Source organism: Salminus brasiliensis, chromosome 11 (assembly GCF_030463535.1).
Source record: "Salminus brasiliensis chromosome 11, fSalBra1.hap2, whole genome shotgun sequence".
Classification (NCBI taxonomy): Eukaryota; Metazoa; Chordata; class Actinopteri; order Characiformes; family Bryconidae; genus Salminus; species Salminus brasiliensis.
The window spans coordinates 3,897,001-4,041,179 of NC_132888.1; the positions used below are offsets into that span (position 1 = coordinate 3,897,001).

A 144,179-nucleotide genomic window follows, 5' to 3' on the forward strand; every position below is an offset into this window, starting at 1 on the left:
GAAACCTATCATACAAAAGCATGATACACCAAATAGCCAAAACATTAAAACTAATATAATTAATATTAGTACTAATAAAAACTAGTGTAATGTGCCACCAAAACGGCTCTAAGCATCCAAGGCATGGCCTACACAAGACCTCTGAAGGCATCCTGTGGAATCTGGACACCTTTAGACGTTAGCAGAAGATCCTTAAAGGGTGAGGCCTCTATGGGCGCCCATGACCCATTCTTAAGCTGGTTCATTGGTTGTCCTTCCTTGGAGCACTTTTGGTAGGTACTGACCACTGCATACCGGGAACACCCCACAAGACCTGCCTGAGGTTTTGGAGATGTTCTGACCCAGTCGTCTATTATATATATATATATCTATGTGTGTGTGTGTGTGTGTGTGTGTGTATGTGTGTGTGTCTGTGTGTGATATACATATGTACATATACATATATATGAACTCCAGGCTATTGATGACAGGGTAGTGGGATATCCCAGGCACCCCAGAAATGGCTATATGTAAGTATATGTATATGAGTAAAACATAGTATTATTGGTTAATATTATTTCGCCCCATCATAAAAAAAAAAACAAAAACAGGGAGTGTTCTGAAGGTATCTTCCAAGCTGTCTTCTCAATCTTCTTGTCTAGATGCAGTATCTTCAACATGGGGCTTAGTAGGACCAGAAGCAGAGACCTAACAAGGTCAGTGAGGTCACATTAAGGGGTCTCTAATGCAGTCTATCAGAATATGCTGTAAATCGCTAATCAATCATTTTATAACATCCTGGTTATTCTAATCTTTATTCAGAAAACCTGAGCACCATTCTTACACAGACAAGTGAGCTGAAAAGGTCTGGTCTTACAGCTCCCCCTGCTGTTCATCTGCATGCTGTATAGTAGATCAATCACATTTACCGTCTAGTTTAAGACGCAGGTGATTAGGTCAAGGTCTGTTAATCGTTATAGTGATGTTGGCCTTTGCAGTACTGATTTCATAGTTGGCCCCTTTAACCAATCACAGAGTTTATGATTGAGTGCTGTGAGCATCTGACCAATCACAGCTCCAGTTGAGTGTTCATGTGATCCAACAGCAGTAAATGACTTTGGTTCAAATAATGCATGTATCGAACCCACAACCTTGTCAGCAATAGCCCAGAGCTCTAACCACTGAGCTACCACTGCCCCAAATATCTATAAATAGCATTATATATATAATATTATATTATGAAAATAAATATAAATATATATATACATAATATATACATAAATAGCAAAGCACTTTGTAAGTCACTCTGGATAAGAGCGTCTGCTAAATGCCATGGGAATTTCCCCACTGCGGGACTAATAAAGGACTATCTTATCTTATCTTATCTTAAATGTAAATGTAAATGTAAATGTACATATATAAATAAAAATATATATAAAACATAATATATATATATATATATATATATATATATATATATATATATATATATATATATATATACTTCATAATATAATATTATATATAATACTATTTATAGATATTTGGGGCATATATCAGCTATAACCGCTGAGCCACCACTGCCCCAAATATCTATAAATAGTATTATATATAATATTATATTATGAAAGAAAAAAAATATATATATACATATATAAAATATAAAATAAAAAAAATAAAAATATATATAGATATTTGGGGTTTATGCAAGATATATATATATATATATATATATATATATATATATATATATATATATATAAAGCTACATTCTTAAAGCACTCAGTGATATTTTCACTTATAGACACAATGTCATTTTTTCCCTTCGTCTGCATTTTTGCATGACAGCAGCAACATCCACATTTTGTTGGTTGAATTGACGACTCGTTTTTTTTTTTTACAGTGTAGAGCTGAAGCCAGAGCAGAGGAATCAACCCTTTAAATCAAGACAAGATCAGGCAAGTCTGAGCTTTATGGATCCACCTTCAGGCCTACCTCTTCTCTTCACTACACGGCTTTCAGAAACAGCTCCTGACACTCAGTATAAGGCAGCACTCCAACATTTCTCAAGCGAAGCTCTGTCTGCTGCCTCTGTGTGGTACAGAGAAGGGTAGAGAGTACAGAGAACTGCAACCGAGCGAAGATACGGGAGCTGGACCAAACTCTACAATGACCTCTGTTAGGTCTCATGTACCATTTTCTTGTGACCCTGCCTGGTAAAACAACTCAAGCCTTAATCTCAGAGCCTTAAGATATATAATAGTATATATATAGTAAATAGTATATATATATATATGTATATATAAATAGTATATATATATACAAGCCTTGACCTCAGAGCCTTAAGATATATATTTAAGATATATATTTAAGATATATAAGATATAGATTTGACTGCACCCATCCATGCAGTGAACAGTGAAATACACACAATGGGGCAAAGTAATCTAATCGGGACGTCCCGACTCTGCTGGGATTTACACCTGTATGGTGTAATGCTCTGTTGGCTCTGTTGGTGTGTGGTGAGTGTGTGAGGTGGTAGATTGGTGGCAGAGAGCTGCTGAACACTTCTCCTCTCTCATCACATGATGAATGGGAGGAGCCACAGGAGAAACGAAACTGGCTTTATCTACAGTCTGACAGCCAAGCAGAAGGGAAGCGAGGCAGGACCACAACCATCTGCGCCCTGTGGGGCTAAAAGTGGGTGATCCTTTTGATCTGTGCAGCTAAACGTGTTTATTCTCAGAGTCATTTTCTCGTCACTGGTGCTGGTAGAAGGTCAGATTTTCTGAATGCTCGTATTGAACATGGCTTCACCAGCCTGTTAGGATTGCTATGTTATGGTGCTTGACTTTGCTTATTGAAAACTAGGCTCCCACCCAGTAGCTTTCTTACTCAAACAGCACGCCGTGTGCTTTTACCCTCCCCTGTTTGCACACCTGGGGATTAGGAAATGGAACACCTGTGGTGCAGAACTCAGAGAGAGAGAGAGAGAGAGAGCTTGGTGGGCACACCCATTTACACACACTTTATCTTCTGATCTGAGCTGATTTAAAGGTGTTTAATGTGACTTCTGTTATAACTGATATATTCAGTTCACGGCGGTTGTCAGGAGGTCAGACAGTCAGAATGACAACAGTGGATATTAAAGGATTTGTTCTAACAAAGAAAATATTGTGTAACCCTTTAAACAATGGTAAAGCATTTGGGCCTCTGGTGGCCTGAAAATGTTATTACAACAACTGCAATGGAGGCCATCAACTAAATCTCAAAGGTTACAGATTTCTTACCTTGTCAGTGTCAGAAACTCTCATTTTGACCAGGGGAATGTAAGTCATGCTTCACACATTCTGTATTATATCTCTGATTAATAAGACATTAATATTAATAACATGTAGGATTCTAAGATTAACCCCTTAAACAGCCTATAGCGCGCCAGTATGCCAAAAAATTTACTGCAAACTTCTGTTAGCAGAGAATCGTCAACCAGGCTTTACAGAAGCTTTTGTAGTTACTAAGTAATTAATCTTAGTGTATTAATGAATTAATTAATAAGCCTTGGACAGTTAAGGGAAGGGGTTAAAGGTTTCCTATTTGATCTATTTATATTTTTGCATAAGCTATTTGTAATTCGAACTATTCAGAACCACATTATTTTAAGGAACCCAAACAGGGGGTTTATTAATGTACTGTTTTGTTTAATAAAGCCTGAATCATGAAAGTCTATAGATTAATTCTATAGATTAGAAGTCTAGGTTACTCATACTAACATAATAGTGATTTTATATAAATCATTGCTGTCCAATGAAAAACATGTATTTCAAAATCTTAACTTCTATTAGCAGAGAATGGACCCACTAGTTTGTTCAGTAACACACCTTAGTGTGTAATAAGCCTTGGAGTGTTAAGGGGTTAAACAGGGGGTTTATTAATGTCTATTGTTTAGTTTAATAAAGCCTGAATCATGAAAGTCTACAGATTAAGCTTTATTAATTGTGGCCTTTATTACAACATAACCCAGAGGTCTGCTGTGTGAAACTAATTAATCAAAAAAAGCATAATAATCACTTTGTTACCACCCTGTTATAAACATTATTTAGTGCTGAAATGTCTGTTATATAATTATGTTATGATAATCTGAAAACTTGCATGATGCTCATACTGACATAATAGTGATTTTATATAAATCATTTCTGTCCAATGAAAAACATGTATTTCCAAAATGACAGAAAAGCAGAAATCTTAACTTCTGTTAGCAGAGAATCGCCCCACCATTTTGCACAGAAGCTTCTGTAGTTACTGAGTAATAAACCTTAGTGTATTAATGAATGAATTAATAAGCCTTGGAGAGTTAAGGGAAGGGGTTAAAGGTTTCCTATTTTATCTTTTTGTTTAATAAAGCCTGAATCATGAAAGTCTATAGCTGATGTTACTCATACTGACATAATAGTGATTTTATATAAATAATTGCTGTCCAAATACTTTACAAAAATCTTAACTTCTATTAGCAGAGAACGGCCCCACTAGTTTGTTCAGTAACACACCTTAGTGTGTAATAAGCCTTGGAGTGTTAAGGGGTTAAACAGGGGGTTTATTAATGTCTACTGTTTAGTTTAATAAAGCCTGAATCATGAAAGTCTATAGATTAAGCTTTATTCATTATGGCCTTTATTAGAACATAACCCGGGGGTCTGCTGTGTGAAACCCACCAATACTGGCAAAATTAGTTTAAGTAATACACCACAAAAAAACAACACTTTGCTACCACCCTGTTATGCAAATTATGGGCAATTATTATCTGAACTTGCATGTTAATAGTGTGTCATTGGCAGCCCTTTGTTTTATGTGGGTTCTAGACAGTGGCAGGTTGTTAGTCAGTAAGAAAGTTACTGTATATACTGTGTAAAAGATATTTAGTCTGTGGCTCCGCCCCCTCTATCTATTTACTGTTTATTCCTATCACATGACGTCCCCAGACTGGGAGGCTTTTAGAACGGAGCGCTGAGACCTTGCTGGGATTTGAACTGATGACCTCCTCACACTTAATGAGCAGCAGTTAGACCATAGGGCCGGTCCAGAGCTGTGAAATTACACTACATACAAACTCAGTTCTGAGTAAATTCACCTTCCCTTCTTTCTCAGGCTCAGAAATGTACACGGCTTCACAGCTCTAGAGTGGAGCGACTGTCTAACTGCCTGCTTGTCAGGACATTTAGGGGATAATAAGTTCAAATACCATGGTCAGGAGTCAGAGAATAAGAAGGCAGAGGTTTTAGCCTGCAGATAGGAATAAACAGTTAACAGATAGAGGGGGCGGAGCCACAGACTAAACATTTTACACAGTATTGAATCAGTTTCAGCTCAGCTGCAGCTCATTTACTAATGATTGAGGCTCAACCCAGTGTGTATTGTTAACCAAACTGAGGGGTTTTTAACCCCTCTGCTCGTATGTGTGTATGAATGTGTGTGTGTATGAATGTGTGTGTGTGAACTGACTGATCACAGGAATCCTGAAATGAGTCACAGATCACTAAAAAACACACTTCCAGGCTACATCAGTTATGCTTTTCCTAACAGAGATGACGGAAATACCTTGTAATGAATGCCCTGCTGATCTGCTTTCTGCACTACTTTACTCTTCGTGTGGTCGTACATCATTGAGCGCGGTCACGCCTCACCTGAGTGTGTTAACTCTGTGTTTTGTTGAAGGGCAGTGCGTGAGAGGGACGAGACAATGGAAGACCAACACGACCTTTGCAATGAAGACATGTCCACAGCACAGAGGTAATTTAATTTTTACTAAAACATACAGTAACTAATAATCTGTACATGAACATATAGACAGACAGACAGACAGACAGACAGATAGACAGATAGACAGACAGATAGACAGACATACAAACAGACAGATAGACAGACAGATAGACAGACATACAAACAGACAGATAGATAGACAGACAGACAGACAGACAGACAGACAGATAGACAGACAGATAGACGGATTTAAATTCATAAATAAGTAAGGAATATTTTTTATCAAAGTTTAATCAATAGGGGGGTTGTATGTTTTTTCCACCTTGGTGGACATCATGCATCAATGATAATGAGAACTCACTGGGTAAAATAGCTTAAGGGACTCAATAGTATGTACCAGTATAGTATGTAACAGTAGTGTGTTGTATGAAGCGGAGAGGCTGTTGGTTTTCTCTTTTTCATTCCATGCTTCTTCAGTCCAGTCCTGCAGGATGGAGCAGTGCCATCAGCACCCAGCTGTGTGTCCGTCAAGAGTCATCACTCCATGGATCATCCGATCAGCATCAAGTATGACCCTTATGTTCTGAACACGGGTTCTGAGGGGTTCTGTTTGGAGCTGTCAGGCTTTCGTAAAAAGGGATCTTTCACTCAGGGAAATGTTGGTGATTCGGGCAAATCTGGTACACTAGCAAAACTTTTAATGTGATATAATTTTTATACATTAGACATATATAGCTATATATCAATTCTGATTGTAAGATATATATAAAGGGTTGCTCAGTCCAGCAGGACAGTGTTCATGCCAATGTTCTTCATTTTTACAGAGCAGAAACTGCGTCTCCTGCACCGAGTAGCTTGTCAATGAAAAGTAGTTCCTCCATGAAGCGTCTAATCACATTTCCAAGGGAAAACCCATCCATTCCCAGGTAGGACTGTCCTGTGTTCTGGTAGTATGGAGATGTAAAGCTGATGAAGACACCTAAATGCATAGTTTATGATAATCCACAATTAATTAATTAATAATTAATTTAACCATTACATATCAAATCAAATCAAATCAGGTTTATTGTCACATTACATTAACACAGGTGTACAGGTGCAGCATCCCCCAGTGTAGAAACACACACCCACACATATATATATACAAAATACAAATACAGGATACACTATACACACACACTATATACACACTGTACATATACTATACATATACTACACACACAATACATCTACTATATACACTGTACATACACTATACACACTATACATATACCATACTTATACTACATACACACTATACATATAGTATACACACACTATACATCTACTATGCACACACCATACATATACTATACATATACTACACACACTAGTCATATACTATTCACACTACACATATACAATACACACATTATACATATACTACACACACTATGCATATACTATTCACACTACACATATACAATACACACACTATACATATACTATACACACGCTATACATATACAATATACACACTATACATATACTATACACACACTATACATACACAATATACACACTATACATATACTATACACACACTATACATATACTATACACACACTATACATATACAATATACACACGCTATACATGTACAATACACACACTATACATATACTATACACACACTATACATATACAATATACACGCTATACATATACTATACACACACTATACATATACTATACACAGGCTATACATATACAATATACACACTATACATATACTATACACACACTATACATATACTATACACACACTATACATATACTATACACACACTATACATATACTACACACAAACACTATACATATACTATACACACTATACATATACTATTATATAAGTATATAATATGATATATATAATCATATAATATAATTATATATTAAGGTGAATACTGCAGCCTGTGGGACCGGCCTGGTGCATGCCTGCTTGAAGACAGAGCTGATGGGTTTACTTTTTCCCTCTTTACTTATTTAATAGCTTCCAGCAGAATTACTACATCAAGCTTGTGTAACACAAAGCTTTTAAAAACCTTCCTTTCTCAAAACAGGAGAAATAAAACCTCTTGCAGGAAAACTTTGCGCTACGCCGCTGCCGGGGGACTGCCCCTATCATTGGTGAAATGAGGTCAACAGTGAGGGTGACCCTTATTTACAATGTAACCAAGCTGATTTGTAAAATATAGATAAGAAAAGAATTAGAAGAATTAGAATTAGAAAAATGCAAAAAACAAATAAGACAAAGTTTAAAAGTTAAATCCAAGGGTATTTAAAGCAAATCATAAAAGAATAATACAAATAATGAAAAGTCCAACAGCAAAAAAATGAGTGGAAATAGTTAAGCCATAGCTAAAATTAGAAGGATAAATAAAAAAGTAAAAAGTTAATGAAAGGTAAAAAAAAACGAACATTTTTGGAAAATCAAATAAATTTGGAAAATCAAATTTGCACGAAAATCAAATAAAACAGTTGCAAGCTGTGTGGAGGTGGTTAGAGACTAACAATTTAGAATGAGCTGAACTTTGAAGTTTCCTGTATTTGCTGATGAGCTGCAGCTAAAAGCAGATTTTCCTAGTTCAGTCAAAACGTAGTCTGTGTTGCGTAATCAGACCAAGTCCACCCTGCAAAAACTCATTTCATGACCTTTGAGAATTTTTGCCAACAACCCAAGCCCACGTTTGAACAACATTTGTCTGAAAATGATCCGAACTGTGAGTTTAGTGATCTGTCACACGTAGGGCTGGGCGATATGGTAAAAATACTATAATCACGATATTTAATGACTTTAAACACGATATTTATCACCATACATTTAACTACAGACTAAAAACATCAGTATCAGATTCTTATAAACTATTATTCAGCTAACATCTGTTGCTCTTCATCTAATTAACCCTTCAGTCTAATTACACTGTTAGTAATGAAACCTGCAGCTGATCAGTGTTTAATAAGCATGTTAAATGCTTAGGAAAGCTTATCATCATCACGATATTAAAATTTATCACGATACAATAAAATATCGTCATATTGCCCAGCTCTAGTCACATCCCAGCGGCAGGTGAAGACGTGTTACTCAGAGCTAATAGCTAATAGGGAACTAATGGACAATAAATCAAAGGGGTCAAGTGTAAGCCCCGCCCACAACCCACCAACCAACCCTTTTATAAAGTAAATAAAGTGATGTCGGGTCATCAGCCGGGTCACTTTTAGATGCATGTCTTTTGAACGAGAGTGATTGTTGACCTATAGGCTTCCATTACTTTTAATTACATTAGCTTCATAGCTAACAGTGCCAGACTGAAAAACAGCATTTCAGACACCTATCATTTGATGGATGACATGTATCCATGTTCCTGCAGTCCAGTCCAGCAGGACAGATCAGGCTCATCAGCGTCCAGCTGTGTGTCATTGAAGAGTCATCAGTCTATAGAGTGTCCAGTCTCATTAAAGGACAGAGCTTTCCCTGCTGGACACGAGTAAGGGGCAAACTTTAGGAACCGCTACTGTCTTTACAACTATGCATCAGTATTGTACCCATGTTCTAGCTAACAGTCAATCAAACTGTCCCAGAAACCACATAAACAAGTTTATTAGAGATGACTGAACACCAGTTTTCTATGTTCCTGCAGTCCAGTCCAGCTGGACAGATCAGGCTCGTTATTGCCCAGCAATGTGTCCGTCAAGAGTCATCATTCAATGGACCCTCCAATCACCATTAAGGATAAAGCGTTACCTTCCAGGTAAGAATTTTGTGTCATATAGACATACAGCTGCAGTTTCTTAGACCCAGTTAAGGCCTAAGTCTAGACTGAACAGGACGTACATGGTGACTCAGTACTGTCATTGCAGTTCAGTCCAAGACTAGGCTTAATCCAAATGGTTCTGGTTGCAGTAAACTGTATTTTTACTGTCATCTTCTCTTTCTTATGTGCGACCACTTGTATGCTATGCAGACAAAAGTATTGGGACACCTGCTCATTCATTATTTCTTGCAAAATCAAGGATATTAAAAAGAGGTTATCTTGCTTTTGTTGGAGTAACTTTCTATTTTTGATTGCATTCAGTGTCAAAAGTGTTAGTGAGGTCAGGATGTTGGATGATCACCACCACCACCACCCCACCGCATCCCTAGCCCCCCATTGCATCCCAAAAGTATTCAATGGAGCACCATCATCCATCATTCCAGAGAACACAGTTCTTCCACTGCTCCACAGCTCCTCAATGCTGGGGGGCTTTATACCCCTCTACTAGCCCACGCCTGGCGTTAGGCAGCATGGTGCCAATAGCTTCATGTTTATTGATATGCTCCAGAGAGTCCTATTCTGTTGGCAGTACTTCTCTACAGGGACTAGACAATCTGTGTCAGCAAGGAGAAGAGGTGTCCACAAACATTTGGACACATAGTGTATCTGTTGTATCCCTAGTTCAGCTGGGGGTCCAATCACACAATAGACATGTTGTTGTTTCTTTCGACTCTGCAGTCCTCTCCAGCAGGACAGATCAGTCCCATCAGCGCCCAGCTGTGCGTCTTTGAAGAGTCGTCACTCCATGGACCCTCCAAACACCTTCACGGCCAACCCCTTGCCTTCAGGACGAGAGTAAGGGTGTTCCTCTTCAGTTATAAACACTGTGTAAAAATGTAGCATCAGTACCACCTTAAATTGGCACGTTTTACTGTTGTTTTACATAAGGCTGATTTCTTACCTTCCTCAGGGGGGCTAAGCTGAGACCTGAGAGGAAGGACAGAACACCAAAGACAATCAAGACTGGACATAGTGTGGATCAGAGTGTCTGTCTCGGTACTAGTGCCTTTCAAATGTAAGCTACTGACTGTATATCATTCAAGCCCTCAAAGCCCCTTATATACCCCCATTTCTCAGTCCAACTCTGTGACGAACAGACATCACACCCACCTCCAACTCCACCCCATCACCCCGGGGGTCCGGCTTCACTTTCTATTTTTGATTGCATTCAGTGCTAAAAGTGTTAGTGAGGTCAGGATGTTGGATGATCACCACCCCACCTCATCATCTCCAATTCATGGTCATGTTTACCTGCTCCAGAGAGTTGTATTCTATTGGCAAACCTTCTCTACAGGAACTAGACAAGCTGTATGTATGCTTTTGCACCCCTGTGTCAGCATCAAGTAGCTAAAAGCATCCATTAGAAGGGATGTCCACAAACATTTGGACATGTAGTGTCTAATTATTGCCATCTTTGTCAGAAAAGAACAATAAAAGTGTAAGGGGTAGCTCTAGGGCAAGGCCTCCTCCTGCCACCAGGGGGAGGCCCCGAGTCACCCCAGCTAGTGATTGAGCCCAATTCCCTACACCTGGGCAGTAGGCTATATAGGCACACAGATCCAGTTGCCCCACTGCTGGATCTTTTGATTCTGGTGGTGTGTGTATCTGTGTGCCTGTGTAGATCTCGAGTGGAAGGCTGAGTGTGTGTCACTCCCCTTCGTGTGTTTCCCTCCCGAGTCTCTCTCCCGGTGTCTGTGTGTGTGTGTGTGTGTGTGTGTGCGCGTAGCACGCATACACTCTTGTTACAGAGGAAGGCAGGTGTCTGTCTTCCCTGTAACTTCTCAGTTTTCTGGTTTCTTTTGGGAGATCCTTTTTGCTCTTCAGTTGTTTTTCCCTCTAGAGTTAAAGAGGTAGCCAGTTCTCCCCTGGCGTCCTTTGTTATTAAACCCATCTCCTTTTAAGTTTCATTTGTTGGCCGTTTTCATAACTGCCGCTTTGGTGAAGCGGCAGAGCGTCAGTCTCGTGACGCGGCGGCCTGGGTTCGAGTCCCGAAAAATTTTACTTTTCATTTCCGGTTTACCTGCTCTAAGATTGAAAGACTCTGCACTTGGGCCCATTGGTCACGTGATCGTGGTAGCTCACTCAGTAGCGCGCCGGCCCTCCAACACGGCGGCCTGGGTTCAAACCCCGCTGTAAGTGAGCACCACATTAAAGAAAGATCCAGCCAAGACATGGACCCAGCAGAGATGTTCAATCTAGAGCAGGTAAAAGCCACTCTAGCTAATCAGGGGGTGACTGTGGGGAGGCATGAGCAGGCCCTGCAGCAAATTCTTTCTCAGCTGCAGGGTCTGACAAATCTAGTAGCCCAGCACACTCCTGAACCTCCCCAGGAGGAGGCTGCCCCTGCCCAAGCAGCCATGATTCCTTATGCTGAGCCCCCTCTACCAGCCCCAGAGCGCTATGCTGGTGAACCAGGAGGATGTAGAGGGTTCCTCCTTCAGTGTTCACTGGCTTTCGAGCTGCAACCATCCCACTTTTCTTCTGAGCGTGCTAAGGTGGCATACATCATCTCTCTCCTCACCGGTAGGGCATTAGCCTGGGCCACCCCGGTGTGGGAGCACCAACCCCACGGCCCGGTTTGCGGCTGCGCTGTCACAGGCTTTCGACCTTCCGCTCCGTGGAGAAGAGGCAGGGTCCCGCCTCCTGCACCTGCGTCAGGGAAAAAGGTCGGTGGCTGAGTATGCCATCGAATTCCACACGCTATCGACAGAGAGTGGATGGAATGCCAGCGCTCTCACCTCGGCTTTCCACCATGGTCTCGGTGAAGAGCTCAAGGATGAGCTGGCCTGCCGTGACCCTCCCACCTCCCTCGATCGACTCATTGAGCTGGCCCAACGGGTTGATAACCGTCTCGAGGAGAGGCGAAGGGCGCGGAGTGCCAAAGCCCCTCGAGCTTCTAATTAGAGGAGCCTCCCGATGGTGGTGTCCAGCCCATGCAGTTGGGGCACACTCGCCTGCCACGGCAGGAGCGTGAAGCCCGCATGCGTGAGGGCAGGTGCCTCTACTGTGGGGTCTCTGGGCATCTCCGTTCTGCTTGCCCCGAGCTCTCTGGAAAAGCCAAATGTCCGTCAGGGCAGGGGAGACCACTGACTGACCTGACGCTTCTCCCTCGGGCCCAGGGGGTATTCCTCAATGCCACACTAGCGTCAGGGATGTTTGAGGTCCGCTTGCCTGCCTTCTTGGACTCTGGAGCAGCAGGGAACTTTCTGGATGCTGGCCTCGCCAGGAAGCTGGCCCTGCCGCTGGTCCCCTTAAGGGAGCCTATGCCCATAGCAGCTATAGATGGTCGGTCACTGGAGCCCGGGGTGGTGTCCCACCAAACCCCCCCTCTTATGCTGCGAGTCGGTCCTCACACCGAGCGGATAGTGTTTTTCATCATTAGTGCTCCCGACTTGCAGTTGGTTCTGGGTTTCCCCTGGCTCCAGCGGCACAACCCCCATGTGGACTGGCTATCTCAGTCTGTCTTGGCATGGGGGCCAGCTTGTCAGTCCTCCTGCCTCAAGGCCCCAGGGGCTTCTGTGGCTACCGACACCGTTCCTGAAGGTTTTGACCCCTTGCAAGTGCCGAAAGAGTACTGGGACCTTCGGGAGGTGTTCAGCAAACGACAGGCCCAATTGCTGCCCCCCCACAGACCTTTTGACATTGCTATCAACCTCCTCCCTGGCACTACCCCCCTAGGGGTAGGCTGTTCTCGTTGTCGGCGCCAGAATGCCAGGCAATGGAGAACTATGTCCAGGAGGCCCTGGCTCTGGGGTTCATTCGGCCGTCCACTTCCCCAGCCGGAGCCGTCTTCTTCTTTGTGGGGAAGAAGGATGGGGGTTTGAGACCCTGTATTGACTACAGGGGTCTCAACAAAATCACCACCAAGGACCGCTACCCATTGCCCCTCATGACCTCAGCCTTTGAGGCACTGCAGCAGGCCTCCATCTTCACCAAGCTGGACCTGCGCAGTGCCTACAACTTGGTTAGGGTCAAAGAGGGTGATGAGTGGAAGACGGCGTTTATCACTCCATCTGGGCACTACGAGTACCTCGTCATGCCATTCGGATTGATGAACGCACCCGCCCTCTTCCAGCGCTACATCAACGAGGTCCTCAGGGAGGCATTGGACAGGTACGTGTTCGTATACTTAGATGATATCCTCATCTATAGTAGGTCTGTAGACGAACACGTCACCCACGTCCGCCGGGTTCTCCAATTGCTCCTGGAGAACCACCTTTTTGTGAAAGTAGAGAAATCTCATTTCCATGCGCAGACAATCTCCTTTCTGGGCTTTGTTGTGTCCCACAACACCCTGCGCATGGACCCGGCCAAAATCAAGGCCGTGGACAACTGGCCGCGTCCAACCTCTTTGCGCCTAGTCCAACGCTTCCTTGGGTTCGCCAATTTCTTCCGGCGGTTTGTGAGGAATTTTGGCTCCGTGGCAGCCCCTTTGACCGCCTTAACAAGAAAAACATCGGGGAGGTTCGTCTGGTCCACGGAAGCCCAGGAGGCGTTCGACACGCTAAGGCGCCTGTTGACCACGGCCCCGGTTCTCCAATTGCCTGACCCAGAACTCCCGTTCCTTGTAGAGGTGGATGCCTCTGAGGTAGGCGTGGGGGCTGTCCTCTCCCAGCGGTCTGGTCCTGGCCAGAAGCTGCACCCCTGTGCCTACTTCTCTCACCGCCTCACCCCTGCGGAACGGAACTATGATGTGGGTGACCGTGAACTGCTAGCAGTAAAGCTGGCGCTGGAGGAGTGGAGACACTGGCTTGAGGGAGCAAAACATCCCTTTCTGGTCTGGACGGACCACAAGAATTTGGCCTACATCCAGCAGGCCAAACGTCTTAATCCGCGCCAGGCCAGGTGGGGATTGTTCTTCACTCGGTTTGATTTCATACTGTCATTCCGACCGGGCTCGAAGAACACCAAGCCCGATGCTCTCTCTCGCCAGTGGGAGCCCCCTCCTCAATCAAACACACCCACGACAATAGTCCCCAAAACCCGGATCGTGGCGCCCGTCCGATGGGGACTGGAGGACGCAATCAAGCGGGCTCACCTTACTGAGCCTGATCCGGGTGGTGGCCCCCCGGATCGGCTTTATGTACCCGGGCCTGTAAGGGAACGGGTGCTTCAGTGGGGCCATGCGTCTTCCCAGGCAGCACACCCAGGGACTAAGCGCACGCTCGAGCTTCTGCGGCGGCGGTTTTGGTGGCCCCGCATGGAACTAGACGTACGAGCTCATGTGGCCTCATGTTTGGTGTGCTCCCAATGTAAAGACCCCAGAACCAGGCCCACTGGTCTACTACTTCCGTTGGCCGTCCCCTCACGTCCTTGGTCTCACCTGTCCCTTGACTTTATCACTGGGTTGCCCCGGTCACGTGGCAACACGGTGATTCTAGTCATTGTGGACCGGTTCTCCAAGGCTGGCTGCTTTGTGGCTCTCCCGAAGCTGCCAACCGCTAAGGAGACGGCCGAGCTGGTGCTCAACCAGGTGGTCCGGGTTCACGGACTCCCCTCCGACATCGTGTCAGACCGTGGGCCTCAATTTACCAGCCGGTTCTGGGGGGCCTTTTGTCGACTATTGGGGGCAGAGGTCAGCCTCTCATCTGGCTTTCACCCCCAGTCTAATGGCCAGACAGAGAGGGTCAATCAAGACCTGGAGCGCACCCTCCGCTGTCTGGCCTCCTCCTCCCCGTCTACCTGGTCTGATCAACTCATTTGGGCGGAGTATGCACATAACACCCTCTGGCACTCATCCCTGGGAATGTCCCCCTTTGAGTGCCAGTATGGATATGCTCCGCCCATGTTCCCCGGACAGGAGACGGGGACGGGGGTTCGTTCGGCAGAACTGCTAGTCAGGCGCTGCCGTAAGACCTGGCAGAAGGCCCGCAAGTCCCTTCTGTCTGCGAAAGCTACTCAGAAACGCTACGCTGACAGGAGGCGGTTGCCAGCTCCCACTTATCGCCCTGGGCAACGGGTTTGGCTTTCAGCCAAGGATCTGCCCTTACGTGGTGCCCCTCACAAGCTGGCTCCTCGTTACACCGGGCCATTCAAGATCCTTCGGCGGGTCAATCCTGTTGCCTACCGCCTTGCCCTTCCCCCTTCAATGCATGTTAACCCCACCTTCTTCGGTCTTGTGTTCCGTGGGTTCCACCGATCCGCCGGGCCCGCGTACAGTTGGCGGTGCGCCAGCTTACACTGTCAAGCGCCTTCTGGACGTCCGGCGGGTCCGAGGCGGGCTCCAGTACCTTGTGGACTGGGAGGGTTATGGCCCGGAGAAGCGGTCCTGGGTGCCCTCCCGCCACATTCTGGATCCCGGGCTCGTCCGGGCATTTCGTCAGGACCGTGCAGCTGGGTTGGGGACGTCGGGTGCCGGTGGGGGGGTCCTGTAAGGGGTAGCTCTAGGGCAAGGCCTCCTCCTGCCACCAGGGGGAGGCCCCGAGTCACCCCAGCTAGTGATTGAGCCCAATTCCCTACACCTGGGCAGTAGGCTATATAGGCACACAGATCCAGTTGCCCCACTGCTGGATCTTTTGATTCTGGTGGTGTGTGTATCTGTGTGCCTGTGTAGATCTCGAGTGGAAGGCTGAGTGTGTGTCACTCCCCTTCGTGTGTTTCCCTCCCGAGTCTCTCTCCCGGTGTCTGTGTGTGTGTGTGTGTGTGTGTGCGCGTAGCACGCATACACTAGTGTTACAGAGGAAGGCAGGAGTGTCTGTCTTCCCTGTAACTTCTCAGTTTTCTGGTTTCTTTTGGGAGATCCTTTTTGCTCTTCAGTTGTTTTTCCCTCTAGAGTTAAAGAGGTAGCCAGTTCTCCCCTGGCGTCCTTTGTTATTAAACCCATCTCCTTTTAAGTTTCATTTGTTGGCCGTTTTCATAACTGCCGCTTTGGTGAAGCGGCAGAGCGTCAGTCTCGTGACGCGGCGGCCTGGGTTCGAGTCCCGAAAAATTTTACTTTTCATTTCCGGTTTACCTGCTCTAAGATTGAAAGACTCTGCACTTGGGCCCATTGGTCACGTGATCGTGGTAGCTCACTCAGTAGCGCGCCGGCCCTCCAACACGGCGGCCTGGGTTCAAACCCCGCTGTAAGTGAGCACCACATTACAAAAAGGCAATCGGGTCGAAAATATTAGAGAGAAACCAGAAGTGACAAAGTATGAACCTCAAACTGAGCTGTAAAACGAGCCAATTGCAAAACCCCAAAACTGTTACAACACAGTCTTGACAATTCAAGACCGCTAGCCAGCTAAAGGCTAAACACAGCACCTACTACAAAGAGGCAGACCAGAGAGAGTGAGGAAGCTAAAACCTGAGGTAAATCCTTCCCAAGGGGAGTGTGTTGCAGGCGGCTGGGTAGAGAGCGTGAGCCAGCCATGCGGTACCCAAGGTACCCCGTCCCGGCTACCAGAAACTAAAGGAACTGAGAAAAGACCCAGTGAAATGTGTCATCTGTGGTAGTGAACACACACACACTAGATATCAAGGGTCAGTGAGCACATACACACCCAGAGTGGCGGGCAGCCAACTCCATCCAGCACCTAAGGAGCAGAGAGGGTTAAGGGCCTTGCTCAAAGGGCCCAACAGTGGCAGCTTGCCAAGCCCGGGTATTGAACCCACAACCCTGTCATTAATAGCCTGGGGCTCTAACCGCTGAGCCACCATAAAATCATATCTAAGCATTTTTTTACCTCAATATAAATAATAGACTTATTTATTTATACATCAAACAACTACTAAAATACTTCATAAATGCATCTTATGGCATCATTAGTGTAGAATTAGCCATAGTAAAACAAATGATTTTTGAATAATTAACAAGACCTGTATTTCTAGAGCCCATGTTTAATCCCTTCTGGTCCCATCACTGACCATTAGTGAGGTCAGGATGTTGGATGATCACCACCACCACCACCACCCCACCGCATCCCTAGCCCCCCATTGCATCCCAAAAGTATTCAATGGAGCACCATCATCCATCATTCCAGAGAACACAGTTCTTACACTGCTCCACAGCTCCTCAATGCTGGGGGGCTTTATACCCCTCTACTAGCCCACGCCTGGCGTTAGGCAGCATGGTGCCAATAGCTTCATGTTTATTGATATGCTCCAGAGAGTCCTATTCTATTGGCAGTACTTCTCTACAGGGACTAGACAATCTGTGTCAGCAAGGAGAAGAGGTGTCCACAAACATTTGGACACATAGTGTATCTGTTGTATCTCTAGTTCAGCTGGGGGTCCAATCACACAATAGACATGTTGTTGTTTCTTTCGACTCTGCAGTCCTCTCCAGCAGGACAGATCAGTCCCATCAGCGCCCAGCTGTGCGTCTTTGAAGAGTCGCCACTCCATGGACCCTCCAAACACCTTCACGGCCAACCCCTTGCATTCAGGACGAGAGTAAGGGTGTTCCTCTTCAGTTATTAACACTGTGTAAAAATGTAGCATCAGTACCACCTTAAATTGGCACGTTTTACTGTTGTTTTACATAAGGCTGATTTCTTACCTTCCTCAGGGGGGCTAAGCTGAGACCTGAGAGGAAGGACAGAACACCAAAGACAATCAAGACTGGACGTAGTGTGGATCAGAGTGTCTGTCTCGGTACTAGTGCCTTTCAAATGTAAGCTACTGACTGTATATCATTCAAGCCCTCAAAGCCCCTTATATACCCCCATTTCTCAGTCCAACTCTGTGACGAACAGACGTCACACCCACCTCCAACTCCACCCCATCACCCGGGGGTCCGGCTTCACTTGCAGACCACAGAAAAGCTGACCTGGACTTCAAGTCAAGAATATTCAGGAGCCCACCTTCCTGTTCTGTTCTATCCCAGAGCGTGGTCCACACTAGCAGCTAAAGCAATAAAACATGGTGGCTCACAGGAAGCACGGATTCTACATGTAGATGTACAGTATTTTGCTGTACCATATTTCATCATAACACATCTGGCAGCAAATTTAAACCAGTAAAAGAAAAGAAATCAGTCAATTTCCATCCTGCAGGTGGAATGACCACCACAGGGGGCTGCAGAAAGAGGCTAGATGGTTAGAACTTTTTTCATTCTGCTGTGTGTCATGGCGTGTTAGGCCAGACCAAGATGGGATGAACACTCGCAGAGATGGTAGCAAAGCAAGCAGATTTATTAACAAAACCAGGATAAACAGAAGCAAGTGAGGCAGAACAAGCAGCAAACAGTGAGCAATGGTGATCAAACAAAACCCAAAACGTGACAAACGAAATGTCAAACAACACAAAACCTGGGAGTGGGAGGAATCGTGAGCAGAGCGGGGGTAAAGGGGATACTAACCAGGGAGAAACCAAAAGGGGACTAGAACAAAACCCTAGAGGCAGCACCTGGGCGTTAGAGGGGGTAAATGAATGGAGCTGGGGAACCAGCCGCAAGACCAAACGGCAAGGCCGACCAAACCTGAAAAGGCAGCGCGCTTCTGAGAGCGTGGGTCACCTTGCTGGGGTGAGGGTGACCTCAGTATCCGGACCGGAAGCGAGCGAGCCTCGCTTGACGCGTGAGTAGCCGGGAAAACCTACTCCTGAATGAGGGGAATCGCCTTAGCTGACCTAGACACACCTGAGACCAAAGAGTAACCGCTGCCTGTTAGTGAGGTCAGGATGTTGGATGATCACCACCACCACCCCACCGCATCCCTAGCCCCCCATTGCATCCCAAAAGTATTCAATGGAGCACCATCATCCATCATTCCAGAGAACACAGTTCTTCCACCGCTCCACAGCTCAATGCCTGGGTGTTAGAGGGGTACAAAGTAATTGTAACTATGAGTAGCGCTCAATAACAAAATGAGGGGAGCTGGGGAACCAGCCGCAAGGCCAAACGACAAGGGCGACCAAATCTGAGATGGCCGCACGATGGCAGCATGCTGCGAGCGTGGGTCACCTTGCTGGGGCGAGGGTGACCTCAGTATCCGGAGTGGAAGCCATCGAGCCTCTCTTGACGCGTGAGTAGCCAGAAGAACCTGCTCCTGAATGAGGGTGAATCGCCTGAGCTGACCTAGACACACCTGAGACCAAAGAAGAAGCGCAGGGCGTCCTGAAGGGTCAAATAGGTTAAATTCTCGGCACCGAATGTAGGTGTCGAGACTCCTTAAGTACCCCCAGTCCCAGGTGAAACTCATAGTCCAAACAAAGAACGAGAACAACGGAACCAAACCACACGTGAACTCAAATGAACTAAAGTCCTTATTTGAGCCTGTGGGTGGCGGCTCAGAATCGCCCCGGGGGAGGGCGCGATAAGGAGGGCCTGACATTGTAAAAGTGACTATTTTGGAGAAACAAATATTTGATATATTGATATATAGTTGTTTTGTCCAGTGTATGTGTTCAGAGTGTTTAAAAATCCATATGTTTGATGATTTTATAGGTTGCCGTTGTCTGAGGGGGGTGAATCATACGAGAAGTTTAAATCCAGTCTGAAGGATCGGTTTCAATGGTTATCTGACCAATTACCAAATGACGGACATTCAGAACTTCTCAATGAGATCTACACCGAGCTCTACATTACTGAGGGAGACAGTGGAGAGGTCAATAGTGAGCATGAGGTGAGGCAGATTGAAATGGCAGCCAGGACACACCTGTTGATGGAGGACACGGCAATCAAGTGCAATGACATCTTCAAACCCGTACCTGGGCAAGACAAGCTGATCAGAACGGTGCTAACAAAAGGAGTGGCTGGCATTGGCAAAACCGTCTCCGTGCAGAAGTTCATCTTGGATTGGGTCGAGGGTGAAGCAAATCCGGACATACACTTCATATTTCCGCTTCCTTTCAGAGAGCTGAACTTGATGAATGACCAGCGCTTCAGTCTGGAGGGTCTCGTCCATCATTTCATTCCCCAGCTGAAAGAAATGACATTCACCGCCATTGCCGCTCAAAAAATCGTATTCATCTTTGACGGCCTGGATGAACGCCGGTCACCTCTGGACTTCCAAAACGGCATGATCATTAACAGTGTAACCGAGATTGCCACAGTGGACATGCTGCTGACGAACCTCATCAAGGGTAACTTGCTTCCCATGGCAAAAGTCTGGATAACTTCCCGACCAGCAGCATCCAGTCAAATTCCTCTCGAATGCGTAAGCCAGGTCACAGAGATCCGGGGGTTCAATGACCCTCAGAAGGAGGAATACTTCAAGAAAAGGATCAGTGACCAAAGTCTGGCCAACAGAACCATCACACACTTGAAATCTTCGAGGAGCCTCTACATCATGTGCCACATACCAGTCTTTTGCTGGATTTCAGCCGTCGTCCTTGAGAGGATGCTGAGAGAAGCCGAAGATGCAACAATTCCCAAGACTCTGACCCAAATGTACACCCACTTTCTCATCATCCAAACGAGCATCAGAAAGGAGAAATACGGCCAGAGTGGAGAAGTTGACAAAGAGATGATCATCAAACTTGGACGACTCGCCTTCAATCAGTTGATCAAGGGCAACCTGATCTTCTACGAGGAAGACTTGAGGGAGTGTGACATTGATGTGAAGGACGCTATAGTGTACTCGGGAGTCTGCACGCAGATCTTTAGAGAGGAGGCTGAACTGCACCATGGAAGAGGGAAGGTCTTCTGCTTCGTTCACTTGAGCATCCAGGAACATCTTGCCGCTTTGTACGTCTACATATCTTTCAGTGAAGGCAACAAAAAGGTGCTCAACCAGTGGAACCCTACAAACATTGCACCATCGTTTTCATGTTCCTCCATCTCTGACCTTCAACAGAGTGCAGTGGACAAAGCCTTGAGAAGCCCAAATGGTCAGTTTGATCTGTTCCTCCGCTTCCTCCTTGGCCTTTCCTTGGAAAACAACCTATCTCTCTTACAAGTGCTTCTGCCGCGGGTTTCGGCACATTGCAGTGAAAGTGCTGAGAAAACGATTGATTACATCAAGATCCGACTCAGGATCGACCTTTCTCCAGAGAAGTACATCAACCTCTTTCACTGCCTGAACGAGCTGAACGACTCTTCCCTACAGGACGAGATACAAAACTTGCTAAGTTCCGGGCGACTGTTGAAGACCAAACTCTCTCCAGCGCAGTGGTCAGCTCTGGTTTTTGTGTTGCTGACCTCAGATAGGGAAGTGACTGTCTTTGACTTGAGGAAGTACAGCCTGAACAATGCCGACGAATGTCTCTACAGGATGCTGCCGGTTGTAGAATCTTCAAGAACAGCTGAGTAAGTATTTATACCATTTCCCTCTTAGCTTAAATGTAGTGGCCAATCTAGCTAACAAGTGTGACGTTGCTATCTAATCTATGACAATCTAGGACAAAAGTATTGAGACGTCTCGTCATTCATTGTTTCATTTGAAATCAAGGGTATTAAAAAGAGTTGATTCTGCCTCAATTGGAGGACCTGTCTCGACTGTCCAGAGAAGAAGGCTTTCTACTAAATCTTTGAGGAACAATGTTGTGAGGATTTGATTGAGCGTTATTCTCGTCAGGATGTTGGATGATGATCACCACCCCACTTCATCATCCCCAACTGCCAGTCTTACTTAAAATAGTGGGTGGAGCACCATCCATCATTCCAGAGAATGTGGGGACATTATACCCCTCTAGCCCATTGCATTGCATAGAATCAGTGCAGAGTCCTATTCTATTGGCAGTATCTCTCTTCAGGGACTAGAAAAGCTGTGTGTGTGAATTTGCACATCTGTGTCAGCAATTAGTACAACTTAAAATAGCTGAATGCATTAATTAGAATGAGTGTCCACAAGTATTTGGACATATAGTGTCATAAAATGCCTAAATAAGAGTAAGGTAATGTTTTGGGCTGTGCAACATATTGACCATGACCATGTTCATGATTATGGTTACTCCAATGGTGTGTGATGTGGTTACTGTGTGTGATTGTGTGCAGGAGTGTGTACGAGGTGATTTAGCAATGCAGCGTGTTGTGCTTCATCCTCCAGGGTTCGCCAGTGCAACCTTTCAGATAAAGGTTTCCAAGCTCTGACCTCAGCCCTCGGCTCAAAATCGTCGAATCTCAGGGAACTGAAGCTCAGCGGTAACACAATGCATGAGTCTGGCATAAAAATACTCTGTGAAGGTTTCAAGAGTCTGCACTGCAAACTGGAGATACTGGAGTAAGTTCATATATTACTTATTACTCCATAGAAATAAACGACATACATGATACTGTAAATGCTGCTCCAACGTGATCAACTGTATCCACTGATTTGTTTCCACAGCCTGTCTGATTGTGATATACGAGCAACAGACTGCAGTTTTCTGGCCTCAGCTCTGAACTTCAACCCTCTGCACCTGAAAGGGCTTGACTTGAGCTTTAATCTGTTTGGAGATTTAGGAATGATGCTGCTCTCTGAAGTTCTGGGCAATCCGAAGTGTAGGCTGGAGAAACTGAAGTTAGTACTCCATTGCACTTTTATCCACATTACTCTGTCACTTACCTGAAGAAAGCAAATACATCTAATTCAAATTATGTGTTTATTATTGGGGTATAAATCTAAAACCAGCAGAAATCTAAATTTGCTTAAATAAAAGTAAAAAAAGGCTTCACATTTAAACACGTATTTAAATATGAACCAAAAATATTTAATTAGAAAATAATTCATAACTGGATATTCTTCTTATCTAGGCCTTTTTGTTAATATAATTTTTTATGGTTTACTTAAAGCTGGTCATGAGCTATACCGAGCAATACTGACTCATCAGAACCTTTAATAAAAACCTGGCTGATACTCGTATCCAGAGCTCTTGAGTGATAAAAGTGGCAAGTCTGCACTCATGTATTTTTTTAATGGAAGCCAATTTGGGAAGGGGTTGAACTCACCTGAATTTACCTGCACAAGCCACATGCTGCAGTGATGTGAAGGTGGTGACCAATTTAGCACGTTTGAATAAATTATAAACAATCTCAAAACTTAAAATATGATTGGTCTTTGTACAAAAAACATATTTTCTGTTCAAATGTAAAAATTATTTAATAAATAAACAGCAGTAGAGTAAAGACCATAACATTTTGACATATTGGTTTTTCATAAAAAATCAAAAACCTGAAGGTTTCTGGTTTATTTATGGTTAGCATTTATCAGCAAGGGGAGTGAAATCATGTTCCTTCTCAGAATAGTGGAGGGGATCGCACAAAAGACTGGGGTTTGGAGCTTTAGGGGGTGGTAGTGTCTTACTGATAAAGGCACTGGATTATTGATCTCAGGGTGTTGGATTCGATAAATGGGTCTGCTAACCTGACACTGTGGGGCCTTTGAACCCCTTAACACTCCTAGGCTTATTACACACTAAGCCATATTACCCAGTAACTACAGGGACATCTGTTCAAACTTGAGCTACACCGAGCAATACTGACTCATCAGAGCCTTTAAAAAAACCTAGCTGATACTCTTATCCAGAGCTCTTACAGTTGAATCATGTTTTACAGGTTGGGTTAGATGTCCTACATTTTCTATGGCTGCGGCCTAAATGGCTCCCTATTGCATTTTAGTGCACTAGTGAGTATATTGGCTGTTTTGCTCTGAGTGTCTGATTTGTAAGTTCAAAACACTGTAGTTCACTACACAGGCTGACTGTGGACCACAATGCATCATTAATAAGCAACAGACAGTGGAATAAACTGGAGCCAGCCGTTATGGTTGTTACACCCATGTAGTTTGTTAATGGGAGGCTTGTATTAACTTTATTCATTCAGAATTCAGTTCTTGTGTGGTTGCTAAGCTTCAAACACGGCTCAGACGGTCAGGCTTGTTTACATGACTGGCGCTGACACACAACAATGATGAGGAAGTATCCAATACTAAGTAGTATAGCAATACTAATGAGGGAGTGGGGAGCCATTTTAGCCACAGCCACAGCCTAAGGGAAGCAAGTGTTGTTGCCCACTGTGCTATACCATCACCAACCACATACTGCTTAACCAATCCATCATACTATCCTCTTGCTCTTCATCTTCCTCAGCTGTGTAGCCCACTAAGGGGCAGTATGGGTAGTTGTACAAAGATACTGCAGATCTCCTGACCTTTTTAGAGATTTTTAAGAAAGTGTTTGATTTCTGTAATACATGCGTAAGGTATGAATCTTACATTTAATATTTAAGTAATTCAATATTGAATAATAATGAATAAGCATTTACCAGTTGCCAACTGCCAAATGCCATTACTTTTACATAGCTTTTTCCATCTCTGGTTCCCAGGCTGTTTAGCTGCGGACTAACAGAGAAGATCTGTGCGGCTCTGTCTGCAGTGCTGAACAGCAACCCCAGCTTGACTGAGTTGGATTTAAGTAAAAATGCTCTTCAGGACCGTGGAGTGAAGCTGCTCTCTTCTGCACTGACCAATCCACACTTTAAGCTCAGGAGTCTGAGGTAGGGATGTTACCTAAAGCACATTCATCTCACACATAAAAAACTCATCAGATGTGCACTACTCAGCTGGATATTTAGGCCTTAATAACTGGAGCATCCCAAGGCATTTAGCAGACGCTCTTCTCCAGAGCAACTCACAAAAGTGCTTCACTATTTACCCAAGAAAAACCTCAGCTTGTTTGAATAGACTAAAAATTCAAAGATCCTCTAATCTTAGACTCTACTAAACACAAGTCAGTAAGGAGACCACCCTGCTATTTGCCCAAGTCCTCTCAGAAGAGGAGGAGGGTCTTCAGTCTGGGTTTGAGGACAGTGAGTGTTGGACTCTGCTGTTCGGACACCCAGGGGAAGTTCGTTCCACCACTTCGGTGCAGGACAGAAAAAAGTCTGGACGCTCATCTTCCGTGGATCTTAAAGGATGGCGGGTCGAGCCGAGCTGTACTTGAAGCTGGAAGGGCTCTTGGTGCAGATCAGGCTTTTGACCATCGCCATCAAGTACGGAGGGGCTGGCTGGTCCAGTCTTGGCTTTGTAGGCCAGAGTCAGGGGTCTGAATCTGATGACCTGAGCAGCAGCTACAGGAAGCTACAGTGAAGAGAGAACGCACCAGTGGAGAGACATGGCTGAATTTAGGAACGTTGAAGACGACCTGTGCTGCTGCATTCTGGATAAGCTGCAGGGGCCTGATGGTGCGCAGAGGGAGACCAGCCAGAAGAGAGCTGCAGTAGTCAAGTCTGGAAGTGACGAGAGACTGAATGAGCACCTGGGCGGCTCTCTAGAGAGGAAGGGTTGAATTCTCCGGACGTTGTACAGGAGAAATCTGCATGACGGGTTGGAATGGAAACCAATTCGGGAAGGGGTTGAACTCACCTGAATTTACCTGCACAAGCACCATGCTGCAGTGATGTGAAGGTGGTGACCAGTTTAGCATATTTAAATAGATTATAAACAATCTCAAAACTTAAATATGATCAGTCTTGGTACAAAAACACATTTTCTGTTCAAATGTAAAAATTATTTCAGAAATAAACAGCAGTAGAGTAAAGACTATAACATTTTGATATATTGGTTTTTCATAAAAAATTAAAAACCTGAAGGTTTCTGGTTCATTTATGGTTAGCGTTTATCAGCAAGGGGAGTGAAATCATGTTCCTTCTCAGAATAGTGGAGGGGATCGCACAAAAGACTGGGGTTTGGAGCTTTAGGGGGTGGTAGTGTCTTACTGATAAAGGCACTGGATTATTGATCTCAGGGTGTTGGGTTCGATAAATGGGTCTGCTAACCTGACACTGTGGGGCCTTTGAACCCCTTAACACTCCTAGGCTTTTTAAACACTAAGGCATATTACCCAGTAACTACAGGGACATCTGTTCAAACATGTGGGGCTATTTTTTGCTAATAGAAGTTTGTAATAACACTTTCGGCCCACCGGGGCACTCTAACCTTGGCTTTCTAAGCTGTAATACATAAAAAATTAGGATTCAATAAGTGTAATATAGAGGTGCTGGTCATAAAATTAGAATATCATGAAAAAAGTTGATTTAGCTGATTAGAGTGTGGCACCAGGTGTCTTCAAAATTGAACCTTTTCACAATATTCTAATTTTATGAGATACTGAATTTGGGATTTCATTAGTTGTCGGTTACAACCATCAAAATTAAAAGAAATAAACACTTGTAATATATCATCTGTGTGTAATGAATGAATATAATATACAAGTTTCACTTTTCGAATGGAATTACTGATATAAATCAACTTTTCATGATATTCTAGTTTTATGACCTGTAAGTATAACAGCAAAGGCAATTAATATTAATGGCATTTTTTTTATTTTTACAATAGTTACACTTTAATCTCCATCTTTAGATCAGTGCATTCTGAGTCTCACACAGAGTAAAGGTCAGGCTCTTCTAGGTCAATCACACACAAAAATCAGGACATGAACTACCAATCAGTGTCAGTTCCCCTAGTGACAGTACAAGGTTCGAAACTGGACAGGACCTGTGTTCCTGACCGATGTCTTTGTCTCTGTCTGCAGCCTGACGGACTGCGGTGTCACCGAGGTTGGCTGTGAATCTCTGTGTGTGGCTCTGCATTTGAACCCTTCTCACCTGAGTGAGCTGTGTCTGACCTACAATACACTCAGAGACTCTGGGGTGAGGATCCTTGCTGGTTTTGTAAAACAGCCATACTGCAAACTGGAGAAACTAAGGTGAGTATGAACTTATTCAAGTAAGATAAATATACATGACCTAGCCAAGCCACCTAGCCAAGACGTGGTCAATCAGTCGAGACATGTTTGGTGTCCAATTGTAGCCTTTTTTAGTTAAAAAAAAAGCTAATCCAGACAACAGAGAGGATCATTGGATGCTATCTGCCAACGCCTGCTCTCATCCTGGACATCACCTTATCCAGACACTCTGGTAGAAGACTCAGAACCATCAGCACAACACCAGCACAACACGGCACACTAACAGCTTCTTTCCCAGAGCTGTACGGCTCCTCAACCACAGTGGACACCTCACACCCTAATCTATAAACCTAATCTATAAACCTAATCTATAAACCTAATCTATAAACCTAATGTATAACTGAGCTGAGCTGAAACTGGACTTCACCGCAGCACAGTACTGATACATAACATGCAGAACATTTGCTCTGGGATTATTTGCACAGCTGTACAGATGTTACTTTTCTGCAAAATGGTTATATAATTATAATTATATCTGCACATACAAGGTTTTTTTTTACAGCTCTGCATTACTTTTAGTACTTTTTTAACCTCATATTCTTGTTCTGTTTATTGTTTAGTGTAAAAATACCTTGTATGTGTAGAAAACTTATTATAAAATATTAAAATAACTTATTAAATAAAGAGATTCTGCTTCTGATCCTGATTCAAGGCAAAGACAAGGCCAACAGAGTCTGCAATGGCTCCCTCTGGTGTTCAGCTACATGCCGAAGGTTTTTTAATGTTCATAGTTTACAGTAAGCTAATAATAATTGTTTGTAAACAATGTCATACTTTAAGCTCCAGTGTAAAATCCGGACACCACACATGTCTTGAGTGATCAGCTACATCTAGGGAATGTAGAAAATTGTGTAATTATGATTTTTGCGTCATAATGCATAGTACGGTTCGTCATGGGCCGTGTTATTTTACACGTATTGCCAGAAGTCTAACTGAAAACACCCTCCTGTAGTCTGTCACAGTGTGATATCACAGAGGAAGGCTGTGCAGCTCTGGCCTCAGCTCTCAGGCTGAACCCGTCACACCTGAGAGAGCTGGAACTGTATGGGAACAAACCAGGACTGTCAGGAAAGGACCAGCTCAGAGCTCTGCAAGAACACAAAGGCTTCAGACTTGAAAAGTTAAAGTGAGTGAGCTTCTTTTTTTCTGATCGTGAATGTGCAACGATTTTCAACTTATCTGACAAAACCTTGAAAGCCTTTATGTGGTCTATTCTCCAGTTCCTCCCCATCCAACAACTTACATTACAGTGCAGTTTGATAGCAGTTACTGAATAATTGTGGTTGAACATTGACAAGCAACCACCTGGGATACCATAGCAACTGTCTAACAGCACCATGGCAACACCTAGTTACCACTTAACAACACAATAGCAATCCTTTAGGAACACCATAGCAAACACCTGGGATATACAATATAGACAAAAGTATTGGGACACCGTCTCATTCATTGTGTCTTCTGAAATCAACGGTATGAAAAAGAGTTGATCCGGCTTTTGTTGGAGTAACTGTCTACTAGATTTTGGAGGAGCATGGCTGTGAGGATTTGATTGCATCAGTCAGTGACAAGAGCGTTAGTCAGGTCAGGATGTTGGATGATGATCTCCACCCCACCTCATCCCCAACTCCCGAACTCATCCCAAAAGTACTGGATGGAGCTCCACCACCATCCATCATTCCAGAGAACACAGTTCTTCCACTGCTCCACAGCTCCTCAATGCTGGGGGGCTTTATACCCCTCTACTAGCCCACGCCTGGCATTAGGCAGCATGGTGCCAAAAGCTTCATCTAATTTATCTGCTCCAGAGAGTCCTATTCTATTGGCAGGAGTTCTCTACAAGGACTAGGCCAGCTATGTGTGTGTGTGTGTGCATTTGCACATCTGTGTCAGCAATAGAAGTGCTACAGCTATAGCTACAGCTACCATCTGTCAATCACTAAACAATTCTATAGCAACTCCATAGCCACAACCAAACAAAAACAGTCTCACCTTAGTGACCACATAGCAACAGCCTAGCAACAGCCTGAAGGTGGGAACCAATTAAGCTGTGCAACAATTATGCATTTTCTTTCAGGTTTCTAGTAGTTACTAAATGACAGTAACTACAAAAATTATAGTTTATATAGGTGAGCCCATAACTCAGACACTTAAATTTATATGAATCATTTATTAAATGTAATAATTTAATATAATATAAAGTGATACTATGCTAATATAATGATAATATGATAATATAATGTTAGTATAATATATAATATATAATATATATAATATATATATATAATATATATAATATATATATATATAATATATATATATAATGAGTTTTTTGTGTTTCACTTGACATTTATTTGCATATTTGCTTGCTTTTTCTCTTTTTTTAATTATTGCTATTTCTTAGGCCTTATTAAACCATTCTCTTTGTACAGTCATTCTAAGCTATGTTAAGTTTAAAATGTATACAGTAGAAAAGATCATTTGGACGATTCTCTTAATGCAAATGATATAGAGAATCATTTTACTGAATTTCTGTTCACTGTTCATATTTTCCCTCTTTTTATAGGCTATAGAACACTATTGCAGTATCACCTACACAGGACAACAATAAAGGTCTTCTGCCATGACGATGAGGAGCTGTCAGGGGGAAACACTATATGTATTTAAATAAAGCACAAAAAAGAAGAATGTGGGGGCTGGACCAAGTATGTATGGACACCATATGTCTCTGTAGTGTCCCCTTATCAGGGTCATATATCTTCCCCTAGACTCACAAGAACATTTACTTCAGCTCCTTTGATTGAACATATCTTGTACTGTATCCCTGATTGTAGATTCAGTATGTGCTGCTGACTTGAACCCGGTCAGCAGACTGGTCATCAGGTCTGATTTCTAGGTGATGCAACAACAAATGCTTAGTAATCTACTATTCTTATTGGCCCACATCTGTTGTGTTTCCAGCCAATTACAGCCAGAAAACATATAAACGGCAACATATAAACATAAAAAGAGGTCCATAAGCAGAAGCACTGGGCCTCTTTTATTGAGTCATCAGAATAAACCCGGTATGTCTAGGAATGCCGACTTCAGCTGCCTTTCAAGTCTTCAGAACGGGATCTGAGGGAAGCAACGGGAGCCATCAGACCCAATCAGGTTCCGCTTTGTTCAGTTTTAATGTTAATATTAGAACTTAAAAGCGTCTGGTAGCAAGACCACCCTCTGAGAACACGATCAATGCAGACTGTATTTGTGTTTGTAAATGTGCCGGTGTGCCCGGGTCATGCTGCTTGCCATCAGCAGCCGGAGTCAGAGAGAGCACAGTCGGCCTTGCTCTCTCAGTGGAGGGTTGACGGCACTTCCTCCCCACATCACATCACTCCTAGTGTGATGCTGGTCAGCACAGGCCTCTGTTAGCTGCTGTATTGGAGCTATGGATCCGGCAATTTCCTCCGAGTGCGCTGGTCAGCTAGTGGTGCTGCATTAGCGGCAGTTGGAAATGAGGCAGTGGGTGACTTTACATGTGCTAGTCTTCACACTCTTAGTGATGGGGCATTGGGGGAGTTTACATGAACAGGGTTTGGGAAGTTGGCCTTCCAAACTGGGTGGAAAATGGAGTCAAATTATTTTTAAAAGGTTTTGTAAATGTGCTGGGCATTTTTTTTTGTTTTTTGTATTTCTTTATTAATAAATATGCATTAGCTGATTAACATGTCAACTTTGATACTAAGGTCATGTGTAAAAATACCAGGGCTGTAAAACGTATTGATATACATACACCAACATGACGTATTTCCGTGGTTAAGATTGCTAGAACTTCAGAAACAGCATGTAGGTCTCGCAAACATGATGCTTCTAAAGTTCTCACAATTCCCCTAAATTCTAAATAAAAATATTAATATTTAGAGCATTTATTTATTTGCAGAAATGACAATTGCTCAAATAATGCAAATAAATGATTGTATTGATGTATGAAGTTGATATATATATATATATATAATTAAATATTAATTATAATGCGAAGAAGTTTTTATTCAGTACTAATATCTGAACTTTGAGAGCATTCAGAAATCACTATGGTGAAATAACCTTGACGGCCAATCACAGCTCTCCTGCTGTCTTGGCCGGCTCTCCACTAGTCTTTCACATTACTGTTGGGCCTTTATGCCAGTCATAGTCTGCAAATTTAGCTAACTCAGCTTTGCTTGATGAAAAGCCTGGAATAAAACGACTGCCAGACACGTAGAGATGCAGATTTAAGAAAAACATTAAGTGCTCTCTTAATTTTTTTTCCAGAGCTGTATATATATATAATTTTTATATAATATATATATATATATATATATATATATATATATATATATATATATATATATATATATATATATTATAAATAATAATTATAAGTTTTAACCTGGAAATAAATATCAAGTTTTAGAATTTCATTCTGCACTATTTTTAAGTCACTTAAAGTCATTTAAATGTAAGCAAGCTGATTGGTGACGTTAATGCTAACGCCTTTGTATCAGCTGGATCTGAGCCACTGAAATTCCCAATGACTGTCCTAAATACTGCCAACGCTCAGTAAAACACTCAGTTTACTGAAATTCAGCTTAAAATTGTAATGATTTTATGTTTCTCTCAAACTGTTAAGATGAGAAAAACATTCATCATAGATAATATACATTAAAAAATACAAAAATAAATGAAGTTTTAATATAATAGTCCCACTTTTCCAATGGTGGTCTCAGCCTTTTGGACCCCACTGTAGGTTTCCTCTCCATTCAGAAGTCGATCCATGAATAATGGTTGAATGTCCCACTACACACATCAGAGCCTGTATGGCAGCTTTCTGTGAAATGCTAAAGGTGATCTGATGGATAAAAATTACCGTGCTTCTTATTAGGAGCTTGATATTAATGTAATATTGGGTTTTTCCGTTATTTTGTCCGCTTTCTGTATTTGTGTTTCCGGGGTCAGTGACTTTTTAGTGTTATATCTAAGGTTTTTTTCCTGAGGGGTGCTGTATGTTTTAATTTACATATCTCTAAAGGTTTGGGAAACATGTTTTATAACACAGTATATAGATACAATAAATCATTTTACTGAAGATGGATGTTTCTGTGTTGTTTAATTTCTTATTGGTAACATGTTTTATAATAATTATAATAATAATAATAATAATAATTATTATTATTATTATTATTATTATTATTATTATTATTATTATTACATATTCTTAAATACCTGTAGTAAGTACAGAGTATTTCTGGTACACACAGTGAAAGTATATAATACCTTGTAAGAAAAACTATCAGGTGCACCATCTGGTCAAAAGTATTGGGACACCTACACATTAAACCCACAAGAGCTTTTCTTACGTCCCATTCTAAACCCATAGGCATTATTAATATGGAGCTGGTCCTCCTTTGCTCTAAGCTCTACCAGCAGCAGCAGGTCTGGAGCTCTGCTGCAGTTACTGAGTCAGTTGGAGGCTTTTCTGCACTCTGCTCTGAGCTCAGCACTCGGCCCTGACCCCGCTCTGTAACTTTACGTGGTCTGACAGACACTCGGTGGACACTGAGCTGCTCTCTGTGAGCTGTTCCTCCTAAACTCTTCCACTGTTCAATAATAACACCACTCACAGCTGATGGAGGAAGATCTAGGAGGGAAGGTCTAAATTTCACCAGCTGACTTGTTGTTGTTGTTGGTGCAGCGGTGTCTCCTATTACATACAGAACCACGCTGGAGTTCAGTGAGCTCTTCAGAACCTCCCGTTCTTTCACTGATGTGTGGAAGAAAGGCAGACGGCTAGAGGCTGGATTTTTCTTATATACCTTTGTTGGCAATGGGACTGATTGAGACTTATTGGAGCATTTCTATTGGTCCGTTCATCATGAAATAAAAAAAAAACACTGCCAGATTTACATGATGTCAAAAAAAGCACGGAGATGCACGGTCTATTACCAGTTCCCCTCTTTGACCTGGATAGCCTTTGTGAGCAACCCAACAAAACCCCCAATGAACACAAACCTCTGTTTGAAGAGCAGCAGGTCACAGCCTCAGGACACTCCAAAGGAAGAAGCCGACAGCCCTGATCTCCTCTTGAATCCCCCAGAGAACTCCAGACAGGCCTGCTGAATGAAGAGAAAGGAAAGCATTGTGGAAACCTCCCACTCTGACTGACACCTGCATTGATGTCGGTGGGCACTGCAGCCATCTACAGGCACTTAATGACCAGACTGGCCACAGTGGTCTCAAAGCTTTCAGCTCTGAAGGTTTCTGGCCCTTTGCCATGGAGAAAGAGCTTGAGGAGAGGTTTAAAGACTTTTGAGGGCGAGTGCCTTGTGTGTGGGGTGCGGAGAGGCCTCTGCCAGATAGTCAATAGAAATATGCCACAGCTTTCTTTTACATGATAACGAGTGACGGCTCTTTTCCTGACTCAGAGCTCTTTAGTCTGATGGATTTCTGCTTCACTGAGGGTCTTTCAGTGCTAACGCTTTTATATCTGCTCAGTTATACTGCATTAGTGAGGAATCGACTTCTTCAAAGTGCCCCTATTTGCTAAGTGGAGCTGATAAAATGGACAGTACGTGTAGAGGTGCAATGAGGTGGTACTAATGTTATGGCTGACTTTCCATTCTGTTGTGTTGGTTCAGCTCCTGTCGACCCCACCTCTCCCGCCATGTTTTATCTAAGAGCAAAATGATCCAATAGGAGAAGAACAGAGTCTAGAACTCTTCCATTCATGTGCTGAGAGGTGCTAGATATTAGAACTGCGGTTCTATAGTCTATAATCTACCAAAGCAGTTCTGACACGTCGAGGCCTAGACTCCATAAGACCTCTGAAGACGTCCTGCTGTGGTATCTGGACACCTTCGGACATTAGCAGGAGATCAAGTCCTTCAAGTCCTGGACGTTATGAGATGGGGCCTCCAAAGGCATCACTGAGCCTTAAGCACCCATAATCCTGCTGCCAGTACTTCTGTGGTCCGTCACCGAATTGGAGCATGTTTGGTCGGTACTGACCACTGCATGCTGGGAACACCCCCCTTAAGACCCGTCTGATGTTTTGGAGACGTTCTGACCCAGTTTGACTCACAGTTTAGTTCTTGTCAAGAACTGACGGTGGTTTTAATGTTATGGCTGATTGGTGTATGTAATTACGCTCTGTTCTGATTGGTGGGGTGGTGGGCGTGAACAGCATCCACTGAATAACACACTCGGTATCTACTGAATGTCGGCAACAGTAATGCGAACCGAACACACAAAGCCACACACATCCAATCCGTCTCAGGTGACGGGACAGGTAGGTGTGACTGGGCTGGTGGCTGGTCAGGAGGAAACCTCTGAAAGACTCTTTTGTGGAAGCAGCTGCTCTCTCTCAGCCGCCCATCGCTTCACGTTCACACGAGCGGATTCCTCTCAAATTGGACCAAAGAATTTAAATGGGCTGACTAATGGCCTGTGATTAGATGGGTAGAGGAGGGCAAGGTACAAAGAACGCTCACACTTTGTGATAAGGCTCCTGTTTCACGGACAATAAGAGCCCACAAGAGGGCTGATGTGGCGAGATTAGACCTGGTAGATCCGATATCTTACCTCAGCGAGATCGTCAGATATGAGGTGGGACAACCCTGATTATTCCCTTTGTCCCTCAGATTCTATTCCTAGGACGTTTGGATACACACAGACTCAATTAACCCCAATTAACCTCTTAAAGACTAGGCTTTTTGTTCAGGTACACTTTATGTGCTGGTTCACTGTTTCTTCTTCATCCTTTTTTGTTGGAGTAACTGTCTCTACTGCCCAGGGAAGAAGTAGAGCTTTCTACTAGATTGGACTTTGAAGTGGAGCATTGCTGTGAGGATTTGATGGCGTTCAGCAACAAGAGCCTTAGTGAGGTCAGGGTGTTGGATAATGATGATGATCACCACCCACCTTATCATCCCCAACTTCCCAACTTCCCATAATACAGTGTGTATATAAGCACTAATAATACTGATCATGATTAGCATTCCATTAATAATTATGATTAATGTTAATAATTTTATGAATAGATAAAGCCTCCACCTTTACCTGTATTACAGCTTTTATTCTTTTAAATTATTACATTCTTATTCTTATATGTGTACATATGACAAAAGTATTGGGACACCTGCTGGTTCACTGTTTCTTCTTCATCCTTTTTTTGTTGGAGTAACTGTCTCTACTGCCCAGGGAAGAAGTAGAGCTTTCTACTAGATTGGACTTTGAAGTGGAGCATTGCTGTGAGGATTTGATGGCGTTCAGCAACAAGAGCCTTAGTGAGGTCAGGGTGTTGGATGATAATGATGATCACCACCCCACCTCATCATCCTCAACTTCCCAACTCTGGGGGGGATGCTGGGGGGCTGTATACCCCTCTACTAGCCCACGCCTGGCATTATTAGGCAGCATGGAGCCAATAGGATCATGATGTTGATCTGCTCCAGAGAGTCCTATTCTATTGGCTGTACTTCTCTACAGAGTCTAGAGAAGTTGTGTGTATGCATTACACATCTGTGTACAGCAGTGGGTGCAACTTAAAGTAGCCGAATAAAGGGCATTCATTCGAAGGGGTGTCCACAAATATTTGGACACCTACTGTACTTCAAATGGTTCTTTGATTGATGCTGTGGAAGAACCATGCTTGTGATGATGATGTGTGAGAGTGAAGAACATTTCAAAGGGCTAAACAACCTTGTTAGGGTTCCTTCTGCACACTCTCTGTTACAAACATGGTTCTTTAGAGAACCAAAAGTGGTTCCTCTATTGCATCACTCAAAGAACCCCTGGAAGAACCTTTATTTTTTTTATTATCCCAATGAATATCAATAGAAATGGTTAAAAATGACATGGAATAAAACCTTGTTCTGTTAAACACAACAGCAACCTAGACTACATTAAATGGCCTTAAGTTTGTGGACACTTTGTGGACGCTTGCTCAATGTTTCTTCCAAAATTCAAAAGTAAAAGGTATAAAAACAGATGTTGCCCACCCTCTGACTCAGTAAGAGCCTCTAGGCTTTTTTTCCACTAGATGTTGGAACACTGCTGTGAATATTTGATTGCATTTAGCCACAAGAGCATTAGTGAGGTCAGGTACTGATATTGGAGGATTGTTGTTAGTGGTTCTGCCACTAACTAACTCTAACTCATCTCAGAGGTGCTGGTCCAGAGAACTCTGTTCTGCCGGTCCACAGCCCAATGCTGGTGGCTTTATCCCCATCTAGCTGATGTTTGGCATTGGGCTCCAGAGCGTCCCGTTCTACTGACAGTGCTATTATATGGAGATTATAGAAACTGTATGTGCTTCTGCTCTGTTTTCCCTCTAAATAAACCTGTTCAATCGCATGAAATCATGGAAGCGCCCTGACCTGATCTGATTCTCAGCCTCAAACCCCACAGCTGTCCACTTTCTTTCTCTGTTTTAGATCTTCCTGCCCTCCAGCTTTTCTCAGCCCACAGATCAGTCCTCTGGGCCGGGTACCAGAGGTGAAAAAATGACCCCCTCCCACTCAGATCAGGGGCACTATTGTAGTTTTAAGGGGGGCGGGGGGAGGCAATGGGGGAGAAAGTGTGATGTCTGATTGACACACTGTGGGCAGAACCATCTGGATGTGTTTAAGACTCCAGGTGGGTCGAGGAGATCAATGGGATCAGCATTCCTGCCCTCACAAGGCCGATAAGAATCCAACTGAGCACTTGAAGGCAGCGGACGCTGACAGTTCCTCCAATTTAAGCAGGATCTGGTCATGTTCAGCTGTCCTGCCACAGATTAGACCATAGATTAGACTATAGGTCTATATAGTATTGGATCTAAATAGGGATCTAAATAGATTCTAGGAATCTAAAAGATTTTCCATCAATCCAAAGAACCATTCAACAATTTCAGCGCTCAAATGGTTCTTTGAGTTGTCATGGTTCTATATAGAACTATTGCCATTACTAAAGAACCCTTGAAAAGGACCCTATTTTAAGACTGGAGTGGATCATTGATGAGAACGTCATCATAAGGTTAGGCCCAATGCCACAATCTCAGTGAGAAAGGTACCAGACAGGGTTACGGTATCAGTCAACCTACCTTCAACCCATGCTCACTGGCCATTTTATCAGAAACACCTACCACACAGGTTCTATTGGTCCTGAAAGAACCTTTAAGCCACACCTGCTCCAGCTAATGAACTCTTTAAGATGTCCTTGACTGCCTGAATCAGATGCAATAGTGTTGAGTGTTAAAAACGAAAAGTATTCGGACACCTGCTAATGTATTGTTTCTTCTGAAATCAGGGGTATTAAAAAGAGCTGATCCTGCTTTTGTTGCTGTCTCTACTGTCCAGGGAGGAAGAAGGCTATCTACTAGATTTTGGAGAGGAGCACTGCTGAGAGGATTTGATTGCATTCAGCGACAAGAGCATTAGTGAGGTCAGGATGTTGGATGATGATCACCACCCCACCTCATCATCCTCAACTCCCCATCTCATCCCATCTAAAAGTACTGGATGGAGCTCTACCATTCATCATTCCAGAGAGCACAGCTCTTCCACTGCTCCACAGCTCAATGCTGGGGGGCTGTATACCCCTCTAGCCCACGCCTGGCATTATTAGGCAGCATGGTGCCAATAGGATTATCATGTTTATCTGCTCCAAAGAGTCCTATTCTATTGGCAATACTTCTCTACAGAGACTAGAGACGCTGTGTGTATGTGTCTGTGTGTACATTTGCACAACTTAAATTAGCTGAAATCATTCATTAGAAGTGGTGTCCACAAACATTTGGACACAGTTAACGTATGCTCTTATAATTGTCCTTCCCAAATCAGAAAACACTGGCGAGTGAAACCAAGCAGAGCAGCAACAGCAGCGTTAGTGACCACTGGACTGAACATCTGACCAATATAATCAATGTTTCTGACTGTAACCGCCACCCTCCCAGCCTGTCTGCCTTATTTATCTGTCGCTCTTCTCAACGGACCACCTGAGACCCCAACTGTGCCAAACGCTTTCCTAAGATCCTCACGACATTTCATGCATTCCTTCCTAAACAGATTATTGACTTTCTTCGCCGAAACACTGGATGACCGAAGACACTGAAAGAAGAGTGTCCTGAGGCCCACAAAGCAGCCCCTGAGGGTCTCCACAATGAAGAGCCATCTGTGACCTTCTCCTACAGGTGATTAGTTGCAGCGAGCACTAGGGGGCGATATCACACTGCTTCAATTCCAGCTCACTCAGCTCATTAAGAAAGTGCCTCATAATACAGTGTGTATATAAGCACTAATAATACTGATCATAATCAGCATTCCATTAATAATTATGATTAATATTAATAATGTTAATAAATATTGCCTCCACCTTTACCTTTATTACAGCTTTTATTCTTTTAAAAGACTCATTTTCAGTGTCTAGGAAGGTCAGTCTAGGAAACCAGACCATTTGCAGCTTCTTCCATTGCAAGTCATCCCAAGCACATTCAACGATGTAGAGGTCAGGCAGGTGAGTTGTCTTCTCACAGTGGACAGATGGACACAAACACCTGTGGATAAAGGTACAGCGAAATGTGTCCTCCGCATTTAACCCATCTATGGTAGTGAACACACACACACAAACACACACACACTAGTAAACTAGGGGCAGTGAGTACACACACACACACACACACACACACACACAATAGTGAACTAGGGGCAGTGAGTACACACACACACCCAGAGCGGTGGGCAGCCAACTGCCCGGAGAGCAGAGAGGGTAACGGGCCTTGCTCAAGGGCCCAACAGTGGCAGCTTGCCGAGCCCGGATATCGAACCCTGTTATGTATAGCCTGGCGCTCTACCCGCTGAGCCGCCACTGCCCCTGTGGATGTCCTCAGATCTGAAGCTTGATTTTCTTTGATCTTTTAAAGATCAAAGCTTTAGTGTTTAGCTGATTTGTTGGTAAATAAATAAAGAATTATTAACTTTATGACAACTCTAACAACAATAACAACAACATCATCAACAACAACAACAACAACAACAACAACAACAATAATAATAATAATAATAATAATAATAATAATAATAATAATAATAATAATAATTTAAATGTTTTTTTTCTATATTTGTTGGTTAAATGTTTCCCTTTTTCTCCCAATTAGATACTGTCAAGTAACCCACCCATTCCTAGCCCCTAGCACTAGCAACGCTCCCAACACTAGGAAGTTAAGGACTTAACACGTCCCCTCCGATTCTTGTGACGTCAGCCGCCGCCTCTTTTTCTAACTGCCACAGAAAGCGCCGGGTCCCCAGCTCCACACTGTTAAAAATTTAAGATCCTTGAGGACCTTTTGGAGGTTCTTCAGTTTGAAACTATGAAGGAACCTTCAAGAAACATGTTTCTTCTTTTTCTTGAAGGTTCCTCAAAGCACCTGCTCAGTTCCTCCACAGTTTCAAACTGAAGAACCTCCAAAAGTCCCTCAAGGATCCTATACTATTAACAGTGCACTGCACCAGCTAGCAGACGCCCGTGCCGGCCAGCATCGCTTTAAGAGAAGAGAGAAAGCACCACCCGGAGAGAGCGCAGCCGATTGTGCCCCCTCTGACTCCGGCTGCTGATGGCAAAGCGACATGGCTCAGGATTGGAACTCGTGACCTCCTGGGCCACAGTTTCAATATATAAAAAAGCTTTATATCCAAACAGCAGCTTTACAGGAGAAGGAAAGACCTTTGTACATTTCAATGGAATGTAAAATATTTTATTATTGGTTTGTTCATCGTGAAATTTTGTCATTTTGGGAGAGTGTAAAAGCTGACAGACAGATTCCCATTAAACAATGTGGATACAACATTCTGGGCTACAGTGATGATATATATATATATGCTCACACACAACAGACAGCAAAATCAATAGAAAAAAGACTAAGCAAAACTTTTGGTTACTAAGAGTGCAAAAATAGAATTAAATAATAATTAAAATAAATATCAAATATCAAATATTGAATTCATATAGCAACTGTTTTACATTACATTTACATTTACAGCATTTTCAGATGCTCTTATCTAGAGCGACTTACAAAAGTGCTTTGCTATTTACCCAGAAAAAACCTCAGCTAGTTAGAATAGACTCTAATAGACATTTATCTGGAAATGCTGAAGGGGATGTTTGTAAACATAAACAGTATAAGGTAATAGATATGCTAAAATATAAAAATATATAGTAGGAAAATATATATAGCTAAAAGTATACACACATACAGGATCAAAATGAGGGAAAAAAACTACTTTGCATATTATTATTTTTTAGAGCTTTTAAGTTTTAAATCTTTTAAGTTTGAATTCATTTAAAGCATTTATTTTTTTTAATCATATATATATATATATGTATGTATATGCACACACTCACAAACACACACACACACACACACACACACACACACATATATATATATATATATATATATATATATTTATGATTTTAAAAAATCAGTATAAAATAAATAAATGCATTAAAGTAATAAATAATATATGTATATATATATATATATATATTAATAAAAACTTTAAAATTGAAAATTAAATTAAATTTAAATTTAAAAGCATATATATATATATATATGTGTGTGTGTGTGTGTATACACACATATATTTTTTTGTTTTAAAATAAATACATTAAATTAATAAATAATATATATATAAATAATTACATTCAATTAATTAAAACTTTAAAATTAAAATTAAAGTTAAAATTAATTATATATATGTGTGTATGTATATTTTTATGATTCTTAAAAATCAGCATAAAATAAATAAATGCATTAAATTAATAATATATATATATATATATATATATATATATATATATATATATATATATATTACATTCACTTAATTAAAACTTTAAAATTGAAAATTAAATTCATTTCAGTTTATAAAAATAATATGCAAAGTAGTCTCTTTTTCTCGTTTTGATTGGCAGAGACGTCACTCCGGGAGGCCCCGCCCCCCCTCTCCGCTCCGCTCGCAGAGCGAGTGCAGCAGCGCTGGTCCGTCAGTGCCGGTCAGGCTCGGAGGAGAGAGGGGTCAGACAGAGCGCTTCACTGAGACACTGCGCGGCGCTGAGGGACGGATGGCGGCGCTTTCTGGGATTATTTACTCGGTGGCTTCGCTTCTCTTCGGGGTTTCTGCCGGAATCTCCGCTCCGAGAACTTACCCGGCAAACCAAGGTGAGCTGGGGGGCCGGTGGGGGCCGGTGGGGGGCCGGTGGGGGGCCGGTGGGGGGTTAGTTTGGGAGCTGGTGTTGGGGAGCAGAAGTCCGGGCAGAGTGAAACTCACACGGCGCTCGGATGTCCAGCAGGGGTGCAGCGATGAGGGGATAGTGAGCTGGTGTCAGCTTGTGATAAATACCTCTTATCTCCAAAACAAAAACTTTACAGGAGAATGAAAAAAAAAAAAAAAACTAAAAAAAATATTTAAAATATTTAAATAAGTCATCATGGAGCTTTTCTATTGGTCCATTCTGATTAAATGCAAAAAAAAAACATCAGATTGAAAGTATGTCAAAAAATGAATTTGGACAAAAGTATTGGGACACCTGCTCAGTCATTGTTTCTTCTGAAATCAAGGCTATTAAAAATAGTTCCTCCTGCTTTTGTTGGAGTAGCTGTAATCTCTGCTGTCCAGAGAAGAAGTAGAGCTTTCTACTAGATTTTGGAGAGGAGCATTGCTGTGAGGATTTGATTGCATCACTCAGTGACGAGAGCATTAGTGCGATCAGGATGTTGGATGATGATCACCACCCCACCTCATCATCCCCAACTCCCCAACTCATCTCATCCATCACTCCAGAGAACACAGTTCTTCCACTGCTCCACAGCTCCTCAATGCTGGGGGGCTTTATATCTACCCCTCTATAGCCCACGCCTGGCATTATTAGGCAATATTAAGATGTTTATCTGCTGCAGGGAGTCCTATTCTACTGGCAGTACTTCTTCTCTACAGGGACTAAACCAGGGGAAGGGATGTCCACAAATATTTGGACATATAGTATACACTATATATATCATATATCTGTTTGAAATATTGTCCGAATCTAAACATGGGGGGGGGGGGGGGGGCAGTGGGACTCTGCCTCTTGTCTCTGGCTCCTGATATTTAGTCATAATTAAAGGTCTACAGTATCCTGGAGCTTCTGAGAAACAGGCATGGGATGATTTGAACATTTCCTGTACTTTCTGGTGTCTTCTCATCGTCATTACATTAGAAATGTGTAAAAGCACTGGACACAGATCTTTCTCTCCTAGATGAGTGTACATTTACTCAGTGCATTAAAATGATTTATGGGTTTTAGGGTTACGGTGGTTTACTGGTTTTAGGTATACCAGGATATGATTGATGGTAATTGATGGTATCATACATTCTGTGTATCATACATTCGCATTATACCAGTACTGAAGAAAAATGCAACCAAAGTTCTTGATATTTTCAGAGTGTTAACACTTAAAATCTTAAAAACACTTAAAATCACCTAAAACCAGTCAATTGATCAATAGAGAAAATAATCAGCAGGTTAATCTATAATAAAAAATAATAACTAGCTGGAAATACAAAAAGTTAAAAAAAGCATCACTTTGCCTGCAGCTTATTTATTTATTATTATTTATTATATTACTTATTTTTATTTTAATAGGAACTTTTACAAATACATCCATTAATACATTCGTTCAAGTTTTAACTATAATAAAGAGTTCATGTATAATAATAATAATAATAATAATAATAATAATAATAATATTGCCATGCCATCATACCATGAGCGCCTCGTACCGTTGCGACCCTGCTGCTTTTATTTCACTAGATTGGTCGGATTAATGAGCCCTTCTTAAAATACAAGGGTACTACTAATTGTTCTTTGAGCAATGCTGTAAAAGAACCCCTTTTGGTCCCATAAACAAAGAGTGTGAAAGATCTGATCTAAAGGTTCTCACACATCCTAATCAGCTGTAGTTAATGAGATCGTTAAAGCCTGGTCTGGAGCTCAGACTAAAATGCGAGCTTCAGTACGGCTGCGTCTTTTTTCAAACAAATAAACCAGAGATAAACAACAATATCATATTAATATATCAGTAATGTCTTTGATATCTGCAGATAATGATAAGAAAATAAATCTGGTCTGGGTTGAAGGTCTGGGTTACAGGGAGAACTCTGGTATGATGTAGTGTCTCAGTAACACACTGGCAAATCCCAGATTGCAGAATGCTTACAACAGCCTCCCAACCAGCCAGCTTACCATCCAGCCATCCAGCAAACACATAAACCAACCAGCCAAACATAAACCAACCAGCCAAACATAAACCAACCAGAAAATCAACCAACTAACCAACCACAAAAGAAACCCACCAACAATATAACCAACTAACCAACCAGCAAAACAGAAAATCAACCAACTTAACAATGACTTATACAACCAACAAACCAATCAGCAAACAAATCAATTAACAATACAAACAACCAATACACCAGTAAACCCTCCAACCAGAAACCCAGTAAACCCTCCCATCAGAAACCCAATAAAACAACCAGAAACCCAGTAAACCCTCCCATCAGAAACCCAATAAAACAACCAGTAAACCCTCCAACCAGAAACCCAGTAAACCCTCCCATCAGAAACCCAATAAAACAACCAGAAACCCAGTAAACCCTCCCATCAGAAACCCAATAAAACAACCAGTAAACCCTCCAACCAGAAACCCAATAAAACAACCAGTAAACCAGTAAACCCTCCAACCAGAAACCCAAGAAAAAAAACCAGTAAACCCTCCAAACAGAAACCCAGTAAACCCTCCAAACAGAAACCCAGTAAACCCTCCAAACAGAAACCCAGTAAACCCTCCCATCAGAAACCCAATCAAACAACCAGTAAAGCAGTAAACCAGTAAACCTTCCAACCGACCCGTCTGAAACAGAAGCTGACAGAAACAGGGAAGTGGGTTCTCTGTCCTCCAGAAGCAGAGCTGTATCAGAGTCAGATCTGCTCTCCACTTTAAACACTGGTGGTCTGGAGTGGAGGGGGGTGGAGGGGGGTGGAGGTTTAGACGGGTTCTCTGTGGGTTTCAGACAGAACCTCTGTATGCTGTAGCGTCTCAGAGTCACGGCTGTCAGTGCCGCTGCGCTCCTCAGCACCTTCCAGTTCTCCACTTCTCGTTGTTTGTCAGAGCTCAGCGGCGCTGTGTGATCTGCTGCCACTCTATATAGGTCAGATTTTACACTCCGGATCAGGAGCACCAGCGCCGGCAGATCTACCTGCACTCCCTCATCCTTATCTCTCCATCTGTTCTTTCAGTTACTCTGCTGGATTCCAGATCCGTGCAGGGAGAACTGGCCTGGGTCGCGAGCCCCACTGAAGGAGGAGTGAGTAAACAACAGCCTCTCTCTCTTTTACTCTCTCTCTCTCTCTCTCTCTCTCTCTCTCTCTCTCTCTCTCTCTTTTACTCTCTCTAACTCTCTCTCACTCTCTTACTCTCTCTCTAACTCTCTCTCTCACTCTCTTACTCTCTCTCTCACTCTTATACTCTCTCTCTCTTTTACTCTCTCTCTCTCTTTTGCTCTCTTACTCTCTCTTTCTCTCTCTCTTTTACTCTCTCTCTCTTTTGCTCTTTTACTCTCTCTGTCTCTCTGTCTGTCTCTCTCTCTCTCTCTCTCTCTCTCTCTCTCTCTCTCTCTCTCTCTCTCTGTGTCCCAGTCTTACCTTTATTTATTCTCTGATTCTCTCTCTCTCCCTTATTTTTGTCCTCTCTCCTGCTCTGTACCCCCCCCCCCCCCCTCTCTCTCTCTCTTTGTCTGATGTGAATTTGGATAGCTAGGTTAATGCGACAAGCATCAGGTTTCGTAAATAGTGGCAGGAGACAGAAATGGTCTTTGTTGGGAAACTTTATCCCTCAACTTCCAAAAAAAGGGGGGGGGGAGCACTTGCCAACATAGAAACAGTGAACGATTCTGTGTGTGTGTGTGTGTGTGTGCATTTCTGAAAGAAGGGGCTTCAGATGTAGGGGGTCAGTGGGTTCTGTCTGATAAAGTATGCCCCCTCAGTCGTCTCTGCTTTTACGCTCTCTATTCACGCATACCTTCCTACTCAGCCTGAAGAGCAGATAGACAGAAGTGGCTGAGTTTCAAATATTAGTGGAAGCTACATCAGTATATCAGCAGCCAGTGTAGCGCCTGTCATTAGACTGAGGGTTTAGTCCCCTAATGCTGTAGGAGCTCCAGATCTCATCAGAACATAAATCCAGTAAACAGGAAAAACAGGAGCTTCTCATTCTGAAGAAAGAAAGTAGTGAGATCTTGTCGGTGAGCTAGTCTGAAGAACAGAGCTTGGTTCCGCCAGGGTTCTCCTGGACGCCCCCCAGTCCAGCCAGCACAGCGTGGAGGATGTGTTCAACTCCATCATCATCAGCAGCAGCAGCAGCAGCAGCTCACCTGATTTACCATCATTAAGCCCTGATTTACCACCAAACCAGGTGTTGATCTGAGCAGAACTCTAAATAATACTAGACTCCATGAGAGAGGAGAACTTTGGAGATGTTCTAATGATGAACACAGTGATGGAAAACCACAACTTCCCTCCTACATCATAAGGACAAAAGTATTGGGACACCTGCTCATTTAGTGTTTCTTCTGTAATCAAGGTTATAATAAAAGAGTTGATCCTGCTTTTGTAGGAGTAGCTGTCTCTACTGTCCAGAGAAGAAGTAGAGATTTCTACTAGATTTTGGAAAAGAACTGGTGATGATCACCACCCCAACACCATCCCCAACTCGTCCCAAAAGTATTGGATGGACCACCACCGTCCATCATTTCAGAGAACACAGTTCTTCCGCTGCTCCCCAGCTCAATGCTGGGGGGCTTTATACCCCTCTAGCCCACTCCAGAGAGTCTTATTCTATTGGCAGTACTTCTCTACAGGGACTAGACAAGCTGTATCAGCATTGAATGCAATTAATGCAATAAAGGCATTCATTAGAAGGGGTGTCCACAAACATTTGGCCCACTTTTTGCTGGCCCAGGAATTCTATATCCGTGCTTCCCCAGTTTTATCCCATTTATTCCAGTAACGGCTGTTCCTTCTCCAGCGAGGAGAGCGGATCAGAACCAGTCAAATAAACTTTAGGAGACTAACTCCTGAATTCCCACTGCTGCTGCAGTCGGCTGTTGCTATGTGACCCAGTTCTTTTGGAGCTCCTCAGCTGGCTGTGCTCTGTGATCACCTGCATGAATGACAGCTCTTTGGCAGCAAAGGTGGGCGGGCATTCAGCCTCTAAATACGGCCAATTAGCTCCTTTATCCTTCTGGACTGCTATCTACTGACTGGAGCCCTTATCAGTAGCTCGCTCCATTGGCCCTCCATGCACACAGGGCAGAGGAGAACTGCACACACATTTACTCACACACAAACACACACACACACACACACTCGAGGCTGGATCGCTTTCACTGTCATTGTCTCTTCATTGCCCAATTTGTGATGCTATTATGCAATAATTTGAGGAGGTTATTTATTATAGAGCTAAAGAGTAGAAAAGGTCACCAAAGTGACACGGATTGGTCAGCCAATCAGTCAAGCAGTGAAGGAAGTAACCAATCAACTGACCAGCAAACAAATCAACCAACAGTCCTACCAATAAACCAGTAACCCTTCAGCCAACAAAACCAACAAACCAACCAGTCAACTACTCTAAACTACCAGAACACCAGTAAACCCATCAGCCAACAAACCAGCCAATCAACTCATTCAAACTACCAGTAAACCAGTAAACCCTTAATTCAACAAACCAAACAGTCAACTACTCCAAACTACCAGTAAAGCTTTCCATCAACATACCAACCAGTCAACAAATCCAAACAACCAGTAAACCCATCAGCCACCAAAACAACCAGTCAACTAATCCAAACAACCAGTAAAGCCTTCCGTCAACATACCAACCAGTCAACTAATCTAAACCACGAATATACCAGTAAATCCTCTTGCCAACAAACCAACCAGTCAACAAATCCAAACTTCCAGTAAACCAGTAATTTGTCACTGTCGTTGTCTCTTCATTGCCCAATTTGTGATGCTATTATGCAATATTTTGAAGAGGTTACTTATTATAGAGCTAAAGAGTAGCAAAGGTCACCAAACTGACCCTGATTGGTCAGCCAATCAATCAAGCAGTGAAGAAAGTCAACCAATTAACCAACTGACCAGCAAACAAATCAACCAACAGTCCTACCAATAAACCAGTCAACCAAAAAACATTAAACCAGTAAACCCTTCAGCCAACAAAACTAACAAACCAACCAGTCAGCTACTTCAAACTACCAGTAAACTAGTAAACCCACCAACCAACAAAACCAACCAGTCAACTACTCCAAAGTACCAGTAAACCAGTAAACCCACCAACCAACAAACCAACCAGTCAGCATATCCACTAATCTAAACCATCAGTAAACCAGTCAACCAAAACCAAAAAACAGTAAACCAGTAAACCCTTCAGACAACAAAACCAAAAAACAGTAAACCAGTCAACTACTCCAAACTACCAGTAAACCAGTAAACCCATCAGCCAGCAAACCAACAAACCAACTAGTAAACTAATCTAAACCACCAGTAAACCAGTAAACCCTCTTACCAATAAAACCAATGAACCAATCAGTTAACTAATCCAAACTACCAGTAAACCCCCCCATGTGCAATTAAGAGTCTTTTGCTGTAAATAATATTGTTATTGCTTTTAATTTTTAATTTTTAATTCTTATTTATATTGTGTATATAGTGTAAATTATTTATCCACATTTTTGTAACTGAGTGTCTTGCTATCCCTTTCTGCTGTTACACTGGGAATTTCCCCACTGCGGGACTAATAAAGGATTATCTTATCTTATCTTATCTTATCTAACCCATCAGCCAGCAAAACCAACAAACCAACCAGTCAACAAATCCAAACTACCAGGAAACCAGTAAACCCATCAACCAACAAACCAGCCAGTCAACTAATCCAAACTACTAATCCAAACAACCAGTAAACATAGTAACCAGCCAACTAACCAATCAATTAAGACCCCATCCATTCAGCCAGCCAACCAATACATTTCCCAACCAAGTAATCGTGTAACCAACCAGCCAATTAACTAAAGCAACCAATTAACTAAAGCAACCAATTAACTAAAGCAACCAATTAACTAAAGAAATGATTACATTTGTGATTATTGTAATGATATGATTGTCCTGGTGGTTTTCCTGATGGTTTTCCTGATGGTTTTCCTGATGGTTTTCCTGATTGTTTCTGATCGTTTCTCTGCAGTGGGAGGAGGTGAGCATCATGGATGAGAAGAATGTGCCCATCCGGACGTATCAAGTGTGTAACGTGATGGAGGCCAGTCAGAACAACTGGCTGCGGACGCACTGGATCCAGCGTGGTCCGGCCCAGCGGATTTACATCGAGATTAAATTCACCCTGCGGGACTGCAACAGCCTGCCGGGAGTTACAGGCACCTGCAAGGAGACCTTCAACCTCTACTACCAGGAGACGGACTCCGACAGCGAGAGAACGGTGCCTGAGAGCCGCTTCGCCAAGATCGACACGGTGGCGGCCGACGAGAGCTTTACGCAGGTGGACATCGGAGACCGGATCATGAAGCTGAACACAGAGGTGCGGGACGTGGGAGTTTTGACCCGAAAAGGCTTCTACCTGGCCTTCCAGGACGTTGGCGCCTGCATCGCCTTGGTGTCTGTCCGGGTCTTCTATAAGAGATGTCCGCTAGCGGTCAGAAATCTGGCGCAGTTTCCTGATACGGTGACTGGAGCGGACACCTCGTCCCTGGTGGAGGTTCGGGGCTCTTGTGTGAATCACTCAGAGGAGCGTGAGGTGCCCAAAATGTACTGTGGGGCAGACGGGGAGTGGCTGGTACCCATCGGGAACTGCCTGTGCAACCCGGGTTATGAGGAACGCAGTGGACAGTGTCAAGGTAGGTCAAGATTCAGGTTGTAAGCTGTCTTTGGAACAGGTGGATTCCAACTCATTTTGACATTTGAGGATCCAAGAGGCAACAAACCGATATTTTGTGAGTTTGGAAGACTCCATTAGCCTCATAATAGAGCTGGGCAATAAGATGATATTTTATCGTATCGTGATAAATGTTGTTATCGTGACACACAATATGCTTTTCTACACAAATGGAGGATACTATTCGTGCTTGATATAGTATTTTTACCATATCGCCCAGCCCTACTTCGTAATATTGGAAAACCAAACCAAGCCAATGTAAAGGCCCAAGCATACCAACCAAACATTCCCATGTTCCGAAAAAGGACTATCACCCCGTGGCACCCCGGCCAAAACCCCCCAACCAAACAGCCGACCTTCATTATTAAAAAAATGGGGAATGATGAGGACTTGTATGCTTTAACCCATATATTTAGACAGGATTAGATTTACATGGGGTCCTTGGGTACGTCCCTCTTTCACTGGGGCATGTCTTTGAGTTCATTCCCGTCCGGATCGGCCATATCTGTGTTCTCTCTGTCGTTCTCTGAGAAAATTACAGCCTAAATTACCTGCTTTTTGACTCGGCACTCGTCAGATAATTTTAAACCCGTCCGGATTCACATTTCTTTTAGATTTTTCCAGGCAGTCGTCTAACGTCGGAAAAAAAGATGTTAGGACGCTGCTGAGCACAGTATTTAGTCTCCGAGCGGCCGTATCAGAGCTCCTCCAGTGGGTATTAGAAACTTTCTCGCTAGGATTTATCTGCCGAGCAGCACCATCTGCTTTTTAAAAAGTTTAGCTTCACCTCATATATGATGGCAAAACACCAGTAATAGGACTGCATCATCTCCCCAGGGGAGGGCCTGAAATGTACTTTGAGGTTTTTGCCAATAAGTAAGTCCTCTACATCCAAAGTGTTGCCATTATTGGCGTTGTAGCTTAGCCAAAACTAGCAAAACAGCGGAATCAGTGACCTGCTCGTTTCTGGGAACCAGGAAAGCATGAGCTGAGTTTCCGTGGCAGTGCAGCTACGTGTGGAAAAGACTATTGGATTACAGGGCCGACTGCCCGAACATCATCAAACACGAACAGACACGAATTCAACACTTCGGAATTCGACCCACAAATTTCAGGAGAACTCGAACAGCTGAACATTCGGTGGGCTCTGGCTTTAAGAGGGAAGTCTCTGCTCTGGCAGGTCTGCTTTGAGCTAGAAGGTCAGACCACCTTCTGATGAGTGGGACACTGAGAGATGTTATGAGAGTTAAAGGGAGGCAACGAGGTGGTGGTGGGTTGCGGAAGGTCGAAATAGGAATTTATAGGCATATATACGTTTTTTCTCCTCGGAGGATGACGTGCCAACATGAGTGTGTTGGCACCATACTCATATATGCCTATAATGCCATGCGTAGGCTAGAGGGGTATAAAGCCCCCCAGCATTGAGGAACAGTAAAACACATTCCAGTGTTCTCTGGAATGATAGATGGTAGAGCTCCATCCAATACTTTTAAGATAAATTGGGGATGATGAGGTGGGGTGGTGATCATCATCCAACATCCTGACCTCACTAACGCTCTTGTTGCTGAATGCAATCAAATCCTCACAGCAATGCTCCTCTCCAAAATCTAGTAGAAAGCTCTACTTCGTCCCTGGACAGTAGAGACAGTTACTCCAACAAAAGCAGGATGAACCCTTGCTTTTGGAAGAAACACTGAATGAACAGGTGTCCCAATACTTTTGTCCCTGCATTGTTGCAGTATAGCTGGCCCTGGGGCAGCAGTGGTTCTCCCAGGTTAAGCAAATCCGATGTTATTTCATCATTAAGCCACAGATCCATCGTTCCAGCTGCAGTTAGGGTGTTCAGCTCGGCTCAAGCTTTATCATGTCTAAAAGTGCTTTCCTCAGAACGCTGCTGAGCTTTTTCCAGTGTGAGCTGCAATATCATATCACACAGGCCAGGCTGCATTTAGCTCTCTCACCGCATGTGTGTGTGAGTGTGAGTGTTAAGCATGGCAGTAAGGGTGAGTGGAGCTTGTACACTATTTGTTTATGGGTGTTGTTTCCCTTTTGTGCTGTTTATTTATCTGAGGCGTCATCTGCAGTCAGTCAGCTCGCCGAGGCTGATTCTCTCTGGAGAGAAACGAGTCGTGATGAGGAGACAGGCTGAACATACACGCCTCAAAACAAGACGAGGGAAGAGAGAGAGAGAAAGGCAGAGCACCAAGCAGTGGAGAGACAGATAGACAGCAGGGCTGCTTTTGCTTCAGCTCAGCTGAAAAGTTGTGCTCTCAGTCTGGGCGGCGCTCTCTGAGTTACAGCTCTTCGCTCAGATCAGTGGATCTTCTCCTCCTGAGGAAAGTATATTACAGGAAGGCAGTTTTCTGTACTGGAGTCAAATACATACGGTACAGCTTCTAAATCAGTGTGGGGAGCTCAGAGACAGCACGCCCCTCATGACTACATTCAGGAAGAGAGCAGTGGTAAATAGATAGATAGATTCAGACAGACAGATAGATGGATGGTTGGATGGACGGATGGACAGACAAGTAAATGTATAGATAGATAGATAGACAGATGAATAGATAGCCAGCTAGCCAGCTAGATGGATACATAGATAGACAGAGAGACAGGTGAATGGATGGGTGGATGTATGGATGGACAGACGGACAGAAAAGTAAATGTATATATAGATTTTCAGATGTATCAATAGATAGATAGATAGATAGACAGACAAATAGGTGGACGGATGGACAGACAGATGAATAAATGTGAAGATAGATAGATTGAGAGATAGACGGATGGACGGGCAGACAGACAGATAGATAGACAGAGAGGAAGATGCATGGACAGACAGATAAATAAATGTATAGATAGATTAATAGATAGATATACAAATAGACAGACAGACAGACAGATGACTTTACAGATAGATAGACAGACAGACAGATAGGCAGACAATCAGACAGACAGATAGATAGATAGATAGATAGATAGATAGACAGGCAGACAGACAGACAGATAGATAGACAGACAGACAGATAGATAGATAGACAGACAGACAGATAGATAGATAGACATATAGATAGACAGATAGATATATAGATAGACAGACAGACAGACAGACATACAGATAGATAGATAGACAGATAGACAGACAGACAGATATATAGATAGACAGACAGACAGATAGGTAGACAGACAGACAGATAGATAGATAGACAGACAGACAGACAGACAGATAGATAGATAGATAGATAGATAGATAGATAGATAGATAGATAGATAGATAGACAGACAGACAGACAGATAGACAGACAGACAGACAGGTAGATAGATAGATAGACAGACAGACAGACAGATAGATAGACAGACAGACAGATAGATAGATAGATAGATAGATAGATAGACAGACAGATAGGTAGACAGACAGACAGATAGATAGATAGACAGACAGACAGACAGACAGATAGATAGATAGATAGATAGATAGATAGATAGATAGATAGATAGATAGACAGACAGACAGACAGATAGACAGACAGACAGACAGGTAGATAGATAGATAGATAGATAGATAGATAGATAGATAGATAGATAGATAGATAGACAGACAGATAGATAGATAGATAGATAGATAGATAGATAGATAGATAGATAGACAGACAGATAGATAGACAGACAGACAGGTAGACGGATGGATAAATGGATGATTGATGGATAGGTGGGCGGGTTTGGATAGATGGCTGGATAGGTAGGTAGATAGATAGTTATATAAAGCAGTATGCAGCAGTCAGACGTCTTATTCAACAGACCACGAAATGGGCATGTACTGGAGACCCCCCCCCCACACACAGTATCAGAATGATATCAGATATTAATACTTTTTCACAGTATTGTGTTGGAATGTTGGAATGTTCCAGTCCTGCTGATGGACAGATATCACTGATGGTCAGGTGTGTTTTAAAACACTGGAGCTCAGCAGGGCAGAGGACAGAGGTCTGATGAGACTGGTTTAGACGGCAGGTTCAGCTGATACACTGCTGGCAGTGACAGCCTACACTGATGGCCTAGACAGAACACTCTTAGCACACACACACACACTTTCTCCAGGCTCCAGGGTTTCCCGGAGTGTGACGAGGGTTGCCATAGCCACCCTTGACATCTGATCTTAATGGCCGAGGGTCTAAGGTCACATTCTCTCTCCTCTCTCTAGTGCAGTCCTCCTGACCTCCTCCTTTGTGTGTGAGTGTGTGTGGGTATATGTCGGGGTGTGTTTGTATGAGTGTGCTGCCTTTTCAGTGTGGATGCACATCGCATTGACATATAGTGCCCCTTTAAAATGCCTTGTATGTGCAGTTATGTGACAAGAGCCAGCATTTTAATAATAATGAGCCAAAGCCAATGTCCTGGCAGTCATGTTGGAACCATATTATATATTCAGATATCAGTTTTTCACTTTTTGACATAATCCGAATCTGGCAGTTGTTCTTTACGCTGTGTGAGAATCCTATGATGAACAGATCCAATAGAAATGCTCCAACATGACTGGGAGTTGAATCTTTTCCCATTGACTTCCATTGAAACTGAAGAAGGTTTTTTCCTCCTCCTGTAAAGCTGGCATTTTGGACATACCCTATATGTACACTATATGTCCAAATATTTGTGGACACCCCTGCTAATGAATGCCTTCAGCTACTCTAAGTCACACCTATTGCTGACACAGATGTGCAAATGGACACACACACACAGCTTGTCTAGTCCCTGTAGAGAAGTACTGCCAATAGAATAGGACTCTCTGGAGCAGATCAACATACACATGAACCTATTGGCTTAACCCAGTGCCAGGCGTGGGCTCGAGGGGTATAAAGCCCCCCCAGCATTGAGCTGTGGAGCAGTGAAATGATGGGAATGATGGATGGTGCTCTATCCGATACTTTTGGGATGAGTTGTCGCTGGATGCAAAACACTTGCTTTCAGAAGAAACATTATGCAGATATAGCGGAGATGTTTCTAATAAAGTGGCCACATTCAGTAGAGTTACTGTGGACCGTTAGGCCGTTGCACTGTACTGCATAAATAGACAGCACCTCGTATAGAGCAGTGTGAGGCCTGTGTTTGGTGTATGGAGCTGTAGAGAGGCTTTCATGCAGGGATAGGTGTTGATGCAAACCTGCTGTCATACATATGGAGGCCGGTCAGGTGAGAGTGTGTGTGTGTGTGTGTGTGTGTGTGTGTGTGTGTGTGTGTGTGTTCATAAACCACTCAGGTGTGAAATGCCCTGCTGTCATGTTGAACAAACGCCTTTATGGCCGACTGCTGCCAATAACGCATCCAGGACAAGAAAACGTCCCAGAGAAAACTCCCTGATGCTCACAGAAATAGACGTGTGTGTGTGTGTGTGTGTGTGTGTGTGTGTTGGTTTCACAAGTTCACAATTACTGGTCGGAGGAGCCTCTCACACACACACACACTCCTCCATCTCCAATCTCACTCATCTGACCTGTGAGAGAATGAGAGAACGAGAGAAAGTCAAGCTGGAGAAAGTAAAAGTAAACAGATGTGGTCTTCCTTCCAGTCCTCCTGAATGTCTCTCGCCCTGTCTCCCTCTCTCTCTCCCTCGAGTGTGTCTCCATGGTGACCTGTAGAGGCCCAGCTGTCAAAGCTTTGATGTCTTAATAAATTTCTCCGCTTGCTCTGTCAGTCTAGACGCAGGAGATGGATGGAGGAGTCAGAGACCTTCAACCTCACTCCAGACCACCAATCCCCACCCCCCATCCCCCCCAAAAAAATCAGAGCCCCCCCTTCCTGAACCTACATCCCCCTCCACCCATACCCCTCCACATCTCCAGCTCCCCTTCCCACCAAGCTGTTCTATAGGAGTACGGAGTAGGTGTTTCTGATAAAGTGGCCAGAGTGTAAAAATTAAAAATTAGGTGTTTCTGATAAAGTGGCCGGAATGTGGAAGTACAGAGTAGGTGTTTCGGATAAAGTGGCCGGAGTGGGGAAGTAGAAATTAGGTGTTTCTGATAAAGTGTCCAGAGTGTGGAAGTAGAAAGTAGGCGTTTCTGATAAAGTGGCCTGAATGTGCAAGTACAAAGTAGGTGTTTCTGATAAAGTGGCCAGAGTGTGGAAATACAAAGTAGGGGTTTCTTATAAAGTGGCCGGAGTGTAGAAATACAGAGTAGGTGTTTCGGATAAAGTGGCCAATGAGTGTGGAAGCACAAAGTAGGTGTTTCCGATAAAGTGGCCGGAGTACGGAAGCACAAAGTAGGTGTTTCCGATAAAGTGGCCGGAGTACGGAAGTACAAAGTAGGTGTTTCTGATAAAGTGGCCAGAGTACGGACGTACAGAGCAGGCATTTCTGATAAAGTGGCCAGAGTGTGGAAGAACAGAGTAGGTGTTTCTGATAAATTGGCCAGTGAGTGTGGAAGAACAGAGCAGGCGTTTCTTATAAAGTGGCCAGTGAGTGTAAGTACCTCGTCATCCTGTGATTAGTGGCAGAAGCTGCTCATAACTACTGAAGCTTTGCTCTTTACCGTTAATCAGTGTTTATTCAGGGGTTATGGAGTCCTTATGGAGGCAGCTTTCGAATAACGTGTGTCCAAATCATCTCCTCACTGTCAGCCCACACTTACAGCTGAATAGAGAGCTATAACAGCAGACCCTTCAGAGAGAGAGTGGGAGAGAGAGAGAGAGAGAGAGAGAGAGAGAGAGAGAAAAGCAGGAGCCCACTCTCTCTCTCTCTCTCCCTCTCTGTGTGAAGTGGGTGATGGTAGACGTCTGAATAGCAGCAGAGCGAGAGGATTAGCATGTCAAAAGCTCCTGAATTAATAGCCCCTTTCTTTCTCTCTCACTCTCACCTCTCTCTCTCTCTCTCTCTCTCTCTCTCGCGCTCTGCTTTGGTCGTTCTCTCTATTTTGAACAGAGGGGAGTTTATTATTTATTTTAAGACCCTTTTATTCATGCAGACAATCAAACAAAATATGAACATATGTGTGAGAGAGAGAGAGAGAGAGAGAGAGAGAGAGAAAGAGAGAGAGAGAGAGTAAGAGAGAAAAGTAAGAGGACTGAGAGTGAGAGTGGTGGGGAGAGAGAGACAGAAATGAGAGAGAGAGAAGTAGAAAGAGCAAAAAAGAACAGAGAGAGAGAGAGAGAGAGAGAGAGAGATAAAGAAAAGTGAGGCGGTGAGAGTGGTGGGGAAGAGAGAGAAAGAGAGAAAAGTAAGAGGACTGAGAGTGAGAGTGGTGGGGAGAGAGAGGCAGAAAGGAGCAAAGAAGAGAGAGAGAGAGAGAGAGAGAGAGAGAGAGAGAGAGGTGGAAGTGGACATAGAGAGGCAGACAGAGAAGAGAGAGAGAGAGGATGAGAAAAGAGAATGGAGAAACAAATAGAAAAAGATAAAGAGGAAAAGGTGAAAATGTAGAGAGAGAGAGAGAGGTAGAGCGAGAGAGGGGAGAGAGAGAGATCGAGCGAGAGATGGCTAGAAAACAGAGGGAGGTGGGCTGGGATAGAGAAAGGGAGAGAAGGAGAGGGAGAAGTAGAAAAGGCCAAGAGATGGAGAGAGATGAGGTTGGAGGGAGACAAAGGGGGAGAGAGATACAGTGAGGGTGATGGAATGGGAGAGCGCGCGCGAGAGAGAGAGTGCGAGAGCGCGAGAGAGAGAGAGCGCGAGAGAGAGAGAGAGAGAGAGAGAGAGAGAGAGAGAGAGTTTAGAAAGAGTTTTTTTCTGTTTGTTCTTTTTTCTTTGTTCCTCCTCTTTTCATCAGCGCTCTCTTCACACTGCCTTTGATCTAATGACAGACACTGCTATCACTAATCTCTCTCTCTCTCTCTCTCTCTCTCTCTCTCTCTCCAGCTCGCTCTCTACCTTTTCTCTTTTTGGTGCCCCCTCTTCTTTCCTCATCCCCCCTCGCTCTCTCTCTCTCTCTCTCTCTCTCTCTCTCTCTCTCTCTGTCGTCTGTAGGGGGCTGTAGGTGGTCTTTTTCTTTCTTTTTTCTTCTCTCCGTAACGAAGACAGGGATTGTTGAGCTACAAAAGAGTTCGGAATTCTGAACATGCCTGTACACACACACACTCACACACACACACACACACACACTCACACACACACTCACACACACACACACACACACATACAGAGTTATGAAACATTGCTTGATTTGGCATACAGGAACTAATCTTAGAAGAATAGAATGGTGGTTGTGTGTGTGTGTGTGTGTGTGTGTGTGTGTGTGTCTTTAGGTGGCACTTGAACCTCAAATCAGCAGCTTCAGGATCAGGCTGATGCTCCACTGACCGTAACAGGGAGAGCGGCGTCTCCGTCATTCCCACTCCACTCTGGGCCGGAACGCTGCTGCCTCCTCTGATCGCCACTGCTTTCCACACTGAGCGCGCTCACCGCTGAGCTCCGAGCCTCATGTAGAGTGTGTAGAAACATTTGGGTGCTTAAATGGTTCTTTGCCTGGTAATAGGGTTCTTCAGATTGGCGGAGAACCCTTTATAAATGCTCCTTAATAGAACCTTTTAAAAACGAGTCCAGGTTGAAGGATTGAAGGCTCTGGAGGATTCTGAAGGGCAAGAGCACATTATAAACACATTAGGCATTATGTGTGTGTGTGTGTGTGTGTGTGTGTGCGTCTCTGTGTGTGTGTGTGTGTGTGTGTGTATGTGGGCATGTATGTTTATAAAGAAAAACAATCACCACATGTGTTTTCCAACAAGTGTTATCCACGTCAGCATTTACCAACATCCACCACCCCGAGTTCCCACAGTCGCATTATGCACACACACACACACACACACAACCTTCTACACACACACACACACACACACACACACACACAATGGAAGGTGTTTCAGCTCCAGGCAGTCTGTCGTCCGCGCATTTCCTATATATTACCTAAACAAGCTAAAAATACACTCTTCACACAGAGGCCTCCTCCACCACCCAGCCCTTCACTCTTCCAGCATCTGGATCACAGTGCAGACACACACACACACACACACACACACACACACACAAATGCATTCAGCTTCTTTAAGCTGCACCCATTGCTGACACATATGTGCAAATGCACACACACACAGTTTGTCTAGTCCCTGTAGAGAAGTGCTGCCAATAGAATAGGACTCTCTGGAGCAGATTAACATCATTAAGCTATTGGCACAATGCTGCCTAATAATGCCAGGTCTGGGCTAGAGGGGTGTTAATCTGCCCCCCACAGAATTGAGCTGTGGAATGATGGATGGGGCTCCATCCAAAAAGTTGGGAATGAGGTGGGGTGGTGATCATCATCCAACTTCCTGACCTCCTAATCAAATCCAAAATCTATTAGAAAGTCTTCTTCATGAGCAGCTGTCCCAATACTTTTGTCCAAATAGTGTAGATACTGTTAGCATTAGCCTCAGCAGGTTTGTGTGTGTGACCGTGGTGTACGTACAGATTAACCACACTTGACCTTCAGCTCACTCAGCTAAACATTTAGTTTCACATTTACCCTCAGGTCATTTTGTGTGTGTGTGTGTGTGTGTGTGTGTGTGTGTGTGTGTGTACAAATGAGGTGTGTATTAACATATCCCATTCTGCCACACACTTCCTGGTAAAAAAGAACAGAAGCACAGCTCTCTCACTTTCAACAATATCAGCATGTCTTGCCAGAGACACACCCAATCTGCCACACACACACACACACACACACACACACACACACACACACACACTCACTCCTTTTATGCTGTAGTTACTGTTACACAGAAGTCAGCTGAGTTATGGTTGCATGTTGCAAAGCACGTAGCAACACCACAGCAACCACCTAGGATACCATATCAACCATCTAGTATTCAATAGCATCCACTTAGTAACACCATAGCAACCACCTAGTCATGCCACAGCAACCACCTAGAAACCCCCTAGCAACACCATGGCAACCCCACCTAGGATGCTATAACAACCACTTAGCAACACTATGGAATCCCCTTTGGTATGCTACAGCAACCACCTAACATCATCACAAAAGCAAAAGCCACCTTGCAACACAATAGCAACCACCTAGGCGGCACTTAGTAACACTATAGCAACTACCTTGTATGCTATAGCAACCACCTAACATCGCCACAAAAGACACCTTGCAGCTCTACAGCAACCACCTAGTTGCCACTTAGCAACCACCTAGTATGCTGTAGCAACCACCTAGCAACACTATAAAATACATCTGGTATGCTATAGTAACCACCTAACCACCACAAAACCACCTTGCAACACTATAGCAACCACCCAGTATGCTGTAGCAACCACCTAGCAACACTATAAAATACATCTTGCAACACTATAGCAACCACCTAGATGCCACTTAGCAACACTATAGCAACCACCCAGTATACTGTAGCAACCACCTAGCAACACTATAAAATCTACCTGGTATGCTATAGTAACCACCTAACATCACCACAAAACCACCTTGCAACACTATAGCAACCACCCAGTATACTGTAGCAACCACCTAGCAACACTATGAAATCTACCTGGTATGCTATAGCAACCACCTAACATCACCACAAAAACCACCTTGCAACACTATAGCAACCACCTAGGCGCTACTTAGCAATACTATAGCAACCAGCTAGTATATAGCAGTGGATACGTGAAGTGAACAGTCGGTTCTTGAAGGCGTCAGAATCTGAGCCACTTTGAGAACCTAAGAAGAACCTAACTGTGATGTTCTAGATAAACGACTGGGTCAGAACATCTCCAAAACCTCAGGCAGGTCTTGAGGTGGGGTGTTCCTCCCGGTATGCAGTGGTCAGTACCTACCAAACGTGCTCCAAGAAAGGACACCTGGTGAACCAGCAACAGGGTCATGGGCACCCAAGGCTCCCACTGATGCCTTAAATGGCCAGGTCTGTTGACGGCACAAGAGGGACCTACACAATAATAGGCAGGTGTTGCTAATGTTATGGCTGATCAGTTATTTTTTCGAGGCTCTCGAAGGCCCGCTCGTAATAAAGTCGGTATTAAACGCATCCTATCTGATACTGCCCTCCTTTCTCCATGCCAGCGGGCAGCAGATTGGGCCGGCAATAGTAAGCTCATTGTATCTTTTAGGAAGCTATTCTTTGAGGGAAGTGGGCCTACGTGTTGACGGGAACATGGGGTGTATTTAATGTTCAGGAAGCCCTGCAACAATCTTTCAAATTCCCTAAACTAATCCGTTATGTAAAGAACCGCTTGACACAACAATACCAACAAAAAACAATGAAACTATCAGTCCAGTGCAGTATCGGCTAATAAATAGGGCCGTCACACCTACTCCAGTTCACTGGAGAAAAGGCATTGTGTGTGTGTGTATAGTGTGTGTTTTAGACTGAGGTCAGGTTCGGGTGAATGGCTTCAGTATTGGGGACCACATAAGGGTGCAATCACCATAAAAACATTGATTATTTGAAATTATTTAATAATAATTGTATTCTTTTAATACATTTAATTAAAACAGCTTTAATAAAGCAGGCTTGAGTGGAGGTGTCAATAATTATTTGAATGAATTAATTATTTAATAAATTATTCATTCATGAATAATTATGGATTTTTATTTTTATGGATATCAAGGTGTAGAAACATCTCCGAAATATTTCAAATGTCATAGCACAGGGTCTGAGAGGGTGTCCACAAACATTTGGACACCTTGTTAATGTTGAACCGTAACCCCTGTATATCGTGGTAGGTGCCGTGTCCCCAGGTTTGTGCCGAAACGCCGCCCCAGTAAAAGCAGGCCCTGGTCTGGCCTTGCTGGTTTTGATGAACGCAGAGCTGACGGTTAACTGTGTGTGTGTGTGAGTGTGTGTGTGTGTGTGTGTCGTGACTGTGGAGGGAGGTGAAGGTTAACACCAGAGGTGAAAACCTCATCAATCATTTTGATCAGCCTCGCAGGCCACATGTTTCTCATCTATCACACACACACACACACACATTCTCCTGCGTGCAGACACACACACTTACACACACTCACACTGGCTTCCCCAGTGGCTGAGGTAATTGTTAATTAGTCACTGAAGCCTGTCGAACAGCTGCCGCAGACAGGAAACTACTCAATGTCTCAATGTCTCACTTAACTGTGTGTGTGTGTGTGTGTGTGTGTGTGTGTGTGTGGATACAAGTATCATGTTGACTTTTTCTAGAGAAAGAGAGAAAGAAGTAGAGAGAGAGAGAGACGGAAAGAGACAGAGGGAGAGAGATACCCTGTATGTCCAAATGTTTGTGGACACCACTTCTAATGAATGCATCATTCAGCTACTTTAAGTAGCACATATTGTTGACACACATGTGCAAATGCACACACACAGCTTGTCTAGTCCCTGTAGAGAAGAAGTACTGCCAATATAATAGGACTTTCTGGAGCAGATCAGCCTATGAACCTGTATAACACTACTGCTTTTACTGCTGTTGATGGACGGTGCGGCCGTCTGGGATTTTGAACTCGGGGTTGGTGAGGCTCTTCTGACTTGTAGTAAGTCTACAGTTCTTCCCTGGACAGTAGAGACAGTTACTCCAACAAAAGCAGGATCGACTCTTTTTAATACCCTTGATTTCAGAAGAGGCAGTGAATAAAGAGGTGTCCCAATACTTTTGTCCATTTATTGTTTTTAAATTGAAGGTATTATAATGATTATTGTTATTATAGTGAGTGGATTTATGGTCTAAATGATTGTTGTTTGTTTGTTTGTGGCTATTTTTAAGAGTGGTGTGTGTGTGTGTGTGTGTGTGAACTGGAAAAAGGGCTCTTAAAACAGACTGGAAGGAGAAATGGGGGTGATAAGGGAGAGAGGCTTTAGAGAGAGAGAGAAAGAGAGGGAGAGAGAGATTAAGGGAGTGAAAGAGCGGATGAGTGGATCGAGTGGATTGTGTCCCAGTAAGAGAGAGAATCTCCCTTTTAAGATATACTGCAGTGTGTGTGTGTGTGTGTGTGTGTGTGTGTGTGTGTGTGTGTGAGATAGAGGTCCACTATAATGAAAGCCTGATAAGCTCGAAAGAGTCCTGTGTGTTGTTTGTGTTTTGTGTGTTGTGTGTGTGTGTGTGTGTGTGTGTGTGTGTGTGTGTTTTCCCAGAAATAATTGTGTGTGACCAGACCACCCACTGGTCCAGTCCTTTCTGTCACTTTAACACTAATGAAAGATGTATAATCAGATTATCAGAGTGTGGAAATGTGCTGCTTACGAGGGCCAGTGTGTGTGTGTTAGTGTGTGTGTGTGTGTGTTAGTGTGTGTGTGTAGGGCATTGGTGTGTATATGACCTGTTATAAGAGTGGATTTGGTAATATAGTGCTAACACAGGGATTTGTCACTTAGTAGGGTAAAGGACGGACTGTGTGTGTGTGTGTGTGTGTGTGTATGTGTGTGTGTGATGGCATGTTATTCGCCTCTGTGGGGGTCTTCATGGCTCATTGTGGGCTGGTTAGAGGGGCTTACACTCACAATAGAGGAGAGAAAAAGATGCCCAGAGCGAGAGGGATGGAAACACTGAATAGGGACTTGAAGCTCCGCCCACAGTGTTATTCATACCCCCTGATTTTAGTTGTGCGCTCAGGCCGTTTTCACACCCGTAGATGGTCGACTCTGGTCTGAATCAGATTTTGTAACCTTGGCGCGTCCACTGTTTTCACACAGGGACCATGTGAGGACGTTCTATCAGCCTATTGGTCAGACCTGTCTGGGGCGGAGCTAGAAAGTAAATACAGGGAGAAGGTCCTGTGATGATCTGGGCGGTGTACCAGTGTTACCAGGTCAAACCAGTGTTTAGCTCAAACTTGCGGAGTACACCTGGGTTGGACAGCTGGGTCCTCACCACAAACAAACCGCTCCAGAGTTCGCTTGGGACCGGATCAAGACCACCTCCTGTAGGGGGAGCCCAGGAGCCAGTCATTTCCACAGCATTTCCACATAATGCAGCTTAAACTAAATTGTGTTTATTTATGGTTGAATTTTGTTAGCTTGTTAGCTGCCCTGTTTACAATATCAGTTGGCAAATGCACGAAATGGACAAAAGTATTTGGACAACTGCTCATTCATTGTTTCTTTTGAAATTAAGGGCATTAAAAAAAGATTATCCTGCTTTTGCTAGAGTAGCTGTCTCTACTGTCCAGGTTAGAAGGCTTTCCAATACAATCTGGAGCATTCCAGTGAGGATTTGATTGGTTGAGCTGATTTGAGAGGGGTTTTTTCCGTCTGTGTGTAGAGAACAGTAACACAGTTAACCAAACAACATCAATACATTTTAATTACTCAAATTACATCAATACCAGTTGTATTCATAATTGCATCTTTGTGATTTATGATTGCATCACTGAAGCTGCATTCTGTGCTTCTCCCTCCATTACTTATGTGTTTCTATTAGTAGCCATTTAGAAGCAGATCCAGTTCATTACAGTGAATCATTTCCTTTAGTTCTGCTCATATACAGCATTCCTCCCCACCTCAGCTATTACTGTCCTCTCTGTACAATTCTCCCATCCGTTTGATTATTGTTATTACTTATTACTATTATTATTATTATTATTATTATTATTATTACTACTATTTTTATTACTACTATTATTTTATTGTCATCACTATATTATTATTATTTTTTTTTGTTATTACTTATTACTATTATCACTACTACTATTTTTATTACTACTATTATTAATTTATTGTCATCACTATGTTATGACAAGTAATAACAAAAAAAAATAATAATAATATAGTGATGACAATAAAATAATAGTAGTAATAAAAATAGTAGTAATAATAATAATAATAATAATAATAATAATAATAATAGTAATAAGTAATAACAATAATCAAACGGATGGGAGAATTGTACAGAGAGGACAGTAATAGCTGAGGTGGGGAGGAATGCTAAATGCCGTAAATGTAAATGTAAATGTAAATGTTATTATTATTATTATTACTATTATTATTATTATTATCACTACTACGAGTATTATTATTTTTATTATTACTACTTTTAGTATTATTATTATATTGTTATTGTTATTAGTATCACTACTACTAGTGTTATTTTTTATTATTACTACTAGTATTATTATTATTATTATTATTATTATCATCATTATCATTCTTATTATCATCATTATCATTATTACTAGTATTGTTATTTTTATTATTACTACTACTACTATTATTATTATTATTATTATTATTATTATATACATACTATCCTATAAAAGGGTGACTTTAAATGTGGTCTCGCTCACTAGTCTCCTCAGATTGTGCTCTAGGCAGATTTACACATGTGCTGTATTCCTTCCATTTCTTAATGATGGACTTATCTGAAGTCCAGGAGATGGTCATTGACTGGGTTTTTTATACATCCCCTGACTTACACTCTTCAGTAAGCTCCTCTCAGAGCTGTGTGGAGGGTTCTTCTGTCTTCATGGTGTCTTCATGTGTAGCCAGAAATAGTGATGTGACCAGTGACTTGACCGTCCAGACAGGTGTCCTGATTCTACAATCACCTGATACTACATTCACTGCACTCAGGTGATCTCCAGTTCACTGTGAGACCACTAGCTGCCTGGACCTCTGTTGAATTGGGGCAGTCACTTTAAATTTTAAATTTATTGTTATTGTTATTATTATAAGTATATATTTTTAACAAATTAAATTAATTCATAATTACATTTAATTAATTATTTTAGAGGTACAGAAATGAAACCTAATATGAAAATATTAACATGAATATTTTATATAAATACCCCCCCCCCCCCCATAATGTACAGAACCGTTAGAGTTTGTAGATGTTCTTTAAGCCTCCAAAAAGTTCTAAGAATAGTTCTCTAAGGAATCCTCTGTCTCTCTGTCTCTCTGTCTCTCTGTCTCTGGTCGGGTGTGTAAAGCATAGAGTAGTGGATGGAGGATGAGGCTGGGTGGGGGGTTGGGATGGGGGTTTGTAATCCGGGGGGTTTAAGCCCCACTATCCTGCTGAGCAGAATCAGCAAAGATGCCTAAGACCCTTACAAGCATGGTGTGTGTGTGTGTGTTGTTTGTCAGAGCTGTACTGTAAGCCCCTCTGCTCTCTCTGTGTGTGTGTGTGTGTGTGTGTGTGTGTGAGTTGAATAAGTAGACCGAGTTGCATTTATTGTGGTTGTGTTAAATGGTCTGGTTTGTGTGTGTAAGACGTATCTGCTGACCGCCTTAACCTGTGGGTTTGAGAGAGAGAGAGAGAGAGAGAGAGAGAGGATCAGTGTATATAATCACATCATTCTGCAGTACACACCAATTCCACACCTGACCTAACCTCCACACACACACACACACACACACACATATCTCTCTCTCTCTTTAATTTTGCGTCTCTGTTCGAAGCCTCTCTCTCTCTCTGTCTCTCTCTCTCTCTGTCTCTCTCTCTCTCTCTGTCTCTCTCTCTCTGTCTCTCTCTCTCTGTCTCTCTCTCTCTCTCTCTCTCTCTCTCTCTCAGAGATGGGTGTACTAGCCATTTTTAAAGGTGTGAATCAGGGATAGATAGGGAATAATAGCATCAGAGAGAGAGAAAAGTGGGCAATGTTGAAAGTGTGTGTGTGTGTGTGTGTGTGTGTGAGAGAGAGAGAGAGAGAGTGTGTGATGGGGGAATGTAAAGGGAGGATGAAGGAGAAATAAAACAGAGTGATGTTAAATGGAGCGAGAAAGGAGGATCTGATGTTTGCTTCATTCCTCAAACATCAGGCTTACACAACCCCCCAGCAGATAACATAAAACACACACACACACACACACACACACATGGAATGCACGCTCAGGCCGAGACACACTACAGTGATTAAAGGGGTTAAATATTTAATTTTCCTCTCCAGCGCTGAAGATCTTCACCGCCAGGAGATAAATACTAAAGACATATGGATGTATGGATTAAATGAGGCGTGTGAGTGTGTGAGTGTGTGTGTGTGTAAGTGTGTGTGTATGTGTATGTGTGTGTGCATTTGCGTGTGTGTCTTGGATTTAAGACCGTGTTACACACTCCCCCCCCCCCATAGCATGCTGTGAAAATACCAGGGATTCCTTGTACATCATTCTCTACTCCTCCATCTGTACCCCCCCCCATCCCTACCACCCCGTTACTCTGCTCATTTCACCTCCTGCTGAACCTCATAGATCAGGACTGGACTTACTGATCAAAGTCACATGATTCAGATGTTTACATAATTTCCATCTGTGAAAAAATCGAGGCATATATATGTATATTAAATGGACAAAAGTATTGGGACACCTCATTCATTCTTCTGAAATCAAGGGGATTAAAAAGAGTTCATCCTGCTTTTGTTGGAGTAACTCTCTCTACTGTCCAGGAAAGAGGAGGGCTTCTACTAGATATTAGAGGAGCATTGCTGTGAGGATTTGATTGCAATCAGCCACAAGAGTATTAGTGAGGTCAGGATGTTGGGTGATGATCAGCAAGACCAACAAGAGCATAAGTCTGGCCTAGTAAAGAGGAACTGGAGCTTTCTGTGAGATACTGTGTTTCTGTCACGGTATAAAAAAGCTCTATGCTGCCTTTATTGTTGGATGCATGCTTATAGCTGATTCTCTCTCTCTCTCTCTCTCTCTCTCTCTCTCTCTCTGGCAGTGTGTAAGCTGGGTTATTACAGGTCGTTATCTACGGATGAAGGCTGCAGTAAGTGTCCCCTAAACAGTTACTCTGGTAGGGAGGGGGCCACTTCCTGTGACTGTGATAAAGGCTACTACAGGTCAGAGACGGACCCTCCAGCCATGCCCTGCACACGTAAGTAACACTGTGCAATACCTCACACACGTCACACACACACACACACACACATCACATACACACACACACACTAATAAATAACCAACGTGGCTGAATACTGAATACTTCATACTACAGAAGAACTTGTGTTTGGCCCAAAACCAATAGTTGTAAACCCCACCATTACCAACAATGAAATAATTACACCCGTGGACTCTTATACATTTCTTGGTGTAAAGATTGACGCTACCTTATCAGGAAAACACCACATAGACTATTTCTGTAAAAAAAAAAAATCTAAACAGAGAATTTATTATTATTATTATTATTATTATTATTATATATATTTTTTTATTATCTATATATCTGTCTGTCTGTCTGTCTATCTATCTATCTATCTATCTATCTATCTATCTAGTAGGTTCTGAACTATGAACTATCTAGTATTTGTTGTAGATACTAAATAATTCATAGTAGATACTAAATAATTTATAGTAGATACTGGAAAATTCATATTAGATACTGAATAATTTATTGTGAGTACTGGATCATTTATAGTAGTTACTGAATAATCCATAGTAGATACTGGAAAATGGATAGTGCATACTGAATAATTCATAGTTGATACTAATTAATTAATAGTAGATACTGAATAATTCATAGTAGTTACTGGACAATCATAGTAGATACTAAATAATTAATTCATGAATATAATAATATGATAAATATATATAATAAAATGAATAAATAATAAAGTTCTGATCTATGAACTTTCTACTATTTATTGCAGATGTTGAATAATTCATAGTAGTTACTGAATAATTCATAGTATTTACTGAATAATTCATAGTAGATACTGAATAATTCATAGTATTTACTGAATAATTCATAGTAGATACTGAATAATTCATAGTAGATATTGAATAATTCATAGTAGTTACTGAATAATTCATAGTAGTTACTGAATAATTCATAGTAGATGTTGAATAATTCATAGTAGTTACTGAATAATTCATAGCAGATATTGAATAATTCATAGTAGTTACTGAATAATTCATAGTAGTTACTGAATAATTCATAGTGCATACTGAATAATTCATAGTAGTTACTGAATAATTCATAGTAGATACTGAATAATTCATAGTAGTTACTGAATAATTCATAGTAGATACTGAATAATTCATAGTAGTTACTGAATAATTCATAGTAGGTATGGAATAAATAATAAAGGTCTGATCTATGAATTATCCACTATTTATTGTAGATGCTGAATAATTCATAGTGGACACTGAATTAGACCAAATAAGGGGTTTAATATTGTATGTTGAGAACTTAAAAAATCTGAAGGCCAAAAGCTAAAAAGCTGCAAAAAACATTAAACTATAAAAAAGATCAGAAAGAAAAACGGTTTAAAATGACTAATCATTTTTTAAGCGATTCAGCTGTGAGTGTTCATGCTTCATATGTGTGTGTCAATCAACGCTAAGCAGTGCAGCTCTCCCACGCCCTGATCCAGCTTGTGGAATGCAGGCTGAGACAGGTGTGTGTGTGGGTCTGTGTGTGTGTGTGTGGGGGGGGGGGGGTCTGTGTGTGTGTGTGTTAATAAAGTATCTGGAATCCTTCCTTATTAAATTGCTCTGTAATAAAATCACCAGCTAAACGATCCTCGGATACCGTGATAATAAACACCACAGTGCCAGAGAATGTTATCTCCATGTTTCAGACAACATAGACACACACACACACACAGACACACACCGTACATGCTGCTGTACTGCCATAGCCCTCACAACAACCTACAGAGGCTAAACACAATGGATGCTTGGGGAGAAAATGGAAGGGAGGCTAAAAAAGCTAAAAGGTAACGTTAGCTGACCAGAGAAGAGCTGGAGGGCCACATTTAAAGACTTAAAGACCCCGACAGCGACCCACAATCTCTTCAGCTAGCTAACTATACATCTTGGAGATGCTGGTCATGCTGGTCAACCAGCTTGGAGATGCTGGTCATGCTGGTCAACCACCTTGGAGATGCTGGTTATGCTGGTCGACTAGCTTTTTTTTGCTGCTCGTACTGATCTGAGCATCATGCTCATAGTTTGATCATGCTTATAGACTGGTCAGCATAGCTTGATGAGGTTGATCATGCTTATAGACCAGCTAAACCATCAAACTCATCAAAACACACCCTATACTGGTCAAGAGCTAAACTGGTCAGCCACCTCAACCACCTTAACTATCTTGACCAGCCTGATCTTTTCAGCAGGGACGTAAAGGTTAATGAGAACTGTTTCTTTACCTTTCTTTCATTTGTTTAGTATTTGAGTGAAAAAAGAAAGGAGAAAATGCTGATGTGTTTAGGAGTTTGAATAGACTGATGTACGGCCTGTGAAGGAAGACACTCCTGCAAGGTAGTTTGACACACCTCAACATCTCAGATGTCATCTACCTAACCAAAGTGCTGCAAACTCAAACTCACTGCAGTGAGCAGTGAGAATGCAGAAGAACACTTCATTGTTTTACAGTGTACAGATTCAAGCTACTCTGCCTATTATAGCGAACCGACGATGGCAGCATTGCTCCTATGACCAGCTTATTGTCCCAAGACTAGCGGACGGTCAAAACAAGGACTCATCACTAGGGTCTGCACTGAATATTGCAGTGTGTGAATGCGCAATAGTCACATCGCAGGACATGCAATATCACATTAAATTAAATTAAACACATCATGCTACAACTTCTCTGATACTAAAGGAAATTCTGCACTATTCTCATTTTCCATGACACATCTAACAGATTATATTCACCCAATACTGTTTACTCTGATCTTTGCCATCTTGGATCATGTACCTCTAAAGAAATCTAGTGATATCCCAATTAAAAATACAATACAAAAATATACAAAATATAATATTGCTCAAATATCATGCAGCCCTACTCACCACAGTGTCTCAGTTTATATATATATATATATATATATATATATAAAACACTGAGACACTGTGGTGAGTAGGGCTGCATTATATTGCACAATATTATATATATATATATAATATATATATATATAATATAGATATATAATATATATAATATATATCTCTCTGTATTTTATTTTCATTTTTACATATATTTTTATATATTTATGTATATTTTATTTATTTAAGTACTGCTGTCTGGGTAAAACTGGGTCCTTGGGTACCACAATTTCGTTCCACCCCATGTACCACATGTGATGCGAATGACAATAAAGTCTCCTTGAATCCTTGAATCCTTGAATATATATATATAGGGCTGCATTATATTGCACAATAATTTGTTGTTCTATGATATATATAATATTATATATATATATATTGCAGAACATCAACATATTGCACAATATCATGCAGCCCTACTCATCACAGAGCGTCTCAGTGTTTGTTCAGTTTATGGACAACAGCTGCTTTTCTGATTACACTGATTTAATGCAAATATGCTCTCTTTTTCTTCTCGTTACTGTCTCTCTCACTCTCTCTCTCTCTCACTCTCTCTCTCTCTCTCTCTCTCTCTCTCTCTCTCTCACTCTCTCTCATCCATACTAATGATCTCACTGTTTGGCCTCCCCTTCTGTTCTCTTTCATGTTCTCTCTGTTCCTCTCTCTGTATCCCTCACTCAGTATGCAGAGAGAGGGTTACAGCACACAATGGTTAAACTACAGCTCAAACACACTCGGCACTGAGGCTCTACACTACACAGTACTACACTACTGCTCTAGACCTGTGCTTCCCAACCCTTGCCCTAGAGGACCCCCAGTCCTGCTCTGTCACACCACCTTCAACTTAGGGCTTGGTAATTAGTTGTAGCTGGATCAGGGGTGTTGGGAGCAGGGTAAACACTCTTGATTGGGATTGGGAACCACTGCCCTAGACCACCGCTATTTAATTCATGATCAGTAAGGTTCTATGTATCTAGACTCAGCATCCCAGTACTGTCTGGGGGGGTCTTCCACTGTCATATAAACCTGTATTCCTGTCCTACTCCCGATCTATCCTTAATCTGTCCCTCCCTTTCCCTCTTAGGCCCCCCCTCGGCACCTCAACACCTGATCTCCAGTGTGAACGAAACCTCCGTCCTGCTGGAGTGGAGCCCCCCTCTGTCCACGGGCGGTCGCCAGGACCTCACCTATAATGTGGTGTGTAAGCAGTGTGCGTGGGAGGCGACTCGGTGTGTTCCATGTGCGGAAGGGGTGCGGTTCTCACCCCAGAGATTAAGCTTGAGGACCACCAGAGTGTCCATCCACCAGCTGCAGGCGCACACCAACTACACCTTCCAGATCTGGGCCATCAACGGGGTCTCCAAACTCAACCCCAACCCGGACCAGGCTGCCTCTATCAGCCTGACCACCAACCAGGCCGGTAAGGGAGTGTGTGTGTGTGTGTGTGTGTGTGTTTTTGTACATTTTCTGGACAAAAGTGTCTTGAAATCAAGAGAAACCCATCAAACCAAGCTCTTACTACACATTTTCTGACTTTATAAAGTAAAGTTCTGACTTTGTAAAGTTCTATCTTTAAAAGTAAAGTTCTAACTTTGTAAAGTTATATCTATAAAAGTGAAGTTCTAACGTTGTAAAGTTCTATCTGTAAAAGTAGAGTTCTAACTTTGTAAAGTTATATCTGTAAAAGTGAAGTTCTAACTTTGTAAAGTTCTATCTTTAAAAGTAAAGTTCTAACTTTGTAAAGTTCTATCTGTAAAAGTGAAGTTCTAACTTTGTAAAGTTCTATCTGTAAAAGTAATGTTCTAACTTTGTAAAGTTCTATCAGTAAAAGTAAAGTTCTAACTTCGTAAAGTTCTATCTTTAAAAGTAAAGTTCTAACTTTGTAAAGTTCTATCTTTAAAAGTAAAGTTCTAACTTTGTAAAGTTCTATCAGTAAAAGTAAAATTCTGACTGAACAATGGTTTTCACTTTGTAAAGTTCAGACTGGTAGAAGTTCAGAAGGTTCTGACTTTGTAAAAGTAAAGTTCTGACTTTGTAAAGTTATATCTATAAAAGTGAAGTTCTAACGTTGTAAAGTTCTCTTTGTAAAAGTAGAGTTCTAACTTTGTTCTGTAAAGTTCTGACTTTATGAAGTAAACCTCTGACTGAACAATGGTCTTCACAATTCAGACTGGTAAATAAAGTTGTGACTTTGTAAAAGTAAAGTTCTGACTTTGTAAAGCCAAGCTCTTACTATATTTTTTCTGACTTTATAAAGAAAGGTTCTGACTTTGTAAAATTCTCTCTGTAAAAGTAAAGTTCTGACATTGTAAGATTCTAACAAAATATTTTATTTATAATATATTTGTTTAAAAATTAAAAAGATAAACTTCTGACTAAACAATGGTCTTCACTTCATAAAGTTTACTTTATAATGTTCTGACTTTGTACGATTCTGACTTTATAAAGTGAAGCTCTATCTGTTGCTCACAGCAGTTTTTTATTATTTTTATTATTAGTTTTTATTATTTACCCCTTTAAAATGAAAAAAAAAAATCCTTAAACATTTTAGTCAAAACATTTCACACTAAGAAAATCTGTATCACATCTGTATGGTGTATATTTCATAATCCAACAGGGAGCAGAACACATTTATCTGTTTTCATTTTCTTATTTATGTAATTAATTATTATTTATTTTATATATATTAAATTTTATTACATTTTGTATACGTTATTTAATAAATCATTGAAATTTAAAGATGATTTAATTACCACACTGATTTTGCAGAGGTCTTAAAACCTCAAATATGTGTCAAATACGATTTGCAGGGATTTACAAGGATTACAGATTTCACACATTTCAGTTTTTTGCTCTAAAATAGACGTTTAAACAACTTTAGTATGTCCCGAGCCTTTGCCGTCACCACCACAGTGGATCATAAGTGGATCAGGTGTGATATAGCTGATGCCTGATCTATTCAAATATGACTGGAATATCCCGTGGATCAGATGGGAACATCACTAGTAGTTCTATACAGTAGAATACCTGTACAGTCCAGAGGGGACTGCCGTGGCTGGGCAGTGTGTGAGAGGAATTACGGTCCTTTTTTCAAAGGGAAAGGGAATATCACTTTCACCATCCAACCACCTGTGGAAAAACTCCACAAACACACCCCCACACACACAGACAAATACAGAGACACACACTTCTACACACATGTACACACACATGCACAAGCCCGGTCTCTCACATGCTGTGCCAGATGCACTTCGCTGCAGATTTATCGCAGGCTGTGTGTTATTGTAAGTGTATTATATTGTGTGTTTAAGAGTGTACGTCAGGCCTGGCTCTTGGTGGTGTGTAGGGTTTCAGACTGAAACAGTGTGTGTGTGTGTGTGTGTGTGTGTGTGTGCTGGAATTCCGGATCTATCCATGACAACACTCACTCATAAATCACCCTCAGGGCGTACGAGGGTGTAGAGTTTTGGGGCGTAGGGCAGGGGATCAGCTTCACAGGATGTTTAAATGCTTCTGCTTTAGCTCCAGAGGTTCCCAACAATCTGGAGAATCTCCCACACAGGAGAGTCGGAACTCTGACCCCAGTTTCTTCATGGCAGAATTTGTCATTTTGTCATTTGTCTTTTTTTTTTTGTTAATTGTGTGAACATATAGAATATAGAATAGCTCCTTAATTACTCTCTGTTAAAGTTAATAAGTTAATAATAATCTAATCTAATCTACTATAATATAATATAATATAATATAATATAATATAATATAATGCAGGTAATTAACCTGAGACAAATTGGAATTTTCTATCTATGTAAATCAGTTTATTCTAATTAAACACTACATTACAAATAATGGATAATAGAACATAATTATTTTATAAATATTTTACATAATTATTCTGCACTATTGTGGTACAGGAATAGCAGCAGGTCAGATGGCCAACTGCTAATCACCAAACATGGCCGATGCCAAGTTCTCATCCCTGGTTCCCGCTTCTGCAGTGCTTGAACCCCGATCAATTATTTATATTTATTTTGAAAAATAGTTTAAACAGAAATTATGAAATTAACTAATACATTTGTAGAAAAACTAAAATAATAAAATTGGATAAATAAAAGAACAAATGTGCAAATTTCACTGAAACTATTCTGTAGAAGCTAATTTACTGTCCATGAACAATATAACCACCAACCAACCAACCAGAAAACCAATGACCTACACAACCAACAACAAACCCACCTAAAAACATTTAATAAAACTTGATACATTAAAGGGAAAACAACATTATAAGTATAGTCAGCAAACCATAACATATGATTAAATATTTAAAACAAAAAAAATAGAAAATAAATTTAAAATGAAACAATAAAAAAAGAAAGAAAGTAGAAATTTGTGATGAATATGTTAATATTTATGAATGTTTAATGAAATATTCATTTAGGGTCCATTATTTGTTTTTAATAAAATATATATTGTCGCTGTCACACAAAACCTTCAAAACCTACAAAAAAGTTTACAAATTTATTTTAAAGGAAGTCAGTGTAAACAATGTATTCTGTTTATTCCCTTTTATTTATTTCTATTTATTATTATACATTTATTATTATTGAGTCATTTTGGAACACTTCTATAATATATATATATATATATATATATATATATATATAATTGTAATTCTACTGTAATCTTTCATATTTTTTATGTAAATTATGGAATTATGGAATTTGGGATTATTGGATTACCCATGACAAGGGAACGCGTCCCATCTTTGAGAACCTCTAGATGAAGCTTTAGGTTCTTGACTCTTTTTGAAGTGATCTGATCACTCAGATTAATGATCAAGGCAAATTCAGAGTTGTAGAGCCATACTTAAAGGTCTGGCAGTGAAGCTGTATCTGTCCTCTCGTGATCTTAATGTACGCTACTGGATTTTACACACCCGCAGAGCTGCCGTCACTGATCCCAGTCTGAACTCTTCATTCAGCCTTAGCTTTTCACTGGTGCTACCTGAGTGAATGTGTGTGTGTGTGCGTATGTGTGTGTGTGTGTGTGTGTGTGTGCACTCATCTGTTTCATGCATGAGTGAGAGAAAAAGTGTGTAAAAAGGCCAGTGTGTGTGTGTGTGCTGCGCTGATGAGGTTCAGACAATGAGGAGGAGAGTGAGCAGAGTGAGGCGGTGGGCGTGCGAGCGGCTGCTGTTTATTCATAAACCTGTTGTGAATATTCATGTTGTCTGCTCTGCATATTCTTTTGTGCATTCGAGAGAGAGAGAGAGAACGAGAGAGAGAGAGAGCGTAAAGAAAATCTGTCGGACACATGTGGAGCATACAGAGTATACACACACACACACACACACTCACACTCACACACACACACACACACACACACACACAAGCTGTATTTTATTTAAACAGCTTTTTTGTATGTTCTCAGCTGTCATCCAGGCATGACTGATAGCATCACTCTGTGTGTTATCAAGGCCATGTGTGAGTGTCTATGTGAGTATGTGTGTGTGTGAGTATGTGTGTGTGTGTGTGTGTGTGTTAGTGCTGGCTGGTAAGCCAATTAAACAGCAGTGTCCCCAGTTAGTGCTCTTTACTGGCAGTTACCTGTAATATGTGTCTGGATGTCTGCTGTACAATCCCAGGTGGTTGCTATGATGTTGCATGGTGGTTGCTGTGGTGTTACTAGGTGTTATTCCAGGTGGTTGCTATGGTGTTGCTAAGTGGTTGCTATGTCATGGCTATGCTGTTGCATGGTGGTTGCTTTGGTGTTCCCAGGTAGTTATGGCAGTTGCTACGTGAGTAAGTGGGTACCAGGTGGTTGCAAGGGTGTTGCAAGTTGCTATGTGGTTGCTGGGGTATACTAGGTGGTTGCAATGGTGTCGCTAAGTCTTTGCTATGTGATAGCTACGCTGTTGCATGGCTGTTTGCTGTGTTATCCCAGGTGAATGCTATGGTGTTGCTAGGTGGTTGATATTGCAACAAGGTTGTTCTGGTATCCCAGGTGGTTGCTATGGGGCTGTTGTTGATGATGGCTATGCTGTTGCCGAATGTTTGCTGCGGTGTCCCAGGTGGCTACTAGGTGGTTGAAACAGTGTGGCAAGTTGCTACACGGTTGCTATGGTATCATCCCTGGTGATAGAACCATTGCCTTTGATGAAAAGCATTAAAGAACCCTGATTGTGATAAGTTGTATTTTCATGGTGTGTGTGTGTGTGTGTGTGTGTGTGTGTGTGTGTGTGTGTGTCCTCTGTGTAGGACAGATCACTTGACCCTTGAAAAAAACAGAATCACTCATCTTTCCTTTCGCATCACACACACACACTCACACACTCACACACACTCACACACTCAGCTCTGAACTCGATTACAGGCCCATATCTGTCAGAGCGGTCTGAGTGATGGATGTGTGTGTTAGAGTAGAGTGTGTTCGGGGTTAGGGGGTGTTGACCCAAGGGGGTTTGGAACAGACCCCTAAACCGTGTTTAGTCTGTCGGCCTAGGCAGAGGGAGATGGATCTGCATGAGAGAAAATACCCGCCGTCATGCTGCTGCCGCTGCTGGAGATGGGTTTAATTGTTTAACACACACACACACACACACACATACTGAATCCCTTGGAAACCTGAGTAGTTGGGAGAGAAAATTGGTTTGGGGTATCCATGTCTCTGAAGCCTTGAGTCTGAATGGAGCACAAAAGTAGCAGCTAAAACACTGTAACAAAGAGGAGAGGATCGAGTGTCTGAAATACGCCTGAATAAATAACTGTATGCATTCAAGTTATATTTAACATGAAAAAGTCACTAATATTAAACCTGAAAACTAAAATATTTTTATTTTATTTAGAAAACATTAAACATCAGAATGACATTTTATTTATTATAGCTGTATTATTATTATTTTGTTCATTTATAGATTTTTAGTTTATAGGATTTTTTTCCTTTTAGATTTTAGTCTTTTATTATAATTCAAAGTCCAAACCATAATGCATAATGAAATCTCTAATTTCACAGTGATTAAGATTATTTTGTGCAATGCATATTTCTAAGATCAATAAAACAGTTAATACACTAACCGGACTAAAGGACTGTTTACCCAATAGCAGAAGAAAAGCAATAAAAAACTTTTTTATTTGATTAAAAATTCACAGAAACTAGAGCATTGCGTAAGCCTATTTAAAAATCTTTCTAAATTTTATGATAATTATAATCAATTTTAATGATCACTACAGTTGAATCCTTTGTATTTTATATAATCCATTTGTATTTTTATACACAGTATACAGAATAGTGATGCGTAGTGTAGTATAGTATAAATGTGATGTATATAATAAAATAATCTGGGATATGGTATAAAGTAATTTGGAATATGGAATAGTAAATAATAGTATGGTGTAGTGTAGTGTAGTATAGAATAGTATTGTGCTGTATAGTATAGTATATGGTATGGTAAAGAATGTAGGATACTAAAGTATAATTGTAATGTATAGAAACTAGTAGTATAGTATAATATAAAATAGTAATGTTTAGCGTAGTGTAGTATAGGATCATATTGTACACTATAGTATATTATATTTTTGTATATGATAAGATATGGTACAGTATACTATAGTATACTATAGTATAGTATAAGAGAACAGTGATGTTTAGTGTAGTATACTTTATAGAATCATATAGTACAATATACTATAGAGTAGTTTAGTATATGGAATAGTATAGTATAATTGTAATGTATATAATAGTAATGTTTAGTGTAGTATAGTATAGTATATTAATGTTTAGTGTAGTGTAGTGATGTTTAGTGTAGTGTAGTGTTTGTTTAGTGTAGTGTAGTCTTTGTTTAGTGTAGTGTAGTGTTTGTTTAGTGTAGTGTAGTGATGTTTAGTGTTTGTTTAGTGTAGTGTAGTGATGTTTAGTGTAGTATAGTCTTTGTTTAGTGTAGTGTAGTGTTTGTTTAGTGTAGTGTAGTGTTTGTTTAGTGTAGTATAGTGTTTGTTTAGTGTAGTCTAGTGATGTTTAGTGTAGTGTAGTGATGTTTAATGTAGTGTAGTGTTTGTTTAGTGTAGTGTAGTGATGTTTAGTGTTGTGTAGTGTTTATTTAGTGTAGTGTAGTGTTTGTTTAGTGTAGTGTAGTGATGTTTAGTGTAGTGTAGTGTTTGTTTAGTGTAGTGTAGTGTTTGTTTAGTGTAGTGTAGTGATGTTTAGTGTAGTGTAGTGTTTGTTTAGTGTAGTGTAGTGATGTTTAGTGTAGTGTAGTGATGTTTAGTGTAGTGTAGTGATGTTTAGTGTAGTGTAGTGTTTGTTTAGTGTAGTGTAGTGTTTGTTTAGTGTAGTGTAGTGATGTTTAGTGTAGTGTAGTGTTTGTTTAGTGTAGTGTAGTGATGTTTAGTGTAGTGTAGTGTTTGTTTAGTGTAGTGTAGTGATGTTTAGTGTAGTATAGTCTTTGTTTAGTGTAGTGTAGTGTTTATTTAGTGTAGTGTAGTGTTTGTTTAGTGTAGTGTAGTGATGTTTAGTGTAGTGTGGTGTTTGTTTAGTGTAGTGTAGTGTTTGTTTAGTGTAGTGTAGTGATGTTTAGTGTAGTGTAGTGTTTGTTTAGTGTAGTGTAGTGATGTTTAGTGTAGTGTAGTGTTTGTTTAGTGTAGTGTAGTGATGTTTAGTGTAGTGTAGTGATGTTTAGTGTAGTGTAGTGATGTTTAATGTAGTGTAGTGTTTGTTTAGTGTAGTGTAGTGATGTTTAGTGTAGTGTAGTGATGTTTAGTGTAGTGTAGTGTTTGTTTAGTGTAGTGTAGTGATGTTTAGTGTAGTGTAGTGTTTGTTTAGTGTAGTGTAGTGATGTTTAGTGTAGTGTAGTGTTTGTTTAGTGTAGTGTAGTGTTTGTTTAGTGTAGTGTAGTGATGTTTAGTGTAGTGTAGTGATGTTTAGTGTAGTGTAGTGTTTATTTAGTGTAGTGTAGTGTTTGTTTAGTGTAGTGTAGTGATGTTTAGTGTAGTGTAGTGTTTGTTTAGTGTAGTGTAGTGTTTGTTTAGTGTAGTGTAGTGATGTTTAGTGTAGTGTAGTGTTTGTTTAGTGTAGTGTAGTGTTTGTTTAGTGTAGTGTAGTGATGTTTAGTGTAGTGTAGTGATGTTTAGTGTAGTGTAGTGTTTGTTTAGTGTAGTGTAGTGATGTTTAGTGTAGTGTAGTATTAAAAAATCATTTTAAGAAACTTCTTTATTTTCCCAGTAGCTTTAAAGCTCATATCTGGATGATCTGGTTTGTTTTTCTTTATGAATTATGGAAGAAGCAACACACACACACAGCCCAGGCAGCTGATAGTGTGTGTGTGTGTGTATGTGTGTGTGTGTGTGTGTGTGTGTGTGTGTGTGTGTGTGTCTGTGTGTGTGTGTGTTTTGATGCCAGTCTGACTGCTGAAACTGTTTTCTCCCTCAGACACTTTAACTCTGTTTGACTTTCTCAGCCTGAACAAAACGGGGTTTACCACAAAATCCACACACACACATCCACACACACACACACACACACACACACACACACTCAAAGCAGACTGCCTTTTAATCCAGAGGGAGGGAGATGTAAAGCATTTTTCCTGTTTCTCATTCAGTTTGTATTTGTGGGAGCGCTGAGCGCTGGGTGTAAATATAAAAGGTGATTTGAGGTCGTACACACAGACTAACTAAAATGGGTGTTTATACTTTTAATATCTTTATATTTGTATATTTTATTGGTTTATATTTTTGTAAACATTTTATTTTATGTTTAGTACAGTAGTCAGACGGGTATAAAAATTGTATGCAGGATTACTCAAAAAAAAGTCCTATTATATATATATATATATATATATATATATATATATATATATATATATATATATATATATATACACTCTTTGTATATGTATATACATTGATAGATAGTTGCAATATGCGAATTGTATGCGCAATACAATAAATGACATAAACTACAGAAAGTGGTGGTGGTTCTCCATCACTGTGTTCATCATTAGAACATCTCCAAAGTTCTCCTCATGGAGTCTAGTATTATTTAGAATTCTCCTCAGATCAACACCTGGTTTGGTGGTAAATCAGGGCTTAATGATGGTAAATCAGGTGAGCTGCTGCTGCTGCTGCTGCTGATGGACTATATCTATATTAGTAATAATTTAAATGCACTACTATCTATATTAAGTCTGTGCTCTTTATCTCTCTGAAGCTCCCTCCACAGTGATGTCTGTGCAGAGAAAGGACATTACGCGGGACACCCTCGCTCTGTTCTGGCAGGAGCCCGAGAAACCCAATGGAGTCATCCTGGAGTACGAGGTCAAATACTATGAAAAGGTGAATCCAGAGGATACCCTGAGGGGATAAACAGGAAGTTTGAGTGGTGTCATGACTAAAATAACCACCAGACTTCCTTACGTCTGACCTTTTGACCTTCCTCTTTCCTTCCTTTATGCTTTTTAGTTCAGCTAAAGATAGTCTAGGAATAATGATGGAATCTGTGACTTAATATTTGGGAAATTTCTGCATCTGACAGTTCAGATTTTCTCTCTCTCTCAGGAGCAGAACGAGCGGAGTTATCGTATCGTGAAGACCACGTCGCGTAATGTTAACATAAAGGACTTGACCCCTCTGACCTCGTACATGTTTCATGTGCGGGCTCGGACAGCGGCGGGCTACGGAGATTTCAGTGCTCCACTGGAGGTCATGACCAACTCAGGTTAGACTGAAGCACCCACACAGTCATCCGTGTATCCCTCTCTTCCTTCTATAATCACAGGAATTGAACAGGATAGTAAAGTATGTTGTAGAAAAGTGTAGTATAGTATAGTAGGGTGTAGTATGTTGTAGAAAAGTGTAGTATAGTATAGTAGGATGTAGTATGTTGTATAAAGGTGCAGTGTAGTACTGTAGGGCGTAGTATGTTGTAGAAAAGTGTAGTGTGGTACAGTAGGGTGTAGTATGGTGTACAAAAGTGTAGTATTATATAGTGAGGTGTAGTATAGTGTAGAAAAGTGTAGTATAGTATAGTAGGGTGTAGTATGTTGTAGAGAAGTGTAGTGTGGTACAGTAGGGTGTAGTATGGTGTACAAAAGTGTAGTATTATATAGTGAGGTGTAGTATAGTGTAGAAAAGTGTAGTATAGTATAGTAGGGTGTAGTATGTTGTAGAGAAGTGTAGTGTGGTACAGTAGGGCGTAGTATGTTGTAGAAAAGTGTAGTGTGGTACAGTAGGGTGTAGTATGTTGTACAAAAGTGTAGTATAGTATAGTAGGGTGTAGTATGTTGTAGAGAAGTGCAGTATAGTATAGTAGGGTGTAGTATGTTGTAGAGAAGTGCTGTATAGTATAGTAGGGTGTAGTATGTTGTACAAAAGTGTAGTATTATATAGTGGGGTGTAGTATGTTGTAGAAAAGTGTAGTATAGTAGGGTGTAGTATGGTGTAGAAAAGTGTAGTATAGTATAGTAGGGTGTAGTATGTTGTAGAGAAGTGCTGTATAGTATAGTAGGGTGTAGTATGTTGTACAAAAGTGTAGTATTATATAGTGGGGTGTAGTATGTTGTAGAAATGTGTAGTATAGTAGGGTGTAGTATGTTGTAGAGAAGTGCTGTATAGTATAGTAGGGTGTAGTATGTTGTACAAAAGTGTAGTATTATATAGTGGGGTGTAGTATGTTGTAGAAAAGTGTAGTATAGTAGGGTGTAGTATGGTGTAGAAATGTGTAGTATAGTATAGTAGGGTGTAGTATGTTGTAGAGAAGTGCAATATAGTATAGTAGGGTGTAGTATGTTGTAGAGAAGTGCTGTATAGTATAGTAGGGTGTAGTATGTTGTAGAAAAGTGTAGTCTAGTAGGGTCTCGTATGTTGTAGAAAATTGTAGTATAGGATAGTAGGGTGTAGTATGTTGTAGAAAAGTATAGTATAGGATAGTAGGGTGTAGTATGTTGTAGAAAAGTGTAGTATAGTATAGTAGGGTATAGTATGTTGTAGAAAAGTGTAGTATAGTATAGTAGGGTATAGTATGTTATAGAAAAGTATAGTATAGTAGGGTATAGTATGTTGTAGAAAGTGTAGTATATTATAGTAGGGTATAGTATGTTAGAAAAGTGTAGTATAGTATAGTAGGGTGTTGTATGTTATAGAAAAGTATAGTATAGTAGGGTATAGTATGTTGTAGAAAGTGTAGTATATTATAGTAGGGTATAGTATGTTAGAAAAGTGTAGTATAGTATAGTAGGGTGTTGTATGTTGTAGAAAAGTGTAGTATAGTATAGTAGGGTATAGTATGTTGTAGAAAAGTGTGGTATAGGATAGGATAGTATAGTATGTTAGAAAAGTGTAGTATAGTATAGTAGGGTATGTTAGAAAAGTGTAGTATACTAGGGTATAGTATGTTGTAGAAAAGTGTAGTATAGGATAGTAGGGTATAGTATGTTAGAAAAGTGTAGTATAGTATAGTAGGGTGTTGTATGTTGTAGAAAAGTGTAGTATAGGATAGTAGGGTATAGTATGTTAGAAAAGTGTAGTATAGTATAGTAGGGTATGTTAGAAAAGTGTAGTATAGTATAGTAGGGTGTTGTATGTTGTAGAAAAGTGTAGTATAGGATAGTAGGGTGTTGTATGTTGTAGAAAAGTGTAGTATAGGATAGTAGGGTATGTTAGAAAAGTGTAGTATAGTATAGTAGGGTGTTGTATGTTGTAGAAAAGTGTAGTATAGGATAGTAGGGTGTTGTATGTTGTAGAAAAGTGTAGTATAGGATAGTAGGGTATAGTATGTTAGAAAAGTGTAGTATAGGATAGTAGGGTATAGTATGTTAGAAAAGTGTAGTATAGTATAGTAGGGTATGTTAGAAAAGTGTAGTATAGTATAGTAGGGTGTTGTATGTTGTAGAAAAGTGTAGTATAGGATAGTAGGGTGTTGTATGTTGTAGAAAAGTGTAGTATAGGATAGTAGGGTATAGTATGTTAGAAAAGTGTAGTATAGGATAGTAGGGTATAGTATGTTAGAAAAGTGTAGTATAGTATAGTAGGGTATGTTAGAAAAGTGTAGTATAGTATAGTATAGTATGTTAGAAAAGTGTAGTCACAGATTGTCACATACTGAGATGAAAATTGAATAGTAAAAGGGAGTGAAACTGAGGTAAAAACATATCTATCGCTTTCAGTGCCGTCTCCTGTGGTGGGTGAGGGCATGAGCCCCACTGTCCTGCTCCTGTCTGCAGGCGGCGCCATCATCTTCCTCCTCATTGTCGCTTGCACCTTCATCATCAGCAAGAGGTGAGGAGCACACCACTACAGTACTGCTAAGATTAGAATAAACCCAAATCAACATAAAGTCAGAATGTGCTGCAAGGGGCTCCCGAACCCGAGCAGTGCCACTTTGCCAGCACCGGCCAGAGAGAGAGAGAGAGAGAGAGAGAGAGAGTACAATTGGCCGCGCTCTCTCCGGAAGGTAGATGGTGCTCTATGGAGCTGAAAACTGTAAGATATTTGAAATTATTGCAATATTATGATTTTGGAATAAATAAAACATACTGTCCAGATACTCTATTTCCATTTTCCTCAGACCAGTCTCTAACATTCCTCCTGAAGAGCTGCGACTTGCCCTTTAGCCAATCCGTGACTTCTGAAGGCAGTGATTAGTAGATCAGGTGCTGGATTAGGGTTGGGTCTGGATTAAGGCAGCATCCAGGAGCAGGGTTGGGGACCACTGTACTGTACTGTATATTATATTGATACTATCCTGTAAGATTATTGCCAAACACAAGTAAACTGAAAGACCCCCCCCCCCATACACACACACACAGACATCCACAAAATGATGCTATGATACAGGTGTTTAATTACTTGTTAATTTTCAGGAGGGCCAAGTACAGCAAAGCCAAACAGGATGAAGAGAAGCACCAGTCAGGTACGAATGAGTTCAGTGTGGTGTTTTTTATGGCAGTTAACTCAGTTATCAAATCTGCCCCAGATTGGGCTGCATGTCCACTTTCTGTATTAAAAATCACTGGAACAATAATCTGCATGCTACCTTTATTGTTGGATGCACTACAATGTATAATATGTATAGATTGCAATGGAAATGCTTATTAATTATTTATTATTACAATAAAAACAAGTACAGAATATTATTTAAAGCAATTTAAAGATTATTTATATGTATATTTATATCAATGTCCATGTTAAAATCTATTGTTCTCGTGTTTTTTACATTAAAATGAATAAATGTGAGAATATTATTGATAAATCATGTTCTTATAAGGAAGGATCGGATTAAAATACAGCCAGTATATTTAGAAAATGGATATTAATGTTTTGGAAAATGAAATGTATTTAAAGGTGAATTTGTTTTATGTATTTCTGATTTGTGATTTGTGCCTTGGATTTAGGAGTGAGGGTCTATGTAGACCCTTTCACCTACGAGGACCCAAACCAGGCCATCAGGGAGTTCGCTAAAGAGATTGATGCGTCTTGTATTAAGATTGAGAAAGTTATCGGCATTGGTGAGTGTTAATAATTATGTTATTAAAATTTTACTAAATGTACAGTACTCACATTAATAACACATAAAATACAGTACGCACATAACATTAACACATTTCTCTAAATTAAATGATTTAGAGACATTAAAACATTAAAAAAGCAAGACATATAGATAGCAGTTGTGTTGGTAACACGTTTTACGCATGAGACCACCTGAGATCATCTCCAGAAGGGCAGTATTTATAGTACAGCACACTGAGACACTATAGACGTACTGCTTACGTACAGTTACAGACACTCAGCACTATATCACCCAGCTGACACATGTCTATGTGGAGCCTCTATGAGTAGTCCGACTGGGAACGAGACAGTCAGGGCCGGCCCAAGCTTTTATGGGGTCCTAAGCAGATTTTCATTTGGGGGGCCCCCTATACCACCACCTCAGCACCAGATGCTTCATCATTTCATAGGGAGAGATGAGATATTGTGCAATACGCTGAAGCGCCCGGGCCTTTATCCACCACCTGAACAGGGCATTTCTGCATTTGCCCAACAGGGGCAGCAGCCAATATTTTATTATTCAATGTTATTTATAAAATATATATTTTTTATCACGATATCTTGGGGGCCCCCTGCTGGCTTTGGGGCCCTAAGCGGCCTCGTAATTCGAGTATGCCTTGGAGTATGCCGGCTCAGGTTCCATATTGGCCCCACATATCAATGCCCACCAGGGTCAGTGATGGGTAAACATGGGTCCCATATGGGTTGTACACTGCATACCGGGCCTAGATGGGACCAATGTAAGATTTAGGTGGGCTGTACCAATAGAGACCATTTGGGAAGCCCAACTTGGTCCCATTAACAACATATGTACAAACTCATTCGGAGCCCACGCCCACCTGGAACCCACCTAGCTCACGTTCCACCCACGTGAGCCCCATATGAGCATGTGGGCTGGGTATTAAGCATGGATAAAAGCAGCGGTGTCAGAAATTACACTGCAAACTGATTTTTATACAGATTTTTTTAGCTTTTTTGAACCGACCAATAGAAATTTAGAGAAAATTTTCCAATTATGGAAGCACCTGTGGAATGTAAGTAGCTAAAAATGTCCTGGAAATGTTGGAGAGATCCAGATAATTGAGCTGTTGAGCCACTGAGATTGCATGCAGCTGCTGGGACTTGCTCATTATTATAGACAGAAGAGTTATTATTATTATAGACAGAAGTCTAGGCTAATATATATATATATATATATATATATATATATATATATATATAGGGTATAGGGTTTATACATTTTTGTATATCTAATAAGTCTCACTGACTTATGTGTGTAGGTGAGTTCGGCGAGGTCTGCAGCGGTCGTCTTAAGTTTCCTGGGAAGCGTGAGATTTGTGTGGCCATTAAAACACTGAAGGCGGGCTTCACGGAGCAGCAGAAGCGGGACTTCCTGAGTGAGGCCAGTGTTATGGGTCAGTTTGATCACCCCAACATCATCCACCTGGAGGGTGTGGTCACAAAGTGTAAGTCTACAAGTCACCTTACCCTAACCCTTATTTCATCTCACTTCACTTTAATTCCAGCTACAGATCACACACGCTAATTACACTCCAGCTACTGAAGCATTAATGGCAGGTACTGAATAATGTATCACACTGCAAAGTGTGTGTGTGTATGTGTGTGTGTGAACTCACACACAGTTTGTGAATTCCAGATGTAGTGGGTGTAAAAGCTCAGTAGATCCGGAACAGTCGGAGAGCCATTAATCACACTGTCACATCTAAATGTGTTCGCTGGGTGCAGCCGTCATCCTATATCTACTGCTCTATAGCCTTCAGCCCTACCATGTGTGTGTGTGTGTGTGTGTGTGTGTGTGTGTGAGGGAGAGTAGAGTAGAGTGAGGGGGACTCTTAATGTGCTTTGGACGTTTGCTTGTCACCCTATATGTACATATGTATATCTTCATAGCCTTCAGCACTAACTCTACTGCTCTGTGTGTGTGTGTGTGTGTGTGTGTGTGTGTGTGTGTGTGTGTGTGTGAAAATGAACCTGACTTTGTAAGCTGTTTTAGTCTCTGAGATTAAGACTAGTGTTATAAAAGTCTTAATACATCTATAAATATGCTATATACACTATATGGACAAAAGTATTGGGACGCCTGCTCATTCATAGTCTCTTCTGAACTCAATGGTATTAAAAAAGAGCTCTCTACTTTCTACTAAGTTGAATACTGATCACCACCCCACCTCATCATCCCCAACTCCTCAACTCATCCCATTAGTACTGGATGGAGCTCCACCATCCATCATTCCAGAGAGCACAGTTCTTCCACTGCTCCACAGCTCAATGCTGGGGGGCTTTATAGCTACCCCTCTACTAGCCCACGCCTGGCATTAGGCAGCATGGTGCCAATAGGGCCATGTTGTTTATCTGCTCCAGTGAGTCCTATTCTATTGGCAGTACTTCCATTTGTATCCATCTGTGTCAGCAGCAACATGAGTACATTCAGTAGAAGGGGTGTCCACAAATATTTGGACATAGAGCAGTGTAAAAAAAAAAAAAAAACTTCTGGAGCATTTCTATTGGTCCGTTCTTAATGAAATTCTGATACAATGTAAAGAACAACTGCCAGATTTAGAGTCACATTCAAAAACAGCAAAAATGGAGATACAAGGTTACAAATACACGTCATGTATTGGTGAATGGACCAATAGAAATGCTCCGAAGTCCATCAAACTTTGTTAAATTTACAGCAGCTGCTCCTGAACAGAGTGAGAGAGTGCAGCAGAAAGCTCTGTGTTTGGAAGAAAGCGCGGCCGAGGAGAAAAAGTGTGGGGCGAACTCTCGCTGTGGCCTCATTTACATACTAAGATTTAATTCACAGGCATTTACATTATGCAAATGAAGCATTCAAATTCACCCTTCGCCGTAACAAAGAGCAGGACTCTTATAAGGGGGCTCTGTGCTTTCTGAGGGACATTTGAGAGATGAAAATTTGAAGCACTGATCATTTTTTTTATAGAGTGTGTTTGTGTGTGTGTGTGTGTGTGTGTGTGTATGCTGCTTTCGGCCTGTTTGGAAGTGTTCAGTATTCCAATCACCATCAAAGAGTCATAAATAATTAAAAGCCTTTGATGTGGCCAGCTGGTCGTAACCTGCACCGGGTTACTGAGGCAACTTTTAAAAGGAAAACAATCAAGAAAATATTCCATTAAATCAAGTTCAGGAACGACTGATCGCACAAATCTGTGAAAGACCGACTGTGAAAGTGACGCAGTTTTTAAGACTTAATGGAATAGATGAAATGGGAATTATGGGGGGGGGTGATCTGTTCACCTGACACACACATACACCATATAACTCACTGCAAGACTCACAAACACACACCTACACATACAGGTATGAGCAACACTTTTACACACACACATATCTTAACAACACACTTCATTAACTCACTGATACACACACACACACACTTACAGTCAAACTGGCCACAACAAAATATACTAATTATTACTTATGCAATAATATGCATTTTGCGTATTCAAGAACAACAACAACAATAATAATAATAAAAATAATAATAATAATAATAATAATAATAATAGCAATAATAATAATAGTATAGTTGGGGATGATGAGGTGGGGTGGTGATTATTCAACTTCCTGACCTCACTAATGCTCTTGTCACCGAATGCAATCAAATCCTCACAGCAATGTTCCTCCAAAATCTAGTAGAAAGCCTTTTTCTCTGGACAGTAGAGACAGTTACTCCAACAAACGCAGGATCAGCTCTTTTTAATAGCCTTAATTTCAGAAGAAGAGATAAATGAGCAGGTGTCCCAATACTTTTGTCCATATAGCATATGTAATTCTACTCACCTCTACTTCTATAATGGATATTTAATTCTATGACGTGATCATTTTTTTGTGTACAAATTATTTTTGAGTTCACTTTGGGTTCTTTACAGGGGACTATTTTCTGAGGACTATTTTCGGAGACCATTTATTACACATGTATTTTATTTATATATTAATTGTGAGGGAGAATATAAATGTAAATATAAACAGACAGATTGTCGTAAATTTAAAAAATGGCAAAAAAAACACAAGAAAACAACAAATAATGAGTGAATACAAAATGATAATAATGGAAATTATAGAAAGAAATGAGAAAAAGGACTTAAAGAGAGGAAGTTATTATTATTATATAGATTATATTGTTTCTGTGATATGGGATAAAGGGATCTGTGTGTGTGTGTGTGTGTGTGGACATGCTAGTGAGGGAGAGAGCTGTGATTCTGTATAGACGGGACTGAAAGTGGGTCCTGGATCTCAGTGTACCTGTTTTTCCAGTGTAGTTGATGTAGAGGGATGATTACTGCAGAAGGGAGTTAATGACTGGTTCCAGTCCCATAGAGATATGATCAAATCCTCACAGCAATGTTCCTCTAAAATCTAGTAGCACGCCTTTCCCCCTGGACAGTAGAGACAGTTACTCCAACAAAAGCAGGAGAAACTCATTTTAATACCCTTTTGATTTCAGGAGAAACAACAAACGAACAGGTGTCCACATACTTTTGTCCATACAGTGTAAACAGGCTGAACATTTTAAATATAAAAAAAAATGTAATGATTATTTGTGCTTCATTTCCCAACAACAATGAAAGACACGTCCTGTGGAGTTCACTGCCAAATTCAGACACTCACCTACACACACACACACACACACACACACACACACACACACACACATAGCCACACATAACAAATAATACATTTGCATCTTAATGCGGCAGCTGAAAAGGGGTGTGGCTGGGAAACGCAGGCAGGGAGGAGGAGGCGGGGTCAAAGGTCTGCTGCTCCACTGGCCCTCATGAGGAGCTGTCAATCAAATCTGACTGGGGGTCACTTCAGAGGCCAGCGGCAACAAAGATGGCTGACAATGCGTCTGGCTGCGCTTCCTTAACTACACTTCCTCCTTACGAACGCACCATTAAGCAGCTGTCAGTCAGCGGAGCCTCGTGCACCGGAGTGTGTGTGTGTGTGAGTGTGTGAGTGTATATCTGGTGTTGATTTCTCTGGGAACAACAAGGGGGTATTTTTTCTTGTGTGTGAGGGTTGGTGTGTGTGCCTTTCTGGGGGTGTGTATGTCTGGTGCTTCCTAGCTAAGTCTCTGGATAAAGCCAGAGGCGCTAAATTGTAGGCCTGTGGTCACTGTGTACACACACACACACACACACACACACACACTCACACATTACACATCTATACACGCACATTTATATAGTTAAGTATATTATATTTTTATAACTGTATGCAATATAACTATATGTTCCAACTACACTACATGTCCAAAAGTTTGTGGACACCTATCTAAATAATACTTATACTACTACTATTTATACTACTAATAATACTACTTGAAGATGTGCAAATGCACACACACAGCTTGTCTAGTCCAAGTAGAGAAGACCTGCCAATAGAATAGGACTCTCTGGAGCAGATAAACATGATGAAGCCATTGGCACCATGCTGCCTAATAATGCCAGGCGTGGGCTAGAGGGGTATAAAGCCCCCCAGCATTGAGCTGTGGAGCGGTGGAAGAACTGTGTTCTCTGGAATGATGGATGGTGGAGCTCCAAGTTGGGGAGTTGAGGTGCGGTCAACTCGGTGTGTATATCTAGGTCTTGTGGGGTGTTCCTGGTATGCAGTGGTCAGTACCTACCAAAAGTGCTCCAAGAAAGGACAACCAGTGAACCAGCGACAGGGTCATGGGCACTCAAGGCTCTCAGTGATGCGTACACAATATTAGGCGGGGGGGTTTTAATGTTGTGGCTGATCTTCTTCTGTTTATTTTTATTTTTACAGGCAAACCCATTATGATCATCACTGAGTATATGGAGAACGGTTCTCTGGATGCGTTTCTCAGAGTAAGTTTGGTTCTACTCTAATTAGAACTTATTTAACCAGCGATGCCACATGGTTCTATAGAGAACCGTTTGTTTAATAGAGATACATCCAGTGAGTGTTATTAAAACCTGCAACCTTCACACTCACACATCTCTGTAACACAAATGGTTCTTTACGGAACCAAATGTGGTTCTTTTAAAAGTGTAGAAATGATTTTGGACGATAATAAAACATGGTGTTATTTTATATTTATAATTTTTCATTAAAACAAGACAAGAAATTCTGTCGGAAGTGAAAATCATAATCTTCTAATCCATTAGTCGTTTGTATTTTCAGAAAAAACAGTTATTAATCGTATATTGATATTTGTATATATATTATATGTATATAAGAATTATATTATATTCATATTCTATTGATTTTGTGTTTATATTGATATTTATTATATTTATATTATTGGACCAAAAAAAAGTCAGAACAGTCAGAACAGCAGTCTCCAACCTGTAAATACAGAACGCAAGTGGAAAGACTTATCATTTATTATTGAACTAACTAATTAATCAGTTAATAATGTAATTTCATTACAAAATCATTTACTGTATGTAGTAAATTATAATTATGGGTATTTTTTAGCCTCTGATTGGTTCGTTTCATTTTGCAGAAGAACGACGGGCGTTTCACAGTCATTCAGCTGGTTGGCATCCTGCGAGGCATCGCTTCGGGCATGAAGTACCTGTCGGACATGAGTTACGTCCATCGAGACCTGGCAGCGCGGAACATTCTGGTCAACAGTAACCTGGTGTGTAAAGTGTCTGATTTTGGCATGTCCCGAGTGCTGGAGGACGAGCCGGAGGGGGCTTACACCACCAGGGTAAGAGAGAGAGAGAAGTTTGTCATTGTACTATCAATGTACTGTCTCATTGTTCTCATATGTACATTAAATACATTATTATTATTATTATTATTATTATCATTAATTATTTACTTTAATGTTTGTATTACCTTTGTTAATATTAACCAAGCTAATCATAGTCAGACTTTGTAGTTGCTTTTAAATTGTATTGATTTTAAATTTCAGATTTATTTATATATTAATATTTATATAATTTACATAACATGAATAATAATTATCGTCAGCACTGCATGTTCATATATAGGTGTAAACATACAACTGTCAATCACAGGGGGGAAAGATTCCCATTCGCTGGACAGCCCCAGAAGCCATCGCCTACAGGAAGTTTACCTCTGCCAGTGACGTGTGGAGTTATGGCATCGTCATGTGGGAAGTGATGTCATATGGCGAGCGGCCCTACTGGGATATGAGTAACCAGGATGTAAGTGCAACAGCACTTATTATATATATATATATATATATATATATATATATATATATATATATATATTTTTTTTTTTTTTTTCTCTCTCTAAAATATAATGTTCACTTATTTAAACAAGTGTACATTATATTTGAGAAATACTGCAACAGCCTGACATTTATACTGTAAATAATAATAATAACAATTATTATTATAAATTATAGTTAATAATAAAAATAATAGCAACAATACAAATATTATTATTATTATTTAAACAAGTATTAATTAGTATTAATATTATATTTTTGAATTAGTTTTTTATTTTGTAATTTTCTTTCTTTCTTTCTTTTTTTTTGCATGTGTGTGATATATATATATAAATGGAGATCATTGTAAAAATCTTTGTTTGCTTTCATTCATCTAATAAGATTTAGTCATTTTGAAACCTGCCAGATTCACATCAGCCTTTAATACGGCAAAATAATATACCCAAATATTAAATATAAAAAATGACAAAAATGGAGGTCAGTTAAAATGACAGAGACATAATAACTTACTTTAATAAGTATGTATTACTGGGCTGTAATATTCATTAAAACCCTGTATATTATTAATACATTTTAATATTAGAGGTTAATGTTCCCATAATCTACAGAACACTGAAAGCGCAGTTCACTTTAGCACAGTGGATGACGCATCTTCATACTTTTGACCTTGTTTACTAGGTGATAAAGGCGATCGAGGAGGGGTACCGGTTGCCGCCGCCGATGGAGTGTCCCGTAGCGCTGCACCAGCTGATGCTGGAGTGTTGGCTGAGAGAGCGCAGCGAGAGGCCCAAGTTCAGCCAGATCGTCAACATGCTGGACAAACTGATCCGCAACCCCGCCTCGCTGAAGCGGACGGGAGGAGAGACAAGCAGGTAACGACCATAAACACACATGCACACACACACACACACACACACACATGTACACACATACACACACACACATACACACACACATGCACAGTCCCAAATACCTTCTGGTAGTTTACTGAATTTACTGATCTGTCCACTGCTGCATTCTTTTATAGTTACTGTGGCAAAGCACTGTAATTTGCATATTTAATTTAGAGTGTTGAAAAAAATATATAAATTTGCATATTTGTAATTTTTAACTAAGCTCTGTAAAACTTATCCAACCCAGCATCAGCTGTTCTAAAATGAAACTGTTTCTATAACAACAGGTCAGTTACAGAATAACTGAATTACAGTAACGACCTGTATCATTTATTCACAGGCCCCGCCCATCCATGTTAAGCCACACCCCCTCCATAGAGCCACCCCCTTCACTTGGTTCAGTGGAAGAGTGGCTGAAAACTATTGGTCTGGAGAAATACAGAGAAACCTTCATCACAGCTGGACACAGCAACCTGGAGAGTATTATACACATGAATCAGGAGTGAGTGTCATTACACACACACACACACACACACACACACACACTCGCATACACATTGTTGCTGTAATGCAAAATCCTTGTATCTCCGAAATGTCAAGGAAAAATTAAGGGTATAAATATACAGCACTGTGTAGAGAGGTTTTAGGCCCCAAATCCTATCATTCTAGACCCCCGTCTCTCAGCAGTGAGAGGGTTTCTACTGCAGGAGCTCCAGATCTCATCAGAACAGATAAAGCAGGTGAACAGAAATCCAGTAAACAGGAGAAACAGGAGCTTCTCATTCTGAAGAAAGTAGTGAGATCTTGTCTGTGAGCTAGTCTGAAGAACGGAGCTCGGTTCCTCCAGGTTTCTCCTGGACGCCCCCCAGTCCAGCCAGCACAGCGTGGAGGATGTGTTCAACTCCATCAGCAGCAGCAGCAGCAGCAGCTCACCTGATTTACCATCATTAAGCCCTGATTTACCACCAAACCAGGTGTTGGAGAAATAGGATATGCAACAAGAGGAAATGCTACAACATAGAGAAAAAATAAATAAATAAATAATAAAAGATATTATATTGATATATTTATAATATTTTCTTAATTTACCGAATATATGTAACTTAGCTTAAATAACAGATATTGCTTTGTTGTGGTAATAATGTTAAGTCATTATTTATTTATTTATTTGTTTAAAATAAACACATTTTCTGTAACATTGATTGCAGCCATTGTTCTTCTATTTAACAACACTATAATAAAACCAATATTAATTAAATCACAGACATAATACCACAACTTTCTCTACAGGAAACTGCACAAATATAAACATAAACAATTGACCTGATTTAAATCTAGAACCACAGGAACCACATACCTCACCATAACAAATACTGCAAGGTCCCATATATACATTCACTCATGTGGTCCCAAAAGCATCCTGAAAAACGTAGGAACCACTTCTAATATCACAGAAATACTACAAGAACCATTTATAGGAACAATATTACAGGTATTTGTGTAGTTATTTGTATGGGTATAACCCAGCCAGCATGCTCATGTGGGGCTCACATGGACCAGGTGGGTTGCAGATGGACATGGCCTCTGAGTGGGTTGTTACTGGGACCCAGTTGGGCTTCCCAACTGTTACAACCCACCTGTATACAACCCAGATGAGGCTCATGTTTACCCCTCCTGGTCCAATCACCCACACTGGTGAGACCTTATTGGGCATCCATATGTGGAGCCAACATGAAACCCCTGGAAAGAACTTTTGGGCTACCCATACAGGCCCCACATGGGTATGTAATCTGAGAAGTTGATAAGTGCAGTTTCTCTAACAGTGTCAATGTCCTTTACAGAGATTTTGTCAAAATCGGAATCTCCTCCGCTGTCCATCAGAAGAAACTTCTGGGTGGTCTTCAGGAACTCCACGCTGGAATACAGCAAATACAAGCCAGGAAGGTTCCTGTCTGATTTCAACCAGGGAAAAGAAAATTCAGAACATCCACCAACCAACACGAACGATCATTTGAGGATTAAAGAGGGATATATAATAATTGACCTACTCATGCACTTTAATTTGATATGGACTGTAGGGGACAGTGGAATAGTGGCACTTTTGATGGATTAGCCTGTATCACCTAACGGAGAGGGACATTTCCATGCCTGTGGTCCCTAATGGTCTTCCTGGATGAGGATGTCTAATGTGGCCGGCTGCTCAGAATGAAGGCCGATTGCTGAATCTCTCAAGACTATTGATACTTTGAAATACGTCTGAATCTACTCATGGCTCTGGAGTCTGCAAAGTGCAAAGTTGTTTTTTTGTCCACTCATATTCTCATTGTCTCACGTCCACTATGCTATAGCAATGTGTGAACAGTACCAAGCAAACTACTGCTCGTAAGTAGTTACATGGCCTGGCAGATGCCCTCAATTGACCAATATTAGTGCAGAAGAGCCTGTTGTAATTCTCTTGAACTCCCAGACATGGATAAACAACAGTGGCATCAATGGGATTCAGACCCATGTCCCTGCAATATGGTGTCTCTACAACCCTCTTGTCCAGTTGTGCCACTCAGTCATCAGACAAGAGGCTGTTGTTTGTAAATGGGGAGCAACTTCGCCCCCTTTAGGTCATCTTTAGAATGGCATGCTTCTCAACGAAGAATAAGCATAATTTCCGTGTTCACTTGGTCCCTCAAATTCAAGCATAATCTTCAACTGGAATGTGCTTTCTCAAGATCCATTGTATCCAGCTTCAGATATATTGAACTGACTTTTGGTTTCATAAACAAAGAGATACTCTCTTCAGATGCAATCAAAAGCATCACTGGACTAAGAGGAATTCTATGAATCCATACAGTATGCTGTACACAGGTCATGGGAGGGGACAGGTCAATCCAGGTACGTTCTTCTAAGAAGTAGCTTAAGACTTCCATTCATTCAGAAGCAAAATAACAGCCAATCAGTTTCTTCAATTCCCTGTAATTTCTCTTTGTTTCTCTTTCCAGCAACATCTTTAATGACCTAAGGATGGCCTCCGCCTCCGCAGCCACTGCTCATCAATGTGACTGCAGTCAGAGGTCCTGAGAAATGCTCTCCATCGCACTGCAGTCCAGCAGAGTGCATCTGCCATCACTGTGTACTCTGTAGGCTTGGTTTTCCAAACATGTAATAAAGGTGAAAACAGGACCGTCAACAATGTCATTCAGTTAAAAATTCGACTTCAATGTCTGCTTACATTTGACCACAAATTTGACACGAAACCAGCCATGACATTAAAACCAGATGCCTAATATTGTGCACACCCCCCTTGTACTACCGAACCAGCTCTGAAACATCGAGGCATGGACTCCACAAGACCTGTGAAGGTGTCGTCATCATGGGTCGCATCATTGAGGCCTTGGGCACCCGTGAACCTGTGGTAGGACCGCTTCTGGTAGGCACTAACCACTGCATACTAGGAACACCCTACAAGACCTGCCTGATGTTTTGGTGGAGATGTTCTGACCCGGTCATCTAGAACTTCACAGTTTGGTTCTTCTCAAAGCGTCCAAAGCTTGACTATTTTTCCTGCTTCAGCACCTCCATCACCTTCGAAAACTGACTGTTCGCTTGCTGCCTAATCAATCCACTATCCCTTAACAGACCCCCGATAATCAGTGTTTTTCACACCACTTGTCACTGGTTTTAATGTTATGGCTAAACAGTGTGTATGTTCTGTAATGGTGATGAACTTTACTATGTGCCTGGAAAACCGCCCCTCATTAGCTCATTAGCTCATTTCTCATGTCTTTGTGTTTCTACGAAGTTTGTTGGTCTGTCAGATATTTCACAAACCCATTTGCCTTAAACAGACCCAGACCCAGATTAGGCCTAGTCCTGGATTTGGACTGTTCATTTTAATCTACGTCTTTTTTTTATCTGTGTTCAGAGGATGTTTTGAGGGACATTTCATAGATTTGTGTATTTCACCAAGCAAGTCTACGCAGTTGGGTTTGTGTATGTACATAAAGCAGTGTTGTTTTACTATAAGATGAACATAATTTGTGAAATGCAAACGGAACGTCTGTTTTATTCATATGCAAATGTGAGAACTGAATGTATTGTATGATAAGTGTGGTATTTTCTTTTAAAAGGGACACTGAACATAACACAGCATAATGCAATAACACTTCTTAGGTGCACTCTTATTATACGTGACTTGTTCATCTAGCTTGAATTCTTTCTCTTCCTCTTTCCATTTTTGATGAATTTAGGTACATGTAACTTATGAGTTTTATTTATGGAATTTTGTATCTAGTTTGTAAAATAAAGTTAAAAAAATACAGATGCTGTGTGGATCCTTGGACAGCCTGGTGTCAAGAGTAAATGAAACACATGTGACTAACAGTTCAATTCGGGACACACGGGATACGCAGTTCGTACATCTGCACAAAATATGGATTACACTCAGAAACCAAACCATCTGAACAGAGAATGTTACAAAGTAACCAGTGAAATTTTATTACCTCAGCCTAAACCTAAACTTACCCTACTACACCTCAACCTACTACACCTCAACCTACTACACCTCAACCTAAACTTACCCTACTACACCTAACTTACTACACCTTAACCTAATTCTACCTTACACCTCACTTACTACACCTAACTTACTACACTTCAACCTAATTCTAACCTAAACCTAAACTAAACCTACTATTCTTAAACCTAATTCTAACCTCAACCTAAACTTAACCTACTATTCTTAAACCTAATTTTAACCTTAACCTAAACTTAACATACTAGTCTTAAGCCTAATTTTAACCTCAACCTAAACTTAAACTAAACCTCATACACCTAAACCTAAACTTAACCTACTATACTTAAAAATAATTCTAACCTCAACCTAAACTTAATCTAAACCTACTATCCCTAAACATAATTCTAACTTAAACATAACTTACTACACTTATTCTAAACTTAACCTAACCTACACCTCAACCTAAACTTAAACTCAATCTGCTACACCTAAACCTAATTCTAACCTTAACGTACAATACTTAAACGTAATTCTAACCTCAACCTAAACTTAATCTAAACCTAGTACACCTCAACTTAATTCTAAATTTAATCTAACATTACCTTAACCTACTACAACTCAACCTAATTTTAACATAAACCTAACCTAATGTACACCTCAAACTAAACCTAACCTACTATACCCAAATCTAGTCTATCATCACCCTAAGCCTAAACTCAACCTAACCTACACCTCAACCTAAACCTAAACCTAATTCTAACCTCAACCTAACATAAACCTAACCTAATCTACACCTCAACCTAAACCTAACCTACTACACATAAACCTATTTCTAACCTTAACCTAACCTAAAATTAACCTAATCTACACCTCAACATACTACACCTAAGCCTAAGTCTAACATCACCCTAAACCTAAAACTGGACCTAACCTACACCTCAGCCTAAGCCTACACCTCAACGCTGCTGTTTTCTTAATTCTTCTTCATAGACACGAAAGGCCGGGTTGTGTGCATTTGGCAAAACAGCGCCACCAGTGGAGGTGAAATGTCGTTTCTTGAGCTTGTATAAATGTTCTGAACTTCTCGGGCTGACTGTAGTGGTGTGTGTACGAGTTTATGAGATCTTGTTGCACTGGAACTGCACACACCGTTTAATGTGAGTATATCTGAGTTTAAACATAAGAGTCCTCTGAAGAGCACAGCTTTACAAAATCAGCAACTCACTTGTCTGGAGTTTCGTGTTCCGCTGTTTAGATCATGTGTAGCCTTGGATGCCAGAAAGCATATTCTAGACTCTAATAGCATTATGATGCAGACTGAGTTCTTGCAGATGTGTGGGATTTGGCCACAGGGCTTCAGCCGAAGCAACAAAACCACCTTCTGCAACACTACAGCAGACAGCCTGAACAAAGACATGCTCCTTTTGTTAGTCGCTCTGGATAAAAGCATCTGCTAAGTTCCTTAAACAGAAATGGAAACCCTGCTGCGTTCCAGCTAGTGTATTTATCCTTACCTTTCACTACAGTCTTAATACTAAAGGGGCTTTAAAGGGTTCTTTGAGCGACGCTGTACAAGAACCTCTTTTGATCCCATAAAGAACCATGCTTATATTCGGGATGTATGAGTATAAATAAACTTATTAAGGTCCAAAGACTTGATGCAAATTGACTGTCGACAGGCCCAAAGCATTGGTTGATACTGCTCAACATTCTCTGCTCTCTATAAATCCATTCAGAACTAACTCTCTAAGTGTCTTTACCTTCTCCAAGTAAATGGTCACCCACTTATCCAAGCCGACTGGCTGACCACTGAGGTCCCCTCTACCTGCATCAAACCAGCTGCCACCCACCAGTCCGACCACCGGGCTCCCCCACCACCCGTGCCAGACCAGCTGCACACCCTCCTACCACTGCTTCCTGCCTAATGACCATGTTTACTGTAAACCAGCATTACTCTCATTACTCTGACCATCACTGCCATGACTATATTATGCTTGGTTCCTCCCAAGGTTTCTTCCTCTAGCTCCGATGGAGTGTTTCCTTGCTCACTGGGGGTCTTAGATCTTAGTCTTTCATGTCTTCTTTTGTTGTTGATTTCTAGTCTTTTTTACTAATTACTGATTGTGTAAAGCTGCTTTGTGAAATCAACAGTTGTAAAAAGAGCTATACAAATAAATTTGATTTGATTGGATTCTACTACCAGAGAATTGTCCGACCAGTTTGTACAGAAGTCCCTGTAGTTACTGAGTCATACACTTTAGTGTGTGATATTCTTTGCATCTTAAAGGAGTTAGTTTTTTAAGACTGTAGCTCATTATCCAGAAATCCAGTCATTAGACAAGAGATCAACAGCACATGAAAATCTAAAACCCCCCACTGAGCAAGCCAAAGATGACAGGGGGAAGGGGGATTTCCTCAGAGCTGGAGGAAGACTGGATTTGGATTTTATCCACAGTGCAATAAAAGCACAGTAGAAACTTACTGTAAAGGTTACTTAAGGACCTAGGGCCTTACCTATGGCCTCCTGTAGGAACTCAAGTGTCCCTCAATGTTCTTAGAGGAGCTTGAAATAACTTCTTCAAAAAACCCATTCGAATAAAAGTTCCTACACAGAGCACACTAAACCAGTGTTGTACACTCTAAAAAGTAGAAGATCCTTGAGGTACTTTTGGAGGTTCTTCAAAAGGAAACTGTGGAGGAACCTCAAATTATGTTTTTAAGGTTTTCAAGACAAAAGGGTTCCTTAAAAGTTCCTCAATGCACTTCAAAAGGTTCCTCCACAGTCAAAAGATCAACAGCACATAAAAACCTCAAACCCCCCCAGTGAGCAGCTAAGGGCGACAGGGGCAAGGAAACACTTCCTCAGAGCTGGAGGAAGAAACCTTGGGAGGAACCAAGACTCACAAGGAGGACCCGACCCGTTCTCCTCTGGTCAGAACTGTTATTAAATTATTGACAGAAAGTCACTGTACAACCACATAAGACATATGTTCTTCTGCTCAGGTGTGCTGATCTAATCATAGTAGTGATGGTAAAGATAATATTTAATAATTCAGGTAATGATAATAATATTGATGATAATTAGAGTATTATGGTCTCCATATTGACTTGTCTTTAGTCGCATCTAAGATTAGAGGTATCGGTTTAGTCTATTCTGTCATGGTTTGTCACCAGACAGAGGCAGAGGTACTCGCAGGACATTCTAATGCCAGACAAGAAAACAGAACAAACAGAAACCAAACAAGCAAAGCTTACTAAATAAACACAAAAATCCCATAAACAGTCCAAATCTACAAACCGTGAACTGCCATGGCAGTTAAGTACCCCTGAAAGAAAGGGGTACTTATATAGACACTAACAAGAGACTCACAAGGAACACCTGGGACTAACAAGGGGGCGTGGCTACAAAGGAGACACTGGTGGAACACTACGGATGTACAACATCCGGAGAATTCGACTCTTCCTCTCTAGAGAGTCACCCAGGTGCTTGTTCAGTCTCTCGTCACTTCCAGACTTGGCCACTGCAGCTCTCTTCTGGCTGGTCTCCCTCTGCGCACCATCAGGCTCCTGCGACTTATCCAGAATGAACGGATCGTCTTCAATGTTCCTAAATTCAGCCATGTCTCTCCACTGCTGCGTTCTCTCTTCACTGTAGCTTCCTGTAGCTGCTGCTCAGGTCATCAGATTCAGACCCCTGACTCTGGCCTACAAAGCCAAGACTGGACCAGCCAGCCCCTCCGTACTTGATGGCAGTGGTCAAAAGCCGATCTGCACCAAGAGCCCTTCCAGCTTCAAGTACGGCTCGGCTCGACCCACCATCCTTTAAGATCCACGGAAGACAAGCGTCCAGGCCTTTTTTCTGTCCTGCACCAAAGTGGTGGAACGAGCTTCCCCTGGGTGTCCGAACCGCAGATTCCTACGTTCGCTGTCTTCAAACCCAGACTGAAGACCCTCCTCCTCTTCTGAGAGGACTTGGACGAATTGCAGAGTACTATGGTCACCTTATTGACTTGTGCTTAGTAATGTCTAAAGATTAGAGGATCTTTGAACTATTAGTCTATTTAAACTAGCTGAGGTTTTTCTTGGGTAAATAGCAAAGCACTTTGGTAAGTCTGGATAAGAGCGTCTGCTAAATAATGGAGGGTGTGTAACTGAATGTGCTGTTAGGAGAGGTAAAGCTAGAATATGTGACTTATTCTGCTATAATTTTTGAAATACTCTTTACTATTAATAAATCTAATTTACATTTAAGGCATTTAGCAGAGGCTCTTATCCAGAGCGACTTACAAAAGTGCTTTGCAATTTACCCAAGAAAAACCTCAGCTAGTTTGAAAAGGCTAAAACTGCTATTCACTATTCGCCCAAGTACTCTCGGAGGAGGTGGGTCTTCAGTCTGGAGTTTACAGCGACAGCGAGCGATTCTGCCATTCGGACACCCAGGGGAAGCTCGTTCCACCACTTTTCCTATCCCAATCAGTTAAATCCCTACCCAGTCAGTTCATTTGGACCGGATGTGATCTGTGTATATGTGAATAAGTGTTGTTTCATGGCATTTATCTTCTGTTACACACTTTAAAATGAAGGTGCTACAACAGGTCCTTTGAGCGATGCCATAGATGCCATTTCTGGCTCCATAAACAATCATTTTAATAAAAGAGACGAATTAGAAGAACCTTTAACTTAGAAAAAAGAACCTTTAAAGACACTTTGTTAAGTATTAAAAGGTTTAAAAACTTTTCTGAGCACACACACCCCCAGAGAGGTGAGCAGCCAACTCCAGTGCCCAGGGAGAAGATAGGGTTAAGGGCCTTGCTCAAGGGCTCAACAGCGGCAGCTTGCCGAGCCTTGGTATCAAACCTACAACTCTGTCATCAACAGCCCAGAGCTCTAACCTTTGAGTTTTAGAGTTTAGTGTATATTGGTTCTACAAATGAGGCGATGTGACTGGCTGGCTTATTTGTTTATTTGTTTATGTGTTTGGGGGATTTGGGGATTTTTTGTATAAAGAGCTGAAAGTAGAGACTTAAAAATATATATTAGCTTAGACTGGTTTCTACAAAATCCCCCATTCCAGCTTTAACAATAACACATCAGTGTAATGACCTAGTGTCATGGCATGTACGGCCAGACACAGTAGATTAACACTCGCAGTGATGGAAATCAAAGCAAAATGGTTTATTAACGAAACCAAACACAAAACAAAGGGATAAGAAAGTGCAGCAATGTGGGCAAAACCATGAAAAGAACCAAAACGTGACAACCCAAAATGGCGAACACAACAAACCTGGGACTGGGAGGAGCAGGGAGCTGAATTAGAGTAAAACTAGGGGGAGAACTGAAGGGGAGATGCCAAACCAAGGACAGAGCCATGCTCTGTGTACAAAAAAGAGGAGGCTAGGGAACCAGCCGCTAGACCAAAAGGCAAGGCCGACCTAACCTGACTTTGCAGTGTACTGCCTTGAACGTGGGTCACCTTGGAACCTGAGCATGAAGCGAATGCACCTCGCTTGCCTCCACCCAGAGTAGGCTGGAGATTTTCTCCCGAACGTGGACCACAATCTTTAGCCGACCTGAACACGCCGGTAATGCGTGAGGAATCTCAGAGCGTCTCAGAGATCCCAACGGAGTCAATTCACAGCCGTGAACAAAGGGGGTAATGCTCCTTAAATACTCCCAGTCCCAGGTGAAACACATGAACAGTGAACGAGGACTGAACCAACCCAAACAAACATGAATCAACTCAATAGAACACAAATGAACCGGAACTCCTTATATGAGCCTGTGGCGGCGGCGGCTCGGGGTCGCCCCAGGGGAGGGTGCAATAATGAGGGCCTGACACCTAGCAGAATCCCCAGATGGTGTAATCGATCATGACCTGTCCAGGTCCAACAATCTTTCTATTTCTTTTATTAAAAACGTCAGTCAATTTACATGTCTTTCAGTGATAAAACTCTTGCATCTGGATGATCATAAACAACAATTACAGCAGAAGTCAGATACTTCAGATCAAATCAGGTTGCTGATTAAGATTCCAACATTTTAAACATATGCAAACATTAAACATTGTACACTGTTAAAGGTATATGATCCTTGAGGAACGCATGGAGGTGCTTCAATTTACAACCATGGAGGAACCTCATCTATGCTAACTTTAGAGCTAGCATCATGTGTCACAGTCAGGTCTAGAAAATCACTCCAACACTGGCAGCTGTCCTCCTTGGTCTAATGCAAAGAGCTGGGGTCTATCTGGAGTTTTGCACTTTGCTTCGCTTCTTCAGTCTGATCTGTGAACTATCCCATATCAGACAAAAGCTGCAATCTAGAGTCTTCAGGTTCATCAACGATTAGACTGCACTCCTTCTGAAGCCTGGGATTGGAGTGCAGGGCTTCAGCCAGGGCAGCATGACCTTCTTCTTGAACCTGGCAGTTGCAGAGCCTGCGGATAGGTAATGTGTTTTAATTTCCATTCATTTTGAACTAATTAGGAGTATTAGTATTTAAAAGTGATTATATTTAGCAGTAATTGTTTGTAACAGAGTGTTTTGGGAAGTCTGGAGAGAGACATCATCTTGATGTCGACTCACAAGACATAGGAAAGCAAGATCTTGACATTTTGTCCTCTAGTATTTGTCCAAATATTCTAGTAGACCTGGCAATAGACATACTATCCACTTACAGCTGTGGTTTCCTCCAACCTTCCCTCTGTAGAGCTACTTCCTGCAGGTTTCAACCCCAACCCAAATCCAAAAACACCCCCATTCATCCAATCAAGGACTTCAGAACGCAGTTATTATCTGGTTCATGTGCAGTGGATTCGGGTTCAGTCCAAAGTCTGCGAGACGTTAGCTCTCCAGGGGCAAGGTTGGAGACCACCAACATGGACTTACACAAGTTTTTGAAGTTTGCAGTGTTGATTCCCCAGTGCAACAGAAAGCAACTTCGCTCCTGAATTCCTCAAGTCATTAGCACTCAGGTCCAGCTCTCTCAGATCTAAAGACTCTGAGCTGAGAGCCGAGGCCAGAGAGGAACAGCTCTTCTTTGTGATGCCACATTCCTGTAGACTAAATAACACAAAAATATGTTATAAAATTTCTACAGTGCCAAACTATATACTAGCAAGTGGAAGCATCTTTAATGGCAATGTATGTAATATTCATACACATATGATTGTTTTAATGATTGTTATTCCAATAAAAACGCACTGAGCAGATATTTTTACTAGTATTGTTTTAGTTAACTGCACTACACATTGCACTGCCTTCTAAGTAGTCACACACTTGTAAAAAATATACAGTGTACTATCATGGCAGGTTAGGCTAGACACAGAGGGATGCACACTTGCAGAGATGGGTCCAATGCAAGTAATTTATTGACAGAACTCAGGAAAACACAATGGGGCAAGTTAAGCAAAAAGGCAGTAGCTAAAGGGCATAAACGCGAAACAACGTAAGGGCGAACACTGAAATGGGTGAACACAAAAGCACACCTGAGACCGGGGGGCTCTGGGAGCTGAGCTGGGTGAGCTGGTGAGGGAGAACTGGGAGCAAACACATAACAACCAACCAGGCCAAGCGTGAACCACGCAGATCATTAACCACATTAACCAAACTGGGGGGAGAGAGCTGGGGAACCAGCCACTGAACCATAAATGGCTGAAGCGAGAGTAGCGGATGTGTCCAGGGAGCGAGCAAAGGTGCCCCACAAGGTCCGCTAGTGGACCTGAACTGTGAACCAAACTGGCCTAAACAAATCGTGATCTGAGTCTTGGGCTACCTCGAGGCTCAGAACCTACATCCAATTATCGACGAGGCGCTCTGTGGCCGAGCTCCTTAAGTACCCCCCATCTCAGGTGAAACACATTAACTCAACAAGACGTGATGAACCGGAATCGAACACATAAACATGAATCACTGAATCAAACATGAACGGAAACACAACAAAAGTCCTCATGTGAGCCTGTGGGGGAGGACGCGATACTGAGGGGCCGACATATACAAATATTAAAGTTCACAATAACAGCACTTACTTTAATGTCTCGAGTTTACAGTGTGTGTCCTCCAGAGAAGCAAAGAGCAGATTAACTCCCAGGTCTCTGGGTCTGTTTCTGCTCAGGTCTAGAACTCTCAGGTGAGTGGGATTTGATCTCATAGCTAATGCTAGAGATGCAAAACCTTCAAATTTGAGGCTACAGTTTGAAAGCCTATAAAAATAGACATATTATTTTAATAGATCAACAGAGGACTAGACAACCACATTCTCCATTTGTGACATAGATGGAATTTGACTTCTGCCTTAAACACACACACACCAGTGAAATACACACAGTGGACAGTTAGCACACATGCCCGGAGTGGTGGGCATCCATTGCTGGGGCGCCCAGGGAGCAGGGAGGGTGAAGGGCCTTGCTCAAGGGCACAACAGAGGCAGCTTGCTAACCCACAACCCTGTCATCAATAGCCCGGAGCTCTGACCACTTAGCCATCACCAGGAGGGTTATGGTTACGGTTACAGTTAATCCCGAACAAAATGATAATACTATGTTTTACAGTACCGTAAGTTCTAGCTATTAATTCCAAACTAATTTGGCACCCTGAAGAATTCTGTCCGCAGTGTGGGTCACTTCTTCTGTATATTAAATAAAGCACTCTGTGGACAGAAATGCTTTGTCATTTTTTTTCTTTGCTCATTAGGGTAACATTTGTTGGGTAACATTATGGTAAACCATCTCCAAACCATCTCCCAGAGCCAGACCATCTTGATAAGAATCCTTTAGATACAGGAAGCAAAATGGAAATGATGTGTGAGGTTGATGTACTTTTTACATGGAAAGGTAAAACTGGATCTCATCTGGTCACACTTGTGATGCACTTTACTGAAAAGTTTAAGTAGATCCAGATACCATCCGGATAGAGAATACGCATTATCCGGAGAAGCCACCCAGGTGCTCAGATGTTCAGTCTCTTGTCAGTTCAAGACTTGACTACTGCAGCTCTCTTCTGGCTGGTCTCCCTTTACGCACCATGTTCAGCTCTTCTGCTGCTGTGTTCTCTTTACTGGCTTTCTGTAGCTGCTCCCCAGGTCATCAGATTCAAACCCCTGACTCTGGTCTACAAAACCAAGACTGGACCAGCCAGCCTCTCCGTACTTGATGGCGATGGTCAAAAGCCGAACTGCACCAAGAGCCCTTCCAGCTTCAAGTACGGCTCGACTCGACCCGCCATCCTTTAAGATCCACGGAAGACGAGCGTCCAGACTTTTTTCTGTCCTGCACCGAAGTGGTGGAACGAGCTTCCCCTGGGTGTCCGAACAGCAGAGTCCAACGCTCACTGTCTTCAAACCCAGACTGAAGACCCTCCTCCTCTTCTGAGAGTACTCAGGTGAAGAGAAGAGTATTATGGTCTCCATATTGACTTGTGTTTAGTAGAGTCTAAGATCTAAGACGTAGAGGATCTTTGAATTTTTAGTCTATTTAAACTAGCTGAGGTTTTTCTTGAGTGAACAGTGAAGCACTGGATAAGAGCAGCTGCTAAATGCCTTAAATGCCTCAAAACCGGTTCCAGGTATTCTAGGTATTGAGGTGAAAAGGACATTAAACATATCTGGAAAATTATTTGGAGTAACAAAACAGTAAAACACAACATATTGGCACTAAATTGTGACTTCTAAGCTTCTGAATCTGAATTCTGAGAATGCTCACCTCAGCGTCTCAAGATTACAGCAAGGATTCTGCAATCCAGCAGAAAGCAGCTTCACTCCCGAGTCTTGTAACTCGTTGTTACACAGGGAGACGGTTTTCACGGCTGAATTTACCTGCAGAGCTGAGGCCAGTGCTGCACAGCCAAGCTCTGTGACGTTACAGTCATCCAACCTGAGGTAAGGTAAGGTAAACTGGTCTTTATATACAGCAAAAAATGACTATGCACATACACAGCTATTTCTAAATGCACTCTATTGAATCCTAATTAGGACACTGTAGGGTGTATACATGTATTGTATGTATTTATTAGAACTCACTGCAGTGTTTCCAGTTTACATGAAGCTTTCTTTAAAGCATCAGAAAGCACTTTCACTCCTGAGTCTCCTATGCTGTTCTGGCTGAGCTCGAGTTCTCGTAGGTTTGAGGAGTCGGAATTCAGGACCACAGCAAGAAATCCACAGCCCACGCTCGTCACACCAGAGTTATTCAGCCTGCAGAGTCCGAAAGCATGTGTAGAATTTTTTAGCTCATGTTCAAGGTTTGTAGAAACTCTCAAGGCTGTTTACTCCTCGCATTAACCTGCATTTCTGGTGATCAGATCGCTCAGATTTCACTGGTCTACATGAAAAGGTAGATGTAACCTCGCCCAGGATTGTTGTTGTATTGTTATTGGGTTACTTTAGGCGAGGTGATTAGCGACAGATCTCACCTCATGTAGAAAAATACTCAAAGAATTATTACTGTTCTAAATATTGATTTCCCGATTTCTCTCTATCACCTCCTGCTGTCTTTCACCCTGTGTGTGTCTGTATGTGGGTATGTAGATGATCTACCACATCTGGCACTAATACACAACAGCTCACTTAGGGTTAAAGAGGTCATTCACATTTGCCGAAGCACCTGTTGGAACCTTCACTGTTCCTCCTAACCATTCACAATCAAAATTTAATGGAATTGAAGTTGAGTGGTTGATGTGTGATGGTTGTGATGGTTGAGAGTGGTTGATGTGGTGCAACAGACCAGCACCAGGGAGCTACCACACCGCAACTGATCTCCAGTGGGTTGGACCATGTGGACCATTGGTTCCCTGGTAGCTCCCTGGTGCAGGGAGACTGGGGTTTGATTCCCGGTCTGGGTGACTATGCTCCACTACACCTAACACTAACACTACATTGGCCCACCTCTGTAATATGAGTAACCTTGAGCAAGGACCCTTAACCCTATCTTCTGTGGAGGACACATTTTGCTGTACATAGTACAGGGACAAATACTTGCACCATTACCTTTTAAAAGTTTAGTTCAGTGATGCCATGGTTGTATATATAAAAAAAGTTTTTGAACCTTTTAAACCTTAACAAAGTGGCAGTAAAGGTTCTTTTTACTAAGTTAAAGGTTCTTCCAACTAGTCTCTTTTAAAAAAATGATTGTTTATGGAGCCAGAAATGGCATCTATGGCATTGCTCAAAGAAGAAGATAAATGCCATGAAACAACACTTATTCACATATACACGGATCACATTCGGTCCAAATGAACTGATTGGGTAGGGATTGTTATCTTTTTTTGATTGTCGGAACATTAGTTGGGCGAATAGTAGAGCGGTTGCCTTACTGACTTGAATTATTAGTCTATTCAAACTAGCTGAGGTTTTTCTTGGATAAATAGCAAAGCACTTTTTTAAGTTTCTCTGGAGAAGATTGTCTGATAAATGCTAGAAATGTAAAATAAATTAAATACAATTAATCAAATAAAAATTCAATTCAAACCATCTCTATGAGAAACCTTCAGTTACAGGAAGTACAATGGAAATCTGTTGATGTACTTTTCCCATGGAAAGGTCCGATCAAAGTAGATCCAGGTACTATCCAGATATAAAATGCATGTTCATTTTTAGAGGGATTTTACATTCTCTAACAACCATAAATATTAGCTGTTGGTAGGGGTATTCATGAAATTGCAGGTGGTAACATATTTTGGGTATTCTAGGTATTCAGGTGAAAAGGACAGTATTATTTGGAGTGACAAATTAGTAAATAACAACATACTGGCACTAAATTTCACATGTTCTGTTGGTAGGGGTATTTATAAAATTGCAGATTTGAACACATTCATTATACCAAGCCAAAATGTTCACCTTAGGATCTTGATCTTTGTGCCCTGCAGTCCTGGGAACTCCTTTAAAGCATATTTCTCAGGAAATATCTTCATAAAATAATTGAACGTTTCTAATGTATGGTCCCACTCCAGAGTCTCATCTCTGTTATTTGATCGGTTTAAACACAGAACTGAAGTCACAAATTGTCTCTCTTCTGCACATGACCAATTCTTCCTGTGGAGAGATGAAAAAAACTACAGATCAGATTCAGATTAGAACAAATTAACCCCTTAAGCTGCCTCTGACCTGCCTGCCAGCTGAAAGTGTTACTGTAAACTTCTAATAGCAGAGAATAGCCCCACCAGTTTGTACAGAAGTCCCTGTAGTTACTGAGTAATTCACCTTAGTTTGTAATACGCCTTTCTGCATTAAGGGGTTAAGTCGTATTTCAGTTCATGTCCACCATTATTAGGCATAATAGTAATAATGACACACATTTCATCTAAATCTGTTAATGTTAATTTAAGGAATTGGACAAAATTGTAAAAAACATACTTCATTTTTTTCAGAATCTCAGCTTGGATTCCAGTACAGAGCATCTTCACTCCAGCATCTTGGACATTGTTGTGACTAAGATCCAGCTCTTCTATGGCTGTCATGGTGAGAATGATAGCAAGTACTGCACAACCCTTCACTGTGATCTTACATTTATTTAACCTGGCAGAATAGATACATTACATTAGTTTACATATATTATTTAGAAACACACACTCTCATAATATGCTGAAAGGGGGAATTTACAACTACATTTACTTGTCCATGATATTGTCAGGCACTTAGTATCGCGCCCTCCCACGGGGCGATTCCGAGACGCCGCCCACAGGCCCAAATAAAGACTTTATGTTTATGTTCATGTGTGTTTGGTTCGGTTCATTTGAGTCGAGTCATGTTAATTTCTGTTCATGTGTGTTCGGTTCACATTCTTATGTGTTGATTCATGGTTCAAGTGTTACACCTGGGACTGGGGGTACTTAAAGAGCCACAATACCATAGTTCTCTGCTGAGAATTGAACCGTCTGAAGCCTCTAGGACACCCTGAGGTTCCTCGTAGGTTTCCGGTGTGTTCAGGTCAGCTCTGGTGCTTTACCCACGTTCAGGAGTAGGTCTCCCTGCTACTCGCTTCCTGTCCAGATTCTCAGGTTACCCACGCCCAAGCAAGGCGACCCAAGCTCGGTTTGGTTTGGTCGGCCTTGCCGTTTGGTCTAGTGGCTGGTTCCCCAGCTCCCCTCATTTGGTTAAACGCTGCAGGATTTAGTTCTAGTTCCCTTTTGGTTTTCCCCCCGTTAGTCTCCCCTTCACTCCTGCTCTGCTCCCAACTCCTCCCAGTCCCAGGTTTGTTGTGTTTACCATTTCAGCTCCCAGCTCACTTGCCCCTTTTTGTTAACCTGGTTTTGTCAATAAATCTGCTTGCTTTGATTTCATCTCTGCCAGTGTTCATCCATCTTGGTCTGGCCTAACACGCCATGACAGATATCCTCATCAAGGCATCTCTTTTGCTGATTTGTTTTTGCTAGCCAGCTTTCTTTTACATGCAGATTTAACTAGCTGTAGTACAAATGCATCACACTTTGTGGTCATAGCACACGCAAAGCATAAAGGAAAGATTAGCCAACATTTGGTTTTATAGAATCTTTTTGGGACCCCGAAATATGTGCAAAACAGCAGGGATAAGAAATAACATGATAAAATGACGATCCTCATTACATGGATAACAAACCAGGTGTTTTAATTCTGGTTTAAATTATATGCAACTAAATAGGAAATACTGAAATACTGATACAAATACCATGCGGCCAAATGCTATTTGCAGGTGTTTACTTTGGGCCGTGCCCTTAACCTCACCTTCTATATTTTTTAGACCCCAAGAATCCTCCTCTCTCTCCTGAACAACTTAACACACACCGCCAGCTCATCTCTTACCTATGTAAGTGCTAACGCACTTAAAGTGTATCACTTATAAAATAGAAATGTCAGATCAGGATGTTTTTTAGAAACCATACTGAAGAAAATTCTTATTAAACAAGACTATATTTACATTACCTGGCTTTCCTGGACAACATCAGTACTGGAAGTAAGCAGGCAAGAGCCTTATCTGACATTCCATAATGATGAAGTTCGAACACATCCAACTTCTCATCAGATGTGAGTAATATGAATACTAACGCTGACCAAAGTTCAGGAGAGAGATCATCCTCATTTCGTGTTTTGTTCCTTAAGAATTTCTGGATTTCATCCACAAGAGATGAGTCATTAAGCTCATTCAGACAGTGAAAGAATTTGACTGAAGTATGAGCACAGAAGCTTTCTCTGATTGTCTTTTTCAGATACATGACAATCTCTTTTATGTCCATAGTGCTAGTTTGTCTTTGCACCAGTAAGTCCTGTATGAGGATCTGATTGGACTCCAGAGAGAAGCCCATGAGAAAACGGAGGAAGAGGTCCAGATGACCGCTGTCACTCTCGGACGCTTTATCGACTGCAGTCTGGAGCAAGCTGAACATCGTCGCAGGCTCTTTCCGTCCACTGTCCTGTTGAGGATCGAGCACGTTTTGGCCGCAGTTCTGGAAGGACAGGAACACATACAGAGCTGCAAGATGTTCCTGAATGCTCAGATGCACAAAGCTGAATACTTTCTTCTGGAAAAGTCCAAACTCCTCCCTGAAGATCTGTGTGAACACTCCAGAGTACACCGATGCCTCTCTCACATCGATGCCACACTCTCTGAGGTCTTCCTCATAAAAGATCAGGTTGCCTTTTTCGAGTTGCTCAAATGCCAGCTTCCCAAGTTTGGCGATCATTTCTTTATCGGTGACTTTGCTTTCAGAGTACTTCTCTCTTTTTGTGTGGATCTGTGTGATCAGGAAGTACGTGTACATCTGAGTTAAACTCCTCGGGATCTTATCCCACCCGCAGTCCTCCACCATTCTCTCTAGAACAGTGGCTGCGATCCAACAGAAGACTGGTATGTGGCACATGATGTAGAGGCTCCTCAGCGACTTCAGGTGGGTAATGATTCTGCTGGCCAGACTTTGGTCACTGATTCTCTTCTTGAAGTACTCTTCCTTCTGTGGTTCATCAAATCCTCGTACCTCCGTGATTCGATCAACACAGTCGGAAGGGATCAGGCCAGCAGCTGCTGGTCGAGATGTTATCCAGATCTTTGCAGAAGGAAGCAGATTGCCCTTGATGAGGTTTGTTAGAAGGATATCCACTGAGGTTTCTTTTGTGGGATCCCATAAACTCTCATTGTTCGGGAAATCTAAAGGAAGCCGACACTCGTCCAGACCATCCAAAATGAAAACAAGAGAATGGTTTGTAATTCGGGATGAACTTGCATCAATTCCTTTCATGATAAAATGCTGCAGAAGGTCATTTAGACTGTATTTTTGGTCCCTCATTAAATTTATCTCCCTGAAAGGAAGAGGGAATATAAAGTGGACGTCCTGGTTTGCCTTGCCTTCAGCCCAGTCCAGAATGAACTTCTGCACTGAGACAGTTTTCCCAATGCCAGCCACTCCCTTTGTTAGCACAGTTTTGATGGCTTGGTCTTGTCCTGGTAAAGGTTTAAAAATAGCGCTGCATTTGATAAGCTTGTCCATTGTTCCCATTTTCAGTGTTGCCTCAATTTGGCTCACTTCATGATGCACGTTGAGATTTTCATTCATGCCCTCTGTTATGTACAGTTCTGTGAAAATCTCATTGAGAAGTACTGGGTTTCCTTGCTCTGCTGTTCCCTCAAATAAACACTGACACCTCTCTGTAAGAAGTTTTTTCAGTTTTTCACTGGAGAACTCAAGGGTGTCCGAGTCATGTCTGTAAAATTAAAAATAAAAGAATTGTAAAAATCTGATCTCTGGTTGTAGAGACATGCATATATAGCAGGTGTTCACACCATCCGTCGTTATTTGAGCCAAAGTGGACTTCATAGGAGACGACCAAGGTGGACACCATTGTTGAAAACAAATCATAAAAAAAAGGCCAGACTGGAATTTGCCAAACTACATGTTGACAAGCCCCAAAGTCTTCTGGGAGAATATCATATGGAGAGATGAGACAAAAATGGAACTTTTTGCCCAGGCACATCAGCTCTATGTTCACAGATGAAAAATGAAGCATATCAAGAAAAGAACACTGTCCCTGCTGTGAAACATGGAGGAGGCTCTGTTATGTTCTGGGGCTGCTTTGCTGCATCTGGCACAGGGTGTCTTAAATCTGTGCAGGGTACAATGAAATCTCAAGACTATCAAGGGATTCTAGAGAGAAATGTGCTGCCCAGTGTCAGAAGGCCTGGTCTCAGTCGCAACAGGATAATGACCCAAAACACACAGCAAAAAAACACCCAAGAATGGCTAAGAGGAACATTGAACTATTCTGAAGTGGCCTTCTATGAGCTCTGACCTAAATCTTATTGAGCGTCTTTGGAAGGAGCTGGTTGTAGAGACATGCATATTTAGCAGGTGTTTATTGTTTTTGCAGTGCTGCTTCTTCTATTCAGTAAGAAAATCCGAAATCAAATTCAGTAATATTTAAGCAAATTGGTAGATTGAGAGTTTTTGGAAGATTGTAAAGAAAAAGATTGAAGAAAATTGATAAACCACTGAAAACAGGTCAATTTGAAATTCGTCCCCACAAACATAAGTTTAGTGAAATAACTGTTCATTGAATGGAGAAATGATATGGTGAACAGAACTATACCAGTTTAAAAGATCTTACCTTTCTCCTGGTGGCAAAAGTTCTACACTCTTCAGAGACAGAACACTCGGGACACATGAATAAGATCTTTTTAGCTGAAAACTGTGTTAAGAAATTGTAATAAAAAAACATTCATTTTAGCAACTGAAGCTAAAAATTATTCTAGTGATGTTAAATCTACCAGTAAACTTAGACTGAAGGCTGTTCTAACCTTTTTACTGGTACCACTGGTTTTCCTTCAAATTGGATTGGCATCTGCATGGACTTATCACTCTTCAGAGACATAAGACTTGGCAAGGATGAATTCAATCTTTTTAGCTGAAAACTGATACAAGCAGTTTATTGCAAAAGTATTAAAAGTATTACATCAGATAACTGAAGCTGAAAATAAATCTTTAAGGTTTGTGAATTTAGAGACCTTTATTTCTTACCTTTTTTCTGGTACCACTGGTTTTCCTTCAAATTGGATTGGCATCTGCATGGACTTATCACTCTTCAGAGACACACCACTGGGGGCAGGTGAACTTGATCTTTTCATATGTAATCTGCTCAAAGATACACTGTTTTATTGTTGTCTTTATTTAATAACTGAATTTTAAATGAACTGTAATTATAAGTGGCTAATGGCTATATAAAATATCACCATTAGGTTTAAGTGATCTAAAATCAAGGTTCTTACCTTTTTCCTGATTCCACAGGTCTTCCTTTAAACTGAATTGGCATTGGCATAGATTTCTCACTCTTTAGTGACAAAACACTGGATACAGATGAATTAGAACTGTTACGAGGTTACTATATTTAATTTGTAATGTTTGATAATTGAAAAAAAAATCAATGCTTTGACATAAGGGGCTCCATAAGAGAACATATTCTTTTCTTGAACAATTGACTGCACACAAACATAAATTAGAGCGAACTGGTAAAATGTAATGGATGGTGATTAGTTTAAGGGCTGAAACGCTTACATCTGGGCTTGTGGACAAGCATCCAGCTTCAGGTTCAGCTTTATGAACTCCAGAGAGTCCTATTCTATAGACAGTACTTCTCCACATGGACTAGATAAGCTCTGTGTGTGTGGGTGTGCATTTCCTCATCTGTGTCAGCAATGGATGCAAATTAAAAATGCTCTAATGCATTCATTGAAAGAGGTGGCCACAAATCTTTGGACATGTACTGTGTACTGTTCTGTAGCTCAGCACTACACGTTTGAATTTGGAAATGACGAGTACTACAGTACACAGATCACCTCATACAAACATACACTGTGTTTTATTGTTGTTTTTATTTAATAACTGATTTTTAAATGAACTGCAGTACATGTAACTATAATTGTGTGTGGCTAATGGCTATAAGAGTATGAAATATCACCATTAGGTTTAAGTGATCTAAAATCAAGCTCTTACCTTTTTCCTGATTCCACAGGTCTTCCTTTAAACTGAATTGGCATTTGCATGGATTTCTCACTCTTTAGTGACAAACCACTGGATATAGATGAATTAGAATCCTTCCGCTGGAAACTGATCAAAACAGTTGATTGCAAAATTATGACCTTTAATAACTGATGCTAAAAACAAATTTTTAATATTCCAGATCCTAGTGAAAAATAGGGAACAGCACATCTTACCTTTTCTCTGGTACTGAAGGTTTTTTACTAAATCTGATTGGCATTTGCATGGACTTATCACTCTTCAGAGACACACCACTAGGAACAGGTGAATTGGACCTGTTTATCTGGAAACTGTTACAAAATCTAGGTTACTATAAGTTACTTGTAATGTTTAATAACAATTTAAACAAACAGTGCTTTGACATAAGAGGCTGTCACAGTGGACCTGTCACTCTTGAAATGCACACCCTTGAAATTTGAGAAACTTTTCAAAACACTGAAGACCATTTTCCAGATAAATACAAAGGCAGTTGCCTTATGCACCTCTATATCTATGTGCTCTATATATATACCCCACTAGCAAGGTCAGGAGGTCAGAGGGACCCCTGTAGCCCACACCTAGCATTTGGCATGGTGTGTTTATCTGCTCCAGAGAGTCCTATTTTATTGGCAATACTTCTCTACAGGGACTAAACAAGCTGTGAGTGCATCAGGGAGTCATATACATTCATTTGAAGGGATGTCCACAGACATATGGACATAAACTGTGCTCTGTACTGTAGCTCAGCACTAAATTTTTAGATTCTGAAAGGAATACAGAATACAGTACAGACTGCAGCCGAACAAACCTACTGCCCATACGTTCAGTTCGCTGACTGAGTCTATCGTCCAGTAGCAGATCACATGTCTGTAATGCAAGCTGTACAAGATAAACAAAAGGTAGACAAGTTTGACCCTTCCTCTCTAGAGAGTCGCCCAGGTGCTCAGATGTTCAGTCTCTCGTCACTTCAAGACTTGACTACTGCAGCTCTCTTCTGGCTGGTCTCCCTCTGCGCACCATCAGACCCCTGCAGCTTATCCAGAATGCAGCGGCACAGGTCGGGTCGTCTTCAACGGTCCTACATTCAGCCATGTCTCTCCACTGCTGCGTTCTCTCTTCACTGTAGCTTCCTGTAGCTGCTGCCCAGGTCATCAGATTCAAACCCTGACTCTGGCCTACAAAGCCAAGACTGGACCAGCCAGCTCCTCCGTACTTGATGGCAATGGTCAGAAGCCGATCTGCACCAAGAGCCCTTCCAGCTTCAAGTACGGCTCGGCTCGACCCGCCATCCTTTAAGATCCACGGAAGATGAGCATCCAGACTTTTTACTGTCCTGCACCAAAGTGGTGGGACGAGCTTCCCCTGAGTGTCTGAACAGCAGAGTCCAACGCTCGCTGTCCTCAAACCCAGACTGAAGACCCTCCTCCTCTTCTGAGAGGACTTGGGTGAATAGAGAGAGGTCTCCATATTGACTTGTGTTCAGTAGTGTCTAAGATTAGAGGATCTTTGAATTTTTAGTCTATTTAAACTAGCTGAGGTTTTTCTTGGGTAAACAGTGAAGCACTTCTGTAAGTCACTCTGGAGAAGACCGTCTGCTAAATGCCTTAAATGTAAATGTAACAAGTGTTTCTCACCCATTGACTCCATTGACAGGGCCGTGGATCTGTAGCTCTTGTTTACTCATTGTGGAACCAACATATATTTCTTTCAACTCATGGGAAATCATAAAGTCGAATACAGTAAGCGTGACCTGAAGTGTTCTTTCAAAAGCCTGAAAAAAACAACAACAGTAGAAAATGAGGAAGTACATAAATGCTTAAGGGGAAAAACGAATCCATGTGCAGAACCGGTTCTACATGTTTACTTTTTATGTAACACTGGCAAAGATTTCCTCAACCTGACATGATATGCACACGACATCGACGTCCAATAAATGCACTTCAATCACTTTTAGTTGTTGTTATCAAATACATGTATAGATGTACGTACAATCACAGTCTAGGTAAACCATAGCTTATAAAAAGTAAGCATCTTAATAATCAGCTCTACACTACATTTGATCTCCACTACATTTCCAGCCTTCAGAGTCTTTCTTGCTCCAGTATTAACTCCCACCAATGACCATACTGCCCAGTGTCCAACACACATTCCTCTCAACACATTGGAACACTTACCTGGTTTGATGGTCAGTCCTCTCACCAGCGACACCAGAGTCAATCTACTTGACTTTTGTTTTGTTTTTCTTTTTTTCTTCCTGGTCAGACTGCTGGCAACAAAAAGGGGCGTGTTATCATTTTTCCAATGAACTTATTATGAGGAAGAATGCTGTCCAGGTTTTACAGGATTCGAGATTTATTGTCATGTGAACAGCAGAAACAAGTGGTTGCACTGTACACTGAAATTCTTACTTTGCAGTTCCTCCATTGACCGACACAATCTTATAAATAATTAAATATATATATATATATATATAAGTCAGAAAGCTTGCACTTGCATGCCTAAATGAAATTGGGTGGATGTAACGATTCTGGACAGTAAAGTATGTTTTCGTTGCAATGGAGACTGTCTTTTCAAAATGCAGTGTAGTCCAAGACTAGGCTTAGGCTGATCTACAGTGTTCATTTGTACCCAACCAATCTGTAGTTCTTGGATTTTCTTTTGACTGGAGATCAGTGTGAGAACATCAGTTTTGGCCTGAGGATAATGTTCAATGATTTTACACTAAAAAGTGACCCAAATCCACACAATTTTGATTTAATAAAAAAAAATATATGATAAAATAATAATAATAAATATAAATATATTATGAGGACAAATTATGAAAAACTCCCTTTTCAGTGCCTGTGCTCATACACTTGGGTATCTAGCGTGTCTACCAACCCCTACACTGTCAAATTAACAAGCCTGACAGATTTCTGGGGGCTGCCCAGGAGAGAAAGCAGGGCATTGAACATGCCAACATGCCACTCATCCCATTAGAACACTACAACCCCCATCTGAGTAGCACCTGAGTACCATGGACAGCAGAAACGGGACTTCAGACAGCAGGAAATTAAAAACAACAACAGTGTGGTGTTATAAAATAACAACATTTTGGAAGGACGAACATTTCTGAAGCCCCTCTTCCCAACCTAACCTCCTATAAATATCCTCTCTACCTTATCTATGTGTCTGTGACAAAGTCTTCGCATCCCTCCACCACCCCGTCACCTCCTTTTTATAGATATACAGTATAGATGCATGTGCAAGTTGTACGTGCAGGGTTGCATGTGCATGTGTAAAGTAAAAGGCTTTGTGCAAGTACACAAGTAAACAGTATTTGCACAACAGTAGCAGTGATTTATGTAGTGGGCGTATATTAATGGGTGCATGTCATGTCATGTGCATGTTTTTGTGACTTCTTTAATGTGTCCATGGTCCAGTACTTACACTTCGGTACAGTGTTTATGAAAACGCATGAGTTTACAATTATATTTCCATGTTTGTAAAGGTCGATTACACTGTTATTTAACATTATGGATAATTGAAGGTGAACTCAAAAGATAACACTATAAACCTACATGTTATGCATTTGTATTAGTTAAATTAATGCAAATACAATTATTTAATGTACAATAATTAAATAAGTTCTACACCTACATTAATCAGAGTAAGTAAGGTCTGTAGATACAAGATGCCAAGACCAAAAGGGACCTATGGGTCCATCAGAAGACAGAAAGACTGTTGATTCTGGTAAATGTTCCCGCAGCATGTTTTTTTTTACTTATTAGGGCCAGTTCAAATGAGCTCAACTTTGACAGTTAAGCGTTATCATGTTATGGATAAGTTTATCATTGCTGTCAGAATATAACCTTGCAATAGCATTTTTGTCATTTTTTCCATCTTGACATGATGTGAATCTGAAGTTGTTCATTATATTTTTACGATTATGAACCAAAATGACCAACATTTTTTTAATAAAATATTTTGACATTGACTTGCATTTAAAGTTAAGTCTTTTTGTTTGTTGTTGAGTTTTTGGCTTGACAGTGATCATTTGTAACAGTAAACTGACCTTGAAATTGCCTTTTGTGAGATACAGAGTTTTGTTTCATGTACAGTTGATTTACTAGTTATGTTTGTTAATCTAGTCAGATTATTACTCATTGTCATTGGGGGATTTACAGAGGCTGCCCAACAAGTTTCCTGTCTTACAAAGTTATGACAATTTCATGAGACTTTATATTTCTATGGTCTTATTTCTATATCAGTGACTCCAGCAAGAAAACTACAGTGATATCTTTGTGGAGGTGGGTGGAGGGCTGGAAAGAAGCATTAACAGAAAAATACTGAAAGTAATAACATTTTATTATATTTAGATATGTGTACAATCAGGGCTCAGAAGAATACTGAAAACTGGAAAAATTAAAGTAAGTAAAACAGTCATCCAGTGAGAGGAATGTTTGTTTCAGATCTCTATTACAGGTTAATAACAATAGTTTTCACTCCACCTAGCCCACAAGAGCTTCAACTAGTTCATGACTTAGGAAATACCCCCGAACGCCTGAATATCTTTAATAAACATGTTCCACATGATTTCCTTTAGGGTATTATTTTGTGTGATGTGCATCGCATAGCTACATTCTCCATTATCACATGTTGTATTTTGACCTTAATACAATTTATGAGTAAATAACATTTAACTGATCTTGAAATTATTCTCTCAGCATAAAACATAAAGATCCATTACACTATTTTTTTTATAAACTGATAAAGTATATTCTGCTCTCCTGAGAAAGTCGGACTAAGGTAGCATTTTAACTAACTAATTTTGTAGTCGAGTACCCAAACATTTAAAATATCACTTACGTAAAATGAACAGACACGTGTGAACAACTTTGCTTCACTTCACAGTTGCAGTATAATATATAGTCTACGTACAGTATATATCAATATAAGTCTATGTATACAGTCTATATTTAGTCTACGTACAATATATAACAATATAAGTCTACGTATATAGACTATATATAGTCTACGTACCATATATAACAATATAAGTCTACGTATATGGTCTATATATAATATACGTACCGTATATAACAATATAAGTCTACATATATAGTCTATATATAGTCTACGTACAGTATATAACAATATAAGTCTATGTATATAGACTATATATAGTCTACGTACCACATATAACAATATAAGTCTACTTATATAGTCTATATATAGTCTACATACCATATATAACAATATAAGTCTACGTATATGGTCTATATATAATATACGTACCGTATATAACAATATAAGTCTACATATATAGTCTATACATAGTCTACGTACAGTATATATCAATATAAGTCTACTTATATAGTCTATATATAGTCTCCATACAGTATATATCAATATAAGTCTACATATATAGTCTATATATAGTCTCTGTACAGTATATATCAATATATGTCTACATATATAGTCTATATATAGTCTCCGTACAGTATATATCAATATAAGTCTACATATATAGTCTATATATAGTCTCTGTACAGTATATATCAATATATGTCTACATATATAGTCTATATATAGTCTCCGTACAGTATATATCAATATATGTCTACATATATAGTCTATATATAGTCTCTGTACAGTATATATCAATATAAGTCTACGTATATAGTCTAAATATAGTTTATGTACAGTATATAACAATATAAGATTTTTTAAAGCTTAATGCTTTGGAACAGATGTTTGCAAACAAGGAATATTGAATATTGACATTTATTCTCCTAAAAGAAAACATGTTTCTCCACAACTGTAAACTACTGGATGCATTGCATGCAACTTTTCTCACTAATTCAGTTTTGTCCAGATGTATCCAGGTTCATTGTCCATCAGACAGCACTTTTAGAAGTGAGGGATTTGATTGCAGGGCTTCGTTCAAAGCAGAATGGCCTTCTTCTGCAATATTGCAGCTGTACAGTCTACAGAAAAGTCAAATTACATTGAATTGTATCACGTTCATCAGTATTTTATTATCATTGAAGTTAAATGCTATACATGTAAATAGTATATAATTACCATCACAATAAAAACACTGTGTTAGATTGATAAACATGACCCAGACTTGATGTCTTACATGAGTTTTTGGAGTTCACAGTTTGGGTTTCCCAGTCCAGCAGAAAGCAGCTTGGCCCCTGAGTCCTTAAGGTCATTAAAGCTCAGGTCCAGTTCTCTCAGACATGCAGATTCTGAGCTGAGAGCTAAGGCCAGAGCTGCACAGCTTTCCTCTGTAACGCCACATTCATTCAGCCTGAAAGACCATGCAAAATTACTTCTTGCTTTATATTACTTTTATTTATTACTCAATTGCATAGTGAATGTAGAGTTAGGACACTGTTATGGTGTGGCATTTGGTTATGGTAAGGCCTTTATTAGAACTCACTTCAGGTTGGCAAGTTTACATGGAGCTCTCTTCAGTGCATCAGAAAGCACCTTCACGCCTTCGTCTCCTATATTGTTCTGGCCCAGATCAAGGTCTTTGAGATTTGAGGAGTTTGAGCTCAGGACTTCAGCAAGAAAAGCACATCCTACACTTGTAATCCCACAGCTATTTAACCTACAAAGAAGAAAAGATGACAATGTCATAGAAATTTCTGTTTTAGCTTATGCGTTATTTATCAGGGGGCTTATATTGCATATTCAATTTTTACAGTTAAAACTTGTGAACCTCTGGGTTTAATCACTTTAACCTCACAGGTTCCATCAAAATGAATGCTCATACTGACTGTAGCTGAACTGAACTCAACATTGTTTCAGGTCATATTATTATATATGATACATATGCATATTTTTATATATAATTCTGGATGCTGTACATTCCTATGGGCCTTGAGTCAATACATGTTATGTTAAATCAACAAATAATGTTTATAATATATTTTTTTTTTTAAAGCAATCCGACTTCTCAACTCCAGAGACTAAATGGATAGACTCCTCCATACACACACACACACACACACACACTCATTCACCCAACGTGAATCCCAGACAGTGTGAAAGCATTGCACTACATACTACCTCACCTTTACTGCACAACCCTACTTCCCACTACTGTCTCAGTCTCTGTCTTATTTATTTACACTTTCTGGTCTGTACTCTGTACTACTGTGTCTCGTCTGCACTGTCTGCATTGTGTTGCACCATGGTCCTGGAGGAACGTGGTTTGGTGTACTCTGTAAATGCAGGCTTTTATTAAAGACAAAAGTATACAGAACACATGACTTCAGCCATGTCTCTCCACTGCTGCGTTCTCTCTACACTGGCTTCCTGCAGCTGCTGCCCAGGTCATCAGATTCAAAACCTTGACTCTGGCCTACAAAGCCCAGAAAGGACCAGCCCCCTCCGTAATTGATGACGATGGTCAAAAGCCGATCTGCACCAAGAGCCCTTCCAGCTTCAAGTACGGCTCGGCTCGACCCGCCATCCTTTAAGATCCACGGAAGACGAGCGTCCAGACTTTTTTCTGTCCAGCACCAAAGTGGTGGAACGAACTTCCCCTGGGTGTCCGAACAGCAGAGTCAGGGATGACAGATACTTGCTACTTTCACTTCAGATGCCACTTCTGTATCTCTCAGCTTATTAAACATCTTGTCCATGAGGGGAAGCTGAAAACATGGTTTGTATTTACAGCAGTGGAGTGAATTACACCTCTCAACAGTAGGGGGAGCCCAGGAGAAAAAAATGCCTTTTTTTTGCATAAAGCTGCTTTAAAATGTGCACTTGTATTCATGAGGCAGTGGTGGCTCAGCAGTAAGAGCTCCATGCTATTGATGACAGGGTTGTGGGTTCAATACCCGGGCTCTGCAAGCTGCCACTGTTAAGCCCTTGAACAAGGCCCTTCTATGCTCCCAGGGTGCTGGATGGAGTTGCCCCTTGTTCTCTAGTGTGTGTATGTTCACTACTACAGATGGGTCAAATGTGGAGATACGTGCACCTTTACCTAAAATAGCTCAATCTGAGCAGAACACTGACCTGAACACACCAACCCTATTTACTCACCGCAGGATCTGGATGTTACACACAGTGCCTCGCAGACCAGGAAACTCATTTATGCTGTGTTTCTGATTTAATGCGTCGATGAAACGGTAAAGCAATTTGGCTGTGTTGTCCCAAACCAGGCTCTGCTCACTCCTACACAACTGGTTTACACTTTTCTCCTCTTTTATACCAGAGCAATTCATCCTGATAAAGTTATATAAATAAAGTTAAATAAGTATCTTACAAAAAATAACATTTCTATTAACAGGTAAAAACAGCAATAATGACCCAAATCCATCCAAATATTTAACATACAGCTTTTGTTCCACGGTGTCGCCTTGGATTCCAGTACAGAGCATCTTCACTCCAGCGTCTTGGACATTGTTGTGACTGAGGTCCAGTTCTTTGGTTGCCGTCATGATGGGAAGTGCAAAGGTTAGTGCTGCACAACCTCTTGCTGTGATGTTACAGTGATTGAACCTGGAAGAAGGAATACAAGACATCTCACCAGTGCAGTTTTAAAATGTAAATAAAAATTCATGTACACATTGAATATACATTCATGTTCTGTAAAAAGGTAACGGTGAAAGCAATTGTTAAAGGAATTGTATTGAATTTAGCTAATAACTAATAAAAGTAAACACTCACCAATTAGCACGACTCCAATGATTTCTTCTTCTATTTGCTATTAGCAACATTAGCATGCATGGAGGGCTGGCCCAAACCTTTAAAGAGCCCTAAACAGATTTTCACCCCCCCCACCCCCACCATACCACCACTTCAGCACCAGATGCTTCATCATTCCATAGGCCACACTGTGTTTGTAACGTACCCACTATCAGCAAACTCACAAAAATATTCTAATTCATTTTCACTTTTAAATACTCTGGTCTACAAAGCCAAGACTGGACCAGCCAGCTCGTCCGTACTTGATGGCGATGGTCAAAAGCCGATCTGCACCAAGAGCCCTTCCAGCTTCAAGTACGGCTCGGCTCGACCCGCCATCCTTTAAGATCCACGGAAGACGAGCGTCCAGACTTTTAACTGTCCTGCACCGAAGTGGTGGAACGAACTTCCCCTGGGTGTCCGAACAGCAGAGTCCAACGCTCGCTGTCTTCAAACCCAGACTGAAGACCCTCCTCCTCTTCTGAGAATACTCAGGTGAAGAGAAGAGTATTATGGTCTCCATATTCACTTGTGTTTAGTAGAGTCTAAGATTAGAGGATCTTTGAATTATTAATCTATTTAAACTAGCTGAGGTTTTTCTTGAGTAAATAGTGAAGCACTTCTGTAAGTCACTCTGGAGAAGAGTGTCTGCTAAATGTCTTAAATGTGAAAGTAAATGCTACACTGTGTGTGTAACGTGCCCACTATCATTAGCATTATTTGTAATTAGCTTACATCATAGCGGCGTCATTCTGGCTATTGTTTTTAACCTCAAACTCACAAAAGTATTCTAATTAATTGTCACCTTTAAATACAGAGTGATGTACAAAGTGGTTAACAAGTTAGCCAGTTTAATTATTTTTACTTTACTATTTTACAGATGTGCAAAAGTGTGAGGAAGGCACCTATTATCGACAGGTCCCCTAATTCTGACCACCTCTGGATATTGACCAATTCCCTTTCTCCATGGGCCAGAAAAAATAAATTAATTTAATAAATGTAAACATTTTTTTAGAGCAATTTGCCAAGAGAGAGATATTGTGTAATAGTTAGATAGATAGACAGACAGATAGATAGACAGATAGATAGACAGATAGACAGACAGATAGACAGACAGACAGACAGACAGACAGACAGACAGATAGATAGATAGATAGATAGATAGATAGATAGATAGACAGATAGATAGATAGACAGACAGACAGACAGACATCTTGGTGCTCTTGGGTGCCCCCTGGTGGCGTTGGGGCCCTAAGTGGCTGCACAATTCGATTAGGCTTTGGGCCGGCTCTGCATGCATGGTTGAACTGTGCAACATTTTTATTTATTTATTTATTTTTTTAATTTGAGAGGTGTTCCTGCTATACGTCACATTAGCAGAGGTGGTGGACAGTTTCAGTATCTACTAAAATGTCTACAGAACGTGTTCCTACCTGGCTGTCCGAGACAGCTTGAACACAGCAATCAAGTGAAGAAGAGCATCGTCTGACCTGCCATATTTACTGAGTTCAAAGACGTCCAGCTTCTCATCTGAAGTAATTATTATGAATGCTAATGCTGACCAGAGTTCAGGGGAGAGATGGTCCTCATTTTGCTTTCTGTTCCTCAAGAAAGCTTGAATTTCATCCATAAGAGAGCGGTCGTTAAGCTCGTACAGACAGTGGAAGCACTTCAGAAACATATAACTACAGGGCGTCCCTTTGATTTTTTCCTTCAGATAACTGATGGTTTCTTGTACTTCTGCAGGACTTCTGCTACTTCCCTGCACCAGTAAGTCCTGTATGAGGATCTGATTGGACTCCAGTGAGAAGCCCATGAGAAAACGGAGGAAGAGGTCCAGATGACCGCTGTCACTCTCTGATGCTTTATCGACTGCAGTCTGGAGCAAGCTGAACATCGTCGCAGGCTCTTTCCGTCCACTGTCCTGTTGAGGATCGAGCACGTTTTGGCCGCAGTTCTGGAAGGACAGGAACACATACAGAGCTGCGAGATGTTCCTGAATGCTCAGATGCACGAAGCTGAATACTTTCTTCTGGAAAAGTCCAAACTCCTCCCTGAAGATCTGTGTGAACACTCCAGAGTACACCGATGCCTCTCTCACATCGATGCCACACTCTCTGAGGTCTTCCTCGTAGAAGATCAGGTTGCCTTTTTGGAGTTGCTCAAATGCCAGCTTCCCAAGTTTGGCGATCATTTCTTTATCGGTGACTTTGCTTTCAGAGTACTTCTCTCTTTTTGTGTGGATCTGTGTGATCAGGAAGTACGTGTACATCTGAGTTAAACTCCTCGGGATCTTATCCCACCCGCAGTCCTCCACCATTCTTTCTAGAACAGTGGCTGCGATCCAACAGAAGACTGGTATGTGGCACATGATGTAGAGGCTCCTCAGCGACTTCAGGTGGGTAATGATTCTGCTGGCCAGACTTTGGTCACTGATTCTCTTCCTGAAGTACTCTTCCTTCTGTGGTTCATCAAATCCTCGTACCTCCGTGATTCGATCAACACAGTCGGAAGGGATCAGGCCAGCAGCTGCTGGTCGAGATGTTATCCAGATCTTTGCAGAAGGAAGCAGATTGCCCTTGATGAGGTTTGTTAGAAGGATATCCACTGAGGTTTCTTTTGTGGGATCCCATAAACTCTCATTGTTCGGGAAATCTAAAGGAAGCCGACACTCGTCCAGACCATCCAAAATGAAAACAAGAGAATGGTTTGTAATTCGGGATAAACTTGCATCAATTCCTTTCATGATAAAATGCTGCAGAAGGTCATTTAGACTGTATTTTTGGTCCCTCATTAAATTTATCTCCCTGAAAGGAAGAGGGAATATAAAGTGGACGTCCTGGTTTGCCTTGCCTTCAGCCCAGTCCAGAATGAACTTCTGCACTGAGACAGTTTTCCCAATGCCAGCCACTCCCTTTGTTAACACAATCTTGATAGGTTTCTCATGACCAGATAAGGGGTTGAAGATGTTGTTGCATTTGACTTGGGTGCCTCCATGTACCATCTTCATTGCTGCCTCAATATGGCTCCCCTCATGATGACAGCCATGAGCTTTATTCAAACCTTCTGTGATGTAAAGTTCTGTATAGATCTTATTGAGAAGTGTTGGGCTGCCTTGCTGTGCTTTTCCTTCAAACAGATGCTGATACCTTTCCTTAAACATCAATTTCAGTGTCTCCCTGAGTGTTTTCAGGATGCCTGAGCCAAATCTGTAAAATCACAATTTTAATTATGGTTGATAACTTAGTCATAGATAATGTATTATAGATAATGTATAGCATGAATACTGTCTTACTGACAGATAGATAGACAGATAGACAGACAGACAGACAGACAGACAGACAGATATATAGTCTTGTCCAGGTACTTTTAGTGATATAGTCTTGCCCAGGTACTCTAAGTGATATAGTCTTGTCCAGGTACTTTAGTGTTATAGTCTTGTCCATGTACTCTTGATATAGTGATATAGTCTTGCCCAGGTACTTTTAGTGATATAGTCTTGTCCATGTACTCTTGATATAGTGATATAGTCTTGCCCAGGTACTTTTAGTGATATAGTCTTGTGAACCAGACAGTAAGTCAAACCCTGGTCTGCCATGTAGAAAGTTGTGATTGTACCAACTTTATCAACTGGGATTTTGTTTTTGTTCATTTTAATTTATTTAAGAGGGTTAAGATTTAAGAATAAGATTTAAAATTAGGAGTAGGTGCAGATTATGATAAGACATTAGCTGCAGAGCTAAGTTTAATCGTCAGAAATGTTCTCAAATTAAAGTCTTACCTTTCTACTGGTGGAAATAGTTTTCCACTGTAATTGATTGGCATGTTCATGGACCTGGCACTCTTCAGAGACACATCACTGGGTACTGGTGAACTGGATCTTTTAGGCCGAAATCTGCTTAAACAGAAATCATTTATTTTATTAATGTTGAATAAATGGAGTTATTAGAACAAAGTCATATTCAGTGTGGCTGTAAATTAGGGCAAAAAAATGAAAGTATGTTGTGGATGTTGAGTATTATAATTTAAGAGCAATCTAATAACTACCTAAAACTATATAACAATAACTAAAAACTATATGTTATAAGTGTTTGAAAATCTTACCACTGAAATTAAATTTTGCCATGACAATTTAACAAGTGTCCTTCTGTGTATTCTTAGTCAAAATACAAACAAATTCCACATTGTGTTCATTATTTATTCTGACCACAGAGATATTTAGATTTTTTCAAAGTTATAAAAGACAGAATAACTGCATTAGAAATGTTTTAAAATACTGTGTTATAGAAAAAATATATATAGAAAATGTGTAATTTGTCCAACGGTGGACACAAAGGACATTTATCAAGCTCTAGTTTTAAAGAGTGGAGGTTTAAAGATAGATAGATAGATAGATAGATAGATAGATAGATAGATAGATAGATAGATAGATAGATAGATATTGTAATGATCCAGAAGGACATTTAGCAAGCTCTAGTTTTAAAGAGTGGAGGTTTAAAGATAGACGTTAAGATTAGGATAATATTCAGATGATGAGAATAAGGTTTAAACCTCAGGGATCAGCTCAGCAGGCAAAAATATTCTTAAATCAAATTCCTACCCTGATTCTGGAGGCAGGGATTCTCCACTGTAATTGATTGGCATGTTCATGGACCTCTCACTCTTCAGAGACACACCACTGGGCACTGGTGAGCTGGACCTTTTAGGGTAAAATCAACATTACAATTGTTAACCATATTACCGATGAATTTTTTTAATGGTATACGTTTGGTGTAGTGTGGTGAACTTAGCCAGGCAGTGAATCAAAGGAAGTTTGATAGATAGATAAATAGATAGACAGACAGACAGACAGACAGATAGATAGATAGACATATAGATAGACAGATAGATAGATAGATAGATAGATAGATAGATAGATAGATAGATAGATAGATAGATATTGTAATGATCCAGAAGGACATTTATCAAGCTCTAGTTTTAAAGAGTGGAGGTTTAAAGATAGACGTTAAGATTAGGATAATATTCAGATGATGAGAATAAGGTTTAAACCTCAGGGATCAGCTCAGCAGGCAAAAATATTCTCAAATCAAATTCCTACCCTGATTCTGGTGCCCAAGATTCTCCACTGTAATTGATTGGCATGTTCATGGACCTCTCACTCTTCAGAGACACACCACTGGGCACTGGTGAGCTGGATCTTTTAGGGATAATTCTGTTAAAATCAGTGCATTGTTTAATTGAACAGGCAAATATCCCAATGACTCATATTGATGAGTAGAGTAGTGAATTAAACCTTGATCTGCCGTGTGGAGGACAGTGATGTTACCCACTTTACTGTTCCAACGTGGAGTTGTTTCTTTGCTCATTTAGAAGCAGGTAAGGCTTCAAGGTTATGGGTTTATATTAAGATTTGGTTCAGATAATAGCAATGAGTCCAACAGGCATAAATGTTCTCAAATTAAATTCTTACCCTGATTCTGGAGGCAGGGATTCTCCACTGTAATTGATTGGCATGTTCATGGACCTCTCACTCTTCAGAGACACACCACTGGGTACTGGTGAGCTGGATCTTTTAGGGTAAAATCTGTTAAAAAAAAAAAAAAAAAAAAAAACAGTGCAGTTTTTAATTGAACAGGCAAATATCAAATTTCAAGTCTTGCCCAAGGACTCATGTGGATGTGGAATATTGAACTTTTTTATTATATTTACTGTATTTATTGTATTTATTTCGAGTAAGATTCACCCAAGGAGACAAAACAGAAAATAACAAAATAAAAAACATTAAAACACAGAACAAATAATAAACTTAAGAGCAATCTAATAACTACCTTTAATTATATAACAATAACTAATAACTATATGTTTCAAGTGTTTCTATAGACTGTTTAAAAATCTAACCGCTGAAATACATTTTGACATGACAATTTAACAAGTTTCCTTCTGTGCAATGTGTTTATTATTTATTCAGACCACAGAGATTATCATTTTTTAAAAGTTAGAAATTTCTGAATATATTGTGTTATAGGAAAAAGATATATAGAAAATGTGTAATTTCTCCAAGGATGCCCAAACCTTCACATAACACATGCTCACACATGTGTACTTTTGACTAAACTAAAGGACAAAATCCTCTAAATGATGTTTGAATTTAAATTAATTGTTATTTTTAATTAATATTTATTATTATTGTGCAAATCTTCAGAGAAAGGCTTTTACAGAGCAGACTGTTGGAACAAACCCTTCTGTGTTAAATGTAATTCAAAGAATGCAACGCTGCTTTTCAAGCTTCCTCATACACAAGTACACAATCACCGCAGTCTAAAACAGGTAAAGCGCTGCTGTGTTCCATATGGTCTAACGGTTAGGATTCCTGGTTTACGCCCAGGTGGTCCAGGTTCGACTTCTGGTATGGGAAGCTTCTCGTGCCAGCTTCGGGGCAGTGCTGGCTCAGTGGTTAGAGTACTAGCATACTGATTACAGGGTTGTGGGTTCAGTACCCTGGTTTGTGAGCTGCCACTTGAGCAAGGCCCTTAAATCTTTCTGCTCCAGGGGTGACCCTGTCTTTCTGAAGGAGAATTTCATTGAAGTTTATAAGTATGATGACAATAAAGACATTATTTAATTACTGTTTCATATCATTTAAACTGTAGCTTGTTTGTGATCGGTACAATGTGAAGTTAATATGGAAACATTATTTAAGAATAATGTTCAATTAAATTAAGTTCAATAGGCAAGAATGTGCATAAATTAACCTTACAATTGTTAACCATATTACAGATGAATTTACTGGTATACGTTTTGTATAGTGTGGTGAACTTAGCCAGGCAGTGAATCAAAGGAAGTTTGGTTGGTAGATAGATAGATAGATAGATAGATAGATAGATAGATAGACATACAGACAGAAAGACAGACAGGTAGATAGACAGACATATAGATAGACAGACAGGTAGATAGACAGACAGGTAGATAGACAGACATATAGATAGACAGACATACAGTCAGACAGTCAGACAGACAGACAGACAGACAGACCGATAGATAGATAGATAGATAGATAGATAGATAGATAGATAGACAGACAGACAGATAGATAGATAGATAGATAGATAGATAGATAGATAGATAGATAGATATTGTAATGATCCAGAAGGACATTTATCAAGCTCTAGTTTTAAAGAGTGGAGGTTTAAAGATAGACGTTAAGATTAGGATAATATTCAGATGATGAGAATAAGGTTTAAACCTCAGGGATCAGCTCAGCAGGCAAAAATATTCTCAAATCAAATTCCTACCCTGATTCTGGTGCCCAAGATTCTCCACTGTAATTGATTGGCATGTTCATGGACCTCTCACTCTTCAGAGACACACCACTGGGCACTGGTGAGCTGGATCTTTTAGGGAAAATTCTGTTAAAATCAGTGCATTGTTTAATTGAACAGGCAAATATCCCAATGACTCATATTGATGAGTAGAGTAGTGAATTAAACCTTGATCTGCTGTGTGGAGGATAGTGATGTTACCCACTTTACTGTTCCAACGTGGAGTTGTTTCTTTGCTCATTTAGAAGCAGGTAAGGCTTCAAGGTTATGGGTTTATATTAAGATTTGGTTCAGATAATAGCAATGAGTCCAACAGGCATAAATGTTCTCAAATTAAATTCTTACCCTGATTCTGGAGGCAGGGATTCTCCACTGTAATTGATTGGCATGTTCATGGACCTCTCACTCTTCAGAGACACACCACTGGGTACTGGTGAGCTGGATCTTTTTAGCTGGAAACTGTCGCTGAAAAATTCACACTGTATTGTGAGCTTATTGTTTAAGATACAATCCATATATAAGCAATTTGATATATTAATAATTATTATTATTATATTAATATATATTACTATATGTGCAAAAGTATCCAAACACGATCCAAAGCATCCAAATGTTCTCGAAACAAATTCCTACCCTGATTCTGGTGGCAGGGATATCGTGATCTTATTGTTTAATATACAATCCAGATATAAACAATTTGATATATTAATAATAATTACTATTACATTAAAAAATACTTTAGAAAATGGCACAGATGGTGAATTGATCTGCCATAACGATACCAATGTGGAGACCAAGCTGGGCATGCACGGCCTGTTTAGTTTCCATAGAAAAGCAATGCCAACATAACAGGACGTTCTGGAGCAGACAGGTCCAGAACGTCTAAAGGCACGAGCCCAATGCCATCCAGGAGATAGAGGGGTCTACAGCCCCGCAGCACTGGGCTGTGGAGCAGTGTTACTGACTTCTCTAGCATTTGTGATCTATAATCAATCCCCCATCATCAGTACCGGACCTCACTAATCCTCTCACGGCCAAAAACCATCAAAAAGCTAGTGTAAGGCCTTCGCAGAAGAGTAGAGGGTGTTACTACAGCAAAGGGAAAGCAAACTCCCTGTTATCACCCTTGATTTAAAACGCAACTCTGGAGGAGCAGACGTCTATAAACTTTTGGACATATTGCGTAAGCCAGCAGTCAAATTTCTAGCTTCCTAACTTTCATCTGGTGGTCAAGGTTATCCACTGGTCATGGGTCTTTCAGTCCAAAGAGACAGGTCATTGGGTGCAGGTGAACTGATTTTCGTCAGCTAATATCAAACCTTGTTGGTCATCATCTGGACAGCTGGGTCACATGACGTATTAAATGATGGAGAATAAGGGTTGAAATGAGTCAGACAGCAGATCCCTGAGGACAGGAGTGGAAAAGACACATTTCTCTCACCCGTGGACTCCAGCGTCTGGGTCGTGGTCCTGTAGCTCTGGGTCACTCATTATGGAAGGTCAGTTAAGTGTGGCGCATCGTGACAGAAGCCTGAGAAAAACATCAGCAATCCAGAAGGAGGAAGAGTCAGGCAGCACGAACATGCCTAACCAGTTCAACAGCATGTGCACTGAGCTGTACAGTGGCAACAACAATGGCCTCAAGTCCTGCTGAATACGGTCTCAAAAAAGGACAAGTACAGACCAATCACAGCGGATCTGGAGATTATATAGTCAATTCACATGAAATTAAGTCCATACATGTTGTTCTCACCCTGCACTCTGTAACACTCACCAAGCACTCTGGGCGTTCCTCTCCCTGACTCTGAAGAAGACTTCTATCTGTCTGCTGGCAGATCTTATCTTCCTGGTAAAGTTTCTCACAAGGAAAGGGGTGTTGTTGTTTTAAATAACCAATCACGAGTGAGGATGATTTTACACAGTTTACCTTACAGTATTACCTTAGAAGATATATAATCATTAAATAATTTAAAATCCCTTTGCATACATTATTACTATAGAAAAATATGTATCATATAATATATAATTAAGCATATAAAGTATTTTGATATATATATTATATTTATTAATATATATATATATATATATATATATATATATAAAAATCATAAAAGCATTTAAAATCCCTTTGCATACATTCCTACTTTAGACAAATATGTATCATATAATATATAATAAAGCATATATAATACAGTATTTTTATATATATTTTATATTTATTAATATATATATATATATATATATATATATATATATATATATATATATATAGTATTAATATTAATATATATATAAATCATAAAAGCTTTTACAATCCCTTTGCATACATTCCTACTTTAGAAAAATATTTATCATATAATATATAATAAAGTAATTTATATTCCTTTCAATGCAAAATGTTGAAAACACAGACATGAAGACCAGAAGTCAAGTCAAGTGGGTTTATTGTCATTTCAACTACATACAGAGTACACAGTGAAACGAAACAACGTTCCTCCAGGACCATGGTGCAACATAGACAGTGCATACAAGAAGGAGCAGACACAAGGGCAAGACAGGGCCTCATGTTACGGTTCCTTAAAGTAAAGTGTTAGAAAACCAGAAAAATCCGTCTTAGAAGCAAAATGTTCCCAAAAAAAAAAAAAAAAAAAAAAGTACAGCGGGAGGCAGTTTGGACACCCCAGTCAAAATATCTGTCACTGGGAAATAGCTAATTGAATAAACGATGACCTGATTTCTAAAAGCCATAAAGTTGAAAACATTTGTTTCATATTTTAAACAATGTTATTTTTTATTTCTATTTTCACAGTTTCTGTAAAAGTGAAAATCACTAAGCATTGCATTCTGGGTTTTATTAATGCATAATGCAACTTATTCAGCGCTGTTTAGTCTGTAATTAGTGCTGAGTAGAACCTATAGCACATGTCCATTACCCAACATAGGCAGACATAAATATAATTCTATTTATCTTATTATTATTAGAATTAATTTCATAAATTAGTTACAAATTAATCATTAGTGGGTATTTGAAAGCACATTGTTGTTGTTATTATTATTATTATAATTATTATTATTATTATTATTATTATTAAATAATAATAACATATATTATATAATATATATATATATATATTATGAAAAATTACATAATTCATTTTGATCATTAAAATTATTTATCTATATATATTAATTATCACCTAAAATAACAAAGATTACTTTTTTATTTCCATATTTTTATAGTTTTAAAATTACAAAAACAAAAAAAGTTTGGGTACCCTGTATGGTCAGTGCTTATGTTATATGGACAAAAGCCTAAGGACACCTATACATTACACCTACAGGAGCTTTTCTGTCGTCCCATTCTAAACCCATAGGCATTATTAATATGGAGCTGGTCCTCCTTTGCTCTAAGCTCTACCAGCAGCAGCAGGTCTGAAGCTCTGCTGCAGTTACTGAGTCAGTTGGAGGCTTTTCTGCACTCTGCTCTGAGCTCAGCACTCGGCCCTGACCCCGCTCTGTAACTTTACGTGGTCTGACGGACACTCGGTGGACACTGAGCTGCTCTCTGTGAGCTGTTCCTCCTAAACTCTTCCACTGTTCAATAATAACACCACTCACAGCTGATGGAGGAAGATCTAGGAGGGAAGGTCTAAATTTCACCAGCTGACTTGTAGTTGTTGGTGCAGCGGTGTCTCCTATTACATACAGAACCACGCTGGAGTTCAGTGAGCAGAACCTTTAGAACCTCCCGTTCTTTCACTGATGTGTGGAAGAAAGGCAGACTGCAGGGCTAGGGGCTGGATTTTATACACCTGTGGTGGAAATGGGACTGAATGAGAGACCTGAATTCACTGATTATGATGTGTGTCTCAATACTTCTGTCCATATAGTAGCAGCTTTGGGGGATTTCTGCCCATTCTTTCTTGGGCCGTCTGGCTGCACTGCTTCTTTGAGGCCTAGCCACAGATTTTTAATGATGTTTTGAGGGCCCGGTCTACTCCTCTCCAGCTTAGTGAGAAGAAAACTAGGTAATATAAAAAAGGAAGAGCAAAGAGCGAAGAATGAGAAATGAGATTCATGAAAGGTTATTTATGGACAGTGTGTGTGTGTGTGTGTGTGTGTGTGTGTGTCTGTATATGCCTATGAATAAAATAAAAGAATCTGGAGATTGTAATGTGTTTCCTTTATCCATCTCTCTCTCTCTCTCTCTCTGGATGATTGAGGATGATGTAGAGAGCGTGACAAGAGGTGTAGAAGGGAGCCATCACCTCATCAGTGGATCCTCCAACACCTCATTTTAAGAGTCCAGCCGCTCCTCACACACACACAAACACACACACACACACAAACGCACACACACACACACACACCTGCCCTCAACCTGAACCTGAGAGTCAATATCACTCCTGTAAAGCCATCGAATCATTCAGACTGCTGCTCCACCGCTGACTGTAACACACAGAGACGTATAAAAACATATTAATATTAAAGCAGCGTCCAGTTCTGCCTGACAACACCAGCTATGAGTCGCTTCAGCAATAAACGCCACAATTATTAAGATTTATGCGGAGATCTATGCGGAGATCTCTGTTAGAGATTAGCTCCCCTACTGCACCGTCCACAGTGAAGGATTGTGTGGTCAGAATAAAAGCCAGAGCATGAAAGAGCTCCATTCCAGTCATAACTCACTTTTATATCAACACTTTCTGACCTGACTTTATGCCTTAAGATTAAATATCGAGCAAAACCAAATTTCCTTCAGATTTTTTAAAGAGTTTGAAGTAAAAGTAAGTTGCTTATTATAAACATATAAACTTTTTTATGTTATAAATATATTATAAATATAATCTAATATATATAAACTTATCTACATATACCTGCCTATGCAGTCTTCAGACGTTTAGCCTCATTCAACCAGACTATAGCAGTTTAGCCCCACCCACTTAGCCTTCCACAATTTAGCCCAACCTATTCAAATTTCCACAGTTTAGCCACACCCATTCAGAGTTCCAGTGTTTAGCTCCACTCCAAGCCCAATTCAGCCTACCAGTGTTTAATCCCGCCCACCTAGCCTTCCACAATTTAGCCCTGCCCATTCAGATTTCCAGTTTAGCCCTGCCCATTCAGCTTTCTACTTATTGGCTCCACCCACTTACTCTACTGAAGTCTAGCCTCATTTATCCAGCCTTCCAGAGTTTAGCCACACCCATTCAGCCTTCCTGTGTTTAACCTAGCCCACCTAGCCTTCTACAATTTAGCCCTGCCCATTCAAATTTCCAGATTAGCCCTGTCCATTCAGATTTCTACTGATTAGCTGATTAGCTAAGTCTAGCCTCATTTATCCAGTCTTTCAGAGTTTAGCTACCAGTGTTTAACCCCACCCACCTAGCCTTGCACAATTTAGCCCTGTCTGTTCAGACTTCCGCAGTTTAGCCACACCCATTCAACTTTCCATTGTTTAGCCCCACGCATTCAGCTTTCTACTTATTAGCTCCACCCATTTACACTACTGAAGTCTAGCCTCATTTATCCAGCCTTTCAGAGTTTAGCCACACCCATTTAGCCTTTTAGTGTTTAACCTAGCCCTAGACCTAGACCTAGCCTTCCACAATTTAGCCCTGTTCATTCTGCCTACCACTTTATAAACATGCTCACTTACCTACCACAGCTGCCCACTCACGTTGCAGTTCGCTGGAGTGTTGTAGTCCAGGTTGGCATAGTTATAACCTCAGTGTGAAGGAACAGGGCTAAACGACTGCAGGCTGAATCTGTAGTTATGGGTGTTTTGGTTTTTGTGACATCACAAAATCAACTGAATTCATAACAGGCCGTTTTTACAGGCTAGTTTACGCATTCGGGCTGTATGCGCTGTACGGACTGGGAGGTGAATGGTCCCATTTGAAACCTTAACAGTGTTTACACACTACAGCCCAGTCACACCTAATTAAACCAGACGAGCTGAATCAGATTGAGCCGGGAAATCATTAAACTGTGCTGGACACGGGCCCTGGAATTAACAGAACCCTAATACAGGCCCTTTAAACTGGAGTTTCTGAAGGTGTCATTGGTGACCACCTCGCTGACACTAGCATGAGATCATCTTGATGATGCCCTCATTCTCGGGGTTTGTTCAGCCATAAATATGGAGATGAGCTTCCTGTAAAGAAACAAAGTAATGATCTACATGAATATGCTAATGCGCTTCTTACAAGCTGACGTTAAAATAAATGCGCCGACTGTTTTAGGAAGGGGTGAGCGAATGCTGTAACTCACAGGGAGGAGATGGTGGAGCTGGCAGCTCTGCCACTGTAAATCTTTATGAGTATAAATGCCAGCCTCAGTTTTGAGCGGGTGCCGTGACTCGGCCTTGTGTGATGTAGTCCCAAGTTCATATAAATGAGGCTTGACCACAGGGCATTGAAACACAGACTTGGCCCCAGCAAAGGAGCTTGCCCAGGGCCTATCTAATACCAAATGTTTGTGGACACCCCTTCTCATTCAGAATAGGACTCTCTGGAGCAGATAGACATGATGAACCTATTGGCACCATGCTGCCTAATGCCAGATGTGGGCTAGAGGGGTATATATAAAGCCCCCCAGCATTATTGAGCTGTGGAGCAGTGGAAGATCTGTGTTCTCTGGAGTGATGGTTGGTGCTCCATCCAATCCTTTCTGATGTTTAGTCTCATTCAATCAGACTATAGCAGTTTAGCTCCACCCATTTAGCATTCCACAGTTTAGCCCCACCCATTTCAATTTCCACAGTTTAGCCACACCCATTTAAATTTCCACAGTTTAGCCCCACCCATTCAGAGTTCCAGTTTAGCCTCCCCTATTCAGGTTTCCAGTTTAGCCCCACCCATTCAGATTTTCAATTTAGCCCCACCCATTAATATTCAAGTCCCAAGTTCATATAAATGGGGCTTGACCACAGGGCATTGAAACACAGACTGGGCCCCAGCAAAGGAGCTTGCCCAGGGCCTATCTAATACCAAATGTTTGTGGACACCCCTTCTCATTCAGAATAGGACTCTCTGGAGCAGATGATGACATGATGACATGATGAACCTATTGGCACCATGCTGCCTAATGCCAGATGTGGGCTAGAGGGGTATATATAGAGCTGTGTTCTCTGGAGTGATGGTTGGTGCTCCATCTAATCCTTTGCAACTTCCCTCTTGTCGCTGAATGCAATCAAATCCTCACAGCAATGCTGCTCCAAAATCTAGTAGAAAGTCTTCTTCTTCCCTGGACAGTAGAGACAGTTACTCCAACAAAAGCATGATCAACTCTTTTAGCAGGTGAGCAGGCGTCCCAATACTTTTGTCCAGCTTTGTCCAGGTTTTTATTGATGAAAAGTGATCAGCTCTGATCTGATCTGATTAGCATTCTAATCACAGATGCACCTATTTTTTGGAGCTTTAGCACCGCGGGCTCACCCCTCTGTGGTAAACCCATCTAAGCCGTGTACCTGCACTGCAGCCTGACAGACTGAAGCACATCACGAGCTTCCCGCGCATTCCGCCGCCGATCACGTCATTTCAGCGCCCTGCGGTTCTCCCCTGCTGTAGCGTAATCCTGTTAGAGCCGAGCACGCTCTGACCGAGCAGCCGGCCATGCTGGAGCTCGGGGAGGTTTATTTCGCTCTGTTCTGAAAATTAGATTTGAGGGGGAGGGGGGGTGATATCTGCATAATCCATAAATGCCTCAGGAGGTTGGCAGGTGCTTTTACTGCAAATAAAGAGGACAACCAAAGCTCTTTCTCAGTGTGTGTGTGTGTGTGTGTGTTCATGCATTTTTAGGACAGCGGCCTAACTTTGTAAGAAAACCAGGACCAACTCAAAGTACTCATACCTTTGTTTTGCCTTTAATTATTTACTATTATAGATAAATACATACCGACTGTTAATCGAATAGATATGGGATATGTATATGTATAGGATACTGTTATTAATATAGTTATTATATAGTTATTAATATAGTTAGTTAGTTAATATAGTTACTGCAAATAATCAGATATGCAAATGTAGAGTTAGGAGCCCAATGAAGCCCTACCCATTTCACCTATATATAGATATTCACATCAGTATGAACTACATATGTGACTTACTGTTATTATAAAGCCTATTAAAGCCTATAGAAGCTCATATAATACACATGGGACAGTGTTAGAGGTTAAAGCTAGGACTAGGACCAGGGTTAGGGTTAGGTTTTGGATTGTGGTTAAGGTTAGGAATATGACCAGGGTTAGGGTTAGGTTTTGGGTTGAGGTTAAGGTTAGGACTAGGACCAGGGTTAGGGTTAGGTTTTGGGTTGAGGTTGAGATTAGGACTAGGACCAGGATTAGGGTTAGGTTTTGGATTGTGGTTAAGGTTAGGAATATGACCAGGATTAGGGTTAGGTTTTGGGTTGAGGTTGAGATTAAGGTTAGGAATATGACCAGGATTAGGGTTAGGTTTTGGGTTGAGGTTGAGATTAGGACTAGGACCAGGGTTAGGGTTAGGTTTTGGATTGTGGTTAAGGTTAGGAATATGACCAGGATTAGGGTTAGGTTTTGGGTTGAGGTTGAGATTAAGGTTAGGAATATGACCAGGATTAGGGTTAGGTTTTGGGTTGAGGTTAAGATTAGGACTAGGACCAGGGTTAGGATTAGGTTTTGGGTTGAAGTTAGGGCTAGGACCAGGGTAAGGGTAGGTTTTGGGTTGAGGTTGAGATTAAGGTTAGGACTAGGACCAGGATTAGGGTTAGGTTTTGGGTTGAGGTTGAAATTAAGGTTAAGACTAGGACCAGGATTAGGGTTAGGTTTTGGGTTGAGGTTGAGGTTAAGGTTAGGACTAGGAGCAGGGTTAGGGTTAGGTTTTGGGTTGAGGTTGAGATTAAGGTTAGGACTAGGACCAGGATATGGGTTAGGTTTTGGGTTGAGGTTGAGATTAAGGTTAGGACTAGGACCAGGGTTAGGGTTAGGTTTTGGGTTGAGGTTGAGATTAAGGTTAGGAATATGACCAGGATAAGGGTTAGGTTTTGGGTTGAGGTTGAGATTAAGGTTAGGACTAGGACCAGGATAAGGGTTAGGTTTTGGGTTGAGGTTGAGATTAAGGTTAGGACTAGGACCAGGATAAGGGTTAGGTTTTGGGTTGAGGTTGAGATTAAGGTTAGGACTAGGACCAGGGTTAGGGTTAGGTTTTGGGTTGAGGTTGAGATTAAGGTTAGGACTAGGACCAGGGTTAGGGTTAGGTTTCAGGTTAAAGTTAGGACTAGGACCAGGGTTAGGGTTAAGCTTACAGATCTCTTATAAGGACCCTTATTTTTTAGAGTGTGTATGAAGGCGCTGATATTTGCTGCAGGCCAATACAGGAAATTTAATATTTTTTTAAATGCATTTTTTGCAGTTGAAGGTTCAGTTAGACACAGCAGTACTGGACAATACGACCGGCTCATATGAAGACACTGATACCAGTGTGTGTGAGTGTGTTGACCATCTTTAGCCTGTTAGTTTCGCTTTGTGTGTATTCTGAAAACAGATGTACGTAGACTCTCTCTTCCCTCTCACTGCTGATTAACTCCAGAAGCCTTCACTCTGAACTCTGGCAGGATGGAGAGGGTTTGTTTGCTGTGCTGTTAGCCTGGCCGCTTGCGTCTGAACCGCAGGCGTCCAGATGAGCGTCTGAACGCTAGATATGAACCCCAATAAAGTTTTCTGTGCAGCGACAAAGAGGGTTCACCAGTTGCTGCTGAGACAAAGAGCGGACTACTAAACTACTCAACATCCGTCCCCTCCGCACTGGTCAAAGCCGGCTGGATTGTGTGTATTACTGTGGAGGCCGATCTCATGATGTCACTGTACAGCACTGTGGGATGTAGCACAGGTTCACTGTCTGAAAAAAATCCAAATCATTAATTTCGTGCAAAAGTTTGGACACCTTTCTGAGCTGCATGGTCTAACATAGAAATTGTTCCAGCTCTAAAAGCAAGGACTTTTTTTATGGTGGCTAAAAGTCTTTGAGTCTTTGTAGTTGGACGTTTTCCCACCCTACTTTAGGGTTAAGGTTAGGTTTTGGGGTGAGGTTAGGGTTAGGACTATGACCAGGGTTAAGGTTAGGTTTTGGGGTGAGGTTAGGGTTAGGACTATGACCAGGGTTAGGGTTAGGTTTTGGGGTGAGGTTAGGGTTAGGACTATAACCAGGGTTAAGGTTAGGTTTTGGGGTGAGGTTAGGGTTAGGACTATAACCAGGGTTAAGGTTAGGTTTTGGGGTGAGGTTAGGGTTAGGACTATAACCAGGGTTAAGGTTAGGTTTTGGGGTGAGGTTAGGGTTAGGACTATGACCAGGGTTAAGGTTAGGTTTTGGGGTGAGGTTAAGGTTAGGTTTTGGGGTGAGGTTAAGGTTAGGTTTTGGGGTGAGGTTAGGGTTAGGACTATGACCATGGTTAAGGTTAGGACTATGACCGGGGTTAAGGTTAGGTTTTGGGGTGAGGTTAGGGTTAGGACTATAACCAGGGTTAAGGTTAGGTTTTGGGGTGAGGTTAGGGTTAGGACTATAACCAGGGTTAAGGTTAGGTTTTGGGGTGAGGTTAGGGTTAGGACTATAACCAGGGTTAAGGTTAGGTTTTGGGGTGAGGTTAGGGTTAGGACTATAACCAGGGTTAAGGTTACGTTTTCTTTGGGGTGAGGTTAGGGTTAGGACTATAACCAGGGTTAAGGTTAGGTTTTGGGGTGAGGTTAGGGTTAGGACTATAACCAGGGTTAAGGTTAGGTTTTGGGGTGAGGTTAGGGTTAGGACTATAACCAGGGTTAAGGTTAGGTTTTGGGGTGAGGTTAGGGTTAGGACTATAACCAGGGTTAAGGTTACGTTTTCTTTGGGGTGAGGTTAGGGTTAGGACTATAACCAGGGTTAAGGTTAGGTTTTGGGGTGAGGTTAGGGTTAGGACTATGACCAGGGTTAAGGTTAGGTTTTGGGGTGAGGTTAAGGTTAGGTTTTGGGGTGAGGTTAGGGTTAGGACTATGACCAGGGTTAAGGTTAGGTTTTGGGGTGAGGTTAGGGTTAGGACTATGACCATGGTTAAGGTTAGGACTATGACCAGGGTTAAGGTTAGGTTTTGGGGTGAGGTTAGGGTTAGGACTATAACCAGGGTTAAGGTTAGGTTTTGGGGTGAGGTTAGGGTTAGGACTATGACCAGGGTTAAGGTTAGGTTTTGGGGTGAGGTTAGGGTTAGGACTATGACCAGGGTTAAGGTTAGGACTATGACCAGGATTAAGGTTACGTTTTGGGTGAGGTTAGGGTTAGGACTATAACCAGGGTTAAGGTTAGATTTTGGGGTGAGGTTAAGGTTAGGACTATGACCAGGGTTAAGGTTAGGTTTTGGGGTGAGGTTAGGGTTAGGACTATGACCAGGGTTAAGGTTAGGACTATGACCAGGGTTAAGGTTACATTTTGGGTGAGGTTAGGGTTAGGACTATGACCAGGGTTAAGGTTAGGACTATGACCAGGGTTAAGGTTAGGTTTTGGGGTGAGGTTAGGGTTAGGACTATAACCAGGGTTAAGGTTAGGTTTTGGGGTGAGGTTAGGGTTAGGACTATGACCAGGGTTAAGGTTAGGTTTTGGGGTGAGGTTAGGGTTAGGACTATGACCAGGGTTAAGGTTAGGTTTTGGGGTGAGGTTAGGGTTAGGACTATGACCAGGGTTAAGGTTAGGTTTTGGGGTGAGGTTAGGGTTAGGACTGTGACCAGGGTTAAGGTTAGGACTATGACCAGGGTTAAGGTTAGGTTTTGGGGTGAGGTTAGGGTTAGGACTATAACCAGGGTTAAGGTTAGGTTTTGGGGTGAGGTTAGGGTTAGGACTATAACCAGGGTTAAGGTTAGGTTTTGGGGTGAGGTTAGGGTTAGGACTATGACCAGGGTTAAGGTTAGGACTATAACCAGGGTTACGGTTAGGTTTTGGGGTGAGGTTAGGGTTAGGACTATGACCTGGATTGGGATGGTGACCGGGATGTGAACCAGCGATCCTCTGATCACAGTGACAGCGCCTTAGTCAGCTGGACCAGCTGGCCTGTATCATGGTGGACTTTAAGGTAGGTTTCAGGTCATTATTCTGTTGTAGAAACCATCATCATCATCATCATCATCATCATCATCATGGTTTGCCATTTGCATCCAGAATTTGCTGTTTTTTGTGAATTTCCTTCTTCAATAAAACCAGTGTAATATTACCAGTGCCAGTGGCAGCAACACAACCCCAAGGCATGCTTCATGCTTCACAGTTGGAAATGGTTTCTTTTCATGAAATTAAATTTCTTTATTTTTTCTTTATACTTTTATTTTTTTCTATATAAGTATACCATTGCTGATTGTGGTTAAACAGTTCTATCTTAACCTGATGAGTCCACAGCACTTGTTTTCACAACTCATCAGGCTTGTCTAGATGTTTTGTAGCATACGCTCTACCCCCTTCTCATGAATGCTTTCAGCTACTTTAAGCTGCACCATCATGAAGCCCCCCAGCATTGAGGAGCTGTGGAGCAGTGAAAGAACTGTGTTCTCTGAAATGATGGATGGTGGAGCTCCATTCAGTACTTTTGGGATGAGTTGGAGATGATGAGGTGGGGTGGTGATCATCATCCAACATCCTGATGTTACTAATGCTCTCGTCGCTGAATGCTATCAAATCATCACAGCAATGCTCCTCCAAAATCTGGTAGAAAGCCTTCTTCCCTGGACAGTAGAGATTTTACAGTTACTTCAACAAAAGCAGGACCAACTCTTTTAATACTCTTGATTTCAGAAGAAACCATGAATGAGCAGGCGTCCCAATACTTTTGTCCTTGTAGTGATGCTTGCAAAACGCCTTCGAAAGCAAGCAAGCAGTAACTGTCCGTCCTCACAAGCACAAGGCTTTATGTGTGTGTGTGTATGTGTGTGTGTCTGTGCGTGTGTGTGTGTGTGTGTAAAGATACCAGCCCCCTAGGTGACGATGTCATACTGTTTTCTCGGTCATGCGCTGTGACATCACAATCTGTTGTCATGGTGATTGCCCAATTTGAATGCACCTGGTAACAGAAAGGGCGAGAGAAACAGAATTTCTGGATTTACAACAGATTTACTCGCTCGCCCTCTCTCTCTCTATGCCTCTCTCTCTCACACTCACACTC

General features: G+C 41.1%; 4 protein-coding genes across 9 annotated transcripts; 2 read left to right on the forward strand and 2 right to left on the reverse strand.

Annotated features, from left to right (window-relative positions):
• Positions 1 to 2,588: 2,588 nt before the first annotated feature.
• On the forward strand, positions 2,589 to 32,284 carry LOC140565521 (NACHT, LRR and PYD domains-containing protein 3-like). 6 transcript variants are annotated; one of them, XM_072691457.1, is made up of 16 exons: positions 2,589 to 2,701; positions 5,690 to 5,763; positions 6,211 to 6,300; positions 6,558 to 6,659; positions 9,415 to 9,525; positions 10,267 to 10,383; positions 10,499 to 10,603; positions 17,848 to 17,964; positions 18,080 to 18,184; positions 19,958 to 21,760; positions 22,500 to 22,673; positions 22,779 to 22,952; positions 24,755 to 24,925; positions 26,962 to 27,135; positions 28,127 to 28,300; positions 29,738 to 32,284. In XM_072691457.1, the coding sequence occupies exons 2-16, from the start codon at positions 5,714 to 5,716 to the stop codon at positions 29,742 to 29,744; spliced, it is 3,474 nt and encodes a 1,157-aa protein (XP_072547558.1). In that variant the 5' UTR covers positions 2,589 to 2,701; positions 5,690 to 5,713; the 3' UTR covers positions 29,745 to 32,284. The 6 variants fall into 6 exon arrangements, with proteins under 6 accessions (XP_072547558.1, XP_072547560.1, XP_072547557.1 ...); XM_072691459.1 differs by having other exon boundaries at positions 6,216 to 6,300; XM_072691456.1 differs by having other exon boundaries at positions 2,589 to 2,679; positions 5,689 to 5,763.
• Positions 32,285 to 41,230: 8,946 nt separating this feature from the next.
• epha4l (eph receptor A4, like) lies at positions 41,231 to 96,862 on the forward strand. The gene is made up of 18 exons (XM_072691462.1): positions 41,231 to 41,389; positions 44,506 to 44,573; positions 48,503 to 49,166; positions 66,795 to 66,950; positions 70,989 to 71,324; positions 80,105 to 80,229; positions 80,452 to 80,611; positions 83,058 to 83,169; positions 83,754 to 83,803; positions 84,285 to 84,398; positions 85,719 to 85,904; positions 90,253 to 90,314; positions 90,956 to 91,165; positions 91,479 to 91,628; positions 92,336 to 92,529; positions 92,891 to 93,052; positions 94,392 to 95,436; positions 95,544 to 96,862. Exons 1-17 carry the CDS (start codon positions 41,293 to 41,295, stop codon positions 94,504 to 94,506), a joined length of 2,961 nt encoding a protein of 986 aa, XP_072547563.1. The 5' UTR covers positions 41,231 to 41,292; the 3' UTR covers positions 94,507 to 95,436; positions 95,544 to 96,862.
• Positions 96,863 to 102,267: 5,405 nt separating this feature from the next.
• On the reverse strand, positions 102,268 to 117,236 carry LOC140565524 (NACHT, LRR and PYD domains-containing protein 3-like). The gene is made up of 16 exons (XM_072691463.1): positions 117,201 to 117,236; positions 116,661 to 116,797; positions 115,224 to 115,337; positions 115,003 to 115,116; positions 114,279 to 114,356; positions 114,031 to 114,144; positions 113,811 to 113,924; positions 113,621 to 113,701; positions 110,948 to 112,720; positions 109,403 to 109,564; positions 108,887 to 109,081; positions 107,072 to 107,245; positions 106,755 to 106,925; positions 105,084 to 105,257; positions 103,945 to 104,118; positions 102,268 to 103,493 (listed from the first exon to the last, which is right to left on the reverse strand). Exons 2-16 carry the CDS (start codon positions 116,750 to 116,752, stop codon positions 103,349 to 103,351), a joined length of 3,675 nt encoding a protein of 1,224 aa, XP_072547564.1. The 5' UTR covers positions 116,753 to 116,797; positions 117,201 to 117,236; the 3' UTR covers positions 102,268 to 103,348.
• Positions 117,237 to 120,895: 3,659 nt separating this feature from the next.
• On the reverse strand, positions 120,896 to 132,527 carry LOC140565663 (NACHT, LRR and PYD domains-containing protein 3-like). Its single transcript, XM_072691703.1, has 13 exons — positions 132,478 to 132,527; positions 131,382 to 131,501; positions 131,010 to 131,123; positions 129,188 to 129,301; positions 128,817 to 128,929; positions 128,318 to 128,432; positions 127,499 to 127,612; positions 125,151 to 126,926; positions 123,367 to 123,531; positions 123,073 to 123,255; positions 121,457 to 121,630; positions 121,151 to 121,324; positions 120,896 to 120,995 (listed from the first exon to the last, which is right to left on the reverse strand). The coding sequence occupies exons 1-13, from the start codon at positions 132,525 to 132,527 to the stop codon at positions 120,896 to 120,898; spliced, it is 3,312 nt and encodes a 1,103-aa protein (XP_072547804.1).
• Positions 132,528 to 144,179: the final 11,652 nt, after the last annotated feature.

What these genes read in the sequence shown, in the direction of transcription:
- LOC140565521 (XM_072691455.1), top strand. An exon ending in GACATGTCCACAGCACAGAG is followed by an intron (nt 5,764 to 6,210) that starts GTAATTTAATTT and finishes ATGCTTCTTCAG; the next exon opens with TCCAGTCCTGCAGGATGGAG. An exon ending in CCCTTGCATTCAGGACGAGA is followed by an intron (nt 17,965 to 18,079) that starts GTAAGGGTGTTC and finishes TACCTTCCTCAG; the next exon opens with GGGGGCTAAGCTGAGACCTG.
- LOC140565524 (XM_072691463.1), bottom strand. Translation starts at nt 116,752, where the DNA reads ATGATTTCCCATGAGTTGAAAGAAATATATGTTGGTTCCACAATGAGT. An exon ending in CCTGTGGAATCAGGAAAAAG is followed by an intron (nt 114,357 to 115,002) that starts GTAAGAGCTTGA and finishes ATCTGTATCCAG; the next exon opens with TGTTTTGTCACTAAAGAGTG. An exon ending in ATGTTGTCCAGGAAAGCCAG is followed by an intron (nt 109,565 to 110,947) that starts GTAATGTAAATA and finishes CTATTCTGCCAG; the next exon opens with GTTAAATAAATGTAAGATCA.
- epha4l (XM_072691462.1), top strand. Translation starts at nt 41,293, where the DNA reads ATGGCGGCGCTTTCTGGGATTATTTACTCGGTGGCTTCGCTTCTCTTC. An exon ending in AGGTCAAATACTATGAAAAG is followed by an intron (nt 80,230 to 80,451) that starts GTGAATCCAGAG and finishes TCTCTCTCTCAG; the next exon opens with GAGCAGAACGAGCGGAGTTA. An exon ending in CTCTGGATGCGTTTCTCAGA is followed by an intron (nt 90,315 to 90,955) that starts GTAAGTTTGGTT and finishes TTCATTTTGCAG; the next exon opens with AAGAACGACGGGCGTTTCAC.
- LOC140565663 (XM_072691703.1), bottom strand. Translation starts at nt 132,527, where the DNA reads ATGAGTGACCCAGAGCTACAGGACCACGACCCAGACGCTGGAGTCCAC. An exon ending in TCCCTGCCTCCAGAATCAGG is followed by an intron (nt 131,124 to 131,381) that starts GTAAGAATTTAA and finishes TGATTTTAACAG; the next exon opens with AATTTTCCCTAAAAGATCCA. An exon ending in TGTGAACTCCAAAAACTCAT is followed by an intron (nt 120,996 to 121,150) that starts GTAAGACATCAA and finishes ACTTTTCTGTAG; the next exon opens with ACTGTACAGCTGCAATATTG.